The 144,179-nt window shown below is 40.5% G+C and overlaps 2 protein-coding genes and 3 long non-coding RNA genes across 20 annotated transcripts in view; 1 reads left to right on the top strand and 4 right to left on the bottom strand.

Moving 5' to 3' along the window:
- Positions 1–13,872, bottom strand: part of LOC309871269 — a 78,942-nt gene extending 65,070 nt beyond the window's left edge. For both annotated transcript variants that reach the window (XR_014315159.1, XR_014315160.1), the window contains exon 1: positions 13,749–13,872. This is a non-coding gene — a long non-coding RNA (uncharacterized lncRNA). The remainder of the gene's footprint in view (positions 1–13,748) is intronic.
- Positions 13,873–37,530: 23,658 nt separating this feature from the next.
- On the bottom strand, positions 37,531–41,225 carry LOC309871267. The gene is made up of 2 exons (XR_014315157.1): positions 39,662–41,225; positions 37,531–38,158 (listed from the first exon to the last, which is right to left on the bottom strand). It is a non-coding gene; the product is annotated as an uncharacterized lncRNA (long non-coding RNA).
- Positions 41,226–42,454: 1,229 nt separating this feature from the next.
- Positions 42,455–112,801, bottom strand: GFPT1 (glutamine--fructose-6-phosphate transaminase 1). Of its 4 annotated transcripts, none has more exons than XM_082744106.1 (20): positions 108,535–112,801; positions 107,941–108,081; positions 89,764–89,871; positions 87,506–87,613; positions 81,394–81,519; positions 79,994–80,052; positions 77,814–77,948; positions 76,366–76,427; positions 75,350–75,429; positions 71,647–71,752; positions 69,164–69,327; positions 68,162–68,257; positions 65,216–65,313; positions 60,646–60,766; positions 59,640–59,797; positions 51,522–51,636; positions 50,908–51,035; positions 49,699–49,866; positions 48,911–49,072; positions 42,455–47,963 (listed from the first exon to the last, which is right to left on the bottom strand). In XM_082744106.1, exons 2-20 carry the CDS (start codon positions 107,951–107,953, stop codon positions 47,919–47,921), a joined length of 2,052 nt encoding a protein of 683 aa, XP_082600232.1. In that variant the 5' UTR covers positions 107,954–108,081; positions 108,535–112,801; the 3' UTR covers positions 42,455–47,918. The 4 variants fall into 4 exon arrangements, with proteins under 4 accessions (XP_082600232.1, XP_082600231.1, XP_082600233.1 ...); XM_082744105.1 differs by lacking the exons at positions 107,941–108,081; positions 108,535–112,801 and adding exons at positions 99,082–99,179; positions 102,695–102,912; XM_082744107.1 differs by lacking the exons at positions 107,941–108,081; positions 108,535–112,801 and adding an exon at positions 102,695–102,919.
- Positions 112,802–113,201: 400 nt separating this feature from the next.
- NFU1 (NFU1 iron-sulfur cluster scaffold) lies at positions 113,202–136,562 on the bottom strand. 11 transcript variants are annotated; one of them, XM_082744119.1, is made up of 8 exons: positions 136,283–136,562; positions 133,858–133,958; positions 129,029–129,164; positions 124,199–124,265; positions 119,100–119,226; positions 117,131–117,191; positions 115,467–115,641; positions 113,202–113,391 (listed from the first exon to the last, which is right to left on the bottom strand). In XM_082744119.1, the coding sequence occupies exons 1-8, from the start codon at positions 136,342–136,344 to the stop codon at positions 113,347–113,349; spliced, it is 774 nt and encodes a 257-aa protein (XP_082600245.1). In that variant the 5' UTR covers positions 136,345–136,562; the 3' UTR covers positions 113,202–113,346. The 11 variants fall into 11 exon arrangements, with proteins under 11 accessions (XP_082600245.1, XP_082600248.1, XP_082600251.1 ...); XM_082744122.1 differs by having other exon boundaries at positions 119,112–119,226; XM_082744125.1 differs by having other exon boundaries at positions 119,112–119,226; positions 136,018–136,368.
- On the top strand, positions 136,504–141,683 carry LOC309871266. Of its 2 annotated transcripts, none has more exons than XR_014315155.1 (3): positions 136,504–136,592; positions 137,171–137,273; positions 139,717–141,683. It is a non-coding gene; the product is annotated as an uncharacterized lncRNA (long non-coding RNA). The 2 variants fall into 2 exon arrangements; XR_014315156.1 differs by having other exon boundaries at positions 139,410–141,683.
- The last annotated feature ends 2,496 nt before the right edge of the window (positions 141,684–144,179 follow it).

The following is a 144,179-nucleotide window of genomic DNA, read 5'->3' as shown; positions in this document are numbered from 1 at the left end:
CGTCCATGTTGCTACAAAAGTTGGGTATTCATCCTTTCTGATAGAGGCATAATACTCCATAGTGTATATGGACCACATCTTCCTTATCCATTCGTCCTTTGAAAGGCATCTTGGTTCTTTCCATAGTTTGGCAACCGTGGCCATTGCTGCTATAAACATTGGGGTACAGATGGCTCTTTTCACGACATCTGTATCTTTGGGGTAAATACCCAGTAGTGCAATTGCAGGGTCACAGGGAAGTTCTATTTTTAATTTCTTGAGGAATCTCCACACTGTTCTCCAAAGAGGCTGCACCAACTTGCACTCCCACCAAGAAATGTAAGAGGGTTCCCCTTTCTCCACATCCTCTCCAACACATGTAGTATTAGAAGTCCTAGCAACAGCAATCAGACAACAAAGAGAAATAAAAGGTATCCAAATTGGCAATGAAGAAGTCAAACTCTCTCTCTTCGCAAATGACATGATTCTTTATATGGAAAACCCAAAAGACTCCACCCCCAAACTACTAGAACTCATACAGCAATTCAGCAATGTGGCAGGATACAAAGTCAATGTGCACAAATCAGTGGCTTTCTTATACACTAACAATGAAAATACAGAAAGGGAAATTAGAGAATCGATTCCATTTACTATAGCACCAAGAACCATAAGATACCTGGGAATAAACCTAACAAAAGATGTAAAGGATCTGTACTTGAGGAACTACAGAACACTCATGAAAGAAATTGAAGAAGACACAAAAAGATGGAAGACCATTCCATGCTCTTGGATCGGAAGAATAAACATTGTTATAATGTCTATACTGCCTAGAGCAATATATACTTTTAATGCCATTCCGATCAAAATTCCACCGGTATTCTTCAAAGAGCTGGAGCAAATAATCCAAAAATTTGTATGGAATCAGAAGAGACCCCAAATCTCTAAGGAAATGTTGAAAAACAAAAATAAAGCTGGGGCCATCACGTTACCTGATTTCAAGCTTTATTATAAAGCTGTGATCACCAAGACAGCATGGTACTGGCATAAAAACAGACACATAGACCAGTGGAACAGAGTACAGAGCCCAGATATGGACCCTCAACTCTATGGTCAATTAATATTTGACAAAACAGGAAAAAATATACAGTGGAAAAATATACAGTCTCTTCAATAAATGGTGCTGGGAAAACTGGACAGCCATAAGTAGAAGAATGAAACTCGACCATTCTCTTACACCGTACACAAAGATAAACTCAAAATGTATTATTTCTGAAAGACAGAAAATAATACATAATGAGCTGGTGAGGCATGAAACAGGAAGAAGGATGCTACAGCCTACAGGACTCATGGAGGGGCCACAGCTGAAGAGGGAGACCCCTACCCTGAATATTCCCAGAGAGGCTCCTGACCCAGAAATGCCGGGTGTTAGAGAATGGGAATAAGATGAAGGGTTGAAAACGAGGAGATTAATAGAAAGTCTGTATACAGAAGAGTGGTTCTCTACCTTGTACAGAACTCCTAGCAGAACGGTATTCTCTAATCACCCTCTCTCTACTCCAGACAAACAAAACAGAGGGGTTTTCCCTCTTAAGAGTAGACAAACTGCGGAAAACAAGAGTGGCCACAGTAGGGCATTTGGTGTCTCCTTGGTAAGATCCAACTTCCTGCCCATTGTCCTTCCTTAAAGTAAAGCCTGCCAGTTGAAAAGCCCCCCCCCCATGTAGATGTCTTCTATTGCCTCACCCTTGAATATAACTAAAGCCTCACTAGACTTTTAAGAGAAGCCTACCAGGGTGCCTGGGTGGCTCAGTCCATTAAGCGTCTGTCTTCAGCTCAGGTCATGATCTCAGGGTCCTGAAATCAAGTCCCGCATTGGACTCCCTGCTCATGGGGAACCTTCTTCTCCCTCTGCCTCTGCCTCCCTCTCTCTCTCACTGTCTCTCATGAGTAAATAAATAAAATCTTTAAAAGAGAGAGAGAAATCTACCTACACTGTGAAAGAGAAAGGCCAATATAAACATTAAGAAATGGGTAATTCAGAGACAAAAAGATCTCTGATTAGGATCCTCAGGGAGATTTGTGACAGCATCACATAAAATAAAAAGATACCCTGTATAAAGGGAAGAAGAAATTTAAAAATTATTAGAATGATTGAAAAATAAAGTTAAGGGACGCCTGGGTGGCTCAGTTGGTTGGGCAGCTGCCTTCGGCTCGGGTCATGATCCCGGCATCCTGGGATCTAGTCCCGCATCGGGATCCTTGCTCAGCGAGGAGCCTGCTTCTCCCTCTGCTTCTGCCTGCCATTCTGTCTGCCTGTGCTCACTCTCTCCCCCTCTCTCCCTCTGGTAAATAAATAAAATCTTAAAAAAAAAAAAAAAAAAGAAAGTTAAGAAGATTTCCTAGCAAAGAGAATAAAAGTAAAGGAAAATGTTAAATAAAAGAAAAAAAGACAAAAGACATAGAGAATCAATCCATCTGACCTATAGAAGTCCCAGGGTGAAAAAGGGAGAGTATAGAAAACAGAGAAGGGGTGGAATTATTTTTAAAATAGTACCCTAATATTCCAGATGAAGAATTATTTTTAAAAATTTTTATTTATTTATTTGAGAGAGAGAGAGAGAGCATGAGCAAGAGAGAGAGGCAGAGGGAGAAGAAGACTTCCTACTGAGCAAGAAGCCTAATACAGGGCTCAATCTCAGGACCTTGAGATCAAAACCTGAGCCAAAGGCAGCTGCCTAATCAACCGAGCCAATCAAGCTCAGCTGAAGAATTATTTTTAAAATAGTACTCCAGTCTCCCAGAGTTCAAGGGTACCCCAATATCCCAGAATTGAAGAATCTTTAGATTAAAGGGTCAACTAAATGCACTTCAAAAAAGGAAAGAGAGGAAAAGAGACAAAGATACATGTTATGAAATTTCAAAACCCCCAAGTAAAAAAATAATAATCCTAAGAGCTCCAGAAAGGAAAAATAAAATTGTCTACAGTGGAACAGGAACCAGATTGGTTTCAGAAAGTACATCAGAGATATGGGATTCTAGAAAACACTGAAACAAAGCCTTCAGATTTCTGAGAAAAATTTAATTTCCATAGAATTATATACCCTGCCAAACTATCACTGAATTATAAAATTAAGATATTTTGAGACCTTCAGGGAAAGAAAACTTTACCACCTATTTTTTTTTTAGATTTTTATTTATTTGAAATACACAGAGAGAAATCACAAGTAGGCAGAGAGGCAGGCAGAGAGAAAGGAGGAAGCAGGTTCCCTGCTGAGCAGAGAGCCCAATGTGGAGCTAGATCCTAGGACCCTGAGATCATGACCTGAGGGGAAGGCAGAGGCTTAACCCACTGAGCCACCCAGGCGCCCCACCACCTTTTTATTAATATACTTGAGGATGTGCTCCAGGAAAAAAAAAAAAAAAAAGGAAGAAGAAGAAGAAATAAAGAAAAAAGAAAGTAAAACAAGAGAAGATCCACATGATCCTGGAAATGAGAGTCAACCAGGATGGTTAAGGATCCAGGATAAAAATTATTCAGCACAGTGAGAAAGGAATCAGTCTAGATTGGAACAAGAGAGCAGTGGCCCCTCAGAGAATGAAAATCAAGGAGAAAGGTGGATTCTAGATATGATACCATTCTTGGTTAATTAGAAGAACTGAAGCTTTTAACTTGGGAAGACAATGCAAGAAGAAAAGAAAGTCAGTTGAAAATTCCAGGAAAAAATTAAAACTGAGCAAAAAAAAAAAAAAGCTCTAGGTGCAAATGCAATGAAAGTATGTACATATTTATAATATAAACAATTTTTATTATGGATTTTATTTTTGGATCAATATATAGGCAAAGCATAAAAAATTAATACTGGCTATAGTTATGACTGTATTAGCTTTAAAAATGCAGAGGGAAAATTACGGATGACAAGAGATTTAGGTGAAGGAGATATAAGTGAAAGAGAGATGTATATGAACAAGAAGAGAAGTCAGTGGGTGCCTGGGTGGCTCAGTCAATTGAGTGTCTGTCTCTTACTTTAGACTGAGATCATGATCTCAGGGTCTAGAGATCAAGCCCCTTCTCAGGCTCTGTGCTCAGTGGGGAGTCTGCTTAAGATTCTCTCTCTCCTTCTCCTTCTGCCCCTCCCCCCAGTCACATGCTCTCTTTCTCTCTATCTCTATTTCAATAAATAAATAAATTTTAAAAAGAGAGAGAGAAGAGATGCTGTCTAGTTGATAGAACAAGAAATAAAAAGGTGACCAAAGTCTTTAAAATTATAAGGATAGTTAATGAAGGAACTAAAAATAGTACTATATCACGAATTCAACCTTCATCTATTATTGCCATTAAATAATGTCTAAATTTAATAAATCAAGTGGTAAGTAGATATTAAGTAGAAGCTCTGATGAAATATGACACATTGAATACATGTGTTAGCCTTTACTAGCTCCTGAAATGCCACTACAGATACAGTAAAAAAAAAAAAAGAAAGAAAGAAAGAAGAGTTTTAAGGCATAAACACACAAAGAAAATTAATTGAAGTGTAAAATAAATTGAAATGATGGATGCACAACTCTGCGAATATACTAAACCTATTGAACCGTACACTTTAAATGGAGGAGTTGTATGGAATATTAATTGTATCTCAATAAATTTGATTTTAATACAAGGGAATGGGTGATGAGAAAACCGCAACAAAATTTCAGAAATTGGACAGCAGATGGATGCATGATAAATGACCTACAGATCCTCTCAAAAAAAAAAATTAATAATAACTGTATTCTAAAACCACAACATAGAGAGAGTCCCACAACAATTTACACTATGGATACCGCAAAAGATCTGGAAATCTGTAATACCAGGAACTGGAAGCAGGAGTGAGGGAGGGGGGAAAATAGGAGGCTGACAAACTAAGAATCAGTGAAACCCTGGAAAGTCTTCCTCCATGTCACACAACTGAGCGGCTGCCAACGGAGTGTTTGTTCTCATACTAATGTGAACACAGAACACTGAGCTAACCAAAATATTAAAAACACTGCACTAGAGAGATGGGGGATGGGAAGTGTGCATTTGATATAGCGGGGGGCCAGGGTAGGTATATGAAAGAAGGTTAAAACCTCATATTTTTTTTTTAACATGAAGTCAATAGTAAATGACTAAAACCGAACAATCGAGAAATAGCATCACAAGCAAATTCGTTTAGAAATGTGGAGGAAAAGATCACACTAATTGAAAGCGGTTGCCTCTGTGAAGTGGGGAAAGCTGGGGGGCACGGGCGGTCAGGAGACTGCTTTTGTTGGAAGTATTTATTGTCCTTCTTACCAGCTTTATTGAGATATGATTAACATGCCGTAAAGTTCTTCCACTGAAAGCACACAATTCAATGGGTTTCAGGGTATTTAGAGAGTTGTGCAACCATCACCACATTCTAATTTTAGATCATTTTCATCATCTCAAAAAGAAAATTGTACTGCTGTTTTAATAACAAGCCTTGTAGGACTAGTTCACTCGTTAAACCATGATAAAATAAAATAATATAAAAACTACATTAAAAAAAAAAAAACAAAGCCACAATTATGAGTGGTTACCTCTGGGAAGCAGGGCTTCGGGTGGGTGGTCTGAGAGACAGGAGGTTTTCATTGTTGGTTTTCTGGAACATTGTATGCTTTTTTATTGTAATAGTGTACACATACCATCTTTATTGTTTTCTTCAAAACTTAGAGCAATTCCTTAAGCACAATGGAAAGTGAGAGATCCCGTGTGAGGCAGCATGAGTTAATGGCCTTCAGAAGCCCTGTGAGGGGAGGACTGTCCCTCTGGCATCAGAGTTGACTTCAGCGGGAAGCAGCACCAAGGAGTGATATGGCGACCATGGCTAGGGGCATAACATCTGTGTGCTGGGTGGCCGCAGACTGGAAGATGGGGCTGTCACAATAGGGGCACTTCTCAGAGATCCCTGGGGCCAGGGCCTAGGTGAGTCTGTCTTTGGTGAGGAGGAGGCAGGGCACTGCGCCTCAGAGCACTCGAATGTGCCGCCTCCGCCATCAGACACCCAGGCCAGGACTTGTGGTGTGGATAGCGAGCATCCATGTTCCAGGAGGAAAGACGAACGTGGCATCTGACATGTCAGCCACAGTCTTCTCTTCCCAAAGGACAGAGATTAGGTCCTTTTTAATTTTGCATTTTCCTAGACTTAAAAAAAAAAAAAAGAAAAAAAAAAAGACCAAGGAATGGTGCTGGCCACATAGGCATTGTTCTCGCCTCTGCCTTAAGCTCTGTTTCTCATCTGGCTGTCGAGAGAGGTGGCCATTACTCTGCCAGCAAACTGTCTCTGGGAAGAAAGGAATGGAAAATGTGAGGATATTTTCTTCCAAAATCCCAAAGAATCCTCACCTCAGCATAACCAATGAGAATTAGCTACACAACGAACCGCACTGGAAAAAAAGAAAAACAGAGTTATAACGCCTCAGGGCCTGATGGCATCTGGATTTACAGCACGATCTCTCTTCCTGGACCCCAAAATGTTGCTGTGTGAAGGGAGAGCTTTCCAAATAGGACTGAAGGAGCGAATCTCTCGAGTGATGACCTTGGAGAGAGAGGACTAACCACCCCAGAAAGGATGAGGAATTTGACTTAGGTTTGAAGCTGGAAGTGGTACACTGCTCATAGTCTCCAAACCCTGACCAAGCCTGCCCAGTCACGACCACCCCTCACTTGTCCCTAAACACAAGCCCCACTGCCCCTGTTCCCAGACTATCAGTGGTGCAGCCTTTGGGAACCCAGTAGGGTTATAGCATATGAGCCCCAGAAAAGTTTATCTCACTGATCTTTTTTTTTAACAAGGACAGCTGGGTGACATTCCTGTTATAAGATTCGAACATAGAGCAGGTAAGTTTTTACTGGGGAAAAAAGAAAAACAGTCAGTAGGAGATCTTACTAGGAGGGCAGACTTGCTAAGGAGATGTGAGTACCAACTTCGGGCAATAGTCAATGGAACAAATAGCAAAGAAAATGGAGCATAAGTGATACAATGCAATAAACATGTGACAGGGAAAATAAAAATAAAATGATGCAATAATTTTTAAGTAATTTTTGCTTTAATTGATTTCAGTTCAATTACTGACAGCATTTTATGTTAAATTTGGTTCTTGAAAATAAGAACATTTACATGCAATCCAATATGCAACTAAAGGATTCAACAACATGAAGAACTGGGATTTATCCCTGGGATGCAAGGTTGGTTCAGCATACACAAGTCAATTAATGTGATACATCATATTAAAAGAATGAAGGATAAAAAGCATATAATCATCTCAATGCAGAAAAAGCATTTGCCAAAATATAACATACTTTCATGATAAAAACTCTCAATAAACTGTCTACAGAAGAAAACTATCTCAACATAATAAAGGTCATAAACGACAAACCCACTGCCTATATCACCCTCAACAGTGAGAGACTGAAAGTTTTTTCTCTAAGTTCAGGAGAAAGACAAGGTGCCCACTCACACCACTCATATTCAACATAGCCCTGGAAGTCCTAGCCAGCGAAAATAGGCACGAACAAGAAGTGAAAGTCATCCACCAATACATAAAAATGTATTTTATGAGGCACCTGTGTGGTTCAGTTGGTTTAGTGTCTGCCTTCACCTCAGTTCATGATTCCAGGGTCCTGGGACTGAGCCTCATGTGGGGCTCTCTTCCTAGCGGGGAGGCTGCTTCTCCCTCTAGGCCTCCCTCCTGCTCATGATCTCTCACTCTTTCTCTCAAATAAGTAAAATCTTTTTTTTTTTTAAAGGAGAAAACTTTTAAAAAGAAAAGATATTCTAAATACATGGATCATAAGAATTAATACTGCTAAAATGTCTACACTATCCAAAGTCATCTATAGCTTCAATGCAATCCTTGTCAAAATTCCAAAATGCTTTTCACAGAAAGAGAAAAAATAATCCTAAAATTCATATGAAACCACGAAGACCCTGAATAGCAAAGGTAACCTCGGGAAATAATAAGGATGGAAACATACCAGTGTCGGATTTCAAAACTATATTACAAAGCTATAGGAATCAAAACAGTATGATTCTGGCCTAAAAATAGACTCTCAGACCAATGGAACAGAATTGCAACCTTAGAAATAAACCCTACCATACACAATCAGCTTATATTTGACAAGGGAGCCAAGAACACTCAATGGGGAAAGAACAGTCTCTTCAATAAATGGTGCTGGAAAACTGAATAATCACATGCAGAAAAATGAGATTGGACCCTTACCTTTTACCACTCACAAAAATTAATTCAAAATGAACTAAAAACTTAAACATAATACCCAAAACCGTAAAACACCTAGAAGAAAACGTAGGGAAAAGCTCCTTCACATTGGTCTTAGCAACAATTTTTTGGCTCTGACATCAAAAGTACAAACAACAAAAGCAAAAATAAACAAGTGGAACTACATCAAACCAAAACACATCTGCACAGCAAAAGAAGCAATCAACAAAATGAAAAAGCTACATACAGAATGGAAGAAAAATATATCGCAAATTGCAAATTATATATCAGATAAGGAGCTAATATCCAAAATCCAAAACATATACAGAACTCATACAACTTACAGCAAACTAAAATCCAATTCAAAAATAAACAGAGGAACTGAATAGACAGTCTTTTCAAAGAACACATACAAACGACCATGGTGTACATGAAAAGATGCTCAATCATCCCCTGATGCTCATCATCAGGGGAATGCAAATCAAAACCACAATGAGGTATCATCTCACACCTGTTATAAGAGCTATTATCAAAAAGATAAGAAGCAACACACGTTGCCAAGGATGTGGAGTAAAGGGAACTTTGTGCACTGTTAGTGGAAATATAAATCAATACAGCTACAATGGAAAACAATATGGAGGTTTCTCAAAAAATTAAAGATAGGACTACCATATGATCCTACATTCCTACTCTGGGTATATATCTAAAGGAAATGAAATCAGACTTTCAAAGAAATACCACCACTCCTTGTTTATTGCAGCATTAGTCACAATAGCCAAAATATGGAAACAACCTAAGGGACCATCTACAAACAAATGGATAAAAAGATGTGGCATATATATTTTTTTTTCATGATAAAAACTCTCAATAAACTGTCTACAGAAGAAAACTATCTCAACATAATAAAGGTCATAAACGACAAACCCACTGCCTATATCACCCTCAACAGTGAGAGACTGAAAGATTTTTCTCTAAGTTCAGGAGAAAGTCAAGGTGTCCACTCACACCACTCATATTCAATATAGCCCTGGAAGTCCTAGCCAGAGAAATCAGGCACGAACAAGAAGTGAAAGTCATCCACCAATACATAAAAATGTATTTTATGAGGCACCTGTGTGGTTCAGTTGGTTTAGTGTCTGCCTTCACCTCAGTTCATGATTCCAGGGTCCTGGGACTGAGCCTCATGTGGGGCCCTCTTCCTAGCGGGGAGGCTGCTTCTCCCTCTAGGCCTCCCTCCTGCTCATGATCTCTCACTCTTTCTCTCAAATAAGTAAAATCTTTTTTAACATATATATATGGAATATTATTCAAAAGAGTAAGAAGGAAATCTTGCCATTTGCAACAATGTGAATGAAACTTGCATCAATGTAGATGGAGCAAAATCTTCACACCCAGACCCCATGTCTTCCTCTTCCTGCCCATTCCAGTGATAACCACTATCCTCACTAGTATTAATCACCCCCACACATATATGAAATCTGTAAACATATAATACTGTTTTGCATTTTTAATGTATATAAAACAGTGCTTTTGGACTTTCCTAACATACTCAATATAAGAAATGTGTTTTGCATTTTGATACACATGCACATGTACACATGTGTATATGTATCCATACATACCTGTATGTGAACATGTGTTACAGAATCTGAAACAACACTGTCATGGAAATACTTCCTACTCAACTACTTCTAGCACATTCTGATATTTTCTTCCTATTCTAATTTTATTTTGTAATTGTGGCAGTGACCTAAATGGATTTCACAACTTATGGATGGGTCATAACCAACAATTGGAAAAAATAATTAAGATGTCATTTTGATATCATCTTAGAACTTATTTTTTCACTTTTTTTTTTTTTTTTTGAGTTAGAACTATTTTGACATGGTTTACTTAGGTAAACTCTATGCCCAATGTGGAGTTTGAACTCATAACCCCAAGAGCAAAAGTCACATGCTCTAAAAACAAAGCCATCCAGGCAGCCTTCAAAACCTTATTTTACTTAGGGATGATTAGACTGATTCTCCATTTCCACTATTCCAAAGTGGCCTGCAGTGAACTTCCTTACATATAAACACCAAAGTTTCTCTAGAATACATGAGTAGAGGTGAAATTGCTTAAGTCAAAGGCTTGTATCTCTTTAACTACAATAGATACTGTAACATTTTCCTAGAAATTGGTGTATGAATTTAAATTGCCATCCGCACTCTTAAACAGCTTCTATTTCTCCACATTTTAGCCACCACCTACTACTACCAGACTTTGCATTTTATCAATCTGATGATGTGAAATTATTTAATTTTGCATTCACCTGATTACTAACAAAGTTAGATTCCTTTCATGTCATCATCATCCACTCAATTTTCCTTTCTATAAATTTCCTGTTTTATTGCCTATATCCTCATTATTTATTTTCAAGACTTTTTGTATCTTCTGTGCATTCTTTATTAGCTATATTTGTTGTGAATTTCTCTCATTTTCATACAATCAAATTTATCAATTTTTTTTTAAAAATTTTATTTATTTATTTGACAGAGATCACAAGTAGGCAAAGAGGCAGGCAGAGAGAGAGGAGGAAGCAGGATCCCTGCTGGGCAGAGAGCCTGACATGGCGTTCGATCCCAGGACTCTGGGATCATGTCCTGAGCCGAAGGCAGAGGCTTTAAGCCACTGAGCCACCCAGGTGCCCCAAATTTATCAAACTTTTTACTTTTTTCCTATTTTGTCTTGTTCAATAAGTTTCCAAACACTGAGATTATAAAGATATTTTCCTGTATTTTCTCATTAAAATCTTAAAGTTTTAAATTCAACATTTATATTTTAATCCAGCTAGAGGTGTGTGTTTGTGAGGTAGGAATCCCATTTTATCTGTTTTCATGGTTTACTGTCCAAATCCAATTTATTAAATCATCCATTCTTTCACTGCTGCTTCATAATGCTATCAGATATAGGCCAAATTCCTAATATACATGAGTCTGTTTCTACACTCTCTTCTGTTTCATTGGTAGATTTCTTCTATCCTTATGCCAGTATCACATTTTTAAATTACTATATAGCTTTGTACAAATTCTTTTTTAATTTGGTAGGGCAAACCTCTTATTATCATCATGATTTAAGATTTTTTTGGAAATTTTTGGACTTCCCTCTTTTGTTTGAATTTTTAGATCCATTTTTTCAAGTTCAATGAAAAACTCTCAGGAATTTTCATTGAAATTGAATTAACTTTAATTTAATTTAGACCAAAAAACTGACATATTTTATGCTACCAAGTCTTTCTATCCATGAATATAGTATTTTGTCTCCAATTACTTTGGTCTTATTTTATGTCTTTTAAGAAATTGTTTTGATTTTTCCATAATAGTTTTGTACTCTCTTATTATAGTTATTTCTAAGGGTTCACAGTTTGTTGTTGCTGCTGCTGTTATTATAAATAGTATTTTTAATTAAATTTTCTAAGTTTTTTTACTGATGATTTTGTATATAAATCTTGTTCCCAGTGACCCTTTTTAATTCTCATCATTTCTAATATTTTGCCTATAGATTCTCATGGATCTCCCATGTCTGCCATCAAATCATCTCAAATAATAGCAGGTTTAGATTTTTTTTTCCCCCTTCCCCACTTTTGGCTTTTTTCTACAACCAAAATAATCCCAACCAAGCTCAGGTTACTAACAAGGGAGTAGATTCTACTGTCTCTAGCAATACTACTGTGGAACCTGAGCAGGAAAGAGGAGGCAAAGCTAACACTGATTCACCAGACATGTCCAATACCAAGTTCTCTACCATGTATGCGTGAATCGAACAACTGTATATGTTTTTTAAAAAACAACACACTAAAATAAATAAATAAAAATAAATAAATAACTTTTTTCCAATCTCATGACTTCACTCAGATTCTCCATTCACTCTCTCCTACTGCATGCTCTTACGGGGCTGCCTCCCGGAACCCTGCATGCTGGCCCAGCATTTCCAGTTCTTTCCAGTATCATGTCTTTATAACAGAAAGATCACTTTGGTGTCCTAGGCAACCAAGCTCAGTGTCTACATTCCTATCCTCAGGATAATCCTCATGCTAGCTAGCATATTTTACAAGAGTACATAAACCATGCTAAGCTTCAGTGGGGTTGAAATATGCCAGGACAAGATGTACGCCTCCCATTTTCTCTTTCCAAGTTCTGGCTTTTGGACTTTTTTTTAATGACTTTTCGGTTTTGTTTTTTGGTTGGGGGTGGGGTGGAGTTTCAGAGGATGTTATTGGGTTCTTATTATTTTATTGGTTGAGTGGTGGCAACCTATTTTTCCCCAGTTTAAACCTTTTTTTTTTTTTTTTTTTTTTGAGAGAGAGAGAGAGAGCAAGGATGACCAGGGGCAGGGGGAGCAGAGGGAGAGGAAGAGGGACAAGCAGACTCCTCACTGAGCCACAGAGCCCAACACAGGGCTCAACATGGGGCTCGGTCCCAAGCCTCCAAGATCATGATCAGAGCTGAAGGCACACATTTAACTGATTGAGCCACCCAGGTTCCCCATTCTACTTATTCTGAAATCTGAACATGAACTCAAACATGTTTTATTATCAACATTACTCCAATTCCTTCTCAGTAGTATTATTCTTTCATTGTGGCTTCTATATTTCCCTTTTGTCTCTTTAATTGCTTAAACATCCCTATATCAATGGTCTCTTTCAGATTGGATTTCTGTGATCTCAAGTTTGGAACTGCTGATCCTTCTGCTTGTTCTGTCTGCAAGTTCTTGTTTATAGTGGATCTTGTTTATAGTTCTTGTTTATAGTGGATCTTCTAACAACTGTTTTATAATTTTTTTACTGAAAGCTCATCTTCAGCTGAGCTAAATCAAGCTCTCCTATGACCACAGTAATTTTCCAACTGCTTCTGCATCTCTCCTAGCAGTAACATAACCAGGACTACTTTTTATATGCATTTCTTAATTTAGGATGTCCACAGCTCATAGGCAGGATACATTCTGTCTCTAGAATTTCTCAAAGCATAATGTTGGGATCTCATTTTTTCTCAAAGGCTTTTATTTTTTTTCCACTCAGAACCCAGACAGGCAAACTTTCCTGACATCTTTCTGATTCAGTGACTAGATTTTTTTTCCTAGTCCTCCTCTCACGGAGAGTTCAGCCCTACAGTTGCCCCACCTTTTTTGCTTTCTTGTTCAGGCCTCCAAATGGCACTGGCCCAAGGCCTTAACTCTCATCTCTGCATGGGCCCTACCCCAACCTAATAAGAGCAGAGACAGACACGCCCACACCACTGGCTCTCCGCCGCGCCACTCACCACTTCCGGCTCTGTTTTTCCATTCCCTCTTCATTTCCAGCAACTGAACTAATTTGGTTTTTGTTTTACCCCCCTATTTCTATGTAGTAGGAAGGATTCCACATTAGCCCACTCCTCCTGAGTCCTGTTTTCCTTCACAGAGGCCCAGAAACCAACCAAGCCTTAAAACCTCTTATAGAGACCAGAAGCAGATGTGCGATCTAGGGCAGATCCTACCTGCAAAGAGTACCTCCAGAATTTGGCCAGAATCTTTTTGAAAGAAGAGGCTGGGCTTGTCTAATTACTGACTGGACAATTTCTGCTTAACAACCACCTTTCTGTTCTTCTACTGGAGCGAAATCGGAATGCTTCTTCTCTGCCAATTTCAGAGGGTGAGATCACTCTTGCAAAGTCCTTGGGGAGACATTAAGTCAGGAATCTTTTACAAAAGAAATGCACGCACGTGGCATGTGAGACTTGCTGAAGGACTGTTGTCTTAAGAAATAAACCTGATAGGTCTCTTTGTTCTTGTTGTTATTGTTGTTATTGCTTTGGGAAGGAGGCTCCTCAAGTTTTTGTTTTTATTTTTTAAAGAAAAATAGCAATAAACCAGGGACCTTGGCTCTTTGTGGAGGGAACACATACCTTCATGGATCAGCAAGCTAAAGGGTCATAGCAAAGTACTCTGACAGTGTTCCAAAAGGTCTCTTTCACACCGGGCTGCTGTGGGAAGTCAAGAGGAAAGTCAGCAAGTATCTCAGGAAAGAAGGTTAAAAAAAAAAACAGACCCCAGGTTTTGAAGTCCATTACAGAGACAAACCCCTTACCAACATTCCCAGTGATGGCTTTCTGCTACATGGACACGAATGTTTAAAGCCCAGTGGGCTCCACACCTATGCACCCAGGCTTGAGAATAATCAGTCCGAGACTAAATGTGTAGAAATCTCCTTCATAGAACTCCTGGCCTGTAGACTCACTGACATCTTCCTCTCATGGTATTTCTTTCACTCCTGTTCGTCAAAGCTCAATACTGGGGTGCATAGCTCAGTGGTAGAGCATTTGACTGCAAAGCTCAATACTGTCCTTAGAGTCAGAACTGGCTCCAAGGGCAAGTTTGAGTAATCTATCAATCCACATCTTAGTGGGAATTTAACCCAATGTATTAACCAACCAGAGATGCTGTCTCTTGGAAGTTATCATCTCAGTGAGATAAAAATTCACCTGAAATTATGGTGTAGTGTGAGGACCTTCGAACTCCAAATCCCAGACTCTTTCCAAACCTCACTACTATGCCAAAAAGAGTAGACTGGAGCCTCTTCTCTGAGCTCTGAGGCCCAGGCAGGCCTGTAAATCTTGAGCTTTCTCTGCCTATGGGAATTGCAGCTCTGGCTAGGCATTAGTGGTGAACACTCACAGGTTTAATTTCTACTACTTCCTCCACTCAATACATGTCCCCACCAGTAAGATCTGTCTGCTAGAGTCATAAAGAAAATGAATGATGAGAAAACTCATTTATTTTCTCTTAAGGAGTTCCACCTCCTGGTGCAGAACCTTTGGGGAGCCATTAGCTACTTCCTTGCTATCCCTTAGGGAGATTTCAGCATCCCAGAGAAATAACCAAAGGAATTTTCCTGAAACAATTACATTCGCATCAATCCAAAGCCTAATACGCTAAATCTTTTGAGGGTGTTAATCTCATTAAGAGGCTCTTAAATAAACTTGCTCATACACCAGCCACAATTTCTGCTGCAGGGTAAATCTGTGGGCCCATGTTTGTAACACTTGACCCCACAGGTGGGCCAGAGCTGAATGAACCATGAGCAAAGACCTTGCCCAGGAGAAACTAGCCCACTGGGTAGGCAGAGCCAATCAGACTCTCCCTTTCAAAAGAGAGGCCCAGAAGGTTAAGAGGGAGGTAGGCCCTGCATCTGGAATTCCAGACCAGGCCAGAGCTGTGCCCTGGTGAGCTGAGTGGATTGCAGACAGATGTAGAAAGACGCCCATAGATCTAAGAGGAGGAGGCTGAATGAATCCTAAGGTCAGCCAGAGCCAGCAAAACAAACTGAGAAGGACTCATGTGCTTCGCCCAGCACCCAGCTATCATGTTGGAACTGAGCAGGGAGGGAGGAGAAATTCTAAAAGACAAATAATTGCCCCACAGAGGCAAGAGCCCTCACAAGTACAGTGCATTCACTGTTGGCTGCTGTGGCAGAAGCCCTGTCAGAAGGGAGGGCATGGGCAAGAGACCAGGAACCACAGAACACAGAAAAGGTCCCCTGGCTGCTATGTCTCCTTTCTTTTTTCTCCTGAGGTTTCTGGTGTCCCTCCTGACAACAGCTTTTTACTAACTTTCCTCCTCAACCCTCCCCCCTTTACTTTCAAGTGGAGATCTGCCTCCTCTGTCAGTATAAATTCAAAGCAACTGAGGGGGGGTGCCGATGCCCCTGGCCCTCCACAAACTCCCCATTTCATCGCCCACCCATGCTTTCCTCCTCATCTGAGGAAACAGCCTCCTCCTTTACAAAGCTGACTCTTCCACATCATGTATTGATCCTGAGGCCTCGGATCCCAGGGACTACTCCACCCATCATCCACCTTCCATCTCTCCCTCTCCGACAGCACCTTCCCGTCTGCATGTAGGTGGACTCCAGCGCCTCCAGCCCTGCATTCCCCTTCCTCAACTCCAGGATTCCCGGTGACTGCCTGGCTTCCCTCAGTCTCTTCATAGCAGAACCTCCTGAAGGAGTAGTCTATACTTCCCCAAGTCCCGTTCAACTCTCAACTCACTATGCCCATCGTATTTGGGAAATGGCTCTGGAGAAAAGGAGAGCTCTCAATTGCAAAATGCCATGTCCTGGTGCCAGGCTTCCTCCAGTAACCTCTGGCACCACAGACCATGCCCTCCATACTGGTGGTGGTCCCAACAGGATTTGGACAGCACACGAGCTTGGTGGCGTTTCTCAAACCAGCCCACTCCTCTTTCAGGAGTCCCTTTAGTCAGAGGGAATGGCGCAGAACACCGGGGCCAGTAACAGAGAAGAGCTACCAGAGCAAGCGGTTGTGTGTGAGAGGGCCGCCCTGCAGGAACAGAGGCCTTGAGGGCGGGTGAGAGCCTGGCAAACACACTCTCCAGCTCTCCTCCTTCCCTCCAACAGCCTGCCTGCCCTCCTCACAGCCCACTGCTGCGCACTCATCCCAGGGCTCAGGGCACCAAGAGAGAGTGGGCATGGAGGGTCTGAAGGGGACCAAAGAACTCCCTTCTTCTCCCAACCCTCCTCCCTTGGCTTCTGTCTCCCAACCTGTTTATTCTCCTAATATTCTAACCACAGTCAGGCTTCACTGGTCTCTTTTCTTCCACCATCTAAGATGTGTCTAAGGGCACCCCGGGCCTCCCAGGACAGCAGGCCTTACCGAGATGCCCGTGAGGGAGGGTGTCACAGGGACCCTGTGGACCAGGACACTGAAAGGAGCAGAATGAGGTGTGAATGGAAACGAGTTCTGTCCACAGCACCATCACCTGAGGGAGAAGCCACAGCCCTTCACCCTCCTCCGGAACAGACGCCATCTTTGCAGATGGCGCGGCCGCGTGCAACTTCCGCCAGTTCAGGGGAAGCGGCTGTGGACAGGTACAGCGCGAGGAGCTTGGGGAGGTTCCGCATGCGAAATCTGACTGGGCCTCTGCCCTCAGACGTCAGTGAGCTCTGCCCTGGGTTGGGTACCAGTGTGGGTCTGAAGGAATCACACAGCGGTTCTTGCCCTGGAGAAGTTGGCCTCTCTTTGGAGGCAGGGCAGGAGGGCCCACACGCGGAAGATAAAGAACCTCAGGAGGCAGGATGTAAGTAGGAGCTAAACTGGGTGGCACAGGCATGAGCTGCTCTGCAACTTCAGAGAAGAAATAGAAGGAGCTGTGTGGACAGAAATCGTGGGGATGGTTCGTGAAGAGGCACATGGAAGGATGGATGGGCAAGGTCGGTGGGGGGGGGGCATTTCAGAAGGGGAACAGCTCATGCAAAGGCACAGAATATGATCTCTCATGGTGCCTCTGTAGCAAAGACATGGGTTTCTGCTCATTACTTGGGGATGGCTTATTTTGACTGATGATTCACTTTGAAATCAACCCTGCCAAGGCTCCATGTTGCCTGGGAGCCTGGGCTGGTTAAGCCATCTTCCTGCCCAGCCATGCGAACAAACCACAGAGCGAAGCCAAACCACTGGGAGCTAGTCGGACAAGGAGAGGAAAGTCAGCTTGAGAACAAGCCCTTCTTAAAAGTCCAAGGAGGAAACTTTGTCTTTCCAGTGTCTCTGCAACTTTGCTATCTGTGCTTAAAAACAGATAGTGGGAGAGACTGCAGAGAACAGGGGAGAGCTGCTCAAAGATTTATTTATCCACCTAATCTTTCATTGGTTTCACTGAGCCATCAGAGTTCCCTGCGAAATGAAACATCCTGGGCTAGAAGAGAACTCGGGTGGGCAGCTTCTAAAATGGCTCCCAAAGACCTTCTCCTCCTGGAATTGGTGCTCTGGTGTAGCCCCTCCTCTCAAATGTGGGCTAGACCTGGTTTCATGCTTTTTTTTTTTTTTTTTTTAAGATTTTGTTTATTTATTTGTCAGAGAGAGAGAGCACAGGCAGGGACCAGCAGGCAGAGGGAGTAGGAGGCTCCCTGCTGAGCAAGGAGCCAAATGTGGGACTTGATCCTAAGATCCTGGGATCATGACCTTACCTGACTAAGCCACCCAGGTGTCCCCTGGTTTCATACTCCTAATTAGGAGAAAATAGTTGAGAGTGATGCAATGTCACTTCTGAGATTATATGATGGTATTTTGTCTTGCTCACACTTTCTCTGGCTCCTCTAGATTGCTTGCTCTGGTGAAGCCAGCTGCCACATTATGAGCTGCCCCACAGAGAGACCCACATGGCAATAAACTGGTGGTGGCCTCTGGCCAACCTCCATCACTGAGCGGAATCCTGCCAACCACCACTGAGTACACTTGAAAGAGGACCCTGCCCAACTGAATCTAGAGATGCTGCCAGCCTTGGTGGGACCTTGATTGAAGCTTGGCCCTGAGCCTGAGGACCCAGTCAAGCCATTCTTGACCCACAAAAAATGTGAAATGATAAATATTATTATTTTGAGCCACTAAAGTTTGGGGTCATTTGTTACACTGCAACAGATAACAAAACCGCTCTCTGATGTGGTCTTCGGTGGCTACTAATGAAATCGTGTACATGCCTGAGTCAATGCCCACACCTGATACAACCAGAAATGTTCCCCGAAGTTAAATCTTTTCCCCCCAACCCACTGTGAACTAGCATGTCTCCCATTAAATTTAGTACACCGTTTTCAGATGGTTCCATTTGAGAATTAATTTTTGTGTGTGGAAATGGGATGGGGGACACAGGAAGCTTCACATTATGCCAACTCTTTCCTATGTAGGCAGACACTGAAAGTCCCTTTGAAGAAAACCCTCCTTCTCACAGGAGGCAGTGGGCCACCTGTTTGCAAAGAGTAGGGACCTGCAGACTCAGGCTCGGGTATATTCAACACATCTCACAACAGGTGTGGGCATGAGAGCAGACCAGGCAGACACTGGCTGACCCATCACAGCCCAGGTAAGCCCCTGGTCCTGAGGAAGGGGTGTGCCAGAATTCAGGGAGGACTGACAAGGCTTTCCCCTCTCTGACATTCTATGACAGGCAGCATTCTAGAGAAAAGGAGTGCTGCGTGCCAAAGGAGAGCCCAGCTGCTTGGCCCAAATCTGGCAACATGGACAGGATGGTCTTCTCTGAAGATCAGCTTGGGAAAAGACTGGTGTCTTTTGGTAGGACTCCAAAGAAGAACCCACCAGAAAGAAAACAGGAAACAATTGTTAGTTTGCTTGTTTGTGTGCGTGTTTGGTGGAGGGAAACACTTGCGTGCTTGTGTGTTGTGTTTGTTTGGCCTGAAGGAACCAAGGCCCATGGAGGAGACTGGTCCCATGGGCCTGAGGCAGAGGCTGGAGCCTGTCCAGACTCTCCCATCCCCCCATGGCGGAGAGTTCAGAGCTCCAGTACCTTTGGTCCTGGCATGAAAGCTTTGCAGGCCAATGACTAAGCTTGTGAGTGTGTTCTCAGAGGGCTAAAACTTAGAGCGCAGTGTGGGACCCCATGAATTCAGTTCTGAGCAGATTTTGGAGGTGAGATCTCCAAATTAAAATGCCTAGCACCTGAATGAATAAATGGTGCTTGAAATTATGGGACTTCAATACTGGAGATAAAGACTTGTTCACTGTGGTAATATATACATAACACAAAATTTACCATTGTAGCCATTTTTAAGAGGATAATTCAGTAGCAGTAAGCACATTCACACTGTTGTGCAAACATCACCATCATCCATCAGCAGAACTCTTTTCACCTTGTAAAACCGAACTCTGTATCCACTAAGTGACAACTTCCCACCCCTCCATCTCCCAGTCCTTCGTCACCACCTTAGTACCTGCCCAGCCCCATTCTCCCATGTGTCTGTATGTTAGGATCCTCATATAAGTGGACTCATAGGACATTTGTCCTTTTGTGTCTTTCTTTCACTTACCATAATGTCTTCAAAGGTCATGCCTGTTGTAGCATGATGAGAACTTCATTCCTCTTCAAGATTTATTACTATTCTATTGTACATATACTGTTGACCCTTGAACACACTGGGGCTTAGGGTGTCGACCCTCAGCACAGCAAAAAAAAAAATCCGCATTTAGGGGCATCTGGGTGGCTCAGTCAGTTAAGCATCTGACTCTTGGTCTCAGCTCAGGTCGTGATCTCAGCATGGTGAGTTCAAGCCCTGTGTTGGGCTCCATCTAGGTGTGGAGCCAATTTAAAAAAATTTTTTTTTTAATTTTTTAAATCTGCACATAACTTTTATTCCCCAAGAACTTAACAATGAATAGTCTGCTGGTGGCTGGAAAGTTTACTGATAACATGAACAATCAATTAACATATAAGTTATATATGTACTATATACTGTATTCTTACAATAAAGTAAGCTACAGGAAAAAAATTAAGAAAATTAGGAGAAACTATATTTACAGTACTGTTCCATATTTATTTTTAAGACTGCATATAAGCGGACCCACTATGTTCAAACTCATGTTGTTCAAGGGTCAACTGTATACAACATTTTCAATATCCATGCATCTGTCAATGGACATCTGGATTGCTTCCACTTTTTGGCAACTGTGAATGATGCCATGATAAATATAGTTGTACAAATATCTATTTGAGTCCCTGTTTTCAATTCCTTTGCGTGTATACCTAGACAAGTAGTAGCTGAATCATATGGTAATCATTTCCTTAACTTTTTTTTTTTTAAGATTTTATTTATTTGAGGGGAGAGGGATCACAAGTAGGCAGAGAGGCAGGCAGAGAGAGAGGACGAAGCAGGCTCCCTGCCGAGCAGAGAGCCCGATGCAGGGCTCGATCCCAGGACCCTGGGATCATGACCTGAGCTGAAGGCAGAGGCTTTAACCTGCTGAGCCACCCAGGCGCCCCGTTCCTTAACTTTTTAAAGAACCGCCGTACTACTTTCCACAACAGCTGCACCATTGCCTTCCCATCAGCAAGGAACAAGGATTCCAGCTTCTCCACATACTTACCAACACCTGTGTCTGTTGTTATCCTTGTAACCATCCTAATGAGTGTGAAGTTGTATCTCTGCATGGTTTAGATTTTCATTTCCCTGATGAAGAGTGATGTTTAGGATGGTTTCATGTGCTTGCTGGCCATTTGTATAGAAAATACGAATTTCTGGGAGCACCTCAGGAGCTCAGTCTCTCAAGCCTCTGCCTTTGGCTCAGGTCGTGATCTCAGGATCCTGGGATTGAGCCCTACATTGGGCTCCTGCTCAGCGTGGAGCCTGCTTCTCTCTCACACTCTCCCTCTGTGCTTTCTCACTCTCTCTAATTAATTAATTAATTAAATCTTTTTTAAAAAGAAAGAAAATAGGAATTTCTGAATTGTCAGCAGATAGGTGCTAACATCATCACTGGTACCCACTGTGACTTTCCCATCCAGTACTCATCTCTTACTTCGCTTTCTTATTAATACTGCCATGTTGGTTTTTTCTCAGGTCTACATTGTGCCCAGGTAGACTACTCACTTCCCATGACACTCTTGTAGCTAGAAGAGGCTGTGGACCTGGTTCTGAAACAGGAGTTCTGGGGGGAATTAGGAAAAAGACAACTTTGATTAAATGTAACACATTCAGTCAGCATCTTCCTTTTGCCACTTTCCCATCTTCTTTCTCAGACCTGGAATGCAGATGTGATGCCTGAAGATGTGGCAGCCCTATTGCCCCAAAGAGAAAAGAGTTATGCATGAAGCTAACAAAGCAGGCATGTAAAAGTCAGCCCTGGACTGATGGCCTGCCCCACACACACACACACTCCCTATTCTCTGAGAAAGATAAGCCCCTGCTTCTATTAGCCACCATTTGTTGGGTTTCTATGACATGTAGTCAACCTCAATCCTAACTGACGTAACCTGGGAGTGGATCCACTCATGCGAGTGTACAGAGGAAAGAAGACAAGAGAGACATGCCCTGGGGATTGCTGGGAGATTACAGAAGGCAGCAGAGGAGTCACCCTCTGCTTAGAAGTCCCTAAGGCCTTAGTCCCCCCTCTAGAGACTAATGAGGAGTGATTATAAATGTTTTAAATATGAGGTTATGAGGAAATAAACCCACAACTATATGGTCCATTAGTCTTTGACAAAGGAGACAAGAATATGCAATGGGAAGAAATCTCTTCAACAAATGATGTCAGGAAAACTGGACAGCTACATGCAAAAGCTGTAGACCACTTTCTTGCATCATACACAAAATAAATTCAAAATGGATTGAGGAAGTAAATATGAGACCTGAAACCATGAACATCCTAGAAGAGAGCACAGGGAGTCATTTCTCTGAAATCAGCTGTAGCAACACTTTTCTAGATATGTCTCCTGAGGCAAGGGAAACAAAAGCAAAAATAAACTATGGGGGTCACATCAGAATAAAAAGCTTCTGTACAGCAGAGGAAACAATCAACAAAACTAAAAGACAACCACTGAGTGGGAGAAGATATTTGAAAATGACATATCTTGATAAGGGGTTAATATCCAAAATATATAAAAAATTTATACAACTCAACACCAAGAAAAAACACACATAATTCAATTAAAAATGGGCAGAAGACATGAATAGACATTTTTCCAAAGATCTATAGAGGGCCAACAGACATATGAAAAGATGCTCAACATCACTCATTAGGGAAATGCAAATCAAAACCACAATGAGGGGCATCTGGCTGGATCAGTCAATAGAGCATGCAATTCTTGATCGCAGGGTTGTAAGTTCGACCCCCATGCTGAGTGCAGAGTTTATTTAAAAATAAAATCTGAGGGGCACCTGGGTGGCTCAGTGGGTTAAAGCCTCTGCATTCAGCTCAGGTCATGATCCCAGGGTCCTGGGATAGAGCCCCGCATCAGGCTCTCTGCTCAGCAGGAAGCCTGGTTCCCCTCCTCTCTCTGCTTGCCTCTCTGCCTACTTGTGATCTGTCTGTCAAATAAATAAATAAAATCTTTTTTAAAAAATTAAAAATTTGAGGAACCTAGGTGGCTCAATCAGTTAAGCATCTGCCTTGGGCTCAGGGCATGATCCCAGGGTCCTGGGATTGAGCACCATGTCCTGCTCTCTGCTCAGCAGAGAGCCTGCTTCTTCCTCCCCCTCTCCCTGCTGCTATCCCTGCTTGTGCGCGCTTGCTCACTCTCTCTCTCTCTCTCTCTCTCTCTGTGTCAAATAAATAAATAAAATCTTTAAAAATAAAATAAACTCTTAAACACACACACAAGGTGCCCTGGGTGGCTCAGTTGACTCAGTGCCCAACTCTTGATTTCAGCTCAGATCATGATCCCAGTGTTGTGAGAATGAGGCCTATGTTGGGCTCTGGGTTAGCAGGGGGTCTGCTTGAAATTCTTTCTTTCCCTCTCCCTCTCCCTCTGCCCCTCCACCTGCTCAAGCACACACGTGTGCTCACTCCTCTCTCTGGCAAATAAATCTTTTTAAAAAGCACATACACAATGGGATATCACCTCAAACCTGTCAAAATGGCTAAAATAAAAAAAAAAAAAAACGGGAAACAGTAAGTGTTGACAAGGTTGTGGAGGAAAAGGAACCCTTATACAGTATTGGTAGGAATGCAAACTGGTGAAGCCATGATGAAAAGCAGTATAGAGGTTCCTCAAAAAATTAAAAATACAATTACCATATGATCCAGTAATCAGACTACTGGGCATTTACCTAAAGAATATGAAAACACTAATTTGTTTTTGTTTTTTTGTTTTTTGTTTTTTTTTTTGAAAACACTAATTTGAAACAATGTATGTACCCCTACGTTTACTGCAGCATTTTCTACAGTAGCCAACTTTGGAAGCAGCCCAAGTGTTCATCGATAGATGAACAGATAAAGAAGATGTCATGTGTGTGTGTGTATTTGTGTGTATACATATATTATATTTGTATATATACACACAATGTACTATTATTCAGCCATAAAAAAAATGAATGAAATCTTGCCATTTACAACATGGATGGATCTAGAGAGTATAATGCTAAGTGAAATAAGCCAGTCAGAAAAAGACAAATACTGTATGTTTCGCTCAAATGTGGGACTTAAGAAACAAGGGAAAAATAAAGAGACAAACTAAGAAACAGACTCTTAAATCTAGAGAACAAACTGATGGTTACCAGAGGGGAGGGGAGGGGATGGGGAAATAGGGGGTGGGAATTAGGAGCACATTTACTGTGATGAGCATCGAGTCATGTATAGAGGGGTTGAATCACTGCATTGTGCACATGAAACTACTATAACACTGTGTGTTAACTGTCCTAGAATTAACACTCTAAAATAATAAAAATAAAATTAAAAAACAAATAAACATGAAGTTACGATAGCAAATGAGTGAAGGAAAGAAAGAACATCAGTAAGTTAGAAGCTGAAGAAATGTCCAGCAAGGGAAGCACCAGGAAACATGAATTCAACAGAAATGAGACCCGGGGCTCAGAGGCATGCAGGGTCAGGGACTGACTAAGAGGAAAAGGATTGAGTGTGAGGAGTCCAAGAAGGTATTTTTAAAGGTGAGAAACACCTGAAATGCTGATGGCTGGAACCAGAAGACAGACAGAGGTAGTTTAGAGGAAAGATTCACTATCTCCTTTTTTGGGTTAGTAACAGAGTCCCCCAGCTTTCAACTAGGCACTGGTTTCCCAGAATGGTCGTATTTCCTAGCCTCCCATACAGCTAGGTCTCGTCATCTGATTTATTTGAGCCAATGCTGTATCAGCCAAACTTACAAGTGACATTTCAGGGTTATTTCCTTAAAGACACCTCTTCTGCACATTCTCTCCCTTCCTATTTGCTGGGACATTGCAGCAGTTACTTTGGACCCAAGAAGGACATCACACACAGGAGTTGGCAGAATCGGCCCCTTGGCCTGGGTTTCTGGGTGAACTTGACCTTGCAGAATGGAGCCACCACCTATCCTAACTTGCCCACCTACCTCTGCAACACAATGTGAGGGAGTAAAAACCCTTCTGTCGTAGTTAAGCCACTGCATCAGGAACTCTGTGAGAGCAGCCTAGCTTCCTAACACAGATGGCAGAACAACCTGCAGAAAAGCCATCAGTCTGGGAGTAAATGAGGCCATGTATGACTGGATTAAAGTTCAGTTTACTAACTTAAATGTATTCAGTTTAAATATTGCCTTTTATTTTGAGATGGCATGCTTCCTAATGTTTTTCATATTCAAATGTACTTCCTCTAAAGCACATCAAAGGTTGAGTGAGGCCGAGATTGAGAGGAGGGGACTGACTGTAAAGGAGCACAAGAAAACTTTCTAGGATGAGGAAGCCCTTCCATATCCTGATGGTGGAAGTTAGTATACAATTATTTAGAGTGATCAAAATTCCTCAAATTTTAAATGGATAAATTGTATTGTAAGCAAACAGTGTGATTTTAAAAAATCATGACAATGAAAAAATGTTAAGGAAAGTAAAAATTGGTTGTTGTTTTGTTTTTTTTTTTCAAGATATACTTTGGAAAATAAAAAGGAGGCAACCTTATGTGGATCCTGGAATTTTCTTCAAAATTTTCAGGGCTAAAAAAAATGGGTAAGCCTGAGAGCCCCTGTATTAGTTATCTATAGCTATCTAAGAAATTACTCAAAAATTAAGCAGGTTAGGGTTACAAACACTTATTATTTCATAGTTCTTATAAGCTGGGAATCTGGATGGTCTTCCCTGGGTCCTCTGGCTCAGAGGCTCTCAATTCAAGTATCTGCTGGGACTGCAGTCTCATCCGAAGGCTTGAGTGAGGGAGGTTTGCTTCCAGGCTGACTCCCAGGGTTGCTGGCAGGACTCAGTTCCTCTCAGGCTTTTGGACTGAGGAAATCTGTTCCTTGCTTTATGAGCCTCTTCCTTGCTTTGTGAGCCTCTCACACGATGGCAGCCTGCTTCTAGGAGAGCAAGTAAGTGAAGGAGCAAGAGAGGACAAGACAGAACCAGAGACTTTTTAAAAGCTACCTCCCACAGCCTTCGGTCTGAACATAGCAGAGCCAGGTTTGGTAGGACGCCAAGCCTCCTCCAGTGTGACAGGAGAAAGGTGAGAGAGGCCGGGAGCTGTGCCTACCTGTGAGGTCACTTGTAGTTAAGGTGTTGTTATGTAGTGTAGTTATGTTGTTGGAAGCTGAAGGGGATGGATTACTGGTTCTATTTTCTCCTGAAATTGGGGCAGCTGCCAAGAACAGAGGCCAAGTGGTATCAGAGGAGGCTGAAGGGAATGGAGGTTTTTAAAAATACCTGGTGTGGGAACAAGGGGGAGAGACAGGAGTGCAAAACTCCACGTGGTGCTCCAGCAGGGACCTGAATCTGGAGGCGTTGGGCTCCAGAAAAGCAGCAGTCCATACTGAAATCCACCCCTGAGGCAGATCTGCCTTTTTCTGAGAAAACCACCTGTGTGCAGCCAAGGCCCATCCGTGATCCCGAGGGGAAGTGGGCAGCCACCAGGAACATGAATGTGGATGTTCTGGACAAATGGGAGTTTCCCGGGATGCTGAGAGCAGCATTCGTGACGTTCTCCACACCTGGAGACAGGCCCTGTGGCTGCTGGCACGCTGCTGCCCTGCGAGGCCCACCCTATAAGGCCGCCCGAGCCGGTGGGGCTGCCGTCCCTTTCCCGAAGGAGATGAGCAGCCTCTCTGTCAGAGGTCCTGGGAAAGGTAGATCCTTGAACAGGAAATGAGAGGATCTGAAACCCAAGCTGCAGCGGGAAGGCATTTCCTCTTCGCTCAGGGCCTGGGGACAAAGTAAGTTCTGTCCCAGAGGTGAATTCAAGTCCCCACTCCAACTCCTGCTTGAAAGCCTGGGTGCAGTGAGGACTGACAGGGCCCAGGCTTGGGAGGAAAGAGGATGGCCACTACGCCGCTGCAGGGAGGCCCGCGCTCCTGAAGACAGGCCGGTGGCCCTAGAGAGCCCCCACATCTGGTGGAGGGAAACACGGGACATTCTGCATCTCATGGCCCTCCACTGGTCCAGGCCTCCAGGACAGCCCTCTTCAAAATATCAGCCTGAACTCAGCTGAATTGTGGGGCATGAAGAGAAAAGCTTCGCCACCCCTCTGTGGGGATAGCGGGAAAGAGAACAGTGTCCAGTTTTCCGGGCCGGGGCAGCCTTGTACTGGGGTGATGTGGAGGCCGAGCCAGGACCACTGAGATGGCTCTTCTATGACAGCACGCTCAGTGAGGCCTGGGAGAGTTGAGGCTCTCTGTGGCGGTGGAGGCCAGGGCCCTCGTGGGCAGTGGGCTGTAAAGCTGACTGAAACATGCTTTGACTCTAGTAGGAAACTGCTTCAGGTCACACAATATGGGTCAAACAATGGCAAGCCAATCAGGCATTTTGGGGGTCAAGGCCAAGGCATGGTTGGACCATTTACACCAACGGGAGGGGGCGGTGGGCTCTCCCTGCCTGCTCCATCTAGCCCAGCTTCTCCCAGATGAGATCAACTCTCCCCCAGACCTCCACCAAGCCAGCTCCTCCAAGCCCACCATGAAGATGGCCCCACGAGCTGGCCACCTCAGAGGCTCCACATCTGCCCTTCTCTCCCCCCAGGGCATTGCTCAGAGGCTCCACATCTGCCGTTCCTTCCCCCCAGGGCATTGCTCAAGGAGCCAGAAGCAAGCATTTGAATAAGCAGATCCAACTTCCAAATCAGGGCAGAAACCCTTCGACCCTCGACCCTCGTTTGAGCTACACAACCAGAGAAGGCTTCTGGGCATAGAAGATTCACATTTTGAAGCTCCGTTTTCTTCTCCAACTAATGAAGTCTTGAACTGGGCCAGAAGTGGCAAGAGTTTTACAAGCAGTTGCTCATAAAATTTCAACAGAGCAACTGGCATTTCAATCATATGAGGACAGTAAAATTAATTAATACATACCAGGCATAGTTTCATTTGATAGCACCAATAAAATAATCAATACGATCACCATCAGAAGCGGCTCAACTGGTCGGCACCGAATTAAAAGGAGTTTTTTTGTTTCTCTTCTTTATCTAAATCATGCAATTACCCCGTTCTCCTTTCTCATTAAAAAAAAAAAAAAAAAAAAAAATCCCTGCTTTCCTCACATGAGACTGTGGTTATCCCAGAATCTGTGCTCCCGGGGACTGCAATCCTGAGACCCCAAATAAAGGCCTTTGTTCTTTTTCAGTGTTGCCTCCTGTTCTCAGTCAATAAGACAACAGTGCTCTGGTCACACCATGACCCGGAACCCTGAGACAGAAGGTGCGCTTGCCTTGGGGACACCAACATTCTTTTCTCGTCCCCACTGGGCTGTGGGCTGAAAAATCAGCCCAGCCTGGCTGACTGTGTTCCTTGTGCCAAATGGGGCAGCAGCCAAGGAGAAACAGGCATGAAAGAACAATTTTAAGGAGAAAGATATTTACAGTTAGATTTTACTTTCTTGCTTTCAACACCTGAACTAGAAAGCCCCAGAAAACTGCAATTCACGACCAAATGGCAAAAGCGCAACCTTCTGGCTGGGGGGAGGTCCTTGTGGCAGCTTCCCGAAGTTTCTCAAAACCAGCTTCCTAAAGATTTAATAAAGGTGGGCACGAGATGGGATTTAGCCAGCATCAAGTAGGGATGGGAGAGGGCATGGGGCTTTGCAGCCCTGTAGGAGGGCCTTTTGCATGTAAATCCAGCGCCTAACTTAACACACGCAACTGAGTGGTCACCCACCAGCCCGAGCCCACTTCTCTCTCAGATGCTCCTCTCTCCCCAGGAAGCCAGGACTCCAGGCCCCTCTCACCCAGGCAACAGCCTTTTCCGAGATGCAGTCAAGGAGGCGGAAAGAAACCACAGAAATCTAAAGGACAGACGGAAACACAGCTTGCAACCTAGGGGCCAGCGCCCTGCACACACCAGCTCCTTCACGCCTGCCCTGACCCTGACGCAGGTTGACCGCCTCCTGCAGGCGGATTATGTCTGTGTTCGGAGCACTCTGGGGGAGTTTCTGAGCTAGGAGTGGGTAGGGAGCTGGTTCAAAGCAACCCCGAGCTTGCCCTGTTCCTGACGCGATTGGGGGCCCCGGAGAAGTGCGGGTCCCTGCGACCGCCGGCCCTTTGACGTCTCCGTACGCCCCCTTGTGGTCACTATGCGCCCCTGCGGCTCGGCCACATCGCCGGTAGTCCCGGCCACACCCGGGGGTGCGGGAGACAAAAGGATGTGGCCGGACTGGAGGCCCCGTCAGCCGCCCTCCCGGAGGCAGGCCTGGGCCGCCTCAGCACCTTCCGCTCAGCCGGGTGCGTCTGTGGCTCCGGGCACAGGTGGCAACAGCGGCGGCGGCGGCCACGTGGAGGAGCCGCGGGGTGACCTCCGCCCCTCCTCTCCTAAACCCCAAGCTCAGCTGGCCGGCGCCCGCGGGGCCTGAGAAGTGCCTGACGCCCGGCGGCTGCTCCCACGTTTTCCGGGAGGAGCGGAGGGGAGGGCGCGGTGGGTGCGCGCAGTGAGCAGGGACTGGGGCTCCGAGGGCGCCCGGGGCCGCAAGCGCGCATGGCTCCCCCGGGCGGCCCTGCGGTTCCACTCCCGCCCGGGCTCCGGACGCCCCGCGCCCCGGTACGGCCGACGTGCTGCGCCCCGCAGGGAGAGAAAGGACAGAAAAGGGGAGAAAGGGCCTTGCCTGCTGGCCGCATTTGTCTCTTTCCTCCCGACTGCGGCGGGGCGATGCCGGCTCTGACTGAGCTAGGCCGGGGAGGCACTGCCCCCTGGTGGCCGTTGGCCGTCACGGCAACCGTCTTCGTCCTGGGCACACTCCGTTTTCGCCCCAGGGAGCTTCGTTCGGTCCAGAGAAAGCCTGTGCCTCCCCCCAAGCCCCGTTTGGGGGTTGGGTACGAGAGGGTCACAATAACAGCACAAAGTAGCACTCTTCTGGTTCAACTCCTTCTGCAGAATTGTGGATACTGTGGACCCGGACAAATTCCAACCAACTAGTTAGTTCAACAAATCCAAGGGAGTCTGGGCCATTCTGTGACATAAGGCGACCCTTTCTCTGAGCTTGCATTCCCTCTCTTCCCAATACTCAGTTCTGCCCTCTAAGATGGATAAAGCTCTGCTGCTCTGTACCCCCTCAGCTCAAAACTGCCCTTTTTCCCTCTCGCCCTAAGTGACTTTTCCTTGGGCTCTCAAGCAAACAGCCCCTCAGTATTATTACACCACCCCCCTCCACCCCATGGTTCCCAGATTAGAATATCAACACTAAAATCCTTGCTATATTGGCAAGGTGCCTTTCTTTTAACACTTTAAATCAACAGTACTCTCGGATACTATTTTTGACAAAGTGTTAATTGGTTATAAAGGGGAAAAGCAGAGAATGACTCTGATTCTGGAGGTCTCTTGGCGCCTGGCAGGTCACCTGTTAGTATGGCAAGGAGAGAGTGGAGAAGACTGGACTAGCAGGACCGTTGGTGCTCACATGGAGAGAGGGGAATGGGGGTACGTGGAGAAGAAAGTGGAAATCATAGTGTTCAGTCTCACCCACTCCAGGCACTGAGCCCTAGTACATCAAGGGTCTGGAACTTTGGGGAGACCAGGCATGTTGGCCCCGAGGAGGGGGCACAAAAGGCATGGCAGACATCCAGCCCAGACCTGGCAGAAGACATGAATGGATTTGTTCCCCCAAAACATGAGCAAAACTCCTGAGAACTTGCAGAAATGCCTGTGTCATTCAGAGTGGTGGAGGACACTAAGGGACTCTGAAGTTGAAGAAATAAAGCTAATGGATAAACCCCAGATTGACTGCCCCTGGGGATACCCAGGAGACATAGTCGGGGTTCATCCAGATCACTGGAATCCTGGTGCCATGCAGACATGCATCATGCACTCTGGCACGCTTGGAATAGAGCCAGTTTGCTCATTAGGGAAATGTGGGAAGGGACATCCATCGAGAAATCTGGGGCACGTGGTTGGACGTGGATCCTCAGAGCTCCATGCAGGTTTTGGAGAGCTTGAAAGGCAGTGATGAGGCAACAGCTGAAGAGACCCCCACAGGCTGCTGAGCGTCTGAATAGGTCTAGAGAGGTCCAGATATCCAGGAGGGAGAAAAATGCAAACAGTGTTACTCAAGCTTGCAGAGATTCCTGATCACTCCATGTTCCTGGAAAAAGGATGCCTGAAAGCATGCTTAAAGTTCTTTATCTCATATTTTAAGCTTCTAAAAGGACTGAGTCTTCCTGGAGACTGTGAGGGGCAAACAAGGGTCTGATGTGCCAGAAACTGGGACCCTCTGGAGGAATGGTTGTGTAAGCTGGATCCTGCAGTTCCTGAGGCCCACCAGATCCACCCTGCCTTTCCAGTGACATGATCCAGTAAATCTGCTCTTGTGCTTCAGGGCAAGAGAGTAGGACTTTTCTTCACGTATAACCAAATGGGTCCTCTTACAAGAGCTTGTTAAGACTTCAAAATAAGGGGCGCCTCAGTGGCTCAGTGGGTTAAAGCCTCTGCCTTTGGCTCAGGTCATGATCTTGGAGTTCTGGGATCGAGCCCCGCATTGGGCTCTCTGCTCAGCAGGGAGCCTGCTTCCCTTCCTCTCTCTATGCCTGCCTCTCTGCCTACTTGTGATCTCTGTCAAATAAATAAAATCTAAATAAAATCTATTTAATAAATAAATTTAAAAAAAAAGAAGACTTCAAAATGATTGGATAAGTGCTAACAAGAGGGCAACATCTCAGGCAATGGCAAGGTGACGTGTGACTGACTGGGCAGGGACATCAGTGCTCTTGAGAGATGAAGAAACTAGATGGTGGGAGTACAGGTCTGTTCTGAATGCTCCATGGAGGCTGGTCCAATAGACTTCAGATCACGGAAGGTCTGTTTTAACCTTTCATATGGCAGGTCACTGTCTCTTCCAATCACTAAACCCATCTCACCCTTGGACTTCAAATCTCAGTACTTAACACTTAATTTTGAAGTGTCTTGGGGGCCTCAGAAAAAACCCACACACAATAATGAAATCCCCAGTCCAAATGGCATGAACTAGTTACACACACAGAGCAGAGGCCCCTGTGGGTTGAGGATTATTAAATATGAAGTATGTTTGTCAGGAAAAACCTTTGTTTATATAAACAGTGGAAGCACCACCATGGTAACCCGGCTCGGCTTGCTCTGCAGCCCAGAGAGGCCTCCCGCCAAATTCCCGCCTCCTTTCTCCCTGTTAGCCTACATTTTTTAAAAAACATCCCCAGCCAAAATTCCATGATCTGCCTGCTTGGTTTCCAGGCTCAGAAAATATCATTTTGAAAGTGCTGGGGAACCAGTTGAAGCCACTGCCAAAGCTTCTAAACGAAAGCTCATTTCTCACACACACAGTCTCACACACAAAGACACATTTTGTTTGCCAACTACAGTATTCTTTTCCTTTTTTATGCAACCCAAGTTTCCTTGGGCCCCACAAGCCCGCCAGGCCAATGAAAGAACCTCAACATATGGCCAGCAGGAACCCACACTGGCCCTGGGTTTGTCGCCCACCTGCTCCGGGGGGACTCTGGCCTCTGCGGAAGTGTTGCTGAGTAAGGGGTGTTGTGTGCATTGAACAGACCCACCGCGAGACACAGTGCCCCTTGTCACCTCTACACCCTGCCCAGCAGCCAGGCCATTTGGTGGTGTGCGGTGAAGCTCTGGAGAAGCCCTTATTTTTCCCTTGTGTTCGGCTCATTGAATGCGCCCAAAACCAGACTACATACCCATGGTCTCATTGACCTTTTAGCAGAAGATGCTGCTGCTATCCCAAAGAACCCAAGCTCTTATCCAAGGGCTGGTCCGGGTGGGGGCCCCTGGCTCTTCTCCAGCAGCTAAGCTCCAAGTCATCCTGTCTAATCCACAGGAGACTATACAGGCCCTCACCCAAGTTCAGGTTCAAGTTCACCCACCACTTCAGGCAAGTCCAAACAAGTCTGACCCCCTTCTACCCAAGTGGGGATCCCTCATCCATCCAAGACCGAGCATTAGTGAATGCAGCAGCGACAGCCACCCTCTTGTCTGCAGCCAGAGGATCCAGGCTCAAGCACTGGGGAAAGGATTGCTCTGTTCCAACAAGAGAAGTAAATTGACATCAGATCATTTTCCAACAGTTTTTCCCACTACTTAACATTTGCCACATTGCATTCTACATTCCAATTTCCAAAAGGACAGGTGCATTAAGAGAAAGAAATAAAATTAACTGGAATCAAGAACTTTATTAATTTTTAAGCGTGAGACTCATGGCTGAGCATCAAATATGGCTTTGACCCAAAATGTTCTCCTCGAGATACCAGGGAAACCAGACCTGCAGAGATACAGTGATTTTGCAATAAATCGAGTTAAAGTTATTAACTAAAGTTGGTCAAATTTTGGGTTTCTTTCTTATTTTTAACTTGGCTTGTTACAGTTTTTACTTACTTTTTAAAGTTCTTAATATAGAATATGCAGTGCTTTCTTCCTACTTCCCATTCACATTTCTGGTCAGTTCTACCTTCCATATGCTACATATATTACATGTGTTACACATATTACAGGATTAAAAGTCCTTTCATACACATTCTCTCAAGTAATAAGTGTTTAAGAGCTTCAAGGCTCCAGTTCATTCTCAACTTGGGCTTCAATTTACACATTTCCAACTCAACCCAGGGTAGGTGGGAGCCAAAAATGACTTTTAGAGAATAGCAAATTGGCCTCCCCTGGTGTGTTTCAATCCAGGCATCACACCAAGAAAATGATTCCTCTGCTTAGTTCTAGCACCAACTGAGGAGCGAGAAGAGAAGCTGAATAACTTTCTACATAAATCCAGCCTTTTGCATCATTGCTTTCTTCAAAGTGTACTAAATACTTGAACTACATTAATGATTTGATACCAATTCCAATGTGTTTGGAAGGATGGGGGGATTCCCCACACCACCAAACAATTAACTCATTAAAAAAAAAAAAAGATTTTACTTATTAATTTGAGAGACAGAGAGAGAGCATGAGATAGGGGAGGGTCAGAGGGAGAAGCAGACTCTCCTGCTGAGCAAGAAGCCTAACAAGGGCTCCATCCCAGGACTCCAGGATCATGACCTGAGCCAAAGGCAGACCCTCAACCAACTGAGCCACCCAAGTGCACTGCACTTAACTCATTTCCAGTGCTGTCTACCCAGAGACAGCATCAGATTCCACATGGAAAGACGCTCAGTCCCACAAGACTGACCCCACTTCACGTAACAGCTGCAAGCCCAGGCTGTCACCTGCACTTCTGACCGACTGGAATCAGAGGTTCCTGCAACCTCCTCCGTGGGTTGAATTAATTTGCTGGACCAGCTCAAAGAACCCAGGAAACCCATGTACTCACTAGAGAGCCAGTTTATGACAAATGATATTAAAGGATATGAATCAACAGGCAGCTAAAGCGATCTGTCCACGGGGCAAGTATGTAGGAAGGGACCCGCAGCTTCCCTGCCCTCTCCAGGCACGCCACCCTCCCAGCACCTCCCTGCGTGTGCCAACCCAGATGGTCTCCGAGCCCCATCCTTTTGTGTTTTTATGGAGGCTTCATCACAAAGGCACGGATAATTCATTAGTCACTGTGACTGGCTCAGCCTGCGGCCCCTCTCCCCTCCCAGAAATCAAGGCATGGAACTGAAAGTTCCAACCGTCTAAGCACATGGTCGTTTCCGCTGGCAAACAGCCCCTATCTATCCTTAGGTGACCAGGGGGCTTTCCAAAAGTTACCTCAAGAACATAAGAAACGACACTTTTAGGACACTTATCACTTAGGAAATTCCAAGAATTTTAGGAGCTCTATGCCAGAAACTGGAAGAACAATCAAATATATGTGTCATGTTATAAACCATAATACCACAGTAGGCAAGATACTTTTCCTCTTCTTATTTCACTCAGAGTCCTATCTGCAGGGCACACTGTGCTCCTTCCCATACCACGGTCCAAACAGTAGACTTAAGTGGGTTGGCCCATAAATATAAAGAGAAAAACAGCTGGGGCACCTGAGTGGCTCAGTTGTTAAGCGTCTGTCTTCGGCTCAGGTCATGATCTCAGGGTCCTAGAATCGAGCCCCACATTGGGTTCCCTGCTCAGCGGGAAGCCTGCTTCTCCCTCTCCCACTCCTTCTGCTTACGTTGCCTCTCTTGCTGTGTCTCTCTCTGTCAATAAATAAATAAAATCTTTAAAAAAAAAAAAGAGAGAGAGACAAAAACAGCTGTAAACATTATAATGAGCATAAATCTAAATGAACATTGAACATTGTATAGAATAATAAGGTCTTGTGAGGTTAAATAAAAATATAATTAAAATCTTGGGCATCTGGGTGGCTCAGTGGGTTAAACCGCTGCCTTCGGCTCAGGTCATGATCTCAGGGTCCTGGGATCGAGTCCCGCATCGGGTTCTCTGCTCAGCAGGGAGTCAGCTTCCTCCTCTCTCTCTCTCTGTCTGCCTCTCTGCCTACTTCTGATCTCTGTCAAATAAATAAAATCTTTTGGGGCACCTGGGTGGCTCAGTGGGTTAAGCCTCTGCCTTCAGCTCAGGTCATGATCCTAGGGTCCTGGAATCGAGCCCCGCATCAGGCTCTCTGCTCAGCAGGGAGCCTGCTTCCCCCACCCCTCTCTCTCCGCCTGCCTCTCTGCCTACTTGTGATCTCTCTCTCTCTCTCTCAAATAAATAAAAATAAAATCTTTAAATAAATAAATAAATAAATCTTAAATAAATAAATCTTAAATAAATCTTTTTTAAAAAATTTAAAATATATATATATATATATAATTAAAATCTATGTTAAAAATTACATGTTAACATATATTAGATGAAGTTAAAATTTCTTCAAGTCCTTCCACAGTCTGCAAGGACAACAACATAGATTAACTTTAGAATTTGATGCCTAATAAATGAATATTATAATTTCTACTGTAACCCCTAGAAGAAAAAAAATGGACTGTAACATCCAAACAAACAGAAATGAAAAAATGGGACGATGAAAAAAAATTTAATCCAAGAAGAGACAGAAAAGAGAGAGAAACAGAGAGGGGGAGAGAGAAACCAAACAGGACTGGCAGGTCAAAAACAAAGCACAAAATAAAATGATAGACATGGAACTAAGGTATGTTTCTAAATGTAAATTAACTAAATGCATTATTGAAAACACAAACATTTCAAAGTGGATTTTTAAAACTCCAATAATATGCTGTTCATAAAAGTTTAAATCTAAAACATAAGGTTACATAAAGGTTGAAAATCAAAAGATGAAAAATATGTATCATGCAAATATTAACCAGAAGAAAGTTGGTGTGACTAAACTACTAGGTGACAAGCTAGACTTTATTTCATTTTTTTTTTTAAGATTTATTTATTTATTTTAGAGAGAGAGCAGAGGGGAGGAAAGGAGCAGAGGGAGAGGGAGAGAGAGTCCCCAAGCCGACTCCCTGAGAAGTGCAGAGCCTGATGCGGGTGGAGCTCGATCTCATGACCCTGAGATCACCACCTCAGCTGAAACCAAGAGTCGGTCACTCAACCAACGGAGCCACCCGGGCGACCCAACAAGCTGAATTTTAAAGCAAAAGTTTATAACTAGAGAATAAAGAGGGTTCTTTCATAAGAAACATTTTCAATTCATCAACAACAGCTTTCAATGTGCATTCATCTCATTATAACATCGGAATACGTAAAGCAAGTATGCGAGAAGAAATCTATAAAGCGGCTGCATGAGAAGAGGTGAGAGACTTCCACCAACGTGGATGTTAACACGCCCGTCTCAGGAACTGAGTACACCACCAAAACCAAACCATCAACCAGGGTAGAGAAGATCTGACCAACACAACCGACAAACGACCCTAATGGGCCTATTCAAAGACCATTCCAGCCATAGCATAGGACGCTTAAATTCAAGCACACACAGAACACCTGGAAAAAAACTGACCATATACCAGACTAAAAGCAAGTGCTCAAGAGATTAAAGTAATTCAGAGCATGCTCTCTGACCACATTAGATACCAGTAACAAAATGGTAACTAGAATGGTATGTTTGAAAATTAAGAAACACATCTAAGTAACCTCTAAGTCAAAGAACTCATAATGGAAATTAGAATGTATCTTGCACTTGAGTAACCCAAATATGACACATCACAACATAAAGCAATTTGGGGAGCAATTTAAAGCCTAAAAATGCTAGACTGAATTTCTTCTAGGAAGGCAACATAACCCTTTTCATTAACAGATTAAAGGAGGAAAATAATGTGATGTCAGTAGAAGCTTTTGATAAAATCTAAGGAGCCATATAGCAACTAAAGACAAACAAACTCTTAGTAAACTAAGAATAGGAAAAACAAAATAAAACAAACGACAAAAAAAACTTCCTTAACCTAATAAAGGGTAAAAATCTACAGCAGATATACCTGATGGTAAAATGTTGAAATTTTTCCTTTGGCATTAGAAGGACAAACAAGGAAGTTCCCATTACCATTTCTATTCAAATTATATTGGATGTCCTGGGCAGCAGAGAAAGGCAAAAAATTTTTTTAATGTGTAAGGATCAGTAGGGAAGAAACAAACCCAGTTATTCACAGGTAACATAATATTGCATATAGAAAATATCCACTAGAAATAAGTGAATTTAGCAAAGTTACAGCAAACCAAATTCTACATACAGAATTTCATTGTATTTTCTATACCATCAAAAAAAAAAAAAGCTAGAAAATGTAATTTTTTTTATTTAAAAAAAATTTTGTAATTAAAAAAAAATAGTAAGAACAAAAGTTATCAAGTACCTAGGGATAAATACAACAAAAGATGTGCAAGTTCTCTGAATCCATTTCCTTGTAGCTGCTGTAATCATTTACCAAGAATATGGTGATTTAAAACAGCAGAGATTTATTCTCTCTCAGTTCTGGAGGCCAGATGACCAAAATTGGTATCACAGAGTTGAAATCAAGGTGTTGGTAGGAACACACGCGCCTTGGAGACTTTAGGGAAAAATACATTTCTTATCTCTTCAGCTTCTGAATGGCTGTACCATTCCCACATCTACCTCTGTCGTTAAAATGCCAAATGGCTTCTTCTGCCTCAAATCTCTCTCCCACTGAGACATAAAGTTAAAGTTAATTTAATTAATTAATTAAAGACAGTAGTCTTTATGAACAGGATTCTGTCATTTGCCATTTTTTTCCCCTCTCACTGAGGATAGATGTTTGTGCCTTTGCATTTTCTTTTTTTTTTTTTAAGATTTTATTTATTTATTTGACAGAGAGAAATCACAAGTAGATGGAGAGGCAGGCAGAGAGAGAGAGAGAGAGAGGGAAGCAGGCTCCCTGCTGAGCAGAGAGCCCGATGCGGGACTCGATCCCAGGACCCTGAGATCATGACCTGAGCCGAAGGCAGGGGCTTAACCCACTGAGCCACCCAGGCGCCCCGTGCCTTTGCATTTTGAGTTTATTTCTTGACATACTGAGGGAGAGGCTTTGAGGCTTACACCGAAAGTTTGTTGCTCCAGAACATTTTTCAGGTTTGGTTCTGTCAGGTGCCTGAGGGCTCTGTCAACTCAGGGTCATTGTGAATAACCTTTCTGATTGAGGTTTTTTAGGACAAATAGTAGGGCCAACATCTGGCACAAACCCTGCCTGGGGTCTAGCTGTGGTAAGGAATTCCCGTGGGAGACTCATTCCCCATCCACCACAACGGAGGCTGAGGCCCGCCTTTTCCCTCGTTATTACCCTCTCTGACATATTTCCTGGGTTACTCTTTGGCCAAGAATGTCCCCGTCCCCCCAGCCCCCTTACTTCAGACTGTGGCTTTGTCTCCTGCCCCCAAGTGCAGCCCATTAGCATTGAAAAGCTCTAGCCTCCGGGAGACCAACAGATGCCCCCTCAAGGGCTGCCCTCAGCTTCAGTATTTCTCCAAGTAATGCTTGCTTACTTTTTGGAGAATTTTTTTTCCCTTTTCTATCCAGCATTAACTTTTCTATCTCGGAAATTTTCTCTTGCTACCTTGTCTACAGTATTGACAGAAATTCCTACGGCCACCTTTCTACATATATGGGTCCCCAATTTAGGTACAAGAATGGAGAGGAGAGGGAGGGTCCCATAGGACCTAGCTGAGAGAGAAGCAAAAAGTTCTGGCCAAGAGTCACCACAACCTGGGTGCTTGCTGAGGGCAAAGGGAACACGAAATGGGTAATGGAAGAGAAAATGTATATAATTGTGTGTACTTGTAGAGATTTATATAAACTATGTACTCTTGACTAGTACTAAATGAGGGCTTAGTATGTTATCTTTTCTTGATATATATTCATTTATATAATCAACTTTGTCCTCTCCCCCCTTCCAATTATTCTACTTAAGACTATATGAACTTTCAAAAATAAAAGATTTTATTTGTGACAGAGAGCATGAGCAGGGAGGAGGGGCAGAGGGAGAAGCAGACTCCCCACTGAGCAGGGAGCCCAATGGTGGGCTGGATTCCAGGACCCTGGGATCATGACCTGAGCCGAAGGCAGAAGCTTAACGGCTGAGCCACCCAGGCACCCCAGACTTTATGAGTTTTATATGAAGAGGGACTATGACTAAGGGAGAAAAGCGAACATTACTTTTTTGGGGGGAAACTTGTGAAATGTATCTTTTCTTGGGAAGAGAGTGTTTCTTTATTCCAAGAGGGATAGTTGCAGCATGCCAAAGAGAACCATGGTATTCTTCTTGCTCTTCTTTGGAAATTTAAATACGGAGACAAGGGTGAGCAGAGATGCTGGGTAATCCAAAGGGTGAGCTGCCCTGTACAATATCTCCCTTCCGCTGGATACTTAGCCAGATTTCACCAGTGAGAGGCACTTGTACAGAATTTGGAGAAGAGAAGTAGAAATAAGTATTCACCAGTGGTAAACTGCAAACAGGTTAATGGGCCTCAGGCAGCTAATGTGGGATTTGCCAGCAGCTTCCACACATCTTCTGGCAGTGGCCCACCCGGTGCTACAGCAACCCAGACCCCCGATAGTAGTGGCTCCTTGCAATTCCTGCTCTGGCAGATGGCCCTCCCTCCCTCCCTGTCCCCAGGCCTTCTAATGGCTGTGTAAGCCCAGTTCCCCCATGTTAAATCCTTTCTTACTAGAAATGCCAGCTGGTAGTGATTTATGATTTCTTGATCAAACTCTAGCTCAGCAAGTAAAGGCACTGAAAGAAAAAATTAGAAATAAAAATGCTATTTAGAGTGTAACTTAAGGTCAGCAAGCATTTTATTAAGGAACTCCCCTGGCAAAGGCACTGTTTAGGCAATGAGAAATATTTGTATCATTAAAGCAGAACCCATTAGTCCACATGTCCTTCTCGTATCTACGGACCCAGAGTAGCCAGGATACTGGGCAGTACAAAGTAAGAAGGGAAAAACAAGAACTGTTATATTTTGCAAAGGATTGTCCATTTAAATAATGATCCAAGTTTTGAGGCATCCTAGTTGGGCATAAGCCAAGCCATGACAGTATTTAAAAAATAAATTATTGAATTTTAAAAATAACTTTAGGGGCACCTGGCTGGCTCAGTTGGTGGAGCATGCAACTCCTGATCTCAGGGTCATGAGTTCAAGCTCCATCTGGGGTGTAGAGATTATTTAAAAATAAAATCTTTAAAAATAAATAAAATAAAAAATAACCTAAAAAATCTTCTGATAGGATGTCAACACTCTCAGAGCTGCCCTTCCTTAGTTTCAGTATATTGAACCCAAAGGAACTGAGGACCATTAACGTAAGAATGTCACCCGTCAGGAAGGCCAAGTTGAGGAGAACAAAGTGTCTACAAGTCAGCTGGCTTTTGTCTGTTCTGGGGAGCTCCTACACTCCTGAAACCAGGCATTCACGAACAAATTTACACAAATATGTCTCTGCTGAGAAAATAACTCAAAGAACTGAAGTTACTAACGTTGTGTCAGTAAAGTCAATTCTGCTTTCAGAGGCCATTTCACTTCAAATGTCAAAAAACAAAAATAAAAACAACAAAAAACACAAAACCCCTACATATTAGGAAGTTGTTTGTTTTTTTTTTTTAAGCTTTTATTTATTTATTTGGCAGAAAGAGAGATCACAAGTAGGTGGAGAGAGAGAGAGAGGGGGAAGCAGGCTCCCCACTGAGCAGAGAGTCCAATATGGGGCTCAATCCCAGGACCCTGAGATCATGACCTGAACCAGAGGCATGATCCACTTAACCCACTGAGCCACCCAGGCGCCCAGATTAGGAAGTTTTAAAGTTAATTCGTTTCTTTCAAACAAAGAAATACTTTGAACTTTAGTAACTACACATAGGTCCAAGTTAATAACCAAAAACACGAGATAAAAATCTTACAAGGATTTCCCACAGTTCTTAGGTTTCTACACAGCAGCAGTTAAAGTAATTCAATATTCGGTTTACATTTTATTCAAAGGATAAATACAAAATTAGGAAAGCAAGAGATAAAAGTCAAAACAAATATATTTAATATTTCAAAACAACTCTACTGGCAATCTGCATTCACGTCTACCAGAAACTTGTATTTACTATTTCCCTTGCCTGAGAACTACCAGCCTTCACTCTCTCAGGTACTATCCAACCCATTAGAGGCACTGTTTGAAGACCAGGCTTTCTAATGAGTCCATCTCACATTGAACTTGCCACAGAACATCCATGTCTGGAGGACGCCACCCTGGCATCAGTGAGGACAACATGCGGACAGGAGTGTCACCTGAAAGGGGCTGTTGGCAGGAACAAACTGCAGTGGCCCTGGTACGCGGGGAGCTTCACAGCCGGGATGTTGTAGGACAACCTAAAATTAATGGACAGCCACCTCTGAGTCTCACAAATTAAGAATGTATTAGCTGGGGTGCCTGGGTGGCTCAGGTCATGATCTCAAGGTCCTGGGATCAAGCCCCACATCAGGCTCTCTGCTCAGTGGGGAGCCTGCTTTCCCCTCTCTCACTGCCAGCCTGCCTCTCTGCCTACTTGTGATCTCTCTGTCAAATAAATAAAATTTAAAAAAAAAAAAAATGCATTAGCTAAGAACCACAGGGTCATTTGCCCTTTAGGTATAATGAATCTAGAATTCTCCATGACTATTCTAGCAATTCTAAGACCTCACCATATTTACCTCCATTTTGGAACACATAAAGCTGAGTGATAGAGGCAAAAATGAACTCCCCCAGGGTATACAAGAGCTATGAGTTCCACAATACACATTCGGCTCTGGTTTTTAAATTGTTGGATGCTTCTAAATCACTCAGTATACTGCAGAAAATAAAGCATATGAAAAACATGCCAAGAGCTTTCATCCTAATAGGTATAAACAATCTTTTTAATCTTACACAAACAGAGGTAGACTCATAAGTGAGTGGAAGGAAAGAACTGTAACTCTATCCAAAAAAGCATTTTTCTAATTGTTTACAAGCTCCATTTTTTATTCCATATTTTCAACTGTACATTCATACTTCATTTTCAAAAATCTCTTGAAATATGAAAAGGAAAATATGGCTACATGACAGCATTAGGAGAAATACATGAGAAAACACACAAGTGAACCTTGGAATTTGATAAATCATGTTAGTATGAAGTTCAAAAATGTGGTCTTTCAATCTTGCAAATAATCTCTTGTACACATGCTAACCAAAAAAAGAGAATAATGAATTTATCTTATTATACACATACTTCTGGGGAAGGGATCCGCTGGTTAAATGACCTGTAACCTGGCAACCTGTCTGAATATAATGACAAGATTAGTTTATAGCTCCAGGATGTTTAAACTAATAAAGTTCCAACATCATTTTTCTTATATCATTTTGTAAAATGCAGGACACCTATGTACCTTCAGATTAATGAGAGAAACTTAACTCTCACTTCTTCTCCTCATCCAAAAAAGTTAAAACAATTTTTTTCTTAAATGCCACTCCAATGAAAAACAGGCCTCTAATTTTTTAGGGAAATTATTTCTTGGCCTTTAGTAAGTACTCAGTAAATACTTCCAGCCAACTGAGGAGAATTTAAAGATAACTGCTTAATAAAAGTAAAGCTGGATTTTATGCCAAAATGTGACCCATGGAAAAAATGACCCACGCTGTGTGCAGCCCCAGGCTTTGCTGCAACACAGAGACAGAGATGAGGAACTGGCCTCAGTCTCCGGGAAGGCAAAACAGCACAGCTATTCATTCAAACTACCCTGGCTCATAACTCTGTCTCCTGCAGAACACAGCAAGTGCTGTAAGCACTCGGGATAGAGATTTTCGCTTGCTGTTTATAAAAGGATCCTGTAAAAGGAATCTTTGTTCTATAATTAACAGATTGCAAGATACTACAGAAACTTTAGCATACATGCTGTCTTGTTACTCACCCATCTTTTGCAACTATCCTTCTTTTGCAACTATCAATTTACTTATGCAAAGTTGCTGATCACTGTATACACTAGAAATTCGCTAGAAACAACACATTCTCACAAAAATTTTTAAAAGACTTGTTAAGGTATATGACATCACAAAAAGTAGATCCTTTGTTTTAGTCTAATGATTCTTTCAAAAAACAACTGGCAAGTTGGAGTGGAGACATGAAACTCTTGATTATATTTATCCAATCATCTCTTCTTTTAAAAAGCAATAGTAATGAAGTAACTTCTAACATCAGAAAAGTTTACTAACAACTAACACTGACTACATTCTTAGTGCAATACAATCTTTAACACATCTACAAACATGTATATACTTCAAATATTGGCAAATTGCTTCAAAATGCAATTCTCAGTAAGTTTTGGTAATTTATTCACAGTTCAAGGTTAGAGTTATTGGACTTCCAAGACATGAGAAAGAAATGATCCAATGGCTCGGTAAACTACACATTTATCTTATAGAACAGAAAACTGAAACAAAGCAAATATTCTAAAACCTCCTGTTCACAATCAGTATAATTTAAACAAATACCAAAAGTTTTATTTAAGCAAAAAAGAAAGAAGAAAGAGAAAGAGGAGATAAAGACACCAAAAAAACAAACCAAAAGTCAACCAAAGAACATTTAAAACGCTAACAGGATCATTTATGTATTCATTCTGAGTACCGTAAGAAAGGTAGTTCAAGAATTTCCTAAAACTTTCTCATTAGCTGTTATTTACGGTAGATTCCTTAACAGTGATTCCAAGCTATTACAGACTTACAGGTTAATACAGCCTAACTTTACAATCTTGCTAGTCAACTATGATTTTCTTTTAACCCTGGAAATTATTGGTTCAAAGCAAATGTTATCAGTCCTATCGGTTGTCATGTCACAGATCTGAAGATATGGTTAAACTCATCAAGCTACGGAAATACTGTTATCTTAATAATCCTTAAATATTGTGAGAAAAAAACTGATGTGTTAATTTTCTAAACTTGAGATTCTAACATGAAGAACACAGAAAGCGATCTGAAGTATGTTTTCATGAAGACGACACTCTACCTGGTAGTCTGGTAGATAAAACCCAATGACTACGTGGACATAAGGCTAAAATACTTTCCTTTACCATTCGCTTCCATTTCTTTGGCCTTTGCAAATTCCGTGTGAGCTATGATTTCTTTTTCCACAAACACTTTTCAATAACATTGTGCTTTTTAGAAAAATCACTTAAGTTGTCACATACTACTGTTAACATTAGTCTTTCCCTTTTATTGCTATAGTATATCCTAAGTTTTTAGGCAGATAAAACACTGACTCCAAAGGACTTCTTAAAATATATTTGTTAAAGCAAACATTTCAGCTGGTCTTCCTTCTTTGAAGACAATATAAATAAGTGCCAAATAAGCATTACCAAGAAAAAAAGATGGGGGGTGGGGAGAAGGAGGCTCCTTTTCCTCCTGTCCTCATGATTAGCTTAGGCCAAAAGATCTGTAGTCAGAAGGCTAAGATGTCATCATCTTAGAAACAACTTGCCACAAAACTAAGAGAGAAAATCTGTGTTAGCTCTCTTAACCCTCAGCCCCACCTGCAGGCAGCCCTGAGTCCGCCCCCTGGAGTAGTACTGATGCTTGCTGCTTTCTCCCTTGTGCATTCCGCCTTTGCCGCTCCCTGGCGCACCACAGACATGTGGTGGTCCACGCAGCCTGCGGCAACAGCGCACTCTACAAAATGCACCTTCCCTCTTTTGAACATTATACTTCCCTAAGCTTGGACCATTATTTAACAACCCAGCTCACCTCCACTTTTCCACTCCCCTCACCTTGTGCTCACAATGATCTTGGTCTTCACCAGTGATCAGTCTGCCTGGGAACAAGCAGACTCTGCTTTCAACATGAGGTCCTTTCTAGGTCCTGGCACAGTGACTTGCCCTTAGTAGGAGGCTGACACAATTAGAGCACACTAAAAACAGCGAGCATTATTTCCTCTTCCCACTCATTCCTATGGCACAGGGAATTTTAAAAAGACAGAAAAGCCAACTGACTGCAAAGGAACCATCATTTGCTGAGCCATGTGTGAGACACTACCCATGATCCCAGCCTAAAAAGGGCTCAGGGTTGAGGTAAGGAACTCTTAAGTTACATGTGAATGAATTTAAACCCTAAATGTACTACAAGATAGAACTTTTTATATAAGGACTCCTTTTGTAGAATACCTTTCTTGAAAAACCAGATTCTCTTACCTATTAATATTACATTGGTTCTAACTAGGCATGCATACTTATTAGTGATTTGCCTCATGAGAGTATTCTTTTTTGTGTTTGTAATTAATACATAAAAGCATTTAAAAATCACTACATGAAATAAAGTAAGAAGCAAGAAGGGACAAAAAAGAGAAACCATGTTTATTTGGAAAATATCACTTCTTTTTTCTTTAATATCAGCTTTTGATATCCAGTTCAGAAATTATCCTAGCTTGAAGTGTGTGTGTGTGTGTGTGTGTGTGTGTGTGTGTGAGAGAGAGAGAGAGAGAGAGAGAAAGAGAGAGACAGACAGACACAGAAGAAGAGAAAAAGAGAAATTGAAAACCAATGATTGATTTCACATTTTTTTCACTTAGAATGCCGACTTAAACTTCAGACCATTAAGAAATGTTACAAATCCACACAAATCAGACATAAAATGCTAATTTAACATAAGAAATGACACTATACAAATACTAAAACTAGCAGGCCTAAACAAAATCATCTCAGAAATAATTAAAATAGATAAATATAGCTATACTGAAAACATACATATGATGTAAATAGTAACCTTATTTTATTTTTAAAAACAACCAGGTTTCTAGTCTCCATCTAGGACAGTCCTTCCAAAGTACCTCAAAATATGCTAAGTATTTTTCTAACCCTAATACACAAGCAGAATTCCGTGCTCCCCTTGCAGCAATAGCTATTAGAAAATCTTAACCTCACCAAGAAATTCAAACACAGAAAAAAGAAAAAGCCTGAATTTACTTAAATAACTATGCTAAATATCTTACCTTCACAATTTAAAGGCAAAAACTTTAAAAAGAGAAGGACTTCACCAAAACACAAACACACTGCTCTATAACCCCCAAGATTTGGCCAAAAAGCCCCGTAAAGAAATGATTACTCACAACACTTTGGGTGTCAAACTAATATTCTACTCTATTTTAATCTAAATTGTTAAATTCTGTTTCTGACATAAACCAGCTGAAGGCACCTTGATACCACTCTATTCATTTGTATCTTCTTCATTCCTAAATAGATTTCAGGGGTGGAACACAGACAGTAGAGAAGTATACCTAGGAAATAATACTATATTTGATGCAATAAATATAGTGTAAAACATACAGCTTTCTCTAAATCTAGCTCAGCACATACATTTACAATCAAATGATTAGTCAAAAGACTTGCAAATCTTCCAAACTACAAAGAACTTCCAACTGGCAGGCTGGTATGAGTTTTATGTAACAAGGCGTAAAAAGTTAAAATTCACTGCAAGCAATTTTTCCTCAGAACAAAAATTAGAGAACTCTGCATATATCAGTACCGATTTAATCTCAGACACATGACAGCAACTTTGTGTGGTGATTTCCAAGAACAAGTCATTAAAAAAAAAAAAAAAAACACAAGGAACAAAAAACTACAGATACAAGGAAATAAAAACCAGTTTTAGAAGATGGAAAACTAGGAACAGGACCCCCCACCTGGAGGTCCCCCAACTTCACACAGAAAATCATGTTGTCAATTGTCCTAAGCAGCTCAAAATTAAAGTTTCTGCTATAAAATTGTGCAAATACTTGCTGTTAAGAGTGGAGAAAACCAATGTCCTACTATACTCTAGCTTCCTACCTTAACTCTAACTAGACCTCCACATAACAAGCAATGGGTCAGAGACACTCAGGTTAACCCAACTTACTAAGAAAAGCTTTCGGTTTTTAAGTTCTACAAGTGTGATTTAAAAACAAAACACAAATTTCAAAACAAATCACAGCATCTTCTCTTGATTCGTAAACTTAACAAAACCTTAATCAAATGTCTAAGCATTTGCATACATTGCCTCTGTCTTTAGATATTCCAATTAAATGTACTATACTTTCTTTGGGCTGAATGAAGAGAAGCACAGTAAAACAAAGGCCAATTATTCTAAAAACACACAATCTTCCCAGATTGAAGTGCAGGGCCCAGAAATTCAACACCCGGCATCCTTGGAAGAAAATGAGAGCTGAATCTCTTTGTGATAACAATTCCAATATAAATTCCATTATTTAAACTCCCCCACAAATTACTGGAAAAATATGAGGTAATTTCACAAAAATCACAAATTGAGTGGAATAATTATAACCGATATATAAATAAGGATTTACTAAAAAAGGCTTCAGAGGGTGGTATTTTAAATCAAGGTGTTAAATACAAAAGATGTCTTGTGTTGCTCAACCGCCCAGAGTTGCAGATGCTCCTTATTCTACAGTTACAGATTTGGCAAGATTCCGGGGGAAATCAACCTGCAAAGAAACAATATGTGAAAGACTGTACAAATTGGGCGAGGGGGTGGTGGAAGGGAGGGAGAAACAGCAACTCTAAGCAAATTACTTTTGCATATAGAATCAGAAAACAACATGTTCCTCAACCATCTTAATTACAGACAATAAAAAAATTAGAAAACAAAGTAAAAAAAAAAAAAAAAGAAAACAAAGTCAAATAATGCATCTTAAAAATCCTGGAATGAGGAAAAAATATCCTGAAGGAGCCGACTCAGCAGAAAAAGCGCTCTGTGGTCCTCTGCAAAAGGCGCAGCCCACTCGGAGGGTAATGGACCTCTGGCAGCTAATGTGGGATTTGCTGGCAGCTTCCACGCATCTTTCTGGCAGTGGCCCACTCTGGTGCTACAGCAGCCCAGAACCCCCCGACAGTAGTGGTTCCTTGCAATTCCTACCCTGGCGGATGGCACAGTGGCCTCCCTCCCCTGCCTTTCCCTAGGTCTCCTAATGGCTATGTAAACCTAAGCCTAATTCTCCCTGTTAAATCCTTTCTTACTAGAAATGCCAGTCAGTAGTGATTGAGAGGAGTTGTGTATGAGAGCAGGATGTTGGGCTGTCATGCCCGGGGGACTAGGGATACTAAACCCTGCAATGTGTGGGGGCATCCCAAAGAACTGCCAGCCACCCCGAAGAAAACAGAGGACACCTAGGGATTCCTCAAAAAGGTAATCTCCAATCACAGAGGTAGGCTCCAAGGTTCCTTCAGGTTCTATGGGTAAAAAAAGGGTCATGACGTAATCTCCGAACTGGGCCATGCAAATGTGACAGGTCACGAATAAATACCTGAGGGATTTCTCCAAAGCTGTAGCTAAAAATTTAAAGGAAAACTATGAATGAATGAATGAACTATGAATGAATGAATGAACCAGGTAGAAAGCGAGCTCAAGAGTTCCCCTGGACCCGTCACTCACGTCATAGCCTCTCAGCACAGCAAGGTGGAAAGCCAGCAGCTGCAAGGGGATCACACTGAGGATGCCCTGCAAGCAGTCCACTGAGTGGGGCACCTTGATTGTTCTGTTTGTGTTCTTAATGGTCTCGGTATCTTCCTTATCACAAATCACCACTGGGCGTCCCTGGCAAAGAAAAAGACACACACACACACACACACACACACACACACACAAAATCACTGGTAAGCAAAGGCAGAGCTGTTGCACAAGAACGTGCAGATTTTGCACTGCCCACATGCACGTGGCCTCACAGACTCACAATACTACGTGGTAACTCAGATTGATCTGACTTGCAGCCAACGAAACGGAAACTGTGGGATTCGGTAATTTATTCAAACTCACACAACTGAGAAATACCGAGCTCAGTTAACAGCCAGCAATATCTTTGGGGCTTTATATAAAAGCCGAGTGAGCTGAAGGAAACTCAGTTAAACACAACACCTGTAATAGTAACATAAAACCCAGTTTCTCCTGAAATATACTTTCAAGAATATTAACTTGAAAGGGAGAAGCAGACACTGAGAGACTAGGACCTCAGTTTTGGTCTTGGTTCTGCTAATTATGAGAACAGGAGCTGGATGCTGTCAAAACTCTTGACTATCTCAGTTTCTTCACATGTAAACCTCCACATGTTCTGTAAGCCTCCTACTGGACACTGGTTTATCACTTTAAAGTCATAAAATTCAAATAAGCTTTAGCAACCCAACTCTTAGACAACCCTGGTGCCCTCCCAGGAGCCCCTAACTTACCTGCCTGGCAACCACCTGCTGAAGAGCGTTCTGACACTTGGCATAAGTGTGGTCTCTCATGATGATCATGATAACCGGCATCAACTTGTCCACCAATGCCAGAGGGCCATGTTTCAATTCACCAGCAAGGATGCCTTCAGAGTGCATGTAAGTGATTTCTTTGATTTTCTAACAGGAAAGAACTAGATTAGTCTACAGTCTGTTTTTCAAAAACCCATTCTTATGCAAATATTACATAAAACATCTGCTGTCTGAAGTCACTATTTAGTCAAAAGTATAAAAGGGCCACTGACCTGTAAATATAGGTGAATAGATCATTATTTCTAAACTATCAAGTAACTGGAAGTTTATTTATTAAGTAAGTAACTAGAAGTTCTAAACCCGCAAACACTTGAGGATTTCAGATGATCATGAATATACTCCTATTACTCTGTAAGTGTTTTTACTTGCCTCATGTTTACTTCCATGAAATCTCACACCTAGAGAATTTAATCTCCTATTTACTCACATGTAGGCAACAAATTAACCCAAGTAGTTAACTAACTTGCTAAATCCAAATCAAGGTGGTAAAATGTATTTTTCTTGATATTCACTTTTTTTTAAGTCTTTTTTTTTTTTCTTAAGATTTTATTTATTTGACAGAGAGAGAGAGATCACAAGTAGACAGGGAGGCAGGCAGAGAGAGGGGGAAGCAGGCTCCCCACTAAGCAGAGAGTCAGATATGGGGCTTGATCCCACGACTCTGAGACCATGACATGAACCAAAGGCAGAGGCTTAGCCCACTGAGCCACCCAGGCGCCCCAATATTCACTTTTTTTTTTTTTTTTTAAAGATTTTATTTATTTATTTATTTGATAGAGAGATCACAGTAGGAGAGAGGAAGGGAAGAGATCACAGAGAGAGAGGAAGGGAAGCAGGCCCCCCACTGAGCAGAGAGCCCGATGTGGGACTCGATCCCAGGACCCTGAGATCATGACCTGAGCCGAAGGCAGCGCCTTAACCCACTGAGCCACCCAGGTGCCCCACCCAATATTCACTTTTGAATTAAGTATTATGTTACCCTTTCTCAAGATAATAAATCCAAGTGCATAAACACTGGTAAGAGACATTTTCAAAAGTCCTATTTATTTCATTTGACCTAAAAGTATATATGACTGTATGCCAGGTCCATAAGTCCTCAGACCACAACTGTTAAGTGAGAAGACTTACCAGTGCCCCTTCAAGACAAGTAGCATAATGATAGCCACGTCCCATTATCAAGACTGACTTCTGGTGATAAAGTTCTGTTGCCAGTTTCTGAATTTCATCATCCATGCTCAGTACCTCCTTAATCAAATCTGTTAAGAAGTAATATTAACAAAGTCTATGAAAAAAGGGTAATAAATTGAACGATATAATAACAATAATATATTGGAAGCAAACAACAAAAAACCAGTGTTTCTTTTTCTTTCTTTTTTTTTTTTTAAGATTTTTTTCTTTTTATTTATTTGACAGAGATCACAGATAGGCAGACAGGCAGGCAGAGAGGGGGGTGGTGGGAAGCAGGCTCCCTACTCAGCAGAAAGCTCCATGCAAGGCTCGATCCCAGGACCCTGAGATGGCGACCTGAGCTGAAGGCAGAGGCTCTAACCCACTAAGCCACCCAGACGCCCCAAAGACCAGTGTTTCTAGTCAGTGAAATATTTTTAAAAACACAGGTGCCAAAGAAGAAGGATCTTTTTGACTAAATAGCTACAAGCCACAGACAGCTTAAAGGACGAGAAAAGGCTTCACCCATTAGCCACTCCCGCAGATAACAAACATCCACTGTGAGATCTTCATACCAGGCAGTCGCTTCAGTCCAAGCATGATCTCTTTGCGTCTCTCTTGCATGGAGATCCTGTCATCGCACATCATGAGGGCAAACATGACAAGGGATACAAATTGGCTGGTGTAAGCCTGAAACACCATAGAAAAGCAGAATTAGTTGCAGCTGCATTTTAAGAAGTTGGATTTTTTGGGACGCCTGGGTGGCTCAGTTGGTTGAGCAGCTGCCTTCGGCTCAGGTCATGATCCCAGCGTCCTGGGATCGAGTCCCACATCGGGCTCCTTGCTCAGCAGGGAGTCTGCTTCTCCCTCTGCCTCTGCCTGCCATTCTGTCTGCCTGTGTTCACGCTCTCTCTCTCTCTGACAAATAAATTAAAAAAAAAAATCTCTAAAAAAAAAAAAAAGAAGAAGTTGGATTTTTTAATTTAAAAAAAGATTAAAATAAAGAATTCCCCCCCATTGGCTTTATAAATATGTACTGTCTATTAAAAAAAAAAGAAAACAAACAAACAAAATAACACTGTTAGGGAGCCTGGATGGCTCACTTGGTTAAGTGACTGCCTTGGGCTCAGGTCATCATCCTGGAGTCCCAGAAGTGAGTCCAGAATCAGGCTCCCAGCTCAGCAGAAAGTCTACTTCTCCATCTGACCCTCTCCCCTCTCACTCTCTCTCAAATAAATAAATAAAATATTTAACAAAAAACAAAACAGCGTTAACAGCAAACTGAATCAGTACTTAGGAAATCTATCACTAGCCTTTTTTGAACTTGAACAATGACTTAACCTTTATTTCCAAATACAAAACAAAAGTTCCTTATAACACACCAGATGCTTACCAAATCCCTAATACCCTCAGAAAGGAACAGAAACATGCAAAGTAAGGTGAGCAGAGTGTAAATCTGCACGTGCATAACCAGATTAGGCTCCTTTTATATAAGTCAAAAGCAAAGGCCTGAAAGACTTTCCCTGAGGTACTTGCACTGGTTTTGTTTTTTTTTAAATTGTTCTTTGATTTTTTTTTTCACCTTTGCCCATTGCTTATTCTTCACTCCCACCTTTTCTTCTCCAGTTTGACTTAAAAAAATTTTTTTTAAGCTCAATTGTAGAAAAGTGGGTAGAAAAAAGAAAAACCATTTTTTTTAAAGATTTTATTTATTTATTTGACAAACAGAAATCACAAGTAGGCAGAGAGGCAGGTGGGGGTGGGGGAGGCAGGCTCCCCACTGAGCAGAGAGCCTGATGCGGGGCTGGATCCCAGGACCCTGGGACCATGACAGGAGCCAAAGGCAGAGGCTTTAACCCACCAAACCACCGAGGTGCCCCAGAAAAATCATTTTTTAAAATATTTTATTTATTTATTTGACAGAGACAAACAGAGAGAGAACACAAACAAGGGGAGTGGGAGAGGGAGAAGCAGGCGTCCCACCGAGTAGGGAGCCCGATGCAGGGCTCGAACCCAGAACCCTGAGGATCATGACCTAAGCCACCCAGGTGCCCCTAATCATCATTCTTAAATGTAAAATTACATTTAAATAACATGATATCAATAACATTTGTGAATACTGCCTACTAATCTTTACTGCCCTTCTTTCTTTAAATGGTTAAGAAAATTAATTGGTAGATATACTCTTATAACTTGCCATATTCTTAATTTAATCACAAGCACTTTCCCAAGGAAGAATGCCTTCTTTCTTGCTTACTAAACCAGAACGGTTTTTCCTCTCTTTAGGTGTCAGATGGCCCATCTGTTACAGGTACACTTACAAGATTCTCATGAGAATTAAATGAGACCAATATAAAACATTCAGTGTAGGGCGCCTGGGTGGCTCAGTGGGTTACGCCGCTGCCTTCAACTCGGGTCATGATCTCAGGGTCCTGGGATCGAGTCCCGCATCGGGCTCTCTGCTCAGCAGGGAGCCTGCTTCCCTCTCTCTCTCTCTGCCTCCCTCTCTGTCTGCTTGTGATCTCTGTCAAATCAACAAATAAAATCTTTAAAAAAAAAAAAAATTCAGTGTAATGCCTAACACGCAGGCTCAAAACAAACTTTTACTGATGAAAGCTTAAACTAAGAGACATCTATTTTCCTAGGCTAGAGAAATGTGAATGTTTTAAAATATGCAGTCAACGACCAAGACTATTTTCATTCCAATTAGCTGTATGAGACTGTGAGATGAGTGTTCTGCCACAATTTCTGCAATACTTAAAAGTATCTTTTTAATAAGCTTTTACCATTTGGTTGTTAGACAATGGTCTCTCGCTACCACTTTATCATACATATCTTAAATCTGAAAAGACGGTTTTCATGTTCATTAGCCAATGATGTTTTCTCTTTTAAGAATTAACTATATGTTCTTTACTTATTTCTGGATCTGGGAGTTTTGGGGGCTTTTGTTTATTTTTTGTTGGTGCTAAGAATGTCTTCACTGTTATGTTTCAAATACTTTTTCCCAGTTTGGATTAACCCTTTTATAATGGTCTTTATTAACTTAGCAAGTTTTATTTTTTTAATTTTGAGTCGTACTTTTAAGCCTAATCCTTCCATCCTAACATCAGTTAAGTATGATTAAATTTTCTTCATTCTATTGTCTTCATTGCCCCTTTTTGACTCTTAGTCCATCTGAAATTGATTTTAGTGCAAAGTGTTAAACTTGTGTTTCTACTCTTATAAATAGACAATTTTTCTTCCATTTCACCCACACTTTGTCTACTGGCTTGTGACATTTCCTGCAGTCTCTGGTCTCTGCAGCCACCCAAGTGCACTGCACCCCCCCCCTTTTTTAAGATTTATTTATTTGTGTGTGAGAAAGAGCACGAGGAGGGTAGCGGCAGAGAGAGAGGAGAAAATCTCAAGCAGACTTCCTGCTAAGTGGAGCCCAAAGAGGGGCTCCATTTCAGGACCCTGAGATCATGACCTGAGCTGAGATCAAGAGTCAGATGTTTAGGGGAGTCTGGGTGGCCTAGTCGTTAAGCATCTGCCTTGTGCTCAGGTCATGATCCCAGGGTCCTGGGATCGAGCCCCGCGTTGTGCTCCCTCTCCCACTCCCCCTGCTTATATTCCCTCTCACTGTGTCTCTCTCTGTGAAATAAATAAATAAAATCTAAAAAAAAAAAAACAAGAGTCAGTGTTTAACTGACAGAGCCACCAAGGCACCTCTGTACTAAGACTTTTTTTTTTAATTAAATTAATTTATTTTCAGAAAAACAGTATTCATTATTTTTTCACCACACCCAGTGCTCCATGCAATCTGTGCCTTCCATAATACCCACCACCTGGTACCCCAACCTCCCACCCCCCCGCCACTTCAAACTCCTCAGTTGTTTTTCAGAGTCCATAGTCTCTCATGATTCACCTCCCCTTCCAATTTACCCCAACTCCCTTCTCCTCTCTAAGACCCCTTGTCCTCCATGATATTTGTTATGCTCCACAAATAAGTGAAACCATATGATAGTTGACTCTCTCTGCTTGACTTATTTCACTCAGCATTATCTCTTCCAGTCCCGGCTATGTTGCTACAAAAGTTGGGTATTCATCCTTTCTGATGGAGGCATAATACTCCACAGTGTATATGGACCACATCTTCCTTATCCATTCGTCCGTTGAAGGGCATCTTGGTTCTTTCCATAGTTTGGCAACCGTGGCCATTGCTGCTATAAACATTGGGGTACAGATGTACAGATGGCCCTTCTTTTCACAACATCTGTTATCTTTGGGGTAAATACCCAGGAGTGCAATTGTAGGGTCATAGGGAAGTTCTATTTTTAATTTCTTGAGGAATCTCCACACTGTTCTCCAAAGAGGCTGCACCAACTTGCATTCCCACCAACAGTGGAAGAGGGTTCCCCTTTCTCCACATCCCCTCCAACATATGTTGTTTCCTGTTTTGTTAATTTTGGCCATTCTAACTGGTGTAAGGTGATATCTCAATGTGGTTTTAATTTGAATCTCCCTGAGGGCTAGTGATGATGAACATTTTTTCATGTGTCTGATAGCCATATGTATGTCTTCATTGGAGAAGTGTCTGTTCATATCTTCTGCTCATTTTTTGATATGTTTGCCTGTTTCATGTGTGTTGAGTTTGAGGAGTTCATTATAGATCCTGGATATCAACCTTTTGTCTGTACTGTCATTTGCAAGTATCTTCTCCCATTCCGTGGGTTGCCTCTTTGTTTTTTTGACTGTTTCCTTTGCTGTGCAGAAGCTTTTGATTTTGATGAAGTCCCAAAAGTATATTTTCGCTTTTGTTTCCTTTGCCTTTGGAGACATATCTTGAAAGAAGTTACTTTGGCTGATATCGAAGAGATTATTGCCTATGTTCTCCTCTAGGATTCTGATGGATTCCTGTCTCACGTTGAGGTCTTTTATCCATTTTGAGTTTATCTTTGTTGTACTAAGACTTTTTAATAGTAGTTCTGGTATCTTTTTAATTCATTGGTCATTTAAAGAAACAATTTTATGTTTTAGGAATTTGAGTTTCTTATTTATATTTTTATTCTAAAATTACTAGGACTGTTGTGGTATAGCCAGCTAGAGTATTATGTATAATTTTAACATTAAGAAATTTATTCGGAGTTTTCTTGTAGATTATAGGCTGAATTTCTACGACTCTTCTCAGGATAAGGGATCACTTCATCAATGACTATCTTCTTGTCATAATGTGGATAATGAGCCTTCTGTATAATAAAATCACAATCTGCTAAAGCTCCTGACAGTTAAATGAAACTTCCCAATAATTAAATGAGACTCCCTACTTCTTGCTGAGCCTCCCAGCAGCCAGCTGCTCATACATTCCTCCACAGCTACCTGTCCCTGTGCTATGATGGGGTCCACCAGCAGGCTCACCACAGCACTGGCATGGATTTGCAGTCCCTTGCCTTCAAGCTAATGGGCACATCTGTATTCTTAATTCCAGGCCTTTCTGGTCTACCTTTTCCTACTAACGCTTACTTTTCAATTAACTAATTAATCACAAAACATATGATCAGGATGGGGGAGAAACCCACCATCTGGGACCCCTGGCATACCTAAACTGTTTCCAGCTCAAACCAATCAGATGAGTTCCAGTTCCTCCAGCCCATGACTAAAACTGTTATTCTACAGGGTAATGTTTCCTTATTTGGACTTAAGACATCTCGACCCTGGTTCTTAGGTATAAATATTGAACAGAATAGCTTTAACGCACACATTTTTCCATTGCATTCCCATTAAAGCTTAATTTCCAATTTCATGTTTTTCATTTCACCAACAGATACCAGAAAACCACTTATTAGAAAAGTAAGTTACACCTCACATTTAGAATTTACTGAGGTTTGAAAGAATTTACCAGGAAAAAGTTGACTCTGAACTTTTAAACTTGGTTTTGCTTTATATTTGGCCAAAAGCTGTATCAGTTTATTTTTAAAAATCAACAAGTCAGTACTGTGGTTAAATTTTAAACACCTGCACTAACATAAAAAACTGTTACATCTGCACATTTACGCCCATCAATTCCTACAGAAATATCAAACTGTCTACAGTCTGATATTATGAGAAACTCTGTAATCTCTCTCTCTTTAACCCTGACAGTTTTTCAGGCAAAGTTGGAGCTTTATAATCAAGATTATAGAATTCTTGGGCTAGGTCCATCACAGGGCCAGGGATGAGGACCAATGATGAACTTCTTTGATCACCTCCTAACATAAAAACTTCTATTTACCATTCAGAAATGCTCTACGACTAAACACTGCAAAACTTTTGTAACTCTAAGTCCGGAATGTCTAAGGCACAAAATTACTTTAAAGTCCAAGAAAAATTAAAGACTATCATACTTACTAAAATTTTTAAGGGAACCATTTTTTTAAAGACGTTAATTAAAATATATACTATGAAAAGACGCTTTTTTTCTTATACATGGTATAACCATTGGGGGAAACTGAGTGAGAAGTACATGGACTTCTCTACTATCTTTACAACTTCCTATAAACCCTAAAGATACTTCAAAATAAAAAGATTAAAAAAAAAAAAAAAAAAGACCTGCAAAAAAGAGAACTACTGCTAGAAATAACACCATAAAAAAGTCTCAAAAACATCAACGGTGAAACCCTTTTCCACTATGTTGTTAAAGAGAAGGAGCCAGACACAAAAGACATGTATTATACAATCCCATTTATAAGAAATTTCTGGAAGATGACATAGTACAGCAAGAGAAAGCAACTGTAGCTGCCTCAGGCTGAGGCTGAGAGGCAGGGGTGGGGGGCTGACTATAAAAGAGCACAAAGGAACATTTTTTTAAGTGAATTAGTCTTCTAAAACAGGACTGTGATGACAGTTACACAGCCAAATTTACTAAAACTATATACCAAAAATTGGTGAATGTTATGGTGGTGAAACGTATACCTCAATAGAGCTGAAACAAATGTTAATGATAGAATCTAAGTGATGGGCATATGGGTGTTAATATAAAATTCCTTTAACTTTCACTGTGTGTTTGAAAACGATGATAATAAAATGTTAAGAAAGGGCAGCTGGGTGGTTCAGTTGGTTAAGTGTCTGCCTTCGGCTCAGGGTCCTGGGATCAAGCCCTCATTCACACTCCCTACTCTGTGGGGAGCCTGCTTCTCCCTCTCCCTCTGCCCCTCCACCCCCACTTGTGCTCTCTGTAATAAGTCAAATATTAAAAATAAAATGTTGAAAAAATTGAAGTTTTTGTGAAAAAGAGAATTAGAAATTTAAAAAACTGAACTTCCCCAGGCAGTTCACAATTCAAGAAAGATTTTTTTTGAAAAGTTAAGTCAAGAGCAGCCATTCAGTGCTATGACCCCCACATCTCACATATACCACGGTGAAGCCCTTGTTTCACCATGTGTTGTGAATAAAGGAGCTTTGGAATTCCAATCCCTGATCAAAGCTGTCTGTATGGATACTGTTCCAAAAATCCATAAGCTGCTCCTGAGGGCAGCTGGATATTTATTCAGGCACAGAATGGAAACCCAAGCACAAACATCTTACATGTTTTAATTACCACATGGAGAAAATTCAGGTTTCAGCTTTCTGTAAATTATAGTGTTAGCAACATCAAAGTAACCATGAAACAAAATACCTCACTCAGGGTTTTTACAAAAGAATCACAAATTTTCCAGAAAAAAAAAAAAAAAAAAATCTGAGGTTCTTTAAGAGGAAAAAATTCAAATGTGGTTCTGTACGTGTTAACATCATCTTCCACAATCCCTTAATTAGAATCAAATCCACCAATACCTAAGCATCTTATTAGACAATCAGTAGGAAATATTATGCTTAAGCAGAAAAACAGAAATGTTGAAATCATAAAGAGTAATACAATTGTGGAGAGAGAACATCTTTTGTATTTTAAGATTCCTATTTTTATTACTAATACTAAATTTAATGTATATTCCAATTTCAAAGAGCAAAGTAGTCTCAATAGGCCTTAAAAAAAAAAAGGTGTTTTAAGTCCTAAGTCTCCACAGATATAGTATCCAAATAGAAACAGATATTGTCATATAATACTCATTTTAATTGTGTTAAATTGTCAAATTTTTAAAAAGATTTTATTTATTTATTTGACAATGATCACAAGTGGGCAGAGAGGCAGGCACAGAGGAGGGGGAAGCAGGGTGCCTGCTGAGCAGAGAGCCTATGCGGGGCTCGATCCCAGGACTGTGAGATCATGACCTGAGCTGAAGGCAGAGGCTCAACCCACTGAGCCACCCAGACACCCCCAGACTGGCAAATTTTGTATCAAAAAGTGTATACCTCCTTACAAACTTCCACAGGTAATATGTGTATTTTGGTTATTTATTAGAAGCTATGAGTATGTAAATTGTCAAAAATTATTAGAATTAAGCTGGATGCTCCTAATCTGTTATTTTTCTAATTCCCTACTACACTTACTAAAAGAAGAGGGCATCAGACTTACCATGTACCCTGCTGCACTGACAGGAGCGATGAATGGAAACAGCTGGCATGGAACTTAAATACGCTTGTCCCTTTTAGCCTCGGGGGTATTTTATCTATTACGGACTCTTATGATTAGTAAACTATATGAGCTCTGTAAGTGCTAACAAAAGAACTATAAGGTATGGATTAGTGTGTTCCACCCCCACTATGATGACAAAATTAAGAGAACTAAGTCAAGAACTTACCTTCGTGCTGGCCACACCAATCTCGGGCCCAGCATTAATGTGAACGCCACAGTCTGTCTCCCTTGATATGGAACTGCCCACGGTGTTCGTGATCCCCACAGTTAAAGCTCCTCTCTCCTTACAATACCGAAGACCCATGAGGGTGTCTGCTGTCTCACCTATGTAAGAAGGAAGACAAAAGTAACACCAGAGCAGTCAGCAGACACTGTTTCTTAGATGAAAAAACAAAAAAACGACTACACTTTCAACAGTATCATTTAAGTAAAATTTTTTAAAACATGCACCAGGGGTGCCTGGGTGGCTCCATCAGTCGAGCGTCTGACTCTTGATTTCAGCTCAGGTTATGATCTCACAGTCCTAAGATGGAGCCCCACATCAGGCTCTACTCCATGCTCAGCAGGGAGTCTGCCTGAGATTCTCTCTCCCCACTCCATCCCACCCCACCCCCACCCCAGCTTGCACACACACTCACTCTCTACAACAATCTTTAAATATATATATATATAACATGCACTTTAAAATAATGAATTTGTGGGGTGCCTGGGTGGCTCAGTCATTAAGCATCTGCCTTCAGCTCAGGTCATGATCCCAGGGTCCTGGGATCAAGCCCCACATCAGGCTCCCTGCTTGGTGGGAAGCCAGCTTCTCCCTCTCCCACTATCCCTACTTATATTCTCTTTCTCACTGTGTCTCTCTGTCAAATAAATAAAAGTAAATAAAATCTTTAAATAAATAAATAATTAAAATAATAGATTTGTAAAACTTTAAATAGTAAGTTCCTACTTATTATGATCGCCTTTTCTGATCTTTAAAAATTCAGCTCCTTGAGTGTAAAATGTGTTAATTTTACTAACTCATAGAGAATTACATAATATCAATATATATCTATATTTGTCAGGTCATCTGCAATACCTGTTTATCTTTTAATATCAGCTTTTGCCAAGATATGCTATAATTATTAGAGTGAATGACTTTCCTTTCCTTCAAGTCTTTAAAATTAGCATACCTGACTGACTAATGAAAAAGCAAACATCATCTCGAAAAACTGGAGTGTTTCTATCCAGGAAATCACTGGCAAGTTCCACCATGACAGGCAACTCAGTCAGCTCTTCAAGAACTTGACGTGTCTGCAGAGAAAAGACGATTCAGTTGTCTAACCCTACTTCAAATACTCTTTCTCACTGAACTTCCTTGGAGTCAATGTACACTTTTCACTTTTTTGACTATAAAAATAGACATGCATTATTAAAAAATACAAACAATACTGATTAAAGCATAAAAAATAATCAAAATCCCCCCCAGCCAGGATACAAGTGCTGTTAACATCCTAGTACAAGACTCTTTAGTTATCAATGCATGTATTCGTAAAAGCAAATACACCCACACAAATACAATGTTTTGAGAAGTAGAAAAAGCACTGTTGAGTTAGCTTGTCTATTATCTCTAACTTCCCAATTCCTAATCTTGAAATGGCAATTCATATAACACCAAGTCACTGAGAGATTTCAGAGAGAACCAAAGACACATAAACCCCTTGTGAAAAATTAAGCACTTCAAAAATACCATGTATTCATAAAGTTGTAACGTTCCCAAAGAAAATCAATACATTTTAGAACTCCTGTTTAAGAAAGCTCAAGCTCACAATTTCCAAAATCTGTAGTATGGAGAGGGAAGTAGATGCTAAGCCAACAGCATCTTAGCATTTCTTTTACTAATTTCCATTCTAATCCAATTCCTTTTACTCTAAACATTGGAAAACCTCCAAGACAATAGAAAAATGTAAACCTTGAGGCAGCAAAAATTTGAGGCCCTATAGGTAGGTGCACACATTTACTTGTGGAGACCACCTGCTACTCTAGGCAAAGGGCCCCATCCTCTTGCCCCATCACTGCATTCCTCCTTCACAGGACTGAAGAACTGTAATAGGTTTCCTTACTTCATATCCCTTTAACTTTTCCATCCACAAAAGTGAACTAAAATGGTTTTATTCTGTAACTCTGGTTTGGCACTTTGGAACAATGTTATAACACCACTTACAGAAAGTCTTCAAAGATAAAATCTTATTTTTTAACAAATCTTTTCCAGTGCTATATTTTACTTATTAATTTTATGTTACTGACCCTAAAATGCTGGACATTTTCCCTCAAACAAACAAAAATCAAACTTTACTGCCTCATTTATGATATAAATGTTCCATTGGAATTATATTCTTCAAAATAAAAAGAGAAAGATACAAATCTAGCAACTTAACAGATATTTTAAAACATACCTTGCTTAAGTAATCTCAAGGTTTATCTGTGCTAATAAATGTCTTTTTCTTTCAGTGGAAGTAACTCTTTATAAATACACAGCATGACATATTTACACTGGAAGAGATTAATACACTGTCATAAATTCTATTCTATGTCACTGTAAGAACCCAGAGACAAGTAACACTTTGAAAAGCAAACTTACTTAGAATGAGTTCAGTTGATTGTTATTGTTCAGGATATATATTATACACTAAAAAAGCATTTATGCATATGTGTCATTCACTTTGGACTCCACCAAAAAAAACCCACAAAAAACCAAAAACTAGATAGAATTAACAACATGATTTTGTATGATAAACTCCAAAGGGACTTCTCACGTTTGTTAACTAAAGTAGTCTCAGCATCTACCGAAACACAAAACAAAACAAACCTTAACATTTTCTCAAATTTCCTAATTAGAGAATTCTAACATAGCATATATTTTCTGCCCTAAAATTCAGGTTTAGCATTAGATGAAACATTTAATCAAATTTTTTATTTCTGAATAGAGGGGTCTCTCAGTAACAACAGATATAAAGCCACCAGGGAACTGGCCAATCCTCTCATTCACACTCATGTCTTCAAGTCATTCTCTTTTCCCCCCACGTTTGAAACAACCACTTTCTAGAACTCTTCCCTTCAATACTTCCCTTCAATACTGACTTCTAGACTTTCCTTTTTAGACCAGGTGACCTGAGGAGTGAACTGAGAGAGGACTGAGATGCAAGGGCTGGACAACTACCCCATTTCCATCACTACTTATATGACTGGCTCCCACAGGTACAGATCATAGATATTTTTGCCCCCAAATCAGTATGTCATAAACTCTCAAAGTAGAAACTGAATGTGTAAGGGTCTTCTGTACTTACAGAAGTTGACACCAACAGCATTGTAAATGGTGAAGTTATAAGAAAACTACATCTGGATCTCATTTATTGGACTAAGACTATTACACTCCTATGCTTTGGCACTGACAACCAACACATATCTTTGATACAGAATTTCATCTTCCCAAAAATTAATTTGAAATAGATTAAACACTTAAATGAAAGGCTTGGAACCAAGGACTTCCTAGAAAAAAACACAGGAACAAAGTTTCTTGACATGGGTCTTGGTGATGATTTCGTGGCTATGACACCTAAAGTTCAAGCAACGAAATAAAAATAAAAAAGTGGGATTACATCAAATCACAGCAAAGAAAACTATCAACAAAGTGAAAAGTCACACTACAGAACAGGAAAAAAATATTTGCAAACCAAGTATCTAGTAAGGGACTAATATCCAAAACATATAGAGAACTCAAGTGAAAAAAAGAAAACAACCCAACTTAAAAATGAGCAAATGGGGGCACCTGGGTGGCTCAGTGGATTAAAGCCTCTGCTTTTGGCTCAGGTCATGACCCCAGGGTCCTGGGATCGAGCCCCGCATCGGGCACTCTGCTTAGCAGGAAGCCTGCTTCCTCCTCTCTCTCTCTCTGCCTGCCTCTCTGCCTACTTGTGATCTCCGTCTGTCAAATAAATAAATAAAATCTTTAAAAAAAAAGGGGGGGGGGCAAATGACCTGCATATACATTTCCCCAAATATATACATTCCCCAAAATATACAAGGGTGCCTGGGTGGCTCAGAGGGTAAGCCTCTGCCTTCGGCTCAGGTCACGGTCTCAGGGTCCTGGAATCGAGTCCCATATCAGGCTCTCTGCTCAGCAGGGAAACTGCTCCCTCTTCTCTCTCTGCCTGCCTCTCTGCCTACTGGTGATCTCTGTGTTAAATAAATAAAAATCTAAAAAAAAAAAAGAAAGAAAGAAAATACACAAATGGCCAACAGGTACATGAAAAGATGCTCAACATTACTAGTCATTAGGGAAAGGCAAATTAAAACCACGATGCTACGGTATCTCCTTATGTCTGTTAGCACAACCATTATCCAAAAGACCAGAGAAAACAAATGCTGGTGTAAATGTGGAGAAAAGGGAACCCTTGTGCACTGTTGGTGGGAATGTAAACTGGTGCAGCCGTCATCAAAAATATGACGGTAGGTCCTCAAAAAATTAAAAATAGAACTACCATATGATCTGGCAATTCCATTTCCGGGAATATATTCAAAGCTAAAGAGAACATTAACTTGAAAAGATATCTGCATCCTCGTGTCCACAGCAACATTATTCACAAAAGCCAAGACACAGAAACAACCTACGTGTCCATCAATTGCTGAATGGATAAAGTCGTGGTGCATACACACACACACATACACACACACACACACAAACACACAAACACACACACACACAGAATACTATTATTCAGCCATGAAAAATGAGAAAATCCCACCATCTGTGACAACACGGATGAATCTTGAGGGCATTATACTAAGTGAAATAAGTATCACAGACAAAAACAAATACTGTATGATTCACTTATATGTGGAATCTAAAAAATAATACAAAACAAACTCAGAGAAAAAGGGATTAGACTTTGGTTACCAGAGGTAGGGGTGGGGGAGAGGGGACTGGAGGAAGGTAGTAAAGGTACAAACTTCCAGTTACAAGATAAACAAGCACTAGGGATATAATGTATGACATGATGACTACAGCGAACACTGCGGTAGGATATACAGGAAAGGTGTTAAGACAGTAAATCTTAAGAATTCTCATCACACAGGAAAATTTCTTTCCTTTATTCTTTTGTTTTTATTGTACCTCTATGAGAAGATCGATGTTAACCGAACCTACTGTGGCCAAGATTTCACAATATATCTAACTTGAATCATCATGCCATAGGTCTTAAACTTATACAACGATGTATGTCGATTATTTCTCAATAAAACTAGAAAAAATTTAACTAAAATTTGTTTTAATTTAGCTTCCTAAAAAATAAAGAACGAAGTCTGACAAGAAGCAGACTTCCTTCGTCTGCAGAAATGCGCCTACCAAGTAAAATCCTGTTGAGGTTCACACATGCTACGAGCCATCTGTCTGAGCCAAGAAAATAATGAGAAGCAAAACCTAAGGACTGCTCCTACAGAAAAATCTTCCCACTCTTTGCCTTCCATGAAGACACCGCAGGTGGGCCACCTATATATCTAAGAGTCTTTCTAAAGCAAATTTTCCACTGATAAATAAGCCAAGCAGCTACTATTAACATTTCTGTCCCCCACCTTCCTGATTTTTGTCTTAACAACATAAAAAGGTAACATCGTGTTTTAACAAAGCATAATTTTTACATGGTGTATCATAGACACACTCTGATATCCAACCTCAAACAGTTAAAATCTCAAGAAGACACTTACTGCTACACCAGCATGGTAACTCGTCCCACAGGCAATAAGAATCAAACGCCGACACCTCTGGATCTCCTTAATGTGATCTTTCAAACCGCCCAAATTCACTGAAATAAAAGTTTGTGAATATAATTATTGAGGAAAGGACCACAGGAAATAGGTAATCACTTTTCGTGAGTGTCCACTGCCAATATGGGAAACATTACCATTTTATATACGGCTTTGAAGACTAAATTAAAGGGGCGCCTGGGTGGCTCAGCGGGTTAAAGCCTCTGCCTTCGGCTCAAGTCATGATCCCAGGGTCCTGGTATGGAGCCTCACATCAGGCTCCCTGCTCAGTGGGGAGCCTGCTTCTCCCTCTCTCTCCCTCTGCCTACTTGTGCTCACTCTCTGTCAAATAAATAAATAAAATCTTAAAAAAAAAAAAAAAAAAGAACTTTTATGAGGAAGATAACATTGATAAAAGTCCTTTTTAAAATCATGAACTTCTGAAAGTTTCTCTGTCTTCCCTTGTGAAATAAATCTTTTTCCTGATCTTTCTTCCAAGACTACCATAGGTGGTCTTTACTGCTACTCTCCCAGTTTTTCCAGCTCAACCCCCTTCAACAAGCCCCTGTCCCCACACCCACAAACGCAGCTCCTACTTCTCTCCTTCCCTTCCCCATCGCCTTAGCCTAGACAGGACAACATCCTAAGTGGCAACTGCACCTCAGCCTCTCAGCCCTCCAGGGCACACTGCTCAGACTAGCACCGAGTTCACTCCAGTGAAGTTCAGATCGCCTTGGCTCCTAAGCCTCCTAACAGTTCTGTACTTTCTACACAAGGAGGTCCCCCCACACCCTCCCCTGACAGTAGAGCATTCAAGAACCCCTTTGGCAGCTCTTCCCATCTTCTTTCCCAGACGTACTGCTCCTTACTTCTCTTCAGGTAGTAGATGTGGCAAAATGGACCACACCAATAGCTTGCCCATGGTCTTCCACTATCTTCCCCCCTTAGCTAACACTCTTTTCTCCAACTGCAGTGCTCCTGTGTCATCTTCCAAATCTTTGAAACTCATGCCTGCCTGCTTCGTGAAGCCTTCCCTGGCCCCAAAGCCCCTGCCCACAGACAGATTTATTGTCTACTCCAAGTTCAACAGTGAACTTTAAACATCTCAACATTAAACTGTCTCTAGTGTCATTTATCTAATTTTACCTTTAAGTACTTATATATTTGCCCCCTTCTACATTTATAAGAACCTCAAAGAGGCCATATCAGAAATAACTTCCCTATAGTCCCTGCTATGTTCAACATGACGTTCTGAACACAAGATGTTCTATTTATAATTCAGCTTCAACAGATCTCTCCTGTTGAGAAAGTCTGATGCTGCTCAAAAAAGAAAAAGACACAGAGACAGCATTTACTCAGAGAAATCATTCTCTGGACATCTCTGGAAATCATTACCAGGACATGGCTGGCATAAGGAAGAAGACACTTAACACTGCATATATGACACACAGATTCAGGATGAGAGTTTTACACCCTAATAATTATTTGTCAAAAATGAATTAATGCTGAGAAGTTTAGCCCAAAGTTTGTTTGCTACACTATTTATTAAACTAGTCCCGATGAATGAGCCATGTTCCCAAAATGGAAGTTTGCAATAAAGAGGTTAGAGACAACTTAGGTCCCCAGAACATCAATCTCAAACTCATCTCTGCAGGTGCCCAAGTTCCTGTGACACAGGGTCCAGGCAGAACTTCCAGAAAGACGACCAGGGCTGCCCTCTCAGCTCATCCTAGGTAGGCAGGAAGGTATATGTCATCCCAGAAGGCATTAAGCAAACACCTGGAAAGCCTCTGGGAAGTTCACACCTTCACTCACTTAGAAACTGAGAGAGAAAATCCAGGCTGAGCAGATACATGCGAGCTTCCCAATAGAGAGACCAGGTCTCACTCCTCTTGGAATTTACAGTGCCCAGAAGAGTCCCTGCTACACAGCAAGTGCCCCAAAAGGTTTTCTGAAGTGAAAAGAGGTTAAATGTTTTTAATGGTACACTGGAGGACATCCCTGCCCCACTCCAGGAAAATCATGCTAATACTGACAAATTTTCAAATGTGACTTTCTAGCCAGTTTTTACATTTTTTACAACTACCTTATTAAGATACATCACGTACCATAAATTCAACCTTTTAAAGTCCACAGTCAGTGGTTTTTGGTATATTGAGAGCTGTACAACCATCAGCACCACCTGATTTTGGAACCTTTCATCACCTGTCCCAAATCCCACAGTCATTAGCGTCACTCTTTATCCCTATCCCCTCGACCTCTGACAACCATTAGTTATTACTTCCCCTTTCTTATTGCAGTAAAATAGATGTACATCAATTTTTTTTTTTTAAGATTTTATTTATTTATTTGTCAGAGAGAGAGTGAGTGAGAGCGAGCACAGGCAGACAGAGTGGAAGGAAGAGTCAGAGGGAGAAGCAGGCTCCCTGCAGAGCAAGGAGCCCGATGTGGGACTCGATCCCAGGACGCTGGGATCATGACCTGAGCCGAAGGCAGCTGCTTAACCAACTGAGCCACCCAGGCGTCCCTAGATGTACATCAATTTAACATTAACCATTGTTAAGTGTACGGTACAGCTCCATGGCATTAAGCCCGTTCACACTGTTGGGCAACCATTGCTATCATCCATCCCCAGAACTTTCTCATCTTCTCAAACTGAAACACTCTCCCTGTCCCTGGTAACCACTGATCTACCTCCTGCTCTATGCCTCTGGCATCTGACAATTCTAGGCGCACCTCACGTCACTGGATTCTCATATGGGGGGGGGGGGGGTGACAGACAACTGGGCGCTGTTGATGGCCGGCAGCCACAGCTTTCTGTCAGGCTATAAAGGACAAGGAGTTTTCAGGCCCTGCCAGTGCCAACCCCCACAGGAGGCTCCAAAATAATCATCTGTAGTTCATTACCAGTATAGTCATCAAAGTTGACTCTTCCTCGCATCGTGTTCACAACGGACTCAGGCTGCTCAAAAATTTCTTTCTGCATGAATGAACTGAAGTTGCCTAAAGTAACAAATTGTATCATTAAAAAATTTGTACCAACTGAAGTCTACCTTTTGTAACATAATCTCAGGAAGGCAGTAGAGTACAATATTCACATAGGACATTTTGCCCTGTGTGAAGAAAAATACGTTAAGGAGGAAAACTCACTTTATTAACTTCACACCTAAAACACGCAGATAGAACAAAACAGAGGAGGGGGACAGACTTAAGTTTTAGAGTCAGATTTGTTTCAAATGATGGTTCTATCCTTGAACACCTAAATGGCTCTGGGGAAATTCCCTCATTCATAAAATAAGAACAGCAACTATTTCACAGCACTGTTGTGTGTTAGTGTAGAGGAGACCTAACATGTAGCAGTTAGGAATAAATGTTAGCTTTTTGCCCACCGTGACCCCATGAGAAAGGAAAAGAAAAGTCATTTTTAAGAAAAATCATCTTAACAGTTCACAGGAGCAAACATTATAGTAGGCCTAAGTGTGTCAGGTACTGTTCTGAAGGATCTACATAAATTAGCTCTCTTCATTCTCAAAACAACCTTAATGAGGTAAGGTCTACTATCCACATTTATTTATATATTCTATACATATATATCCTCTCGGGAGAGGAATAAAGAACAGAACAAAAGCTATGTTCATAAAGTATCTTAAAAATATCAAGAACTATTTAGACAATCAGCCTCTTTTTTAATGTAAGAAACAAGAAACCATGAATTAGTTTGAAGAATAACTACTTTAAGAGCAGCAGGTAATTTTTCCAAAGAATCATCCCCTTTCCTGGGATTATCCCCTCACTAATTGTCTGGAAGATTTCAGTCAGCACTGTCATCAGATTCCTACACAACCACAGGAAGCAGAATGTGTCCTTTCCATTAAGAACACCAAACTACAACATGACAAAAACTTTCACCCTTCATGATCTGTTGCAGTTCCATCTGGAGGGTCTGCACAGCTCGTCCAGGATGATCTCCTGCAGTCCGTTTAATTCGATGGATAGAAAGACGGCCATCTACCACCGCTGCAACATCATCGTCTTCAAGGAAGATGACACGATTGGTATGTTCTATTACAGCACTATAAAAATGTTCAAGGAGATATTACAATGAATAACCAAGGATGATTACTACAAATAAAACTACCATTAGAACACAAAAACCAAGTTTAAATACAAACTTGGGACACCTAGGTGGCTCAGTCAGTTGAGCATCTGACTCTTGATTTTAGCTCAGGTCATGATCTCAGGGTCATGGATCAAGCCCCATGTTAGGCTCCGTGCTCAGTGAGGAGTCTGCTTGAAATTCTCTCTTCCCCTCCCTCTCTGTCCCTCCTCTCTCTCTCAAATAAATAAATCTTTTAAAAATATATAAAATAAAAAATATAAACTTATCATTGTGCAAGTCTTTGATAACTTTCTGGTTACCCAAGCCATTCCCTACAGGGCAGTGTCCCCTACTAGGGACAATGAACGAAAGGACCTCTGTGCAACACGCTAAACCAAATTAGATTTGATCAAATCAGAAAGCATGGCTATTTCCTTCTCATTCTATCTCCAAATCCTTCCATTCTGTACTCCTAAATATTTCTCAAAGTCTCTCTCTATGTCCACCACCACAAGCCAGTTCAAGCTACCATCAGATCTTGGATGAACTATGGCAGCAGCCTGCTAACTTATCCAACCACATTCCTTCCCTCCCTCCATCCATTCTTCATCTCTGCCAAAATGAGTATCAAAAGGTAACTCAAACCAAGATTTCTCTCTCACCCAACAAACCACTTGATGGCTTTCCTTTGGCTTTTCAGAAAACAACAAAAACACCTTACCATGACCCTACCTCCTGCTCTAGCCTCATCTCCCACTTCCTCTATTCCAGCCATACTCATACCCATCCCACGCTCTTACAGACTGATCAATCTGCAGTAAATGAAATGTTCTTTCCTCTACCTCTTCACCTAACTAACTCCCAGCATCTCCTTATCTCTCAAGTGTCACTCCCTTAAAGAAATTCACCCACAGGAGAGTGAGTCACCCTGTTACAGGCATTTTTGTCACAGCTGGAATTCTATACTTGTAAAATTGATTAAAATTTGTCTTCTCCATTAAGGAAAAGCTCCTCAAGGATAACCCACACACACACACACACACACACACACACAGATAACTTTTTCTTTAAAAAAAATTTTTTTTTAAAGATTTTATTTATTTATTTATTTGACAGAGAGAGATCACAAGTAGACGGAGAGGCAGGCAGAGAGAGAGAGGGAAGCAGGCTCCCTGCTGAGCAGAGAGCCCGATGCGGGACTCGATCCCAGGACCCTGAGATCATGACCTGAGCAGAAGGCAGCGGCTTAACCCACTGAGCCACCCAAGCACCCCTAAAAAAAATTTTTTTGGAGTAATCTCCACCCCCAACGTGGGACTCGAACTCACAACCCCAAGCTCACATTCAAACTCACAACCCTGAGATCAAGAGTCACAGGCTCCACTGACTGAGCCAGTCAGGCACTCCTCAGACAAGTGTATTTTTATTTTTACTCACAACTGTCTCCTAAACCTAGGACATGGATTTGCTCAGAGTGTTCAATATGAACCTATCAGTCAATGACAAAAGGATGATAAGCTTCTGCAATTTCCAGTTTATTAAAGCCATAACTGTCAATTCTGTAACAAACTACTTAATGACAATGATGCATCCTAGCACTGAGTATACTCCGGCAAAGGTTAGGAAACAGTCAAAACTAATTTACCCACTGAGATGATGCAATCCCAGCAGTCTTAAACTACGACTCTTTCTCATCTTCAGACCCCCTTACTTTCAAGCACAACGAATGACTCAAGTGCTTGCTGGCAACCTGAGCGATCCATTTGATCCTCCCCACTGTTGGTATTCCACTTCTAAATGCATCTCACCATCCCACAGTACTTCTCACTCTAAATGTCTTAGTCTAGTACTATTTCTTTTATAAAAGTGATTATGTGGCAAACTACTTCCGAATTAAAAAAGGCAGCCATACTCATAACTATAATGGTTTAGCAAGCATACTGTAATTGCTGGGATACTAAACCATTCTGTTCTCCAGTCTAAAATCTATCCTCCCTATAAAACCTGGGTAAGTCTCCAGAAAAAAGAGGAAAAATAATAAAAGAGCTCAGAGTAAATATGCAGAAACGAGTCTCAAGGACTGTTCTCTTTTCTTGGTAAACTGACCTACGTGCTTTGAATTGAGAGGAAAAATATTCTTAGAACCCCAACTCCGTTTAAAAGGACACCTACATTTTTCTCTAATTAACAAAATTCTCCCACACAGGATGACTAAATATGCATAAAATGACTTTTGGTTTCAGTAACATGAGAAGTTTTACTGAAGTTCTCTGAACCAACGAAGGAAGCTCACCTCGCATCAGAAGCAAAGTAATATTCCACTGCTTTTTCTTCCACAGGGAAAAGGCAAGTTGTGCTGTCCACACGAGAGAGATTGCAGCTTCCCTTTTTGTCCTTCCCTAGAGCACAGAGTTAACACAAATTAGCAATCATATAGGAAACCATGGCCAGTGCATAAACAGACATAGCTTTCTATAAAATCAACAAAAAACCATAGCAACACAAAATAATTTCAGCAACTCTGAGATGCTAGGTAGATCACCTTATTTCCATGCAATAAGCCAACAAGAACAACAGACACAGGTGTAGAGTGAAACAGCAACTATCAAAGACAGCGTGGCGGATGAGAGTGCTACATTAGACATTTTTTTTTTTAAGATTTTTTTTTTTTTATTTTATTTTGTCAGAGAGAGAGAGAGGGAGAGAGAGCAAGCACAGACAGACAGAATGGCAGGCAGAGTCAGAGGAAGAAGCAGGCTCCCTGCGGAGCAAGGAGCCCGATGTGGGACTCGATCCCAGGACGCTGGGATCATGACCTGAGCCGAAGGCAGCTGCCCAACCAACTGAGCCACCCAGGCGTCCCAACATTAGACATTTTTAAAACGGAATATTTCTCTTCCAGGTAATAGGCAAATAATTCACAAATATCACTAACTTTTTTTAATCAACAGTATGTATCAACTAATTTTAACTTTGCACAAAACTTGATAGAATACATATAAGTTTATGTAACTAAACTTACAGAAATTACATTAAAAAATCAAAATTGTGCAATGAATAAAAGACTGATGGCATATTAATTTTTATTATAACAAAACTTCTCTAGATTTTACCAGTAAGTCAGCACAACAAGTCAAGTTGTAGTTTATACTGACTCTGATTTCAAAACAGAACAAAGATACTTAGAACTCTCTGTCATACACTATATGTGGTCCCTACTGCTAAGGATTGGAAATACCATAAACCTAGAACCTCTTCTTTCTTAAAATTGGGTTTTCTTACATTTAAGTTAGGATAAAATACGGTCCTTCTGCAATAATATCCTTTTAATCCTAGAACTTTAGAATTCTGACATCTCTACTTAATTCGTCAAGTCATGAATGAAGAATTTTTTTCCTTTTGGCTCACTCACAACAAGTCAAAGGTGGAAAGCAAAGTGAAATTTGACAAATTAGCCAAATATGGGGGGGAGGAACGCATTACTTGAAGACTATATAACACAGAGACCAAAAAAAGCACCTTTTTCTGAGATCAGGACATTTACAGACCTTGTGACTATGGACACAATAGCCAGAGGACACAATAAATATACTTGCAAAAATTCATATTGCATCTATCCTCTAATGCATGTCTATAAAGACTTGCTTGTAAGTATTCTTAGAAATATACATCCAAAGTTCTCCACAATCGTACCAGTATGATGTGTTTTAGACATGAAAACCAGACAGCTCTTTAGATCTTTCCATCCAAATTTAAAAGCAAAAAAGGTATCACAGTTTTCAAAATACATATAAGATGACATACTAGGAGAAATTATACTACAGGAAGAGAAAACAGATGGGTGTTTGCCAAGGCCTGAGTATGGGACAAGGGAACAAAGGCTGGCTACAACTCTCCAGCTGGAGGGAACTTTCATGGGCATGGAATCATTCTGCACTTTGACTGGGCTGGTGAACAACTATTTGCACTTTACAAAACTCATGAAACTGCACATCAAAACAGCGAACTTTCCTGATGTTAAAAAAAAGTGAATTGAAAAATGTAAAGAAGGATAGCCTAGGACCAATATTTTCAAAATAAATACAACTAGCTTTAGGTGATTCGATGCCCTACTGGTTGTCAAGTTTCACTATCTTCCTTCTCCAGATATTTATTCTTCAAGTAACAAGGTATATTTTATTATAAAATCTATAAGGATTTAATATCATTGCCTATTTAAATGAAAAGAACATTATCACCTGATGTCTACACGACTCGTGCAATCTACAAAATGTTTTGCCATACATAGATTTTCTCATCTGATTTGAGTAGAATACAATCATTACCATCCCCTCTTATTTTGTCAGTAGTTACACCTGGAGAATATAGCAAAAATCTAAAAGCCCCCTTTATACAGCCTCTTTAATAAGAGGCTAAACTTTTTAAACTCAACTTTGCGGGGCACCTGGCTCAGTGGGTTAAAGCCTCTGCCTTCAGCGCAGGTCATGATCTCAGGGTCCTGGGATAGAGCCCCACATGAGGCTCTCTGCTCAGTGGGGAGCCTGCTTCCTCCTCTCTCTCTCTGCCTGCCTCTCTGCCTACTTGTGATCTCTGTCAAATAAATAAATAAAATCTTTAAAAAAATAAAAAAATAAAAAACTCAACTTTGCTGAGCCACACATCATCTACCTACAAGGAGCTTCAGAAATAAAGGTTACTAAAATGTAATTCATGATCTTAAAAAGATGCCTCATATTAAGTTTTTCTTCTAACTTCTTAAGACCTTAGCCAATGTTTTTCCATTCTTTTTTTATACGAGCAGCCCAAGAAAATGTATAAGGTAACATAAAAGTAAGGTATAAAAAGAGCTGGATTATTAACAGAAATCTGGAACCCTGGATCCAAAATTCTCTACTCTCACTGATTATACCAGTTTTTCTTCTGAAAAGAGAGGGCCAGGGAGGAAGTAAGAAGAAATCCTAACATTTCATGACTGAAGGCTACATAAGGAACTAACTTTCTACTTTAGATAAAAGAGCTAAAGCAGCCACTATCTAAACATGAAAGGTTCAGAGTCCTTTGCTAATTTTTTTTCAAGAAACCAAGACTTATACATTAATAATATGGGTTCCAATTTTCTGAATTTACCACTCCCTATCTTTTACTTGGAAAGCTTTTAATAATAAGTAAATAAAAAGAGCATGCCATTTGTTTTCTGTCTAATTATATCAATAAAATGATCCAGAATTTGTATGGCTGAAAGTCCTATAAAGAAAAATAAACTTCAAACAAACAAAAAGACTCCAATTTCAAACAGGGCAATCAAGATGTGAGTGTGAATCTAAAAGTAAAATGTCATGCATAAAATAAAGATCATTTAAACATAACTTAGTAAAAAGTTGGAATAAATTAAATAACTACCACTGAATTCAATCTACAATAGCCTAGCATACAATGCTCTTTCCCAATCTAAATATATTACTTATATTACTGTATCTTACATGATTTTAATTTTTTAAAAAAACTTTACAACTTAAAATCTAAATTTCAAAGAAACAAATTATTAAAAGCAGTTTTCTAAATGCCAAAAGCAGACAGACAAAATATACTCTGCAAATTAGAAAAATGTCAAAATATGTTTCCCCATAAAAAAGCACATTTTTAGAGGCCCAGCACATTCATTCACTCCAAGAACAAAGAATTAGTAAAGAATGAACAAAAGAGGATAAGATTCCTCCCCATCCATGCAGAGTGCATTTCCCACCTCTTTCTCCCTGTGATCCCCACCATGTGAATTTTGATCCAATCTGAGTCCTAGCTAAGGATATACAACAGAAAAAAATTCTCCTCGTCAGAGAAATCACAACAGCAAATCCTTTTCACGTCTAGACAGAACTATATACACATATGTGTGGATCTGACCAAAGAGATATTTATTTCAATTTAATGAACACAATTCTTTTTATCTACTGCACTCAAATTTATTCCTCTTGGCAAGACATAGCAAGAGTTTTTACCTGTTCTGTAGAGTATTGGAATGTGATCAGTTGAGAGCTTATGTTCACTTCGTACACCAATCAAAAGAGGGCTACCTCGTCTGTTAGTGCAAAATTAGGCAGAATTACATCATTTTCATAAATATTGCACAGATACAAATTTTCATGAGCCAATACTAATCAAATAACATTTAACTTTTCCCCTTTAAACTTGGCTTTAGGTATAACAAAACAGTAACAGACACAGAATTTTTATAAAATAGTAACAGGGTCAGCAGTCTATGCTCCTGAGGCCAGGTCTGTCTATTTTTGTTACACAAGAGTTTTACTGGAACCCAGCCATGCTCTTTCTTTTCCCTATTTTCTACAGCTGCTTTCCCACTACAGCAGCAAACCTTGGTGCTACAGAGGCCTTATGGCCCAGAAAGGCTAAAATATTTACTCTCTGGACCATTACAGAAAAGTCTTTCTCCTTTTTAAAATGTCAAATGGAAACTTTCTTTCAATTATACATGGAATTCTGACACATGAATGTTTAAGAATTTTCTCCTTAGTCACCTTGCCTTCCTATTAAAAATAGCTCTTTCTTGCCAAATATTAGGGTTTCCCACTGGTCTAAAAAGGATGTCATGATCAGGCCTACATATCGTCACAAAAGTAGAGATGGTACTATTATCTCGGAATCCACTCAGAATATATACTTCCAAAAAAAAAAACACGGAGAAAGCTAATGCTTGGGGCCTGAAACTAAGGAATACTCAATATCCAAATTCACAAAGTAACCGTAGTATCCCACTACAGAAAAAAGGCCAGTTTATAAATGCAAAAATATATTTGCTTTATTAAGGGATTCTGTTAAATGGAAGAGTGGTAAAAAAACAGATAAGAAAGGACATATGAAAACGTATTCATATGGAGTCTCTGAGATAGGGCAAGTCCTTACAGTGAAGGGTAATCATCAAGTACAGAAAACACACTTGTAATTCAGATGTTTCAAAATACATGTAATTATTAGTCATTATTAAATTTGTATGTACCTTGTGCCAACTGCTTGGCCAGGAAAATGAACACTTTTAAATACCAGTGCGAAAGCACCTTCCTATATAAGAGGGGGAAAAATGCATTAGCAATATTTATTATAATCAATTCTCAAATGTGAAATTCCTAAAACATATTGGCTTCAGCACAGAAATTTTTTGTTTACATTCTGCCCTTTTGCAGTAGGTTATAAACAAGTCTAAAATTTAGGTAGACACTTATTCCTTAACTTTGGTGTATCAAGATACACTTTTTCACCAAGCCCCTCTTAAAATCGACTCAATAGATAATAGCTCCACAAAAGACTATTTTAAAGCACTTTTGTACATATTTCTAAATAGATACATCCTATCCCATACTAGGCATTAGAATGCAGGGAACAGAGGATTAGAAAAGACTACAAGCCCAATATCCAAAACCCCTACTCCAGTCCAGTGATTTTACACCACTGCTAACTTCCATGCCTGTTGACCTTGATACTGGAGATAAAAATATACACAACCACAATTATTAACAAGCCCTACCCAACCTCCTCAGGAACCGGGCAAGGAAATCAAGAGTGAATAAAAGAGGAACAGGAGGCAGGAAAGGTAAAGGATCATCCTAGAATGCAAACTGGGTTATATAATGCATAGAAACAAGAAAAGGCTAGAAAGGCACAGTACTCTGCCTTGAGTAAAGGGAAGGAATAGGCCTCTACTCCATCTTCCTGATTCCTCCATTTGCTTCAGGCATCATGAGATTTGGGTAGAGGGAGGAAGTGAGGGTTAGACCTTTAGAAAGAAGTAGAGGGCTTTTAAATGGGAACACTAGAGTAATGAATGGGGATGGGGGCAGAAATCCCAACACATCTGGACTTGTTGTGGATCTTCCGTGTCTTTAATCTTTAACCAGGATGACTGGGATGGGATCAGAAAGAATGCCCTTGTTTTCTGGGGCAGGAAAATTATAGTGTTACGAGGCCAAGGCAAAGTACCATAAGGAAAAATAAGTTGACTATACTGGCTCAGAGACATGCAGACATTATCCCAGAATAAAGAGTGTGCATTTTACTGAAGCTACCCTTGTGCTAAGTTACTGACTGAAAAGAATACTTGAGTGAGTAGGAAGCAAGAAAGTAAATGAACCCCTGACTGTGTCTATTGTATACAGGTTTGGGTGGTACGTATGGGCTTGTGTGTGTGCACACACATAGGACAAACTCTTAGATTTGGGATTATTTTTAATTCCCATGACACTGAACTACAGTGAAAGAAAAAGAATTTTAAGTGTGTGGGAAGAAAGGTGGTCAAAGAGTCTTTCAAAATTATTTAAGCTGAGTATTAATATATATATATAGGAAATAAAAGCCAAAAATACTTAAGAAATTAACATAGTTTCTGCTTATCTTAAGAGTTTGTTATGATTAACACTGGCAATAATTATCTTTAAAAGAGTGGTTTAATACCAATTGTTGGATAACTCTCTCCACCAAGGTAGTAAAACTGATGTCTTGACTTTCCCGATTGTCATACATGTACTTAACAAGCTTGGCAATTGTCTCTGTGTCTGTTTCCGATTCAAAGTCATAGCCTTTGCTTTCCTAAAATAAGAAATGGAAAAAAAAAAAAATGAACACATTTAAGGAAATAGTCATGATATCTTTTCTATATGATTTTTCTATGTAATCTATATAATTCTTTCTATATAATTTTTTTCTCAAAAATTTCACTAATCAAATTCTAATATTTTTTCAACACCATACATACCCCATTACCCATTGTTCAAAATTAAACTCACCATCTAACCACAGTGAACCCAAAATGGTGAGGTATTTTGTATAATTTTGAATATACACTTACAATTATATAAATCTAAATATATGCCACATACAAATTAAGAACACTTTAAATAGGGGCGCCTGGGTGGCTCAGTGGGTTAAAGCCTCTGCTTTCGGCTCAGATCATGATCCCAGGGTCCTGGGATGGAGCCCCACATCGGGCTCTCTGCTCAGCAGGGAGCCTGCTTCCTCCTCTCTCTCTGTCTGCCTCTCTGCCTACTTGTGATCTCTGTCTGTCAAATAAATAAATAAATCTTAAAAAAAACACACACTTTAAATAATTAAAGTAATATGCAATAGTCACAAAACAGTAATTCCATAATGAACATAATGATTCTTTCATGGATAATGAAATTACATTATCCATCACAACAGTCATTAGCTGTATGTGGCTATTTTTTAAAAATTTTTTAAGATTTTATTTATTTATTTGAGAGAGAGAGAGAGAGACAGAAAACATGAGTGGGGAGGGGTCAGGGAGTAAAGAGAAGCAGACTCCCCGTTGAGCATGCAGTCCAATGTGGGGCTCAATCCCAGGACCGCAGAATCATGACCTGAGAGGAAAGCAGACACTTAATGGACTGAGCCACCCAGGTACCCCATATATGTGGCTTTTTTTTAATGTACAATGTACTTGGGACACCTGGGTGGCTCAGTTGGTTGGGTGGCTGCCTTCAGCTCAGATCACGAACCCAGCATCCTGGGATTGAGTCCCACATCGGGCTCCTTGCTCAGCAGGGAGCCTGCTTCTCCCTCTGCCTCTGTCTGCCACTCTTGTCTGCCTGTGCTCACTCTCTCTCTCTCTGACAAATAAATAAATAAAATCTTTTAAAAAAATTTTTAAAAATAATAAATAAATAAATGTACAATTTTTTTTTTTTTTTTAAGATTTATTTATTTGACAGACAGATCACAAGTAGGCAGAGAGGCAGGCGGAGAGAGAGGAGGAAGCAGGCTCACTGCTGAGCAGAGAGCCCGATGCAGGGCTCGATCCCAGGACCCTGGGATCAGGACCCTGGGATCATGACCTGAGCCAAAGGCAGAGGCTTTAACCCACTGAGCCACCAAGGCACCCCATATATGTGGCTCTTTAAATTTAAACTGATTAGGGGGCACATGACTGGCTCAGTTAGTAGAGCACATGACTCTTGCTCTAAGGGTTTTAAGTTTGAGCCCCACAATGGCTGTAGAGATGACTTAAAAATAAAATCTTTAAAAATAAAAATAAGATCTTTAAAAACTTTAATTAAAACAAAAATAAACTTAAACCAGTTAAAATGAAATAGAATTTCAAGTTTAGTTCCTCAGTCCTAGCAGCTCAATGACCACATGCGGGTGTTGGACCACAAAGATACAGGCTTCCAGCATGGCCGAAATTTCAATTGGACAGCCCCAAGAGGAACTCATGAGGGTCATCCCCATGACTATTACTATATAGTACATGGCTATTTAGGGCAGAGAAACTTCATTTAATCTGTCCTAATTCTTCTTATATATCCCAGAATCTTTTACAAATGATAAACAAGGTCTCTCACAATGCAAAAGATGTCCCCCCACCAAAAATTCCAATTTTATCTGAGCTTTGAAGGGTCACTTATAATAAAACCCAATAATTATTTCCTACTCACATAAGAAACAAAAATATCTCACTGTGAACAAAGAAGGGTCCAGTAAACCACATACCCTTGTAACCATCTCAGGAATCATTTGATCATACCTAGATGGTGCTGTGCATTTCGACAAACCACCTTGCTACTTTCATTAGAAATTTCTCAAAGCCTGGTGTCTTTTGAGATTACTTTACTTACCAAAAACTTCTTCAAGTCTTTGTAGTTGGTGATAATTCCATTGTGAATAACAATAAATTCTAAAGGAGATAAAAATTATTGATGACAAAAAATTACAGGTCTTGTAAACATTATAAATAGCCAGTATTGTCAGATTTTTCTCAAGTCAAAAAAAATTGTCACATGCTATAATTCCAAGTGTAATCAAATATCTTCTATTTTTCATTATCAGATTACCTTTGGGTAGATCAGCAGCATCATTTATGTAGTTTAGTGGAAGCACACAGTGCTGGGGACATGGATATTAGAGGGGAAATATAGTAAATTGGGGTCTAGAGACATCAACTTCATTTATGGCTAAACTACTAAGCTAATGTCACCATATGAAAGGGCCAAATTTCCTGGGCTTGTGTCTTCATTTGCAAACAAGGCTGAATTACATAATTATTACTCTCACTTCTTTGTTCATTCATTTTTATGCATAAAAATTTCCTAAGTTTAAAGTGAAAGACTTTCGAACTAAAACAATTACCTGACTTACATTAAATGAGTTTAAGAACTGAAGTTAGAGAATAAGAAAAACCACTTATTCAGATTTACAGTGAAATTTACTTAGGAGAGGTCCAGATATTAAAATGTCAGATAAATTGGTATTAAAAAAGTATTACAAGATCAAATACATATGCAGCAGGATAATTTTCATCTTTTTTGATTAAGTAACTGAATATAAAGGCAATATTTTAAATCCATGAGTTTACAATAATAAAAGAAACTCATTCATCTTAGAACATTAGAACCACTTCATTTTTGAAAAATGGTAAATAAAGTTAAAAAAAAAATCAAACATTTACCCTCTCCCTTATAATCTATAAGTCTGGGTAACTAAGCAGTTAGATATGTATGTGAGATAAATGAAAAAGCAATGAGAGTATTTGACTATCACCATTTTACAAACCCCTAAAGAAATTAATGTTGGCAATTATCATCGATGGCCACTAATAATACAAAAAGAAAAGTGCCCAAACACCATGTACCTCCAGATATAAATCAATACCATACCATTAGAGTAAAGAGAAGAGACAGAGAAACACGGTACATGATACCATGGGATGCATACAATTAGCATGATCTAGACTGTAGGAAAGTCTACAAGACAAACACCACAATAATCTGCAAGGGAAAAGGAGACAAATGGAGAGCGTCCAAAATCGTCTGGGTGGAGGGATATAGTGAAAAATAACATAGTGTATAATGTTAAAGCTGGGCGACAGACACATCCGGCTCTACATATTCTCTACTTGTGAATAGGTCTTATTCCAGATTTTTAAAAAATTAAAATAACAAAAACATAAAAGCCTTCATTCTTCTCCCATTATTGACCCCTCTACAATCATTCCACAGCATGTAGAATGTGTCCATACCATTATTTTTATCAGAACGCTGGGGATGGCTATTGACAGGATTGGGTTCTCCATGTGTTGCCCAACGGGTATGAGCTATTCCAAGGTGTACATCAAATTCTATATCCAAATCCATATCCTGTTGTTCTGAAGAACATAATATGAAAAATTCCATTATTAAATCATGCCGTAGAGCTAGAAGCTATAAATATTATTATATATATTAATACAGTGCTGTTCACCCAGAATATATAATTATTGAAACTAAAGATCAGCCATATTCGAAATAGTAATTAAAAGATTCAGGATGCCTGGGTGGCTCAGTTGGTCAAGGGACTGCGTTCAGCTCAGGTCATGATCCTGGAGTTCTGGGATCAAGTCCCACATCGAGCTCCTTGCTCTGCAGAGAGTCTGCTTCTCCCTCTGACTCTCCCCCATCTCTTGATCTCTTTCTCTCTTTCTCTCAAATAACAGATAAACAATATCTTAAAAAAAAAAAAAAAGATTCAGGACTTAATGCAGCTCAAATATTTAGAGCAAATGAACCCAGCAACCAGGGGTAAAGCAAATTTGACAAAGTACTAATATCTGGTAAAACTAGATGAAGTATATGGGTGGTTAACACACTATTCTTTCCACTTTTCTGAAGGCTTGAAAATGTTCAAACGGAAGAGTTATGGACCAAAAAAGTAAATGTGGTTTTTTTAAAATCTATTTTAATCTGTGCCTTGAAAAAAACACCAGTAACACTTTAACTAAACATGTAAAAATAAATTCACATTCTCAATGCCATACAACCTTATGACTGCAATTCTTTGGTCCCCAGTGAATGTAAACATATTTCACAATATAAACTGCAATTATGGAGAGCTTCTAAAATCAAAGAACAGTAGAATAAATGAAAGTATGGGGTTATAGACGGATATTCCTTTATTTTGAAAAGCAGCTATTCTGATTTCTTTTCCCTATAAGCTCTCTCTTCTTGCTTTTTCCAAAGGAAAAAAAAAAGGCAGTTCTAGTATTTACTAGTAATGCCCCCTTTCTGATTTACTAAATATAAAATTCATTTGGCAAAGAAACCACATATCCAAGCCTATGAGAATCAGGCCTAAATTAAGAAAAGCAAACTGCTCAGAAGTCTCAAATAGGAAAGTCCGTGCATTTTATTTTAGCATGGTCTTTGTGGTTTTTATACTGGCTAATCACACATCATTCTAACACACAAATATGATCAAGAAAAAACCCTTAAAATCCTTGAACAGATTCCCATTGCGTAAAAAGTGGTCTGCATCCCTAGCTACCCTTGTGAATCATCTTAATCCTGGCCACAGGGATTTATAAAAAGATCCTCAAATTCTCACATAGAACCAGAGAGCTTTTTTCTCACAAGATAAAGCCCCAGTATCTTTCTATGGGTACGCGGCCCTCCACCATTTGGCCCCAGCTGCCTTTCCATTCTCATTCTCCCACCTCTCCCATTACCCCTCAAAGCCCTCAACACACCTTTTACAAACAACAATAGCCATCATTTACTAAGATTTTTACCTGATGCTAGGGACTTAAGACTTCTTATTGCCCTATCCATCTCAGTATGACCCAAGCAACCATCAACCTAACTACTTCAACAGAATCCTGGTCTCCCAATGTCCAATCTTCCCTCTGAACAATCTAGTCTTTGCACACTAACCAAATGAGCCCAATAAATCATTGTCACTTGCCTAATGCAAAATCTTCCAAGGGTTTCACAAGGCAAATGACGTAAAATCTACCTTTCTGAAGATCCTACATGACCTCATCCCCAGTCACCTCTCCAGCTCCTCTCCTGCCACTCTCCACCTCACCAACACCAAGAGTCTTTGCACTTGGGTGTTCCCTGTGCCTAGAATTTCCCCCTTCAAACAATAATGTGTTCTCTGCTTAAATGTCACTTCTACCATACTTTCTCTTCACAGCACTAATCACACTAGTTTATGTTAGATATTTGTTGTCTGGCCCTCTCACTAGACAGTCAAGCTCCATCAGACCAGGGAGTCTGCCTATCTTGTTCTCTATTATGTCACCAGTGCCTGGCACAACGGCTGAAATAAAAGACGTGTTTAAGAAATATGCATTTCATTATTGAATCCTTACAATGCTCTGTTAGGTACTATTGTTCCCATTTTATAGATAAAGAAACTTTAGGTCATAACTAATGGGAAGCAGAGACAGGCTGTGACCCCAAGTCCAGAGCCAGAGATTAAAACCACAATGATATACTAAGCTGTACTACTGTAACTTTATGACAGGTGTCAACCTGGCTCCTACCAGGATTTAAGTTCTACATAAGCAGCAGCTTGCCTTATTATCTGCAAAGCCCAAGCACTAAGCTATAAAGGGCAGTTATTCAAATTTTTGTTGGATGGCTCAGTCAACCAACAGATAAAATCATCAATGTATTCTTTCCTGGCTTACCTGTGTCCTGAATAATTAAGGTGACCTGATAAATAACCTCCAGGAGCACTTGGGTGGCTCAATGGTTTAAGCCTCTGCCTTTGGCTCAGGTCATGATATCAGAGTCCTGAGATCAAGCCCCGCATCCAGCTCTCTGCTTGGCGGGGAGCCTACTTCCTCCCCTCTCTCTCTGCTTGCCTCTCTGCCTACTTGTCATCTCTGTCTGTCATATAAATAAAATCTTTAAAATAAATAAATAACCTCCAGAAAAGGAAAGGATTATTGTTTACCACTACTTAACATGCTAATGCAAGCAATGAAAACATCTGACTACTCTGTTAGGCTAATTATAATTAAGGCACCTCTCCACCCCCACCCTCTGGCCATGCTGGCAAGCAACACTGAAGAGAGTAACAAGAGTCTACAGATTGAATCCAATTCAAATTTACAGTTATTGGGGCACCTGGGTGGCTCAGTGGGTTAAACCGCTGCCTTCGGCTCAGGTCATGATCTCGGAGTCCTGGGATCGAGCCCCGCATCGGGCTCTCTGCTCAGCAGGGAGCCTGCTTCCTCCTCTCTCTCTGCCTGCCTCTCTGCCTGCTTATCATCTCTCTCTGTCAAATAAATAAATAAAATCTTTAAAAAAAAAAAGTACATTTATTATCATACCTATTTCATGGTTGCCAAAAGAGCATTATCTAAAGCCTAATAAGAAAAAAATTACTGCTATGACAATAAGCATATTTCTCACAACAAATATTTCATGATTTATAAGTTAATCATGACTCCCAATCCTATTCACTGTTACCCCTGTTCTAAAGCCCTCTGTTGAACCTTAACTTCAGATATTTCCACCCCCCCATTCTCTCTTCTCCCCACCCAAAAACTGCCAAGCAACACTGAAGAGAGTTAGAAAATTCTGTAAACTGAGTCCATTTCAAACTCACGGTAATCACCAAACTTGTTTTACTGTTGCCACACAGAGGTGTGTTCCTTATTCACTAAGCCGAAAGCTCACTTAATTCTCCTAACACTCAAAACATCACTTCTTCTTAAGCACCAATCCTACCTGGACAGTACCTCAATATCCCCTTTACTGAGCTTTTTTTCCCTTCACCTCGTAACTGCTGTACTTCGCTATTCCTTCACCTGTGACTCCTATAAAGGCTAATTTCCTACCCTGTGCCCTGACCCTTCTGAGCGGTGATCACTCTGTAATTTGCTTATTTGCATCTTCTGTCCTCCCCCCATGCACCCCTATGGCTCTTGTCTTCTGTGTTAACTTTCTCAGATGTCATCCTTTTTTTAAAGAAAAAATAGCTCAACCATATTAAATTTGTTGGCAATAATAAAACACTCAAACACCTATATCCAGAGATAACAAATGTTAAAGTATAGCCATTTATGCTTTAAATCTTATGACACCAAATATTTTTTAAATCTTACATTTTTGTTACAAATAGCAGTCTTCCTTTGCCCCTAAACCTCACTGCCTTTACTGCTGACACCACCCAGTGACAGCACCTACCCCGTGACAGTACTTACTTACTCCTGTGTTTCAAATCCCTCATCTGTAAAATAAGGATGGAAATTTTACGTACTTTATGGGTTATATTGAGGACTAGTAAGTTACTTAATAGAGTGCCTAGGCCCCAGAAAGCAACAATAAGTGTTAGCTATTACTATCCAAGTCAGAAGTTACCAATAACCAATCTAATGACCTTTTCTGAGATGACTTCCTTCTCTTTTGTCTTTAACAGGTCAAACACTGGAACTTACTAGGGGTAATCACAAACACACAAATACCCACACCCAGAGTTGGCAAATACGAACTTCTAACCATCTGTGCTTTAGATTTTCAGATCTAAAATGTAAAAAATGCAGCCGACGCCTTCTTTACCATCCCATTCCTCCCCAGGGGATTTTCGAGTTCATGGAGAGTTTTCCCACCTGTGCCTTCAAACATCTAATACACTAACATGGGTCCGCAAATGGTAGTATTCTTTTGTTTTCTTAATCTCCCATTCTCTTACTGGTAGACATTTAAGCTTTTTCTACATTTTGCTGCAATGAATCTTGTTGTCATGTCTCCTTGGCCATAGTTTCCTTCAAGTAGATGCCCAAGATGGGAAGCGGCTGGTCACAGGGTTTAGGCACCTCCCATTTAGGCATTGCCAGCTTCCTCTTCAAAGTGATTTATCACAAATTTACCAGCAATATCTGCAAGTTCCCATTTCTCCATTCCCTTCCTGACTTTCCTTCAGGAGGCGGCCTGTTTCAGTATGTTGATATGCAAAGATGGTGATTCTGGTTGCAATCTGCCTTCCAGCCTCCCCCAGTCATCTACCAATAATGCAGACTAAAAGGACTACCCACCATTCCATCAAATTTGACTTCCCCATTATCTTTGCCCACGCTATTCTACTCAGAAGGTCCTCCCTGCTCACCTTCACTGCCCAAACGGAAAACAGCAGCCATTCCTTCCATATACCAAGTCTCTCCAACCCCAACTCCAAGTTGGAACTAGCTCTCCCCTGAATCCTTAAGCAACTTGGGTTTTTTTTTTTTCCTCTCCTGTGGAACCTACTATAATCAGCCTGGTATACAGTATTTCGTATACACAGTAGAGCAAGTATTTATACTACAGTTTGGGTGTCTGCCTCATCCCTAAGCTAATCTTGCCCACAATACATGCAAATAAGTATTGATCTAGCATGTTCAGCAAGTGCTACAAAGCTAAATGTTTGGCTTATGTGGAAAAAATAAATAAATAAATAAAAAGTGACCAAGTTCATCATTTTCCTCTTCTACCTGCACTCCTTTACCATGAATTCAATGGCATCCGTTTGAGCAGGTATATTAAAAAAGCCTGTTTCTTGAGTTTTGGAGGATTTTTTTTTTTTTTTTTTAAAGAGAGAGAAAGAGCAGGTTAGGGGCAGAGGGAGAGAAAGAAATGTTAAGCAGTCTCCACATTCAGCATGGAGCCTGATGCACGGCTTGAGCTCATGACGCTAAAATCATACATAACCTGAGCTGAAATCAAGAGTCAGACACTTAACTGACTGAGCCACAGGCACTCCTGTGGCAAATTTTCTTTAAATGTTTTTTTCAGTCAATGTACTTCAAAGCTTTTGTTTTTAAGTTTCCTGTGACAAATTAAAATATATAAGCATAATGTTATGAACAAAATACTAGGAAGTATATCCTCTTTATTGAAGCATGTAGACAACTACTTTATGCCAGGGAAGAAAATCCTGAAGGAAAAACATGACACTTACCTGATTACATCAGTTCTACTAAAAGGCAACATCTAGACTGACTATATGTTCAAAGGAGGCGTTTACTCCCGAGTGAAGACAACCCAATGAAGACACTAGAATAAGGATACCACTAAAAATACCTTTTGTCCTGTGAAAGGTCCTTCCTCGGGAATCGCGGTTACTTCGTTTTAGGACACTGAGCTTGTTATGAACACAATGTACCTAATTTCCTTCCCTTGTTAATTGGTCATTTCTGAAGCTAAGGTACATTGTACACTGGTAGAGACAATAATAAAAGTATACTTTTCTTCCCTTCCCTCAACTTTAAATACCACTATACTTAAAATGGACCCCAAAATAGGGAAAGAAAGGGAATTTGGTAGGGAAGGGAGAAGGAAGTCAAGGGAGGGGAGAGGGGACAAAACTCAAACTAAGTACATTACTGTGAACTTCTTCATCCAGTGCCTTAACTTTCCCTTTCTTCTTAATGAGCTGGATCTTGCAGGCATTGGCTTCCCAATCCTTGTCATTGCCTCCATCAACTCCCACACCTAATTCATCGAGAGGCAGAACAGCAAGATTTAGAAATTTACTTAGGTTATCATTGTGAGGCAAATTTTTAATTAGAAATTATTTTTCATTTAATTCATTCATTCATTCATCAATTCAAATTTACTGACACCTTATTATATGTCAAGAAACATGATAGCTACTCGGAACAAAAATGAAAATAACTCAATCGTTTCCCTCAAATTTCCAAGTCTATTCAGAAGATAAGGAAAAAATAATTAGAATACAGTGTGGGTTTTGGTTATAATAAAAGTGCTACAGGTTAAAAAAAACAACAAAAAAAAACAAGTACTACAGGTTGAGTGGCAACTGGAGCAAAAATGGAGAAATGCAGGAGGCTGGCACACACCTCAGAAAGGGAAGAAGGAAGGAACATCAGGAAACACAGTTCTCAAAATTCTACTTACGTTCCTAAAGAATTTGAAAAAGCTACCTGAAGGTACTGGAAAAGCACTAAGTAGTTTCAAAACAAGAAATCACACGGAAAAATGTTGAGAAAACTCTCTCTGTAAACAGTACAGACTGAAGGGGACAGAGAGCAGAAACCAGCTATCAGATCTAGCTATAGGAAAGCAAATATGGGGAGGCCATGAACCAAACGGTGGTTACAAAGACAGAGATCGGTGATACTGAGGGTAGAACTGTCTGGGTGCAATGTGAATGTGCAGCCTGAGTCCAGGATTCCTCCTAGGCTCAAAACACTTGTTGAATGATTGCTGAATAAAGGAACACAGAAAGACATGCATGAATTGGACATGCCAAGTTTGTAATATCATGGTTTCTCCAGGAAGAGATTTCTGTGGGGCAGTTGGAAATACAGGTCTGTGGCTTGGGAAATACATGTGGGTTGTAAGTCATCAACAATATAGAAGGTTGATGAAGTCAGAGCTCACCCACAAAGATACAGAGTAAGAACACTGGGTCTAGGAAACAATCTAGAAAAAACATTAATATTTGTGCAAAAAGTGGAAGAAAAGGAACCCTCAAAGCAGACAAAAAAGAATCAGGATGTTAGAGAGTATGTGATGTCAGAGAAGCTAAGGAAGGAGAGAATTTTAAGGACAAAGGAGCTGAAGAGCTCACTTTCTATTAACCAAGGGAAATCATGGAAAATAAATGCCCATTACATTTGGCCATGTCAAGAGTACAGTAAAAACTTAACATAGCAAGTCTGATACCACTTTCCTTAGAAAGGTCTGCTTGCAAAGCTGGCCCCTGGTTGGCCTCCGGAAACTTGGATTTCAGGATGGTTACCTGACTGATTAAGAATGGCTTATGGCACCTAACTGTGCAAACAATGTGGCTTATGCTGACCATCTGCTTCCGTTCTGGGATTCTAGAATTTTGGTACACGTTAGGCAGAGGGTGTCTGTGTGACCAGCCTCCAAAAAAAGCGTGGGCACTGAGTGACTAATGAGCTTCTCTGACATACATTCCACACACTGCCATAACTGGCTGGGGAATTAAGCACATACCGTGTGACTCCACTAGGAGAGAACTCTCAGAAGCTTGTGCCTCATTATTCTCCATACTTCACCCCATGCACCTTTTCCCTTTGCTGATTTTGCTCTGTATTCTTTTGTTGTAATAAATCATAGCTACGAGTTCAACTATATGCTGAGTCTTCCTCAGGAGTTACCAGAACTGAGGGTGGTCATGGGGACCCCTGACACAGTTAAGGAAAGCAGCCAGAATAGAACATAAATAAATAAAAAGTTATTTTTAACTGCTTTGTCATTTATTTAAGATAGAAGAATCTCAGGTTAAGTGTATATGCCAACAGCAGGGATTCCTTGGAGAAAAAGAAATCACAGGAAAGAAAAAGATAATTTATAAAGCAAGACCTTCAAGAACTGTGTTCTACCATGAAAACGCCCCAAGTGATTTATGTTTTTACAGTAACATTCTTAACAAAGGCAGACATCCTTAAGAAGTAATATAAATGGTAATACTATGGAAATACTAAGTATAAACCCTTTAAACATGATAAAAAACCAAAAAATTCTTTTTAACTTTAGTTGAAACAAATAGATAATGCTAAAGAATCTAGTCAATTAAAACAAACAAAACATTTCTTTATTTAGATTGGAGAATCATGCAAAACCTAGAATATTTTTTTAAAAGGCAATACCAGCAGAATCATATCCTCTGTACTCCAGTCTCTGAAGGCCTTTGATCAAAGTTTCCAAGATTTCTCGTCTTGTGCGAGGAACATGGTAGTTTAAGTAAGCAAATATACCTGCAAAGGAACAAATATTTAAAAAAGAATATGACTAATGAAGCAAAATTGACATAACTGTGACAAAATCCTCATTTGTATAATTATGTCTAAGATGTGCAGAAATATGAAGCTAGAATCATCTTTATTTTTTTAATATTACTTAATTATTTGAGAGAGAATGAGAATGAGCACAAGCAAGTAGAAGAGCAGAGGGAGAGGGAGAAGCAGACCCCCCCACTGAGCAGGGAGCCCCTTCTGGGGCTCGATCCCAGGACCCTGGGATCATGACCTGAGCCGAAGGCAGACGCTTAACCAACTGAGTCACCCAGGCATTCCTAGAGTGACCTTTAAAAAAGAAAGGAATTCTCACTTCAAATTATTTAAAGGTGGTGAAAATTTTACAAAGGGGTATTTCTCCTTCGTATAAAAGACTGAAGCAAATACGTCAAAATAAATGTTTAGCTTTTGCAAAGAAGCTTATAAAGCTAGTCACCTATCTTCCATCACTACCGCCTTGTCAAGTAAAATTTAATTTAAAAAAATTAAATAATCAACAAATTTGTGATTTATATCTTATGCCCTGAGCACTGTTTAAAGGAAAACATTTTCTGAAGTAAGTATTTTAAGAAACACATGGACTCTACAAAACTAGGCAGATGGAATAATTTTTCTTATAAATAAACATAAATAAATATTGATGATGTGAAAAATACAACCTAAATAATTTAATAATAGGGAAAAATGGACTAAAATATTTATATAATCCTCTTAAGGGAAAATGGCATTCCTTGAATGAACCAGTTGTTCACCAGATTCTACCAAAAGATAAACAACTATTATGATATTCATAAAAAAGAAGCACTTATTTGTAAAACCAAAACTAGAATAAAAGGACTAGTACAATGTGAACTGAACCAGAAAAGCAAATAGGCAGAACACAGGAAAAGGAAATCCACATTTTAAAAACGGCAGCATGGGGACCTTGGGTGGCTCAGTAGGTTAAGTACCTGGCTTCAGCTCAGGTCATGATCCCAGGGTTCTGGGATCAAGCCCCATGTCGGGCTCCCTCCTCAGTGAGGAGTCTGCTTCTCCCTCTCCCCCTGCTCATGCACATGCGCGCTCTTTTTTTCCTCTAATAAAAACTTAAAAAAAAAATACCATAAAGTTAATATCCAACAAAAAGCCAATTATGTATGATCACCATGACTGATGCAATTTTTTCAAATAAACTATCATGCTCTTCAAATAAAAAAAAAAAGAAAAAAAGAAATCCACATTTAAACACTTCAGTCCAAAACAAAACGAAAACAACTGTCTGAACCTTCCCAAAAAAGGCAGTATGAGATCGAACACTACAACAATTCTGTATTTCATTCATATTCTTATTTTTTAATTTATTAAATATTTTATTTGAGAGAAAACAAGTGTGAGTGAGTCAGGGGAGAAACAGGGGAGAGAATCTTCAGGCCAACTTCCCGCTAAGCGTGGAGCCTCACGAGGGTCAGTTGCGTAGCCAACCGAGCCACCCAGGTGGCCCCATTCATATATTTTTTAAAACCTTACATCAGTAAAGATTTTTTAAGTTACCATGTGTTGTGCAAGCATGTCACACAGCACCACAACCCTGCATGAGGGCTGCGGTTCCTGATGTCACTGCTGTTCCTTCATCAGGTATCTGGAAAATGCACTAATGACCCGACTTCAGTGAAATTTCTTTGTGGTTTTACAGTTTCCCCCACCATGGGTCACTGGCATTTGATAAAGATTAAATGAATAAAGAAAACTATCAGTTCCAGATAAGTATTTTTATTATACCATTAAAAGACAATTCACAAAAGATGAATCTGTTCCCAAAATAAGACTGTAATATAAATGATCTAATGAAACAATGATTGTCAACTAGTCTACACTCTACCACAGTGATGAGCATCAGCTAAATAACCCGCTAGAGGAGGATACAACTGAGCTCGTTTGAAAGTCATTAAACAATAAAACACATTACACTGCTAGGAACTGTTGGCCACCTGAGGCCCTCGAGGAAATTCAGAGTTGCCAAATCCCAACAATGCAGCACAAACCAGAAAACTCAATACTAAGTCATCTCTCTTTTTTTAAGAAATGTAATTCTGATGGTAAAAGTAATACATATGGAGAATTAAAGAATATAATGAATACCAATTTTTGTCAGTTTAAATGCTGATATAAAACCAACTGTTCTTAAGACAAATTATAGACTCAACACATTTTTTAAAGGAAAATTCAGAGTGATGCAATATTAAATTTACAACTTTTAATAAACAGAACTCAATAATAGCATTGAACTTTGATACCATTTCTAACTCCAATCTCTGGTTTATACTGGCTTAGTGTGTGGGTCTTCAGATCCTGAATATTATTTCATGGCAAAAGAGATCTTCTAAACTAATACCCACCTACAAACAAACTTCTAAAGTGGTAACTATTTGAGAAACTAATAAAATTCACACTAAACATTTGTTAGCTCATAAAGTACTCTTTCACCTAAGAAATCCTGCAAATCTTTTTTAATTCACGTAGGCCTCAAAACTTTCTACCATACCACCTTGCCTCAAACCCTCTGCAAATGAATGGGTTTGACTGAGAAGTGGTAAAATAGTTTTCACAGTACGTACCGAGGGATTAACGGATAGTGGCTGTAGAAAACATTGTTAAAAATGATTCAGTGGCCCCATTTCCTAAACAGGAAGGAAAGCCGTGATTGATCAGCAACACGTATTACAAGGAAGTAGAAAGTGACAGCACAAGGGACATATTGCCTGACATTTGAGGACATCTACAGTCCTCACCAGCATGATGTTCTATAGTATCTGAAGATTCTTCTGATTGCTTTGGAATCACTCCAGATGAATTTGACATTTTTTAAACACCTAAACACACTACACTTCTCTTCTGGGCCTCATTTCTTTGTTACAACATTTACAAGATTTTGTTCTATGTATGGTGTATCCACCATATTAAAATTGGAAAACTGGTGAAGGGCCTTATCATTTTCAGAGTGCAATCAACTGTTGAACACAGGTTTGAACTGCACAGGTCCACTTATGCGTAGATTTTTCCAACAAATACAGTACAGTGCTATAAATGTATTTTCTCTCCCTTATGATTTTCCTAATAACATTTTCTTTTCTCAACTTTTGTAAGAATACGGTATATAATGTATGTATTAATATTTTCGGTGAGCTTTGTTTATATTATGGTTGAGCCTTCCAGTTAACACATGGCTATGAGTAGTTAAATTTTGGGGGAGTCAAAAGTTATACTCGGATTTTCCACTGCAGGGGGTGAGGGTGGGCCCCCCAAACCCCATGTTATTGACCCCAAGGATCAACTGTATTCTGCTAAGAATAAAAGCAAAGTAATATATAAAATTTGAGGACATTTTTCTGCAAAATTGCATTATTATCATACCTAAGAAGATAATACTAACACCACCTGATACGATGTTCGTATTTAATATCTCCCTATGGTTCAGTCAGTTAAGATCTGCCTTTGGCTCAGGTCATGATCCCGGGGTCCTGAAATCAAGCCCCACATTAGGCTTCCTGTTTGGTTGGGGGCCTGCTTCTCCCTCCCTCTCTCCCCCACCCCACCTGCTCATGCTCATATGAACTCACTCTTTCTCTCAAATAATAAATACTTTAAAAATATAAATAAAATTTCCCCATTATAAAAAGTCTTTTACAGCTAATTTGTTCATTCTAGGATATAATAAAGGATCCTACCTCACATTTGATTGTTATGTCTCAAAAGTCTCTTTGAATCCAGAATGGCCTCTCCCCTACTGTTTTTCCTAAGACACTGTTTTCCCCAACTCACTGACTTACTGCAAGCTAAGGCCAATTTTCTTGTTGACTGCCTCACCTCCTGGCTGTGTCTGTTTCCACACAGTGTAGTCTAACCAATTCCTCTATTCCTTTTATTTCCTGTAGACTGGAAGTTAGATCTAAAGACTTAACTGAGTTACGTTAAAATTTGGAAGCAAAGGGCGCCTGGGTGGCTCAGTGAGTTAAGCCTCTGCCTTCGGCTCAGGTCATGATCTCAGGGTCCTGGGATCGAGTCCCACATTGGGCTCTCTGCTCAGCAAGGAGTCTGCTTCCTTCTCTCTCTCTGCCTACTTGTGATCTCTCTCTGTCAAATCAATAAATAAAATCTTTTAAAAAAAATTTGGAAGCAAGAATTATTCACAATGTATATATTTTATATTGTTCATAGGTTCCTTATTAGTGATGATAAGATTGTCACTAGTAAAGACAATCAGATCATCTAGCCTATCATATTCTGAAAATACCTTGAGAATACTTTTTCAGATATTTTCAGCACTGATTTTAAGACATTCATATTCTCTTTCTTTTTGATCTATATAATAATGGTGAATTTCCCAATCCGTGGCATCTAGATTCAATAAAGTACCATATACCATGTTCCAAATCAAAACCTGCCTTTTCCTTGAGAGGAAGCAAGACTATTACCTATAATCATCACTGTCATCTTTTGGTTCACTCCTGGAACAAAGAGGAGGAGGAACAGAGGAAGAAGTTGGAGCAACATTTCTCCCTAAATAACCACGCAGGGATTGAAAGGAAGAAAAGGACAACCTATGTAGAGAAGTCTTCTAAAATCAAAGTAACATTGGGGCGCCTGGGTGGCTCGGTGGGTTAGAGCCTCTGCCTTCGGCTCAGGTCGTGATCCCAGCGTCCTGGGATCAAGCCCCGCATCGGGCTCTCTGCTCTGCCGAAAGCCTGCTTCCTCCTCTCTCTGCCTGCCTCCCTGCCTGCTTGTGATCTCTCTCTCTCTCTCTCTTTCTGTCAAATAAATAAATCTTTAAAAAAATAAATAAAATAAAATAATATAAATTCAAAGTAACACAGTTGGGTGAAGGAAAAACAAAACAAAAAAACCCTGTTTTTTCTCTTCAGGCATGCAGGGCATGTTCACAAGGGAGGCATTCACAACTCAAAATGGTGCTTAGTAGAGTAGAAATCACTAGAATGAGCCCCATTTTACGTCTTTTACTTGTCTTCTCAAACTTCCCAGAAACAGCTCTGCTTTAGGTTAACTACTCTCCCTTCCTCTGGGGTAATTGCTCCAATACCACACACAGCAGCTGTAGGGAGCACAGGAGCTCTTCCACTCTACATCACCATGTGCTTCCAGAGTATAAGTTTTCTTATTAATGGAATATTCTTGAGAAAAGCATCTCCTCCAAGGATGCAGATCTTCACACCTACAGGCATCATTCTTGGAAAACTGCAACTTAAATTCAATGACGTGAACACACTGATGAGCACCTTGCTTAACCAAACATTCAGACATGACCTGGGTCAGGACACACTTGGTTGAAAGGCTATTAACCTTCCTGAAATGAAAACCGAATGCAGCTTAGCTGACTAATTATTAAAGTTCCTATGCGTGGTTGAATTTATGTCCTTGTAAATAAGAATATTTTACATTTTTTTTAAAGATTTTATTTATTTATTTGACAGACGGAGATCACAAGTAGGCAGAGAAGCAGGCAGAGAGAGGAGGCAGAGAGAGGAGGAAGCAGGCTCCCCGCTGAGCAGAGAGCCCGATGCGGGGCTCGATCCCAGGACCCTGGGATCATGACCTGAGCCGAAGGCAGAGGCTTTAACCCACTGAGCCACCCAGGCGTCCCGAATATTTTACATTTTTTCCCCTTGACAACTTCCATATTTTCAATCCTCAGACATTGTAATTTATCAGTGATCAGTGTTCATATTCATTCTGTAAATTTTATACTTTCTGAATCAAAATCCATCTTGCAATCCCACTTAACTTTCATTTTAAAATTTTTTTTATAATGCAAGTTATATTTCATTCACTATCACCTTTAAAAGATTCAAATTACACAAATGCTACAGAATGAACTGTGAAAATCTGGGGAGCCTAGGTGGCAGTCAGTTAGGCATCTGCCTTCAGCACAGGTCATGATCCCAGGGTTCTGGATTGAGCCCCACATTCAGGCTCCCCACTTCTCCCTCTCCCTCTGTCCACTGTACCCGCAGCTTGTGCTCTCTCTGTCAAATAAAATAAAATCTTTTTTTTTTTTAAAGATTTATTTATTTATTTATTTGACAGAGAGAGATCACAAGTAGGCAGAGAGGCAGGCAGAGAGAGAGAGAGAGGAGGAAGCAGGCCCCCCCGCTGAGCAGAGAGCCTGATGCGGGGCTCGATCCCAGGACCCTGGGATCATGACCTGAGCCGAAGGCAGAGGCTTTAACCCACTGAGCCACCCAGGCGCCTCTAAAATAAAATCTTTTAAAAAAAAATTGTGGGGGCGCCTGGGTGGCTCAGTGGGTTAAGCCGCTGCCTTCGGCTCAGGTCATGATCTCAGGGTCCTGGGATCAAGTCCCGCATCAGGCTCTCTGCTCAGCGGGGGGGCCTGCTTCCCTCTCTCTCTCTGCCTGCCTCTCTCTCTCTCTCTACTTGTGATCTCTCTCTGTCAAATAAATAAATAATATCTTAAAAAAAAAAAAGTTGCAACCTGATTAAAAAAAAAAAAAAATTGTGAAAATCTCCTTTCATACCTCCATACAAGGGAGATATGCACTGTAATTCCAACAAACTATCCCAATCCTTTAGCACTTAACCTATGTATATGTACTATCCTTTAACTATACATATATAAAGCTACATGCACATGGTTTTAGAAGGGGTACTTTTTTTTTTTTAAGATTTTATTTATTTATTTGACAGAGAGAAATCACAAGTAGATGGAGAGGCAGGCAGAGAGAGAGAGAGAGAGAGGGAAGCAGGCTCCCTGCTGAGCAGAGAGCCTGATGCGGGACTCGATCCCAGGACCCTGAGATCATGACCTGAGCCGAAGGCAGAGGCTTAACCCACTGAGCCACCCAGGCGCCCCTGTTGAGTATCTTTTTATGGCAGTAAATACACGTCGACTCTATTCAATATAATGGCTGCATACTACTCCATAATAGATTTATTTTACCTAATCATGTCCACCCTGGCTGAGGTTTTTCTAACTCTTCATAATCACAAACAATGCTGCAACTAAACTTACACACATCAACTTGATGCTTATCATAAAACATATTCAATATTATAATCATGGAGACACATTCTACTCAAAAGATTCCTTTAAAAGAGAAAATATTATTCAAGATTATGTTTTCTACAGGGGCGCCTGGGTGGCTCAGTGGTTTGGGCTGCTGCCTTCGGCTTGGGTCATGATCTCAGGGTCCTGGGATCGAGCCCCACATCGGGCTCTCTGCTCTGCAGGAAGCCTGCCTCCCTCTCTCTCTCTCTCTCTCTGCCTGCCTCTCTGCCTACTTGTGATCTCTCTCTGTCAAATAAATAAATAAAATCTTTAAAAAAAAACAAAAGATTATGTTTTTTACAATCCTAAAAACACCAAGAAAAGACTATAACATTTGGAGTGACACAATGAGGAATTTCACTTAGTGTTTTCTAATTATTTAAGATCTTTACCCTATTTACAAAAATGCCGGTTCAAGTGTCGTAAATACACATTGCCACTGGAAGGAGCTCCTTAACACCTCTCTCGTACATTTAGCACGCTGGAACTCAAAGCACTGTTCAAATCCTGACATCTCTAATTATACAATCCCTCACAGCCTACCTACAGCATCATCTTTCCTGAGAAAAAGTATGCACTTTCTGCTCACAAGCCTTCAAACATTCCATCTCTTCCTCCTCCATCTAACCAATCTCATCAGACCACAATTTTCAGCATCCTGACAAGCCAGTCCCTCTGGGTCCACTGTGCTCTTACTCCTGGGTTCCTGAGCAGGCCTACAGCAGAGTCCACCCACTTCAAGTCCATCTATCCATTTCAGGCCCACTTTTGTAGGAGCCCTCCCAACTGCTAGCCAGTCCAGTTAATTCACTGCTTGTCCAACTTTCAAACTTCCCCACATATTATTCTAAAACTAGAATCTAAACTATTCCATTTCTCTCCTCCCAATTTCTTTCTCAGTTTCTGGTAGATTCTCACAGAACTTCATATAGAATTTCATCTCTTCATCTTAACAGTATATACCCTCCAGCCCTTCCTATGTTGTTCCAGTAAGCCAGAAGCCATTCACCCTGGAGACATGCTGTGGATACAGATACAGCCTGGTGAGAGATCCACAACACTCTCCCCCAGATTTTCAAGGGCCAAAAAGAGCTCATCAAACACTGCTGGAACATCACAGCTGTCCAAGGCATAGGAAACCCCACTCCAGGGTGCCTTATCCTTCCCTCTGAGCTCAAAATAGAGAAACATATTTCACACACTATTTCCTGAAGCCAGTCTTTCCTACCTGTAACTCTTGATAAGCAATTCCTCAACTTTCTAAATACAGAACCTTTTATTACCTCAAAATATTTTGAGGATCGTACAAAATAGTGGGTTGAATTTTTATCATCCAATGATCTAGAACAACTTCTATACAACTTTACAGACAATGCTTAGAGTATGAATCAACCAGTGAACACCCATAGTAACTGCACAGCTTACAGGTCAAAAACCACAGCTCTAGAACTCAACTTTTCAATTCAATCAGGGGACCTCAGTTTCACAATACTCCCTCCTCTGCTGGTATGCAAGCCTTTCTCCTCAACACAAACTAGGGTTCCTCTGCCTGCATATATGCAACTTCTCTAATGATTTCTTTACAGCCAAATACAATAAACTTCTTTCTTCAATATTAAACATGAATGACCTACTACTTTTGCAGATTCTGTCCAAATCAATACACTACTTTGGAACTCTTCTGCCTCTAATCACTGTTGTTTGGCCCCTTTTCCTGGAATTCTTACTTCTTTTTTCAAACCCCAAGGCAACAGTTCTCAACCTATTTATGACTCCATTCACTGCTGGGTAAATGCCATCAATGATATTTCTCACAGTGCACTAATTCTCTACCAGCTGGCACTATTCCTCAAGATACGAGTACGGCTGCTGGAGCACCTGGCTGGCTCAGTCCATAGGGCATGTGACTCTTGATCTTGGGGTTAAGTTCGAGTCCTACACTGGGTGTAGAGATTACTTTAAAAAATATAATAAAATTAGTTAAAAAATTAAAAAGTACTGCCACATTACCTGGAACATTCCTCCCATAACTAGTCTCTGATTTTCTATTCAGTCCACTTGTAGTCCATAACATGGCAATGAACAATGAACAAGAAATGCCTGCAAACACTCACACTTGTTGCATTTCTTGTGTTGCACCTGTATATATTCACTGCTTCCTCCAACCAGACAGCAACTCCTTGAAGGCAATTCTCTTATCTTAGTCATCTCTCTGAAGGACAAAGCACCAAGTATAAACCCATCACTTCAAATATCTTCTAATGCTTTCTATGTACCTGAAATATACAGTCAAAATTTCCTAAACCACAGAAAGAGAACACTATTTTGCAGGATGCTAAACAGGGATAAGGTGAAAGAAATGTTCCATAACTAAAGGTTTAAGAAATACTGGGTTAAAGTTAACATGTTTATTTGTAGAACTTTCTAGAAACTTTAATCTCACTAATTGTGAATCTCCAAAAGCAGAATTTCCCACATTTGTGTTACAAAACTCTTTCCCACCTTCTATTGCTCATAACCAGCACCTATTAACTTCTCCCTTTCCAGGGAACACAATTGAGGAAATATTTATTAAGCAATTCATTATTTTCTTTCACAACTACTTTATATCGAGTATGATTTCCAAGAACGTGTTAATAGTTTTGGTTTTATGATTTATCCTTGCAGCCAGTCTCAGAACCCCTCAATTACCCCCAAAGCTATTAGACAGTATTATTACAAAAATCTTTTTAAGGATACATTTCAGGATACTCTTAAATTGTAAGCTCCCTTACTGCTTTTATATATGGCCTCATTTACAAAAACTCCATTTCACCCGCTCTTTCAAGTACAATGTAGTCGCATTCAGAATGGCCCCACATTTAACATACCATCAAAGACCGTCCTATAATATAGCCTCTAACAAAATTAGTCTGCCCCAAGTCCCTGGTAATAGAACTGTTTACCTTTATGCCAAGGAGGTTGGAAAAGCACCAAAATGCACATGTGGCATGTGCCCAGGCCAACTTCGAGGCATTTGTGCTATGAACCCAAGAGTTCTTATGAGGCTTTCAAAAAAACAAACAAACAAACAAAAAAACCCCACCCCAGCAGAGACCTCGGTGATTCCACGTGTGCTGTGTCAGTGACTGTACTTACTGAGGAGGAGAACAATGTTTTGAACGTGTTGAAGGAATACACAGTCACAAAGCTAAATTTTAAAATGCAGTTTAATAAATAAATAAATGCAGTTTTGAGTAATTTAAAAAAATTAAAAGAAAAAAAAGAGAAATGGTATAACCCTACATTTATTTAAAAAAACAAAAAACAAAAAACAGTACAATCTGTTAAAAGCTGTGGGCAGCTTAAGTGACTTGCCATTCCCTCACCAAAACAAGAGGTAATACAAATAAAAAGGACAAAGTGTATTCTAGAAAACCAAGAGGAAGATAAAATAAATGTGGAAAACAGGCACACTATTATTCTTCTCTGGAAGATTCACAACACTTAGTAGCCCACTAAAGGTTCCATGAAACATGTCAAAAAAAAAAAAAAAAAAAAGTCAGTTCAACACTATTTAATCTACTGCTTCCCAAATTTATTGACCATAGAACCTTTTCTTTCCCTCCCGATTAACACTATTAACATCTCAGCATAAACTGGTAAACAGTTTTATTAGTATATCTGATTGGAAAAAGCGTATCACAGAATTTTCTGCCTTCATTCTTCTGCTCCAACAATGTACAGTGTTAAGACAAAATAACCTTTTTTAAGAACTTGGAATAGGCCACAGGTAATCAGAAGGTAAACTTCTATGCATCTGGGGATGGGTGAAAAAGGAGTTGGAGATTAAGGAGGGCACTTGTCCACGATGAGCACTGGGTGAGGTACAGAATCCCTGAAACACTATATTGTACACCTGAAACTAATACTAACACTGTAGGTTAACTCTACTGGAATTAAAATGAAAAAGAAGGTTTGTAAACTTCTAAATTTTCCTATCTAATCTCATTCCCCCTCACTTCCTCTGCCTACAAATTTTATTTCAATGACTGAGCTATGGGAAGAAAATAAATACAAAGTCTTATCCTTCTAACAGTTAAGTTTCAGAATCTACATTAAAGAGGAAATAAATTCTGAACTCTATTCCTGGAATCATGCAAAACTCTGTTCTGGGTTAAAGGCAGGACCTTGGAAATGTTTCAAATACTAGTTCTTTATAACCGGTGTGTTTCCTCAGCAGTAAAACTCTATGGAATGGGGATGTTGGCTGTGTGAAAACTCCCACTTATCTAGTCTCCACCCCAAAGCCTCACCCTTATCTGAATCCTTCTAAAGCAAATCTGATTTTTTTTCTTTTCTGGTACTTTCTTTTCCAGAAAGAAGAAGAAATGACCTGCAACCAGGAAGCCACATGCTTAACTAGGCACACACCTCTACATTGAGGAAAAGTTAATTACCAAATGAAGAATCCTGGGGATTAATCAGTTTGCAAATTCACTACTGCACAGCTACAAACTAAATAATGTGTTTTTCAAAACCACTCTACTAACCAGGCACAGCAAAAGTATAACTGATTCTAAAGTCAGTCCTAATCTAATAATTTCAGAAACTATTTATAGATGTTTCTGTTTTGAGGTTGTTTTTTTTTTTTTTTAATCTGCTCTAAATTTAAACCTGCTCCTCATTTTCAGAAGCTGAAATTACCATAAAATTAAGTACAGGAAAAATATACACCAATGAGTACAAGCCACCTCCTGCCAGGATATTCTTGCAAAAGGCTATGAAGAATAGTTTCCCAGAGAGCTTCAACTCTATTACAATCCTACTTTGCTTAAAAAAGCGTTCCTTCTTCCAGGTGTAAGTTTAGCTGTAAATTTCAATAAAAGCGGTAAGTATATAACTCTTTCTACTGACAATAGCCAAGCAAATGCCTATTTTAGAGCTTATCAATCATTTCAGATATAATTCTGACAATCCCCTTTACTAACAGTTTTAGGGAATATTAAAATTACGAAGTCCCAAAACATGGAATAAAAGGACCTATGTTTTTTAACTGCTCTTGGTAAAACGCTTATTAACTGTGGACCAACACTGTTCATAGGTGTTTTAAATGGGTGCACAGGCACGTGATAACGCATGCTCCAGTCACTTTCGGGCCTCTCCCACCACAGGATTAGGTCGGAGCCCATTCACCAAGTTACTGATCAGCAATGGTTTCTGTTGAGACAGGGGGCGGCACTCAGTAAGATCATGTAGAATACCACTGTCGTAGCCCTAGCTATACATAGTTCCGTTTCTACTGGGCCTGCCCGAAAGAAAGCAACTAAAAATAAATATTTTTGAAAAGGTAAATCCCAGAAGAAAGGAAGATAAGTTCGAGTGATCTCACCTGATGTTCCACAGGTTGCCTCACTCACCTGACGGACTCTTTTGAAGGCAAGCCCCTCTACACCTCAGTTCCCTCGGCCCTCTCTCCCTTTCCAAGACAGATAGCCACATTTCTGTTCCCTCCTCAGCGCAAAACCGCCCCCAATGGCCCCCCAGATCCACTCTAGAGCCCGCCCTCCTCCCAGGTACCCTCCTAGGTCCACCACTCTCATCCCGCTCGCCGAGGCCGGCCTCCGCACGCAGCACCGGCACTTCACACCCTCACACTCCGGCTCCCGCCAGCCTCCGGCCTCGGCGGCGCCCGCACCGCACCGCAGCACCGCCCCGCAACACGCCCCCCGCCCGCAGCCCCCTTACCGCACATGATGCAGAAGGCACGGTCGGCGGCCGAGCAGCGAACGGCTGGCGAGGTCGGGAGCGCACACACGAGCGTCTGGGGCGATCGGCGAGCTTGGGGGCCCGGGGAAAGCCAACCCGACTCCCTCGCGGATGCGACGGCCGGAGCAACGACACCCTTCTCGGCCTCCCGGGCTCGCTAGCAACTGCCGACGGGACCCGCCCCTCGGCGCGCACCGCGCCGCCGCCGCCGCCTCCCGCGGATCCCATTGGGCCGTGTGCACGCCGCTCACGCGCAGCTCCCGCCTCACCGTGCCGCCCCGCCCCGCCCTCGAGCCCACGCAGGCGCTGGCCTGCTGGCGGCGGAGACGTGGCACCAGCCAGCGGCCGCATCCGCTTGGGGTTCCTGGAGCCGCCCGGCCCCCCGGGCGAGCAGCTGGAGGAACCACGCTGTGGGGGCGGAAGAAACTCGGTGGCTGGAAGGGAAAGACGGAACATTAAGGAAAGAGGAGGATGGACTTGTCAGCAAAGCAAATAGCATTGGAGCATGCACCCAATGCAACCCAAGGCCCCAGGCTCCGGCACCCCACGAAGCGGCGGAAAAAGGAGGAAGAAAGCGGGAGGCCTGAAAAGGGGGGATAAACAAGTCCGAATGGAAAGGGACATAAGACTAAAGAAAAATTGCAAAGAAAAGTGAATGAGGTAGAGAGGAAAGTTAACCAAATTCTTGATGCAAAGCTCCATTCAGGTTCATCCAGTCTTTCTGGTGACAGGGAGTTCAGATCCGGACTTAAGCTCTATGTAATATGCTTGGCCTCTAAACGCCCTCCGCACCCCACCCCAACCCTATACCTTCCTAACCCCCAGTTTTTGGCAGAGGGGATGAGGGTGGGGAGAGGAGGATGTAAAGCTCGACGATACAAACACTGTGCTACTGGTCTTATGAAACTTCTGGCTCAGACTTCTGATGGCCCACCTGAGAAGACTAGGAATTGCCCAGATTTGACAGCCTTACGTTTGACTCACTGACGATTAATTCTGTAAATTAATGCACCACTCCTGCCAAGAGAGACTTAATCAGAGAGAGATGATGTTTCTGAGAATTTATTATCCAAGCATTTGCTCTAGGAAGATTTAAATGGTATCTTTAGTCAAATGTAGATGGTTATCATAACTATTAATGGCTCCAGATTAGGATCAAATAAAAACTTGATTGGCATACAGAATATGGCATGGACTTCTGACCCTAGGTATCTGGTCTTACCTCACACGATTGCTCTCTTCCTACCCCACCTTCCAGCCCTTGACACTCCAAAGCTACAGTTTCCCTACTGCGCCAACATTCTCAAATATTTTGTACACATTAGTGATTCTTTCTGGAATCCCCACCCCATCTCTATTTAAATGCTACCTCTTGAGGAAAACCGATTTTTCTCCCCAGACAGCCTTAAGGACATGGATTAACCTCTGTCTTTGAACTGCCCCCTTTAAATCAATATACTTCTGACATTGTGTTTGTGTGTGTGTATTTCCCTCCGAGGTTGTTTCTTTCTTTCTTTCTTTTTTTTTTTTTTTTTTAAGATTTCGTTTATTCATTTGACAGAGATATCACAAGTAGGCAGAGACACAGGCAGAGAGAGAAGGGGGAATCAGGCTCCCTGCTGAGCAGAGAACCTGATGCGGGGCTCTATCCCAGGATACCGGGATCGAGGCTTTAACCCACTGAGCCATCCAGGCACCCCCTCCAAGGTTGTTTCTTTGAGGCCAGATCAAGCCTTTGTATTCCCAGCACCTACTAAAACCCTAGCACAAAATAACAGATCGAAATGTTTTTGAGGCTTGCTCAGCGAAGCATGCGACTCTTGATCTCAAGGTCATGGGTTTGGGCCCCACATTGGGGATAGAGAGTACTTAAAAAAAAAAAATCTTTAAAAAAATGGTTTTGAAGGAGTGAAAAAACCCATTCTGAAGGAGTGAAAAGTCATAGGAATTGACTTCCTATGACTGGTTATATGATCAAATAAATGAAGGAAGGGCTTTTTAGATATTCTTAGAGGGGGAAAAATGGCTTTTAATTACTTGTTTCAAAGAGAGGCTGGAAAAATGTTACATTTAATTAATCAAAGTGTTTATCACCTAAGAGTCCTTTAATATTTCAGGCCCCTAAGCCCCTAAATGACCCTAGAGCTAAAGTTAAAAACACAGCTAAAAATTTAAAAATAGCTGTTTGTTAATAGACAACACATTTCTTAATGGAAAAAGCAAAAGACTGTGGATGTACATCTTAGCCTCAGAACCCACATCTAAGAGTTTTTAGTAAGATCGCAGTGATATTGCCAAGGTGTCAAGGTAACAAAGAGAAGAGAAAAGCAAGGGATTCAATGGTATTTTAGTTTGAGCATGAGAATGTTGGTACCACTGCTGGCACTTTCTTTGTGGCATCATCAGGTTTGCTAGCAATGCACAAATGTGTTGTTCAAACACTGGAATCATACTTTGACTCCTTGGTGCATGGGTTCTTCATATTTTTAGATATGCCAACTGGAAGCCCAATGGCCTTCTGCCCAGCAGGATGTATGGCAAGGAGGAGGTTGTGAAAAACTTTGAAAGTCAATATTTTCCCAACCCAATGGAACAAAGAGCCCTTCATAACTATGCTCCAGTCAAGACACTAATATGAAAGAACTCTGTTTATCTGACCCCCATCTCTACAGAGCTTTGCCTTAGCTGGACCTTTGGGAATAGGGGCTGGAAAAGAAAATAAATGATCTGTGAAGGAAAGGGGACATCTGGATCTAATTAAAACATCTGAAGAAATGGAAAGGATTTTCTCTCCTCATCAAAAGTTCTGAACTAACTGGACTTCAAAAAAAAAAAAAAAAAAAAGAATGATGGTAAGGAGGGTGTCAGTCATCATCTCTTTATGTAAGTTCATTTCTCTGTTCATAGATTTGTCCTGTTAAACCTGATGGCTCTCAGTCTCCTCCATGCTATACAGCCTGATGCACAGAAGGCCGGCCATTAGGGCTTCCAGCTACCATTTCTAAAGAAAGGAAGAACCATACTTAAAATAGCTTTATAAGATTTTTAAATTAGGGTGCAGTGGAGTGGCACCTAGGTGCCTCAGTTGGTTGAGCCGCAGATTCTTGGTTTGGCTCAGGCTGTCGTCTCACGAGTCATGATATCAAGGCCCATATGGGACTCCCCACTTATTGGGTAGTCTGCTTAAGATTCTCTCCCTCTTCCCCTCACCCCACTTGCGTGTGCACTGTGCACACTTTCTGTCTTTCTCAAGTAAATGGATAGAATCTTTAAAAAAAAAATTTTTTTAAACGTCATGTTTGTGATTTTTGTTACTCCTTACCTGAATTCCAATAGCAAATAGCAATAAAATTATTACAATAAAAAATGCCTAGATATAAACTTTCAGTTATAAGTCCTGGGAATGTAATGAACAGGATGGTAATAGTTAATAATACTGCACTGTATATTAGAAAGTTGCTAAGTTTTTACCAAAAGAAAAAGTTGTGACTATGTTTGGTGATGAGTGTAAACAAGACTTATTGTGGTGATTGTTATACAATATATAGATATACCAAATCATCCTGTTGTACACCTGAAACTAATATATTGTTACATGTCCATTATATTTCAATTAAAAAAGAAAGGCATAACAAGAATATGGGAAGCAGGGAGACAAATGTTCCAATTTTTAGGGAGTTTTGTGGAGAAATGTGCCCCAATGGACAGAGAAGATTGTGGTTAAGTATCAAAGGAAGAAGAAACAGATGGAGCTATCAAGGCTTATGAGATGGAAGAAATGAACATAAGAATAAAAGGCACCAGTCAGGGCCTCATAAAGTCCCCTTCATTGAACCACCATCCCAGTTCATCCTATAGACCTTAACGCCAAAGTGACCCTCCAAAACACAAATCTGATTCTGTTCTCCCTGCTTCCAATTCAGTGGGTACCCTTCACCTGCAGGATTAAGTCCAGACTCCTCTGTAAAGACATAGTTACTCAGGATTTCATTCCTGCCAGTCTTATCAGCATCATTTTCTGCCACTCTACTCAAGCAAGCATCTTATGGTCTAGCTATACTGAACTAGTTCCCTAAGAATGGACTATAATGCTTTTCCATCTTTGCCTATGCTCTTTTTGAAAGGAAGCATTAAAAAGGTAACCAGGTGTTAGTTAGGACATGACTATAGAGAACTAGTCACAAAATGGGTTTGTAAGGGGACCACAAAATTCCCTTGTCCAAAATTACCTCCACTCCTTACCTATCACATTGCCTAAACTTGTCTCTGTATTTCTGTATTTAAAGCAGAGCCCCGGGGCACCTGGGTGGCTCAGTGGGTTAAAGCCTCTGCCTTCGGCTCAGGTCATGATCCCAGGACTCTGGGATCGAGCCCCGCAACGGGCTGTCTGCTCCGCGGAGAGCCTGTTTCCTCCTCTCTCTCTCTCTCTCTCTCTCTGCCTGCCTCTCTGCCTACTTATGATCTCTGTCAAATAAATAAATAAAATCTTAAAAAAAAAATAAAGCAGAGCACCTCCCTTTCCCCCAGGAGGTCTACAGTAAATCATTATCATCTATTAATACTTTACAGTGACATTTAATATAATTTTCATTTAGATATTGGGTATGAAAAGGTCACTGAGGAAATGAAAGTTTTGATGTGGATGAAGCTGTTTCTGAAATCAGAAAGAAGCCAGGTCTGGACAGATCACCTTGATTGATGACACTGGTCAAAAAAGGGACAACTTAAGGGCATGTGAAATTGAGTATGATAATCCAAAGAGAGGGGACCAAGATATGGAAGAAGGAATCAGAAATAAGTTGGTGATGAAAGCAAACTCTGCCCTCCATAATGCATAATTTTATATATCAACTTGGCTGAGCCACAGTGCCCAGATATTTGGTCAAACAGTGTTCTGGATATTTATGTGAGTTACTTTTGGATGGCATTAATATTTCTTTATTTTTTTTAAAGATTTTATTTATTTGACAGAGAGAGATAGAGCACAAGTAGGCAGAAAGGCAGGTAGAGAAAGGGGGAAACAGGCTCCCTGCTGAGCAGAGAGCCCACTGTGGGGCTCAATCCCAGGACCCTGAGACCATGACCTGAGCTGAAGGCAGAGGCTTAACCCACTGAACCACCCAGGCACTCCTAGGAGATTAATATTTAAATCAGTGGATTGCTCTTTATAATGTAGGTGGGCCTCACCCAATTAGTTGAAGACCTGAATAGAACAAAAGACTGACCTCCCTGGAGCATGAAGGAATTAGGCAGCAGACAGTCTTTGGACTTCAACTACAACATTGGCTCTCCCCTTGTGTCCAGTCTGACAGCCCACCCTGAAGACTTTGGACTTCCCAGCCTCCATAATTACATGAGCCAATTCCCTGAAATAAATGTAAAAATAATAGGTAGAGAGGTAAGTAGATAGATACAATTTCTTTTGTTTCTCTGGAGAACCCTAATACATCTACTTAATGTTGATCCTACTGATTTTTTCAATGCTGAATATATGAATTTGTTTTAAATTTCCTAAGGATAGAGCTTTTAATGACAAAGAATAGAAATTCACTCAAAGTAGCTAAAGAGGGGATTTATTGGCTAATGTCATTGGAAAGGACAGGGATATAGCTTCAGGCACACCTGTATCCAGGACACAAACAGTGTTGTCAGAACTCCCTTTGATTCTCTCTCCTTGACCTTATGCACAGGTCAATGACCCTCAAACAACTCTGGAATCATATCTTTATAGTTTGCAGTCCAAGGGGAAAGAGGCTATTCCCCCATTCTTTTTTTTCTTTTTAAATATATATATATATATTTTATTCCCCCATTCTTACTTTTCATATTCAAAGCAAGGATTCTGATGTGTCCAGTGCAGATTCCTATGCCCCGCTCACTCCTGTTGCAGAAGGCGGGACACTGTGATTAGACAATTCCACCAGTACCACACAGTCACCAGAGGCACAGAGTCAGCGAGAGAGCCAACATTTCCCCAGCCCCACATAGACTCCTTTTCCTCAAAGGAAAGGGGAAGGTGTTGCTAATGAAAATGCAGGGACACCTGTAACACACAAACAAAAGATGCCCACTACATCAGATGAACACAGCCTTGACTGCCCCACCAGGAAACCTCATGCTTAGGAACAAAGATGCAGACTAGAATTAGTATATTCCCCTATATTCCTCTCTGGGGTGCATCCAAATTTTCCCAGTAGGCAGAACCTGGAGCAGTTTTCTAGCTCTGCTAGAAGGAAACTCACCTTACTGCCAAGAAATTGTCCACAAATAGGAAACCATGAGATTAACTGGTCCTATCTAATATTTCTGTTCTGTAGGATGTGATCAGAGTTGGAATGGAAGCAGCCCATTCATAGAGCTGCCTAGAGCTGAAAGATCACTGGAAATGTAAGGTAACAGGAAAAAAAAAAAATACTATTCCCTAGTTTCTTTCAGGGGATACAAAGGCATAGCCTACAAGCACTCTGTCAAGATTGCAACTCTGCTGTGGGGAAATCGAAGTATAAAGCTGGGGTTTCCCAAAGGGATGTAAATTCCAACTGGACTGAAGAGCAGCTAGCTTCCTGACAAAAGGGTTGGGGGGCAGGGGAGACACACATGCACATAATACTGCTTTGGCCCAGTAGAGTCAGGAGCAAATAAAAGATGGAAAAGACTTTGGCCCACTAGAAAGCAGCACCTCTGAGGGCAAGGAACGCTCTCTCCCCCACCAGGTAAAAATACTCAGGAGTGGTATGTGGGTCCAGTCCCCTTAAGACAAAATAGTAGTATTGTAGCAATGTCCATAAGGTCTGCAGCCAGAATGCCAGGGTTCATATTCCTGGCTTTTCCACTGAAGTTGTATGGCAATGGAAAATGTACTTCTCCCTGTGCCTCATGGGGACAATAATAGTTACCGATCTCACAGGATTAAATGACTTCATAAATGTAAGGTGCTTAGAATAGTGTTTGTCACATAGTGAATGCCAATGAAAGTTTGCTATTTTTAAATATTTTGCTCCTTGTCATTCTGGATAATGCTTCATCCTAATTCTCATTAGCAAAAAATCCTCCAAGTGCTTGGCTGACTCTTAGTCAATAATCTCAGTTTCAAATATCTATTGAAATGTCCCATGTTTACAAAGTGTTTTCCATAATACTTGCAAGATTTTATACATTTGGGGGGGCTAATTTTTGTTTTCACCAAACACAACTAATATGAATGATTACTTCCCCTTTTTGTGAAACATATACGAGAAATTAAGTATAATTTAAAAATTCAAAAGTAAAACCACTTATCTGATTAACCATACCTTCTAAATTAATCTTTGATTGAAAAAATGGCTCAATTAATTTAAAAATATATTATTTTCATTTTAAGATTGGTATTTCGCACTGTTGGCCACAAATAAGAAAAAGCAGTAAAATAAATGTACCAACTCCTCCATGACTTACCAAGGCTATTAGAAAGCAATCAGCTTCAAGTGACAATACCTGCCAACAGTAGATGTTAGTAACAAGAAAACCTCTTATCTCACATGATACTCTGAAAACGGGTGGTTCCCAGACTATCTCAAAAGTCAATAATGTCCTCAAGGATCCAGGCCTTGTTTCCTTCCTCTTTGCCATTCTCAGTGGACTGGCTTTTCATCATGGTTTTAAATTGACTGTCATAGCCTTAGACATTAAGTTTCCATTCTACAGCATACCTGACAGGAAAGAAAGGAATTGAGGGGAAAAGAGCCTTCTTTACATAGATTAACTCTCTCTCTTAATCAGGGAAGAAAATCTTTTAAATTAAAACACTCCAGTAGAGCCTCTCTTACAGCTGGTTGGCCAGAGCTGGGTTACATGTCCCCACCTAAACTAACTGGCAAAGAGAAAAAGAGTTAAAATGACTGGCTTACTTTAGTTAGAATTTATCCCCTGAAGCATACCTTCCCTGGTCACATCACAAATGATAATTAACAGGTTGCCAGGGTGGCTCAGTCAGTTAAGCATCTGTCTTCAGGTCAGTTCATAACCCAGGGGTTCTGGGATCAAGCCCTGCCTTAGGCTCCTTGCTTGGCAGGGAGTCTGCTTCTCCCTCTCCCTCTGCTCCTCTCCCTGCTTGTGTTTTCTCTCTCTCAAATAAATAAAATCATAAAAAACAAAAACAAATGGTAATTGAAAGGGCCTCTCTCAGTAAGAAGCAGGGGTATATATATATGCTGGGTAGGCAGCCACTTGTTTCTGTAGCACCGTTCGGCTCACTTTTTGCTTCTGTCCCATTTCCAGGTAAGGACTTTTACTTTACACTTGGGCCATAGTTTGCTTCTTGCAGTCCCCACATACATACACATACATAGCTTCTAGATTCTGTTTACACTGCTCTGTATGCCTAGAAAGGTCTTCCCCACCTTTCCTCTCTGCTTCTTAGGGCTGCTCCCTTTTGCAGAAAATCTTGCTCATACCTTGGCCTCTCGGTTCCATGATTTCCCCTCCTCCAATAATCTAATTCACTCCCCACTTCAGCAACTTATTTCATGGCCATCCATGAAGGCTTGTCATTAACTGCATCTCCTCCACACTCTCAATTTCCTGTAGCTTTTTTAAAAATTAATTTATTTATTTAACAGAGACCACAAGGAGGCAGAGACCACAAGAGAGGCAGACAGAGAGAGAGGAAGGGAAGCAGGCTCCCCGCTGAGCAGAGAGCCCAATGCGGGGCTCGATCCCAGGACCCTGAGACCATGACCTGAGCTGAAGGCAGAGGCTTTAACCCACTGAGCCACCCAGGTGGCTCAAAAGCAATTCCCAGAGTCTGACCTGAATTCATCTCTAATAGCTTAGGGAACGAATTCTGCCAACCCCGCTGTCAGGTCTATGAACCAAAGGACAAACATATAAACTTTAAATTCCAGCATTCATAGATCATGGAGTTCTTCCTGTTTCCATCCTTTTTTTTTTTTTTAATTAATTTATTTATTTGAAAGGAAGAGCAGAGTGAGACAGAGAGCGCACAGAAATTGGGGTGAGGGGTAGAGGGAGAGGGACAAGCAAACTGTGAGCTCAGCAGGGACCCCAATGTGGGACTTGATCCCAGGACCCTGAGATCATGACCTGAGCCAAAGGCAGATGCTTAACCCACTGAGCTACCCAGGTGCCCCTCCATCTCTATCTTAGTATGGATACTTTTGGGAACCAGAATTCCAGAAATAAAATATACCACTGCTCTTTCTCTCTTTCTTATCCTGATATTGTCTGTGAACTACTGTTTCTGAAATATTATAGAAAGAGAGAGAAGGGTAATTTACTATGTTGGGTATCTGAAAAAGCAGTACCTCTATGGCAGAAAAATAACTGATCATATTTCTGGCATGGCACAGATTATAAATCTCTGAGTCAAGAGAATCCAGTGGAAGAAGAACCAAAGCAGTTTTTCTTTTTTTTTTATTTTTATTTTTTCAGCGATTCTGCTTTATAAAATAAAGCCTGAGTATGCTAAGGCAGCTCTTCCCTCAATTCAGCCTGCTGTGTCTTCTACCAATGGAAATTCTGCCTACATTCTGGAACTTGGTTCTTTATTAGTTTTCAGCATCATGAGTACTTTTTTTTTTTAAGCCAGATCTGGTTTTTTTTTTTTTTAAGGGGGCAGAGAAGAGACAGAAGGAGAGAGAAAGAGAAAATCTTAAGCAAGCTCTAGGTCCAGTGCAGAGACCAAAGTGGGGCTCATTCTCACAACTTGAGACCATGACTTGAGTCGAAATCAAGAGTCAGAGACTTAACCTACTGAGCCACTCAGGCACCCCCAGGCAGATACAATTTTTAAGCCAGAATTGTTTAGTTTTTTTTTTTAAACAAGATAAAAATCCAGTAAAGATGGGGGTACTTGGGTGGTTCAGTTGGTTAAGCCACTGCCTTTGGCTCAAGTCATGGTCCTGTAGTCCTGGGATCGAGTCCCACATCAGGCTCCCAGCTCTGCAGGGAGTCTGCTTCTCCCTCTGACCTTCTCCCCTCTCATGCTCTCTCTCACTCTATCTCTCTCAAAAAAAATAAAATAAATAAAATAAAAAAATCCAGTAAAGAGTCTCAAATGTTTCCCAAAAAGCTAAGCCATTTTAGAGTATTTTTTTTTTTTAAAGATTTTATTTATTGATTTGACAGAGAGAGATGACAAGCAGGCAGAGAGGCAGGCAGAGAGAGAGGAGGAAGCAGGCTCCCTGCTGAGCAGAGAGCCCGATGCGGGGCTCGATCCCAGGACCCTGAGATCATGACCTGAGCCGAAGGCAGCGGCTTAACCCACTGAGCCACCCAGGCGCCCCCATTTTAGAGTATTTTTATAAGTATTCTCCTTATTTACTTCTGTATTTAAAAAAAAGCAAATAAATTAGATGGTGGAAAATGAACTGCTTCATACATTATGCAAAGGAACCATAAGAAATAAAGAACTAACATTAAAATATCCCTGGATAAAATCCACGTGTACAGAAGATGATTCAAGATGTTATAAATAACTCATATGAGGTAAAGCAAACATGCAATATTTATATATCAGTCTGGAAAAAGGGCACATTTTATTAATCCTCAAGTTCCTTAGCAGATTAATAATAAAAGCTTCGTATAATTATCAATAAGTCCAACTGCTGGGCCCAAAGAAAATGCTAATTATTTTAAGGTGAGTTAGCTTCTTTTTCATCTGATTCATCATCCATAACCTAAAACCAAGAAAAGAAAAAGAGAATTTAAGAATTAAGAAAAGGATTAGAAATTGCTATTTTCCTAATTATACCATTACTTGCTTACCTGAAATACTCCACTCTATAATAATGCGTGTCAGTCCAATAAGAGTAAGTCTATCAACAGCCCCCAAAGCACAAGTCTGTCTCATAAACTGGTATCATAACAATATAAAAGCAAATTTAATATTAGCAAATTAATTAAGCACTGGTCTTTTTAAAAGATTTATTGAGAAAGAGAGCATGTGTGAAGGGGGTGAGGAAGAGAGAGTAGGGAGAGGGCAGAGGGAGAGAATCTCAAGCAGACTCCCAGCTGAGAGTGGAGCCCATGCTAGGTTCGATCTCAAGACTCTGAGATAAGGCTTAAGCTAAAACCAAGAGTTGGGACACTTAACCAACTTCACCACCCAGATGTCCCAAGATTAGTATCTTTTCATGAGTTAATATTTTACTCAGGAAATAAAGAGTTGTCCTTTGGAGAGGAAAAGAGTTATATAAACTCAAGAATGTTTTTTCAACACACCTACTACAATTAAACACCAATTCAAGTTTATAACCTGACTGCCAATTCATCACCCCACCCTGGATAAGTAAACATATGTTCCTTTGTCAATCCACCAAAGTGTCAAGTAATGCAATTCTTTAAAGAGGTGTATAGGGCATAGAAAAAAATAATGAAACAAAAATAAGTTTGTTTCTTTAAATCTAGAAGAATTTGGTTCTGATCTGAGACTATCATGGAAAAACAATTCATATTTTGTCTTGAATTGAGTAAAAATAGGTATTAACTTCTAAGGAATTGATACATTATACTTAATCTTAGCAACACACAATCCAGAGAGTTTCATCCATCAATTCCTATTTTAGGCAGCACATTCCTAAATTTGGAAACCTTCTTCCAAATACTTATTTAATACAAAGAATGTACACAACATGTACAACACACAGGACTAAGTGTTGGAGAAGAACATAAAGACCTGGGTACGATGACAAGTCTCTCAAGGAACTTATGCATAAACATAAATCTGAAACAGACCCACAGGAAGAGGCTTTGGACAAAAGCAGAGCCCAAGTCCAAGGAGAGGACCAATATGGCCTTCAAAGAGCAGATGCCATGTATTATACCAAAAGGATGGATTTTCATACTACTCAGAGATGAATGGTTCTCAAAGGAGCTGAGGAGATGCCCTCTCCTTAAAGGCAGAGTGACCTGAAGAGTTTTTTCAAATTTCCAATTTCCATACATTGTTTTCCTCCTTGATAATTTCTTTCCATAAGGCCAAGCCTCTTGGTTGAGAACTGTGGCAATAATGGCCACTATTACTAGTGAGAAGTTTCTGTGCTATTCCTGAGGTGCTCTGGGGCAGAAAAAATCCTATCAGGCTAGAATTCCATTTAGTCCTCTGTCTTACTGTACAACAAAGTATAATTTCTCGATGAGGTTCTTGCCTGGATAAATCTGATGCATAAATATGATGGAGTTCTTCCACTGAGGACTTCCAACTCTCAGCTATAACATCCATGTTTTGAATCCCCTTTTCAAAATTTTTCTTTTTTTAAAGATTTTTATTTATTTACTTGAGAGAGAGACAGTGAGAGAGAGCATGAGCGAGGAGAAGGTCAGAGGGAGAAGCAGACTCCCCATGGAGCTGGGAGCCTGATGTGGGACTCGATCCCAGAATTCCGGGATCATGACCTAGGCCGAAGGCAGTCGTCCAACCAACTGAGCCACCCAGACGTCTCTCAAAATTTTTCTATAAACAGAGCAGCAGCAAGACCTCTGAGTCTCCATTTCCTTACGTACAGAATGGGAATGACTTACTCAATACTGTGTTGTGAGAAGATTAAAGCAACAATATTTGTAAAAAGGCCTGGCAAATAGATAGGTATTCATAACACTAAAGTGAATTCTAAAATAAGGGGTCTTCAAGTCTAATAACAACTGTAACACAGAGATCCAGCCCCTCAAGAATATGTCAGGTCATAAATTTCTTTTTAACCCCCAAATATTTAGTTTAATATTGAATCTCGACTGTTATATAATATTGGCATACCTGTTCTACACCCTCTACTTCCGGAATATAAAACTGCAGCATGTTCTGAATTCCATTTTTAAGAGTAATGATTGAACTGGGGCAGCTGGTACAAGAACCTTGGAGTTTGAGCTGTACGATGCCATCTTCAAAGCCTTTATAGATCACATCTCCTCCGTCTTCCTGCACAGTTGGCCTGTGGTCACAGAATATTTGTGATGTATGTAAAAGAACTGAAGCGTCCACCAAAAAAACTTAAAACAACTCAGGGCTTAGATTTTTATATTGATAAAATTCACAAAGTTGGAGCTACTTATACAATAGGGAAGAGAAATGTAGCTAGTCTCATTTGTAACTTTTTCAAAAAGTTTCAGATAAAATGTGCAAATTCATTCATACAAATATTTGCTCCACTTATTATATTTTAATCCTGCTTATTAATAATCTTTTTAGGCATTTAAGATCTCAAATGTTCTAATAATTACAATTACCTAAGATAATACTCACTCATTTCTTTTGAATGAACAGACGCTGACTGACATGATACATGCTGGCTTTTTCTCGCCAGATCAACTTTGCATTGAAATATAACATTAATAAAAAAAACACATGAATCATGTATGATCAATTATACAAATTTTTACAAAGTGAACACACATTTGTCTCAGGCCAAGACACAAAGCTAGCACCCCCCAAAGTCCCCCTTGTGCTTACCGGCAACCAAAGGTAACCATTTCCTAATTGTTATTACTATTGATTAGGTCTGTTTTGTAACTTTACAATTTATAAATGGGCATTCCATTTAAAAAAAATAGAATTTCCTCTTTTGTATTTGCCTTATTTTGCTCTTAATGAAATTCTTCCACATCATTACACAGTGTTTCATTAAGTGAAAATGCCAGAATTTATCCCTGCTGTTGTGGACAGATATTTGGGTGAAAATCAGTTTTTGGTTTTTACAGACAGTGCGGCTATGAAGACTCTTCCAGATGTCTTTTGGCATACATATACAGGGCCACGGGGAATACACCTGAGCACGAAATTGCTGGATCAAGAATATACGTATATTCACATTTAGTAGATACAAACAGTTGCCCTTTGCCCACGTTCTCATACCCTCGCCTCACACTGAGAATCAGCAAAATGACCCATGGGAAACCTTCATGAACTTCCCTTCTCCATAGGCTCTTGTGTGCTTCGGCAGCTCTCTACCGTTTTCAAACGAAAAAAAAAAATTTTATTGTATTTTATTGTATTTCTGTGAGTTCTCACCAGGTCTGCTACAGCAAAAGTGGAAGCCTGCAATTCTCCACTCATTTAAATTTCTTCCTTATGGGCAATACTCTGAAAGAAAGTATTTCTCTTTTCACAATCCACCCAAACACTGTTTAAATCATTTTTTCATTTTAAGAAATTTGGTACTATAACAATATCAAACCTAGACTGTGACTGTGAGAGATAAATTCCCTCACTATGTTTAGACAGATTGTCTTAAAAATTTTGGAGTGCATATACAAAATGTAAATTCAACTGCCATGGTTACCTATTACAATTTAGATTTACTTCTACTTATTTATTAGAGGGCTTTTGTTTTCTTTTCCCTCACAGACAGCTAAAAGTAAATTGCTATAATGGAAATTGCCTCTGCAGCATATTTGATTTCAGGCAGAATGATGAGCACATACCGTATTCTAGTATCTAACAATTCCTTAATCATTGCCACAACTTCATCATCTTCTTCAGATCCTATTAACAATTGCAAATAAAATTTATCAATGATAGAAAGTTTATATCCGTGCAAATAAAAGTATTAAAAAGGATGATTTTAACTTAATGTCTCATTAAAAAAATAATAAAAGCATACACATCTAACTTGGTATGGTGATAAAAGGGAAATGGAAATGATAGTTGGAGAGATGGAAAGACCATTCGATTCTCTGAAGAAAAACTTTTTAAAAAAGATTTGAGAGAGGAAGAGAAAACACATGCATATACAGGAGGGAGGGGAAGAGAGAGAGGGAAAGAGTCTCAAGCAGACTCCCCACTAACTGTGGCGCCCAGTGTGGGGCTCAATCCCATGATTCTGAGATCATGACCTGAGCCAAAGCCAAGAGCCTGACGTTCAACCAACTGTGCCACCCAGGTGGCCCTTGATTCTCTGAAGAAAAATTAAGGAGCACTGGCCAACTCAACACTTGGTGATGAAGGTGAATAACTGACATAACTTGATCTACTAATGATGCTAGGGTTTGAATTTTTTTGGTTTGTAAACTTTCATCATCCTCAAGGATTGAGAAGTGGCAGAGAAAAAAGATTGCCTGGATTGAGAGGGAAAGTCTGAGACACAAAGGTACACCTACTTCATAAGTTAAATTATATTTTTAATTTTTTAATATAGAGGTTTTCAAAATGACATCCATACTAAATATAGATAGATATAAGCCTTATGGAAATTTCCAAAATATTCTACAAATCTGAACAAAAGTATGTTTTTCATTTTATGTCATTTTTGCTTTTCTTTTACTTTATAAGGTTATATACTGATCTTTACCAATACCTTTTTGTGGGTTTAAAAATTTTTTTGAGAAATTTACCTTTAGGAAAATGAAAAATACAGATAATTCAAATTATACTATAATACACACTCTAGAGTTCTGGCAACAATATAAGTAAGAATTATCAATATCAAATTATATTAACTTTGAGCCTTTTTTAATAAAAGAAATAAAATATAATAAAACAAAGGTTCTCTTATGTTGGGGTGCCTGGGTGGCTCAGTCAGTTGAGAGTCAGACTCTTGGTTTCAGCTCAGGTCATGATATTATGGGTCATGAGATCAAGCCCACATCATGCTTCACACTCAGCATGGAATCTGCTTGAAAGATTTTTGCCCTATGCCCTTCCCCCTACACGAGTGTGCATGCTCTCTCTCTAAAATAAATAAATCTTTAAAAAAATATACTACCTAGCATTTAAACTAGAATGACACTTTTTTCAAAATGGCTGTATTTCAAAATATGTTCAGTGAAAAAAGGCAAGTTGCATATAATGCACATTAAAGTGAAAAAACTCATACCATATATTCCCCACAGAGACTTACACATGTAGTAAAAGTTTAAAAACAAGCCAGGTTTATATACATCTCTGGAAATAGAACAGGGGAAAGCAATGGATGGGGGCTGTGAGGTTTTGGTTTTATCTTTAATGTTGTGGACTTTTTTTTTTTTTTTTTTTTTGAGTAAAGCAATAGAAGTTTTTTAAGTGAAGATACTGAAAAAGCTCTCAAGAGTGAGAGGGGTCTCAACAGGGCTGCCCTGTGTCTTTAATGTTTTATTTAAAAATGGGTCCCAAGAAATTATGGGAAATATTAACATCAGTTAAATTTGAGAGGAGAGCAAATTGGTATACATTATTATTTTCTATATGTTTAAGAATTTTTATAATTGAAAAATTCAATTTTGTATAATATAGTCAATTTATGCAGAAGTTTTCAAAAATGATGGATAAAACTAATATATGTGAAGTTTTGTTCCCTCTGGAATTGGTTCCAGATCTAAACATGGTACAATGACTACTATCATGACTTCCAAAATCAAAACAAATGTGAAGAAAGTGGAAAAAAAATTTTTTTTACTTAAAATAAATATTAATTACCCAACATAGTACCTGCTTCTCCTGAAGATGTTTCCTCAGTAACTAAGGGTAAGCCAGAAGCAAAGAAATCCATGATTGTTGCATAAATATCTGGTTTCAGTAAATTCCAGTCTAACTCTTCACTTTCCTGTAAATATTTAAAGGAAAATCCTACATTTCTAATCAAGAGCAAGGACTAATACAAAACAATACTTCATTTCTTTTAAGAATCTTTTCCTATATATATCCTATACTGTGTAACAACAGTACTCATTTTTGGAGAAGACTTGTCAATTCAGTCCTTAACAGATCTGTTTATAAGGACTTTTGGAAGATATAATCTTATAATATTCTTCATCCATTCATTCATCACACTTACGTTAAATGGGCTGTATGTACCATGCTTTGTTTAGGGGATATCACAATGATTAAAAGATACTTTTTCATGAGGTGAAGAGAGTTAAAATACTGAATGAATTTTGTGTTTAAGGAGAATGATAAAGAGATTTCCTATTCTTTTAAATAAAGTAGAATAGAGTTGCTTGATCAAATATACAGGATATCCCACAAGCAACCAAAAAATTCAACTCACATATACTACTTCAGAGTACTGAAGAAATCCAATGACACAACTGTAGAGCCAAAACATGTAACATGTTTTATCTATGGTGTTGTGCTAGAAGACTTATGGACATCCAACAAGCCCAGTATCCTTAAGAAAGAATCCCTAACTATGTAACCTCTATATCTGGCCAACTAGTTGATTCCATTAAAAAAAAGACACAATGAGGGGCACCTGGGTGGCTCAGTGGGTTAAGGCCTCTGCCTTCAGCTCAGGTCATGATCTCAGGGTCCTGGGATCAAGCCCCGAATCGGGCTCTCTGCTCAGCAGGGGGCCTGCTTCCTCCTCTCTCTCTGCCTGCCTCTTTGCCTACTTGTGATCTGTCTGTCAAATAAATAAATAAAATCTTTAAAAAAAAAAAAAGACACAATGATTAAATACCTAAATAGTACTAACATCCATAAAGAGAAAGGTAACATGTTTTCTTTTAGTTTTCTAAAGGAGAGCTCTTGGGGGCGCGTGGGTGGCTCAGTGGGTTAAAGCCTCTGCTTTCGGCTCAGGTCATGATCCCAGGGTCTTGGGATCGAGCCCTACATCGGGCTCTCTGCTCAGTGGGGAGTCTGCTTCTCCCTCTCCCACTCCCCCTGCTTGTATTCCCTCTCTTGCTATCTTTCTGTCAAATAAATAAATAAAATCTTTTAAAAAAAATAAAGGAGAGCTCTTTAGGAGGAAAAACTATTAGATTGGTCAGTCCATTTAGATTCTCAGGAGGCTGTTAGCTAGTGGCTATGTTTAAATACTATTAAAAATGAATCTACAGGGACGCCTGGGTGGCTCAGTTGGTTAAGCAGCTGCCTTCGGCTCAGGTCATGATCCCAGCGTCCTGGGATCGAGTCCCATATCGGGCTCCTTGCTCCGCAGGAAGCCTGCTTCTCCCTCTGACTCTGCCTTCCACTCTGTCTGCCTGTGCTCGCTCTCACTCTCTCTCTCTCACAAATAAATAAATAAAATCTTAAAAAAAAATTAATAAATAAAAATAAAAATAAAAATGAATCTACAAGCATAAAAGGGGCTATTTTTGTCATGGATTAAGAACCAATTTAGGGGTTCTCGGTGGCTCAGATGGTTGAATGTCTGACTCTTGATTTCAGCTCAGGTCATGATCTCCTGGTTCTGGGATCAAGCCCTGCATCAGGCTCCTTGCCCACAGTGGAGTCTGCCTGAGAGTCTCTCTCTGCTCACACGTACCCTCTAATTAGTAAAATCTTAAAGAAAAAAAAAAGCTAATTTAGACATGGTATACAAAAGACAAGATACATGGGCACTGCTATGGATACAAGGGCGAAACTAATGAGTTGCCTTAGTGACTGTGAACTGGTTCTGGGAAACATTTTAATAACTTATTTGGAAGGCGGATCAGAGGGCTACTTCAGATCTTCAGTAAACAGTGGACTCTACCGAGTAGGGAAATACTGCTAATAATAAAAAAAAAAAATCTGAAGTAGTCTGAATGAGAAAAAAAGGCAGTACATAAGCTTCAAATACATTTACTCATTTAGACATTTAGAGAAAAATAACAGGGGTGCCTGGCTGGCTCAGTCAGTAGAGCATGTGACTCTTGATCCTGGGGTCATGAGTTCAAGCCCCACACTAGGCGTAGAACTTACTTTAAAAAAAATATTGGAGGGTACCTGGGCACTCAGTGGGTTAAGCCGCTGCCTTCAGCTCGGGTCATGATCTCAGGGTCCTGGGATCGAGTCCCGCATCGGGCTCTCTGCTTGGCAGGGAGCCTGCTTCCCTCTCTCTCTCTCTGCCTGCCTCTCTACTTGTGATCTCTCTCTGTCAAATAAATAAATAAAATCTTTTTTTTTTAAAAGATTTTATTTATTTGACAGAGAGAGATCACAAGCAGGCAGAGAGGCAGGCAGAGAGAGAGGAGGAAGCAGGCTCCCTGCCGAGCAGAGAGCCCGATGCGGGGCTCAATCCCAGGACCCTGAGATCATGACCGGAGCCGAAGGCAGCGGCCCAACCACTGAGCCACCCAGGCGCCCCAATAAATAAAATCTTTAAAAAAAATTGGAATTATCAAAGTTATTTCAAAGGACAGAAGAACAGGAAATCATCCTTACTCTGCTAAAGAAATAAATTATTCATTTTAAATAACAAATTATGGATAAAAAGTCTCTGAATCATCAATCAGCAATCAGAAAAAAAAATAGGCAATAGCTAAAGATATCAGGTAGATGAGATAGTCTGTAAGAAAAGTAAGTGAAAGAAAACAAATCTACTATTCCATCCATTAAATTTCAATATATGCCCTTAAACTATTATTAATTAATTATGTCATTTCACTTAAGAAAAAATAGTGGGGCTGGAGAAATTCCGAAAAAGGTAATCAAATTATGAACAAGAAATAAAATAAAAGATGACTTACCAAAATCAAATAAAAAAAAAAACCCAACTCTGTAAGATATAATCACATTTTCAACTAAAAAAAATTTTTTAAATGCCACAGGCTGCATATTAAAAAAACTAAAAAAAAAAAAACCCTTGTTAAAATAAATACATAATTTGCCATTTGTAAAATGAAGACAAGAATACCTAGTTTAAATAATTAAATTAGGTAATAGACATAAAGCACTTCTGCTATGTAAATGCCATACCAGACACGTGGAAACGTTAAATAAGAGGTGGTCCTCCCCTAACCCTCAAAAAATATAAAAGAAAGCAAACTGAAGAATACCCAAGATAGGTCAGAGGTCTCTAAACATGTGGGATCGGTCAGCATGGATTTACTCACCACAATTCTTTTGGTAGAAACCCCTTAAAGCCTGAAAATTCAGTCTATGAAGTCCTTTGTCATTGTTCCCTTCCATAAACATTTTTTTAAGTGAACACCATGTGCCAGGCATTGTTCTAGGTGAACTTAACAAGGCAGGCAATCTCTAGCTTTACAGAGTTTACATTCCAATGTAGGAAAGGCAATAATAAAAATAAACTAAAAAAAAAAGTGACTAAGTGATAAGTGCCACAAAGATGATACAGGGTGGGCTCCTAGAGGGAGAGCCATTTCAACTGATAGGAGCAAAAACGGGCTTTGTGAGAATTTAGACCCAATAACACTTGAAACAACAGGGAAAAACCTTTTACAAAGAGGATATTTGCAAGAACAACTATGGCCACTGGGATTGCCACCACAGAGGAAAACTCTAATTCTCCTCCACACATACAGCTACAAGAGCATTCTGGACTATTTGTAACAAGTCATTAACCCAGTCCACTTTTATGAGTCCTATCAGTGCATCAAGAACTCAAGAGTAATCCTTTCAAATTGCTTAAGAGGAGTTACATGAAAACGTTGGATTTTTTTTTTAAGATTTTATTTATTTGAGAGAGAGTGAGCCAGCAAGAGAGCACAAGATGGAGGAAGGGCAGAAGGAGAAGGAAAAGCAGGATCCCTGCTGAGCAGAGAGCACAATGCAGGCTAGATCCCAAGACCTTGGGATCATGACCCGAGCTGAAGGCTTAGTTGCTTACCCGACTGAGCCACCCAGGAGCCCGAAAACTTTGGATTTTGACACAATATTGAACAAGTGATTAACTTTGGTGCATACATATCAATTAACAGACCTAAAGGCATACATAGTTCAAATTTAAATAGTTCGTTTCTCATTCATCTAGTAGACTTGAAAATGAAACCGCCTTTTCTAGCAGATACTACTACCTCAGCTGTTGAAATGGGTAGCATAGTCAGATTGACTTTCTGACATTTAGAGGTTAACCAAATGCTACAGGACGACACAGTCCCCTGCTCTTATCTGTGAAGTTCTGAAGTATTATAGCAGATGGTCCATGATGAAAGAGGCCCCTTTAAAGGAGATACACATTCATTCTGCTGGTCAAATATATAAATACAGTTTATTTGTTTGCTTCTTTTTTTATTTCATCATTTAAAATTTTTTTTAAGATTTTATTTATTTATTTGACAGAGAGCAAGCACAAATGAGGTTGCGGGGGAGAGAGGCAGAGGGATTAGAAGAAACAGGTTCCCAGGCTGAGCAGAAAACCGAACTCGGGGCTTGATCCTAGAATGGGGGGATCACGACCATAGCAGAAGGCAGTTGCTTAACAGTCTGAGCCATCCAGGTACTCCTACTCCATTATTTTAAGTTAAGTACTAGTAAAAATATCAAAACCACCAATAACATTTCAATTATGAAAGAAAAAAAAGAATTAGTTAAAATAATACTTGGAGCCTGAATTCTAGTCTGCCCAGGTTGAATCATGGCCCTACAGATATATAATCACGGACACAATCCTGCACTTAACCCTCTGAGGCTCATGTTTTTCTCTTCTGAAAAATGAGGGATTTGGGATTGTAGTTAATTTCAACTTGAAAATTCTACTTAATTAATTGAGAAATGTGAGAAGTAAACCTAGAGATTTTTAATAACAATATGTATATAATATATCAAGAAAGAAATTCTGGAGAGAGATGTTGGATTTGGAAAAAAACTGAAAGAATTTCACCGATTATTTTATATAATCCTATGTTTACCTTTGTGACAGTGATGAAATCTGGTCCAAAAAAGACACTTTTTACTCCTTCAATTCTAAATAACTGCCTGTGAATAAATAAGAAATACGAGATAATAAAACGCTTTATTACAAAAAAGTTTAAACATATACAAAGGGAGACAGAAAAGTAAAAAAGTAAGAAAGGTTTTACATACCCATTCCCAGCATCAACAATTTAGGGCCAGCAATGATCAACTCATGGCCAATCTTGTTCCATCCTCTTACCCTACGATCTAGCAAACACTCTTGGGTATTACCCTAAGAGAAATGAAAACATGCTCCACAGAGACGTGTCCATGAATCTTTATAGCAGCTTTATTTACAAAAGCCAAAAAGAGTATCTGGAAATGCCCAACAACTAGTGAATAACTGAACAGACTGTGTGTATCCTTATAATGCAGGACTACTCAGCAATAAAAGAATAAACTAGCGATACATGCAAAACCAAGGACTCTCAAAAGCAGTATGCTAAATGAAAGAAGCCAAACACAAAAGACTATATGGTGGCATTATATAAAACCCTAAAACCATAAACTGTGGTGGCAGAAAACTCAATAGTTACCAGAGTGATAGATGTGTCAACTAACTTTATTGTGCTAAGCATTTTGCAAGGCATATGTATATAAAATCAGCACATGGTATACCTTAAGCTTACATAATGTTTTACATCAGTCATATCTCAACAAAGTTGGAATTCATTGCCATGAAACAAAATAGTTACCAGGGTATGGAAATGAAGAAGATTGAATGCAAAGAGAAATGAGGGATTTCTGCAGTAATCAAAATGTTCTCTACTCTTATTTTAGTGGTGGTTACACAACTGTGTGTGTGTGTGTGTGTATATATATATATACACACACACTTTTAAAGATTTTATTTATTTATTTGACAGACAGAGATCACAAGTAGGCAGAGAGGCAGGCCAAGAGGTGGGGGGTGGGAGGAGGGTGGGGAAGCAGATTCCCTGCTGAGCAGAAAGCCCCATGTGGGGCTTGATCCTAGGACCCTGAGATCATGACCTGAGCCAAAGCAGAGGCTTAACCAACTGAGCCACCCAGGTGCCCCACAACTGTATATATTTATCAAAAGTCTGGACTATACACTTAAAACTGAATTTCATTTCATGTACATTATACCTCAGTAAAATTAGTTTTTCAAATCCTCTAAGGGGAGAGGGGAGGATTATAATTTGAAAAGCCCCTGTAAGGGATTTTGAAATGCACCAACCTTTCCCAATCACTGATGTATGTAACATACCAGAGCAATGTCCTTTTTCCCTTACCCTTTTTAGGAATAAAAGTTTACATATTCCAAAAAAGGTTAGTTTACCTTTTCTTTGTCTATCATTGCCAAGAGTGTTACTGGAATTACTATCTGAATTATTGAGAATTTTGTCTGAAATGATGTCATCTGGGTCCTCTAATTCAATATTAAATTTACAAGAAGTTACAAGATGACTTGGTTACATAACATGATCCAATAAACCCAAGCACCGACCTATAAGCAGGTCCCTTGATTGGCTCTATGTATCTGCACTGTTAGCAAATCTATTTTCTTCACAGGGAAGGACCATGCGAAAGAATCAACCTGATCTTTGGGCCATGTCATGGGGACTGCTTTAGGCAAGAATTCATAGGTTCTATGCTTAAAGAAACAAAACACTTAAGAGGAGTTAAAACATTATTATATATGCTTTGCCACTTAGGTTACTTTCCTCAGTACAATTTCAACTTCTACAATATCCAAAATAAAATATAATACTCAGCAGTGAACACATATACCAAACATAGTCTGACTTACTCAGAATACAAAGACTATTACCTCTCTTAAGCTAGATACTGTGATTGTTAAAGTTTGACAGCAAACATATCCAACATAGTGAACTAAGAAGTCAGATTCTTCCAACCCGCAACTGAGCTATTCATTTTAAACATTTAAGTCATAAGTCTTAATATTTGTTCCTGTTAGATTTTACCTTACCTGCTTTAATCTATCATTTCGGCCTAATGAAACCTTTAAACATTTCTCTGAGCTTTGCATCTAACATAGAAGCAATTCTTTCCATCTGGAAACTGATAATTTTATCATCATTAATGTCCCAGGTAAAGAAAAGTATGGAATAAACATGCCAACTAGAGAGATATTACAGATACTACAGAGCCCCTGTATATGCCACTAGAGACAGATTTACACTGCTTAAATTTTTTATTTTAGATTTTATTTATTTATTTGAGATCCCAAGTAGGCAGAGAGGCAGGCAGAGAGAGGAGGAAGGAGGCTCCCTGCTGAGCAGAGAGCCCAATGTGGGACTCGATCCCAGGACCCTGAGATCATGACCTGAGCCGAAGGCAGAGGCTTAACCCACTGAGCCACGCAGGCGCCCTATACTCTGCTCAAATCTCGTCTGTCTTGTCCAGAAGGATAGTAAGAAATAGGTCAAATGCCCATCTGAAGATAAACTACTGTTCATTCATTCAATTACTCATTCATTCAACAAATATTTGAAAACTCACTGAATATCCCACACCGTACTAAGCACTAGAGATACAATGATGGGCAAGACAGACGGGTCTCTGTTTTTAGGAAGCTTTGCATTCTAGCTTATAGTAAACATTCTCTTTTCAAACAACAAAAACAAGATTAGTTTTGCCTGAAGGAAGATAATAAATTCTGTGAATCCAGGAAATGAGCTACTTTCAAAAGACTAATTTGGAAAGGGCTTTTGCCAACTGAACATCTGACAGAAATAATCTCCAACTCATCTGTAACTGAAGAGTCTTTTTTATTTTTATATACTTTTAAATACAAAATATATAAATTCACTTTTAATGTAAACATTTCAAACTATTCATATAAAGTGAAAATGCCTCTTGACCACCCCTCCCCCAAATCCACTGTTATCAGTTGGGTGTACATTCTTCCAGACCTTTATGTTAGTGTATTTTTGTTGTACTGTGTTTTTTGTTTTTATATAGGTAATAATCATATTGTACATAGTGGTCTACAAAATGCTTTCTTCACTTAACTGTATTATTATTATTTTTTTTTTAGAAGGGAGAGAGATCAGGGCAGAGGGACAGAGGGAGAAGAGAGAGAATCTTAAGCAGGTTCCATGCCCAGTGCAGAGGCTGATGCGGAGCTCAATCTCACAACACTGAGATCATGACCTGAGCTGAAATCAAGAGACGGACACTTAAGCGACAGAGCCACCCAGGCACCCCAACAGTGTGTCTTCTGACAGTAAATGAGGGTTCTCCTCATCCTTTTTTAGTATCTAAGACTATGCACAAAGTTTATTGAACTTTTCCTATTTAGGTTGTTTCCAACTTGTCACAACTACCAACAACGCTGCAATGAACATCCTTGTATCACCTTGTATGTGTTATGTGGATGTTCTTTTTTTTTTTAAAAGATTTATTTATTTGACATAGATCACAAGTAGGCAGAGAGGCAGGCAGGTTGGGGGGCAAGCAGACTCCCTGCTGAGCAGAGAGCCCAATGCAGGGCTCAATCCCAGGACCCTGAGATCATGACCTGAGCTGAAGGGAGAGGCCTAACCCATTGAGCCACCCAGGCGCCCCTATGTGGATGTTCTTTAAGGCAGGGTTTTTCAACTCCACTAGTAGCTTATAAAATCAATTAGGTATTAATCTGGATTTCATCTGATATAATAAAACAGAATAGAATAAAGAGAATTAGAAAGGAAAGAAGAATGTTTTACACAGGGTGAAAACTGTCCCATTGAATGCATGTGCATGTATCTATCTATGTACGTATGTGTGTATATGTACTAGGTTGTAATATAAAAGGTTTCTTACTGTGGCCTATAAAAAAAAAGTACGAAAAACAAATGCTCTAAGGCATTATTGTGAGAAGTAGCATGTGTAGGCCAAAGGAAATGTGCATTTTTATTAATGAGAAATTTAAAAAGGGGCACCTGGGTGCTTTGGTCAGTTAAGTGGCCAACTCTTCATCTCAGCTCAGGTCTCAATCTCAGGGTCCTGAGCTCAATCCCCACACTGGGCTCCATGTTGGGACATGGAGCCTACTAAAAAAAAATTTAAATTGAAAAAACATTCCTGATAGAAGTGCAATTCTGGCTCTTCTAAGTGTGAAATATGAAACAGCTGTGCGTATAGAAGTAATTATCTAAGCTTTACTCTCTAAATACCTCTGGCAATCAGTCTCAGGCTTAGGTTACCAAACACTTAAATTGATGTAAACTGATTCTAGTACTTCTTAATATAAATAATTTCTCTAGCCATCATTAAAAAGAAGCACATTCCAGTATTTTTGTTGTTTGTCCTATATCATCTGACATACATCTAACATGTCTGTAGCAAAATTTAAAAAATGTTAAAACTCTGACTTGTTTTTAAAAAATCATGCCAAATCTAATAGCTACTATTATTTATGGTTCTGAGTACAATATTTTAGAAACTACTCCATTTTGAAACATCTAGAAAAATTCAGCTATCCTTAAGAAAAAAATGAACAAGTTGTCACTGTTTTTTTATAAAGAGTTTTAAAGATTTACAATGGAAATTTATATTATTTTCATGAATTTTTTAAAGTAAAAATATAAATTCTTATTTAGTCCTGCTATAGATCTTCAATTACTTTTCAGAAGGGTTTCCTAATATTTACTGTTATTTTTCTCTTATCTCTTACCCGAAAAGAAAATAAAGCATTCTCTACACTAAAAACAATGCAGTACACATAAAATTACAAGCACTAAATGAAGCCGCCATCCCCCCAAAGTCAGTTATTTATGTTTCTTGGTAAAAGCAAATGAGAAATAGTATTATACCTAGCCAGAGGGGAGCGAAATGCTGCAGCTGGTGTGGGAAAATCCATGGTCCTTGTCTCAAGAACTGGTTTTCCTGGGATAAACTTTAAACTGTTGGGATTTGGAGTATCTTGTGTTTGAATAAACATGTGTCTCACTAAAAGAGAAAAAAGAAAAAGCATGTTATTCCAGAAAAAAAACAGTGGTTAAGTTTATGAACTATGAAGTACTCATTTTCAAAGAATCAAAAGATGTAAGAAAAAAGAAAATAAGGCTTGTTGCCCAAGCCAATGAAATAATTTTTAAAGACAACAAAGAAGTTTAATGATATATTTAGAATAACTGCACTGAATTTTTTATTAATATTGATGATTTTTGTTATTCAACAGACTCTAGCAATAGCCTTATTTTAACCAGGAAGGCATCATTCAAGAGCCCTCAATGTACTTTATTGGTGACCTAGTGCTAATGGCTGCCATGATCATAAATCATCACTGTGATAACAAAAAGAGCAAAATGTTACTTTTTCTTCTTTCCAAAGTGCTACCATTCTTTTAAAGAGAGATAGATAGGGGCGCCTGGGTGGCTCAGTGGGTTAAGCCGCTGCCTTCGGCTCAGGTCATGATTTCGGGGTCCTGGGATCGAGTCCCGCATCAGGCTCTCTGCTCTGCAGGGAGCCTGCTTCCTCCTCTCTCTCTCTGTCTGCCTCTCTGCCTACTTGTGATTTCTCTCTGTCAAATAAATAAATAAAATCTTTAAAAAAAATAAAGAGAGATAGATAAATTTATTTTTTTTTAAAGATTTTTATTTATCTATTTGACAGAGGGAGAAACACAGCAAGAAGGGAACATAAGCAGGGGGAGTGGGAAAGGGAAAAGCAGGCTTCCCACAGAACAGGGAGCCTGATGCAGGGCTCGATCCCAGGACCTCAGGATCACAAGCTGAGCTGAAGGCAGACACCTAATGACTGAGCCACGCAGGAGCCCCTAGAGAGATAAATTTATAATATTAATATTTAGTGTGTGAATAACTACTATATGCCAGAGATGGGGGCTGAGTGCTTTAAATATATTTAAGCCTTTAACAACCCCATGAAGAAACCCCATTACTCCTATTTCACTAAGGAAGAAAATGAAGCTTAGAGTTAAGTAACTTGTCCAATGGTATAGACTTAGTGATATTATAAATTATCATGTAAGTGGGAACATATGTGAATTACTTTCTTGAATATTTATTTATTTATTTATTTACTTTCTTGAATATTTTTAAATTATCTTTACAGGTTCTTCTTTGTCTATTCCAAGGCCATGAATAGTTCAAGAACAGATTGATTAAAGGAATAAAGAACAGAATCTTAATTTCCTACCTTGTTATTATGAAAATAGTTCGTAGGACAAAAGATAGTAGTGGAATTTTAATGGTCTTAAAACTATTAACCAGGTCCTGATGGTTTATTACAAAAATAAACTTTCTAACCAAAACAAAATAATTCTCTTCTTAGAGCAGTGTACCTAAATAGATTAATTTATTGAGCAGTTGGGCATGATGCTTAGTACTCCCTGTGAATTACATTATTTAATCTTTACAGTCTCCCAGGGAAACACTGTTTTTATCCTGTTTTACAAATGAGGAAACTAAAGCTCAAAGTCACTCAGTAGTAAAGACAGGATTAAAGCCCTGCCAATTTCCCACATGGACTTGCTTAACCACTATGCATACATACTGCCACTCCATACTCATTAATGGATGATAGGAAAATACATTTAAAATCAGTCTTCCTGGGGCACCTGGGTGGCTCAGTGGGTTAAGCCTCTGCCTTTGGCTCAGGTCATGATCTCAGGGTCCTGGGATCGAGCCCCACATCAGGCTCTCTGCTCAGCAGGGAGCCTGCTTCCCCCCATACCCCCTACCGCCTGCCTCTCTGCCTACTTGTGATCTCTTTCTGTGTCAAATAAATAAATAAAATCTTTTAAAAAATAAAATAAAATCAGTCTTCCTCTCCTGTCATAATCCTCATATTGTATGTCTGAGGAAAAATAGTAAAATATCAACAAGCAACAGCTTTATTTTAAATTAGAAAGAGATTAAACTTGGGAAAATACAGGATTTGTACGGAAGTGAATTCTTTTTACCCATTATAAAAGATTCTAATTTCACAGCTGGGAACGGTTTTTACACTTTGCCAAGCAGCCATCTAACTGATGTTGAGTCATTTCCTTGGTGAAGGAGAAACTGAAACTAAACTCCCATACATTTTAAGTCACTGTCCTATAAATATTATCAATTGGTGACTTGGTGAACAGGCAAATCCTATAAAAGACAAAAATTTTAAAAGATAACCTCAAAATCCAAATACTTGATTTAAAATATTTATACCTGCAGGGCACCTGGATGGCTCAGTCAGTTAAGCGTCTGCCTTTGGCTCAGGTCATGATCCCAGGGTCTTCGGATGGAGTCCTGCCTCAGGCTCTCCACTCAGTGGCAAGTCTGCTTCTCCCTCTCCCTCTGCTCCTCCCACTCTGCCTGTGCTCTCTCTCAAGCAAATAAAATATTTTTTAAAAAATGAGATAGTTATACCTCCAATGAATAAATTTATCTGAAAATCTGTATTACCTGGAAATAAGTTTTCAGATGGAACATTAAAGAAAAGCCTGCCACCAGTTTCTATAAATATAAGACAACAAGGTTCTTTTAACCTTGGACCTAATCATTTCTTGAAGACTTTCTTAATAAGTTATTGGTAATCAAAATCTCCACACACATTAAGCGCTCTCCCACAGTATTTGAGGAATTAAAACTGGTATTTTTCTACTCAGTCCATTTGTGTAAAACTATACCTGCAGAAAGAAAAAATTTCAGAAATACTTGAAGGTAAAAACTATAAATGTGGGGTGTCTGGCTGGCTCAGTGTGAAGACCATGCATCTTTTGATCCCAGGGTTATGAGTTGGAGCCCCATGCTGGGTGTAGAGATTACTAAAAAAATTTTTTTAAAACTACTATAAAAAAATTTGACAGCATAATCTATATATATTGTCTGAAGTAGAAAATATATGACATCATGACATAAACTTTCTCTTTTGACAATGAACAAAGCTATTTCGAAATAGTAATCTGACTAGGTATTAACAAAATCATTTCAATTACAGTCTAAGCTGGGCTTAATTAGGTATTTCAGAAATGACTCCCAGGTCCATCTTCCAGAAAGATGCCCCTCAAAGTGTCAGCAGGGCTAGAACAAAATAGAATGATCTAAAATAATTTTTCCCATTATGCTTGGTACTAATAAGTAACAGGTTAATAGAGAGGCAGAAGCTTCCCCCAAAATATACATTAATGGTACTTAAAGTCAATATATCAAAGACTAAGATCAGTGGGTTTCCAAACTGAAAAACCTGATGACCTCATAATCCCATCTCACAAAATGTGAAAGTCCAATTAAAGTAGCTTAACTTGCTAACTCAATATTTATGCCTAAATTTTTAGTCTGTGATTCAAGGAGCCAGGCAAGGGTTTTCTTTTTTTGCCCTGGTACACAGGAGAGGTAACTACATGATCCAACTCATGTAGTTAGCCAGAGTCAGCCACCTGCCAGAATATGGCCACAAAGTGTTTAAGCTGCTGATGGAAATGGGAGAGGGCCCAAGGGCTGAACCCAAACTCTTACAGCTCCATAAGCACATATAGGCAGACATTTACACACAGACACACAAAGACAACTCCCAGGGTTCCCTGATCACATGACACTGGTCATATTTTAATAATGTCCAAATCCTATCTTCATACCTACTTCCAATATTAATGAAAATAAAACCATGTAACATCAACAAAATTGTCAACAAAAGTCATAACTAATTAATTTGGGCCTCCAAAAAGACAAACTACATTGAAAGTACTATTTTCTAAGGCTCGGACAAAAACTAGAAATTTACTGATTTTAGGTGTATTCTTTTTCCTTTTTTTTTTTTTTCTTAAACAATTACCTTTTTTCTTCTTCTTCTTCTTCTTTTTTTTTTTTTTACAGAGCTTTCTTTTTTATTCCAGAGAGAAAGAAAAAGAGCGAGCATGAGCAGGGGAAGGCAGGGACAGAGAGAGAGGAAAAGGAAGAGGGAGAAACAGACTCCCTGCTTCAACAGAGAGCCCAAAACAGGGCCCGACCCCAGGACCGTGGGATCATGAACCAAGTTGAAGGCAAATGCTTACCCAACTGAGCCACCCAGGTGCCCCTTTTAGGTGTATTCTTAACAAAATAAGGAGGGCAGCAGCTTAAAATACAGTGTTTTTTTAAAACAAACCCATTTTCAACTTCTTTTTATAATATTTTCATTTGCGAAATCAATCTTGAGCAATGTTCCAGAAGATGTTATTCAAGATACTGAGATTTCATAGGCTTATTGGACACTATGCTCAGGATTCTTTTCTTTTTTTAGACTATTATTTGAGAGAGAGAGAGCACACAAGTGAGTGTGTACAAGTTGGGGAGGAGCAGAGGGAGAGACAGAATCTCAAAAACTCCCCACTGAGTGAGGTGCCCAATGACGTGGGGTGGGGCTTGTGGGGTTTGATCCCAGGACCCTGGAGATTACAACCTGAACTGAAACCAAGAGTCACATGTTCAAATGACTGAGCCACTCAAGTACCCCTGTGCTCCAGATTCTTGAAATCTAATGCCAAAATATGTATAAAATAATTATAATAAATGTTATGTTATGACACAAAAAAGTGCTGTTATTTTTAGGCACCTGAATGGAAAATTTACAAATTCTTATCTTTTATGATCCATCAAATAGTATATAAGTACAATTTCATTAGCTTCTGAAACATAATTTGTTCTAAAAGGTAAAATTTTACCTGTGTTACATAAGGTTGCAGGCATTGGGAAAAGTGGTTTATGTACAAACTGATGCAGAAGCTGTTTCTTAATGGTGTATGGATTCATCATAGGACAGAATCTATATTTAAAAACAAATAAAAACGACATTTCAAGAGAGAATCTTTTAAGCTCAATTTCTACTTCACATATATAACAACAAAGCTTAATGTCATTCTCTATCCACATTATTTCCACTTCCTTAGGCAAGCAATATCTGCAAACAATTTAAAAAGAATGGCTCAAGTGGAAATTTATACCCTTGATAACCAAGTGTACACAGTATAGTACAATATCCAGCGTTAAGAAACAAAAATGCAACTACACTTGTGATTTACAGTCTGGATTCCCAGACTCTTAGCTAGTTCTTTGCAGGAAGGATGCAAAGAACTACCATATTTTTTTTTTCCTTTGTAAATTTAAAAAAACTAGGCAATAGAGTCACACAGTTCAAAATTCAAAGGGAACAAAAGCAAATACTGTGCAGTCTCCCTCCTTTTTCTGTCTCCACCACGTTTCCCAGGAAAGAGAGAACCAATACTACCTGTTTTGGTTTTGGTTTTTTATTTTTTTTATTTAAAAAAATTTTTTGACAGAGAGAGAGAGAGAGCACAAGTAGGCAGATAGAGAGGGAGAAGCAGGCTCTCCACCAAACAGGGAGCCCAATGTGGGACTCCATTCCAGGACCTGACCTGAGCCGAAGGCAGCGGCTTAACCCACTGAGCCACCCAGGCACCCCAATACTTCCTGTTTTCAAAGGTATTTCAATACTTCAAAATTCTAACAAAAAGTGTACTATTCCCCTCCAAATTGCTTAAAAAAGAAAAAAAAAAAAAGCCAACAATCTATATATGCTTTTTGCCTGGAAACCTCTTAAGAGTGTTTGTAACTTTGGTTATTTCACTGTAATAGAGAAGTACTGATTGGCTATTTTTTCATGGCTTTGACAAATTAAAAATGAAGGGAGAAGGGGAAAGGGAAAGGAAAAAAAATCAGTAGTGAAAAGTTTTAGAAATCTGATGCAAACTACTTTAAAATCCAGGTTGGGTTTTTTTTTCTTTTTTTTTTTTTAAGATTTTATTTATTTATTTGAAAGACGGAGATCACAAGTAGGCAGAGAGGCAGGCAGAGAGAGAGAGAGAGAGAGAGAGGGAAGCAGGCTTCCTGCGGAGCAGGGAGCCCGATGCGGGGCTCGATCCCAGGACCCTGAGATCATGACCTGAGCCAAAGGCAGCAGCCCAAACCACTGAGCCACCCAGGCGCCCCTCTTTTTTTTTTTTTTTAAGTAGTCTCCACACCCAACCTGAATGAAGCTCAGTGTGGGGCTTGGAAGTCAGGACCCAGAGATCAAGACCTGAGCAAAGATCAAGAGCCAGATGCTTAACCAACTGAGCCACCCAAGCACCCCAAAATCCAGTTTAAAATACATTGCTATCATTACAATTTTCATTTCACATAAGTCACTGAAGAATTTTAAATACATATGATCATTTAAAAACTTTCTCTGATTACTTTTATCTCCAAAAACCTAAGGAAAAGGAGCATCTGCATTTCTGTGACCCTCAGCAGCCAGAAGGATGGCCTCAGTTCCTCGACTTTACAATGAATAGTCACAGCTACCGTTAAGACTGGGCCAAAGACGGACCCAGATAATCCATGTAAAGTGCTTAAAACAGTGCCAAGCACTTAGAGCAAGAGTTCATAAATGTTCACTACTAGTATTATTATGTGATAGGTGCCCACTAATTAATTACTGAATGAAGTTTAAGGTTTAGGAGGAAAACATTTTTATCTATAGCTCACTGCCTAAATCTCGACTACACTGGAATATGGAAATACACTGGAGACCAGTATTCTCTTCCCTTCAGCCTAAGGAAGAAGCACCAGAATGGATGAATATGGTACAGAGATGGGTTTAAAGTGACAAAATAGTTACGGTGAGTTGCATTATTCCAGTAAGACATCTATCCAAATCTAACAGAGGGGGCCAGGAGGTGACTAACAAAAAAATCTTCCAGCAAACTTAATGCATTTACATTTCAAGGGCATCATTTGCAGGGAAACTCCTTAATATTCACTAGGTGAAACCTTGTTAGGCCCTTTTGTCCTTTTGTTCCAGAAGCAAAATCCAGGTACAGCACCTATTTAAGTCATCATTAGGGACTCCCGAGCCGGGTTTCAGAGCCTCCGACGAGGCGCTTGCAGATCCCGCCCGAACTCGGAGCGCCGAGCTGGTTCAAGGAGAGCCGCCCTCCGCAGGGCGAAACACCCAACGGCAGGGACGGGGGCGAACCCAAAGGCTCAGTAAGGGGCACTTCTCCCCGCCCCAACGGGGCATGTGAGGGGGCTGACCGCTCTGCTAAGCCCAGCGGTACCCCGGTGCGGAGCTCGTAGCTCGTCACCTACCGCCTACGCAGCCCCGCAGCAGCAACCGCCGCTCCCCAGCGTAGCCGGGCCGCAGCTGCCATCTTTGTCCGAGTGCGCAGCCGTGGGGGGAGCGCTCCTGCTTCGCCGAGCGGCGGAAGCCCCGCGCAGGCGCAGGCCGACCGGGAAGTGGATGGGCTCCGCGGAGAGTGTACCCTACCGGCCGCTGGCGGCGCTGCTCACGAGGAGCGGCAGGAGCAGGCGCCCGCCGCCGGGCACCTTTGCCCACCCTGCGCAGTAAGCCTGAACCAGGGCGAGGGAAGTCCCGGAGACGTTTGCGCAGGCGCCCTTGGTAAGACACGCGGGACTCGGCGCGCACGCGGAGCGTTGCATCTCTTTTCCTTCTTGATGGGTGCTTGCTTACAGGGACGAAGGCCGGCAGGTGGAATGCTGTTCCCCACCCCTAAACCAGCCACAGGGCCGCATGGAGCATCCTAGCTCGCTCTCCAGGTCCAGCTCAGTGGCTGCTTCCAAAGACTCCCTGGAGCATCTCCTTGGCTCTCCTTTAGCCAGCAAGATGCCTGCCCTTCGCCCGTGGGGCTGAGGTGGATCTTACCCTTCTGTTAGGCTGTGCTTATAGACCCTGTCCTCTTGGACCAACCCCCAAGGAGGACTTACCTGCGGTGCTGCCCTTTGCTGTCTAAGCATAAGTATTTGACTAGTTTCCAGAACGAAGTACAAACAATTCTTCCAGAACTTTTCTTGAATATTCCTCTTTCTCTAGGACAGCGGTTCGGACTGGGGGGCAGCAGCAGATGGGGACACATTGGAAACGCAAATTAGCGGGCCCCACCGTAAACTTACTGAATCAGTCTCTTAAGGTGGGGTCTAGTCATCCTTTGTTTATTTTTAAGATTTTATTTATTTCAGAGAGAGCGCGATTGAGCACGAGCACTGTGAGGGGCTGAACAGACCCTAATAATCCGTTTTAATACTACCTGCAGGAAAAATGTGAGAACCACTGCTCTAGAAGGTAAGCACAGTACTGGTTTCTGGACTAGAAACAACACACGTGTTGTTGGACAGATTGAAGACACACCCAATATAATCCTGGTGGTTTCTGTGGCCCAGAGAAGTGTCTAAAGGGGTTGGGTGCGGGCTGCAGGCCTGTGCAGACTGTGGGCTTGGACACTGAGCAGGCCATGGCTCTGGAGTACAGTTTACATTCTGGAGGCTCTTCCCTACAGAACCAAATGGCATAAAAAGAATTTTAATCTTTTATTTGTTTATTTTTTAACATTTTCTTTATTTGAGAGGGGGGAGGGTCAGAGGGAGAAGCAGACTCCCCTCTGAGCATGGAGCCTGATGTGGGCCTGGATCCCTGGGACTACAGGATCATGACCCCAGTGGAAGGCAGTTGCTCAATCAATGGAGCCACCCAGATGCCGCAGAGTTTTAATCTCTTAACACTTCTTTTTTTTTTTTTTTAAGATTTTATTTATTTATTTGACAGAGAGAGATTACAAGTAGGCAGAGAGGCAGGCAGAGAGAGAGAGAGGAGGAAGCAGGCTCCCTGCTGAGCAGAGAGCCCGATGCGGGGCTCGATCCCAGGACCCTGAGATCATGACCTGAGCTGAAGGCAGCGGCTTAACCCACTGAGTCACCCAGGTGCCCCAAATCTCTTAACACTTCTAATCTTTAGTTTTTCAACTCTCATTCCTGAAACCACACTTCTCAAATTATTTTTGAGAATAATACGTCCCAAATTATTTCTGACCTCAGGACCTTTGCATAAATTGCTCCTCTTATGGGGAATACCTTCTCCCCCTGCCAGCCTCTTTTTTTTTCCTCTTCCCCTCATTTTTCCTTGAATTGCTCCTATTAATTCCCCCATGTCTGAATATAAGGTAGGGATATTCTCCTTAAATATCCTACCTTAGGGGGCCTTTTCTAACACCTCTTTTCATCCCCATCCAAATAGTCTCCGTTATTCTATCTCAACATACCCTCTCCTTTTCCTTCATTTTACATTGTCTCAAGTTAAAATTACAGATTTGGGTGTTAATTTTTCTAATGACCCTTTCCCCGCTGTATCCTAAGACTTACGAAGGGCATGTCTGTCTCTACTCTTGTACCCCAGCAGCACCTACTGTAATAACTAGCACATAGTAGGTTCTCAACAAGAAGTAGTTGACTGAATATAGTCACCTCAACCCTTCTGTCAAATCCAGGACACTTGTTCACTCTGTGTGATGACCGTGTGGACAGCAGAAGGAGAGGGCCTGGCCTCACTCACCCCTTGGCTGGTGCTATGCCAACGCAGGTTGTGGCATCTAATGGAGAGGACTATGGCCATTGGCACATAAAACTGGTGTGAAACAACCTTCACTTTTTTCCCCAAATATACTAGAAGGAAGGTGACTTTTTTTTAGGAAAGAGTAAAACTACTACTTGAGATATCTGGATCTTTATTTATGCCCTGTTCCTTCCTCTTTCTCTCTCTGTCTCTACACCACGCTTGTACACACACACACATACAGACACACACACACACATTCATTCACCATGATAACTGATAGACAACTGATATTTCCCCCAGTACTATTTCAATAGGATGTTGGCTCTGTTTTAATTCTTGGCTAAGAAGATTACCAGACCATGTGACATGGACCAAAAAATCATTTATTTACTCATTTACCATTTATTCAATAACTATTTTTTAAGCATGAAATCTTTCCCTTTGCAAGAGACAGATGGAGCTAGAGAGTATAATGGTTAGTGAAATAAGTCAGAGAAAGACAAATACAATCTGATTTCACTCATATGTGGAATTTAACAAACATAACAAGCACAGATCAAAAATAAGAGAAATCAGAAAGTAGATGCTTAATTATAGAGAACTGATGGTTACTAGAGGGGAGGTAGGTGGGGGATAGGTGAAATAGGTGATGGGGATTCAGGAATCCACTTGTCATGATGAGCCCTGGGTGAGGTATGGAATTGTTGAATCACTGTATTGTGCACCCAAAACTAATACAACACTGTATGTTAACTAACTGGAATTAAAATAAAAATCACTTAAAAAATGATTTTAAGATAACTTTTAAAATTAGTTAATTAATTTTCAACATTCATGTGTAATTAACATACAGTGTTACATTGGTTTCAGGTGTACGATGTCAGGATTCAGCAATTCTGCACATTACTCAGCCCTCCCGAAGATGAGTGTACTCTTAATCCCCTTCACCTGTTTTATCCATCTCCTCATCTACCTCCCCTCTGGCAACCACTACTTTGTTCTCTATAATCAGGAGTCTGTTTTTCTGTTTGTCTCTTTTTGCCTTGTTCATTTGTTTTCTTTCAATAACTGTTGAGTGCTTTCTGGATAGCATGGTGCCAGGCACTCGCTTTGTTTTAGGCATTGAGGCAGACGATGCTGGTTACCTTCCAGTGTTCATTTTGTCCTTCTTTACTAGTCAACACTGACCTTGCTTAGGTGGCAGTGTGTTCAGTCTAAGAAAAAGAAGAAGAAGAATTCTCCTAGCCTCTCGTGCAACTACAGCTTGTCGTGTGGCACAGTTCCATCCAATAAGACAAATGTGGAAGATGGTCGAACTGTCTGAGAAGGTTTTGCGTTCCTGCCCTCTGCACGGGTCCTTCTTCCTGCTTGTGTCAGGGCAGGAATGCTGGAGTCATGTCCGCCATGCTTCAACTATGATTTCCCTAAGGCAAAGAGCCAACAACCACCAGCAGCCACCCTCCTCCAGACTGCTTAGGGCATGAGAAAAAAACCAGCCACAAGTTTTGCTGATGCCACAGGTTAACCAGGTTTCCCATTACTCAAGAATGATCAAAATCCCTGGTCTGAGGATATAAACATGAACAAAACAATTCGTAGTCTTAAGGAGCTCCTAAAGGAGAGACATTGGAAATCAACACAGGAAACCCCAGAGGACAGCATGCTCCACAAGGGCCCACTGGTTGCAGGTGGGAGAAGTGAATGAGGACTTAGAGGTAAGAGGAGAGCCCAAGGAAGGCAAGAGGAGAGCCCAAGGAAGGCTTCACAGAAGAGGAAAGTCTTGTGTTGTGTGTTTAAAGAAAAAGAAGTGTTGGGATGTTCCAGCAGTGGCTGGCAGCACCGTGCAGAACCAGCCCACTAGCTCCAACTCCTGGTTCTGCTGCTCACTCGGTCGCCTCGTTGCATGTGAACTGCAGACAGGCACGCAAATTTATCTTTTTGATTTCATTCCCAGTGCCTGGCATTTAGGAGAGGCTCAAAATACACTTGCTGAATTGAGACCTCTCTGAAGTCCCATAGAACCAGGCACCTTCTACCATATTTTATTTCATGGTTATGCTAATAATTTATAGCCATTTACCCCCTCTAGAAAGCATATGGCACAAGGGGGCCTCCATTGGTATATGAGGTAGCTCGAATGCCTAGAACCGTGCCTAGCACACAGTAGGTACTCAATAAATTCTTGTTGCATGAATGAGCACCAAGTTTTCTCATCTATAAAATGTAGATAACTATAGCTATCCAAAAGGATGGAGTGGATAAGAGAAAAATGCATTTCAAATGTCTTGCCCTGAACTTCTCACATGGGTAGCTGTAACGATGCTTTTGTCTTCTGTAAAACTTGGAGACCCATTACTAACATAGCCATAAGCAGCAACACTTGAGGTCAGCAGCCTAGTCTGTTCTTAGAACTGAGACTGGTTTGAGCATTTCTCGGGGCCAGTGTGGCAGTTCCAGCAGGGAAGTGTTCGCCTGAAGTACTGGAAAGTCTGTCTGGAGAGAACTGGTCCGGGAAAGAATTTCTCTAGGGGGGGAAAGTCAGTATTCACGAACTTGATTCAAAAATCAGTGAGCCCTGATGCTCAGACAGTCTTTAGGCCCAGACGGTCTTTAGGCCCAATACCCATAGATTCTGCTTGAGGTTCAGGAAGGGTGACCCACAAAATAAGAGGGCTGTTTTGTTAAAATATCCCAGACTATGTGAGCCCTGGGTTCTGCTGCCTTATTAGCAAACTGCAGCAGTTGCTGTCTGGACAGGAGAAGTGGGAGGATGTGACACCATGGGTGCCTTGGCCTTCTGAGGCTGATCTGGCAGCAAGTGGCAGAGCAGTTGAAATAAATATGTGAATGATAGCGGAACAGAACCTTGTTCCAAGCACATGTGATGCCAGGAATAGCTAGGAAGAGATGAAGTCACTGGAGTCTCTACAGAGAAGGTGGGGACAAGGAAACATTGTATTGTGACCCTGTATTTCCCAAGAGATTGGTTATAGTCTCAAGAAATGTTAAACAGGTGACAATAGAGATCATGCCTTCTAGTTACCTAATTACATACAGTTCTCTCCACACTCTGGTTTGTTGCTTAAGAGAAAAAAAAATCTGTTCTTTCTCTTAAAAATTCTAGAATAAACAGTTTTTTTTAAATAATTATTTATTTATTTGACATAGATCACAAGTAGGCAGAGAGAGAGGAAGGGAAGCAAGCTCCCTGCTGAGCAGTGAGCCCAATGCGGGGCTCGACCCCAGGACCCCAGGACCATGACCTGAGCCGAAGGCAGAGGCCTTAGCCCACTGAGCCACCCAGGCGCCCCTAGAATAAACATTTTAAACACAAAAGTCCCTGGGTGCCTGGGTGGCCCAGTCGGTTAGACATCCAACTCTTGGTTTTGGCTCAGGTCGTGATCTCAGGATCATGAGATGAAGCCCAGTGTAGGGCTCCTTGCTGAATGTGGAATCTGCTTAAAACTCTGGCTCCTTTTCTCTCTGCCCCTCCCTGCTGTGCTCCCTCTCTCACTCGCTCTTTTAAGTAAATAAATAAATCTTATAAAAATAAAAACAAACGGTCCTACTTTATTATTTCCCCAAATCACCCTGGAAGCCTTGGAACTCCTCTGCTATTTTATGCTCAAAGGCTTATGCCAATAACCACCAAAACCTTGGCTTCCTTACTGCACAGGTCTGCTTTGGCCTCCAAAGCTAGGAAAGAGTCCTTAGATTTGTGCTCATTTGGGTTTGTTGTTGTGTATACAGAGCCATAGGAACATTGCCTCTGTCCACGCAGGTTGTGCTCCCCAGGACCCTAATCCCTGCCATAACCCAGGCTGTGGTGTGGATCATGAGCCCTGAGGTTGTACCGCATCAGAGTCCTGGGTCACAGCGTATGGTCTGCAACTTCTGTGGTTTTCATGTTTTGGATAAAACTTCAAAGTCAAAGACATTGGGTGATAAGGGCTCCAACACTTTAAAGTGATTTAAGACAACCCTGTAAGCTTCCTAAAAGATGCAGGAAAATGGTGACCACCTCTTAAGCCCCTCCTGGCTCTATAAGATGGGCCAACTGAAAATCCTGTGCGAAGGCCCCAGGGTGCCTGCTACAAGAGGATTGTGCTGTCGCATTCACTGGGTCCACGCTTCCTCAGCTATAGGAACTCTGGGTCTGCCTCCCCAGGTACCGGGGTAAAATATGGGAAGGGAGACCTTGGAGTATCCCCAGGAGTTTGGGGGTGAAGTGTAAAGATAAGAGGCTAACCAAAGCAGCCCACAATGGCAAAGCAGAGAGGGAAGGAATAGGGGACCAGCTTGCACTCATGGCCTTTGGAGCGACAAGGATGCAAGACTTTGCCATGCAACAAGGAGATGCTGCAGAAGCGAGCCAGGCTGAACTGTGCTGGAGGGCTCCTGCTCACCAGGGTCCTCAGAAGGGCAAGGGGCTCTAGCTTGCCAAGTGGGGTATACCACCAGCTGCAGAAGGGGAGAGGGGCCGGTTCCACAGGGAACCCCCGCCAAGGAAAAGGACTGCTATATGCACCCTGATCCTGATGCCCCTATCCTGCCCCAAACTGCACGAGGCAGGTATAGAAGGAAGCTGGTCCTGGAGCCCAACCTAGGAAAAGGAGGGAAGCTCTGAGGCAGATGTGAGGTGGAAGCTGTGAAAACTTGGTTAGATTTTTTTTAATACTTGAGAGTACTTGGGAAAGGAACTAGAAAGCCGTGGGATCTGCAGGAATTTCATTAAGGATCACATATAAGCCCTTTCCTGAACTCTTACCTATCTTACTGAACTCAGTCTATTTAAAATACTGGTTGCAAATATTTAACAATTCCCTTTATTGGCTAGTCCAAACTTAACGCCTTGCATCTTCATTCGTAGTAGATTTTACTTTGCAGAGAAAAAGAGGACTTGACGGTGGTAGGGGCAGCAGTGGGCTTTCTAACTGGTCAGAACCCTGCCTGGACTCACACATTCACCTCTTCCTGCTGAAGGCATCCACCACATATTGCTGAGGAGCTTCGCTTTGTTTTCTTTTTCTTTCTTTTTTTTTTTTTTTTTTGAACTGCCCTTATCTACCTGAAAGCAGAGCTTCCCAAAGAATCCATTAGTTATAAATCGGTCCCATCTCCAGAAATTTAGCAACCACAAAAGATAGACTCCTATCACTGGAGAGGAGAGTTTGGCTCAGGAATAAGCAATCACCTAAACAAACATTTTCACAAAATTGCCATTTATCTTTTCCTAAAAGTCATTTGTTTTCTTAGGGCACCCTTCTCCCCACCGCCTTCTCTTGTTAAATAAACCCAAATTCTGCCTCCTTGAGTCATGTTTTTCTGTGAATTCCTGTGTATGTGAATAAAAATCTTTTTTGCTAATCTGTCTTTTTGGCAGTTTAATTTGCCAGCCCCCATGAAAAGAACTGGAGAGGATAGAGGAAAAGTTTTTCCTCCTTGACACTGCATTAATCTTACGGCCTTTCTCCCATAGCAGGAGAAGAGGCATTTTCCTTACTCAAAGCCAATAACTTCACCTGTGTTCAGGATCCACCCCACTCCTTACTCCCCCTGCCAATTCCTTAGGGACTTTGCCCAACTTACTATTTTTTAAGTAAACTTTTTATCCTAAAGTACTATTGGGTTTACAGAAAA

This window comes from Mustela nivalis, assembly GCF_964662115.1.
Source record: "Mustela nivalis genome assembly, chromosome: 8".
Lineage (NCBI taxonomy): Eukaryota > Metazoa > Chordata > Mammalia > Carnivora > Mustelidae > Mustela > Mustela nivalis.
The sequence above is the reverse complement of the archived record's forward strand: the minus strand, read 5'-3'. Positions and strand labels throughout refer to the sequence as shown.

Excerpts from the sequence above, each read along its gene's own strand:
- GFPT1 (XM_082744105.1), bottom strand. The coding sequence starts at position 99,175 with ATGACTAAGATAAGAGAATTGCCTTCAAGGAGTTGCTGTCTGGTTGGA. Across the intron at positions 77,949-79,993 it reads AAGACTTGAAGAAGTTTTTG|GAAAGCAAAGGCTATGACTT; the intron begins GTAAGTAAAGTA and ends TTCTTATTTTAG. Across the intron at positions 60,767-65,215 it reads GTTACCATGCTGGTGTAGCA|ACACGTCAAGTTCTTGAAGA; the intron begins GTAAGTGTCTTC and ends TTTTCTCTGCAG.
- NFU1 (XM_082744119.1), bottom strand. The coding sequence starts at position 136,344 with ATGGCAGCTGCGGCCCGGCTACGCTGGGGAGCGGCGGTTGCTGCTGCG. Across the intron at positions 133,959-136,282 it reads GCTGCGGGGCTGCGTAGGCG|ATTCTGTCCTATGATGAATC; the intron begins GTAGGTGACGAG and ends TTTTAAATATAG. Across the intron at positions 115,642-117,130 it reads TTGTTAGATACTAGAATACG|GCCAACTGTGCAGGAAGACG; the intron begins GTATGTGCTCAT and ends CTGTGACCACAG.